This window comes from Haliotis asinina, chromosome 1, assembly GCF_037392515.1.
Source record: "Haliotis asinina isolate JCU_RB_2024 chromosome 1, JCU_Hal_asi_v2, whole genome shotgun sequence".
Taxonomy (NCBI): Eukaryota; Metazoa; Mollusca; class Gastropoda; order Lepetellida; family Haliotidae; genus Haliotis; species Haliotis asinina.
This window is the reverse complement of record NC_090280.1, coordinates 65,866,074-66,010,252: the sequence shown is the minus strand read 5'-3', so window position 1 is coordinate 66,010,252 and position 144,179 is coordinate 65,866,074. Positions and strand designations below refer to the sequence as shown.

Genomic DNA, 144,179 nt, shown 5'->3' with positions numbered 1-144,179 from the left:
CCTTGAATTTATTTACATGCATTGCTGTGCTTGCTATTGGTCATTTTATAAGCTTTATAACATTAAATGTTTATTATTTGTTTAATCCAGAGTCGTGTCTTTTTTGTAATGGTAAAGGGAAGAAACGCTTGCTGAGACGTGGGATTTTATTCAGTAGTCCGGATGATTTGCATTCCGGACGAATTTGCTGAAAAACACAACCGTCCGGATTAACGAGGCTTCACTTTACATAATACTGAAGATTATGTGCCTCCTGCACTATTACTGAAATTAAACATGTCTATACACCAACTTGTTCGCTGCTCATCCTAGCTACTACCCTGGCAACTACACGGTCTCTTTATCCCATTTATGGTACATAGTCACTGAGGTAGGTAGGTCTCCTCACAGCTCTGCCTCGGAGTGTCCTCTGAGGACTGGCATGGATATCAGTCTTCGGCTGATACGTCGGCGGTGGTCGGCATCGGTTGTGGTGGCTTCACTGGGCTGTGTCGAGGATTAGTGACATTCTTCGGCCTGTTGGTTGGTGGTGGCTTAACAGGTCTGCTGCTGGCTGCTGCTGCTGGCACTGGTCTGGTGTTTGAACCTGCTGGTTTCAGGTTCAAACTTGGTGACTGCATTGGGTGTGGTGATCGAAACTGGTACTGGACCATATCTCTTATATATGCCTGTTTCTTCAAAGTGTTCTTTGGATGTTCAAATGTAAGATCGCACATCTACCTGGTTCTCAACCCTGGCCTTGATCCATTATGACTCTTTAGACCTGGAGGCTGGAGCCTGACAACATCCCCATTGTGAAGTGATGGCAGCCCTGAGACTTGTGCTCTTTTTGTAGTAGGACATCTGCATAGCTTCCTTTCTAGCGGTCTCTGCTTGACATTAGGCTGTGTTTCCGGTTTTGATAGCTGTTTGGACACAGGTAACTGTGTTCATGTCCGTTTACTGAAGAGGCGTTGTACAGGAGATGAACCCATTTTTTCGTTTGGAATATTCCTCAACTCAAGGAGAGCTAGAAGTGGATCTGATTTAGTCTCATGTGACTTTTGTAGCGTAGTCTTGGCAATCTTGATGGCGCTTTCCACTTTACTGTTGGATTGGGCATATCCAGATGAACTGGTGTTGTGTTCAAATCCATATGCTGCTTCAAAGTTGGCAAAACTCTGCGAGTTGAATGGAGGACCATTGTTAGTAATTACCGCTTGTGAAATTCCATGATGTGCGAAATGGGCCTTAGGTAGTCTCTCTTGTCACATTCAAATAAGTCACAAGCAGCATATTGCCACGGCAGCTCTGGGATCTGATGACTTATATCATTGGCTCCTTTTCTTGGTTACTCTGTATGCTATTGCACACACTGCACTTTGACACATAGTCCTCAATGTCACTGTACATGTTGGGCCAATATACCTTCTCACATGCTTGTCTCACACACCCCTGTATACCTGTGTGACTGGCCTGCAGTCTGTCTGTGATCATATATCGTGCAGCTGTGGGCACAACAATTCTGTCCACACAAGTCCATTCTGCACAGGCAGTTCTTCTCTGAAGGTATTGTATGGTTTTAAATAAATACACAGGGACTCTCTGGTGTTCTTCTGGCCATCCCTGTTAGATGATCTTCATTAGGTGACATAGTTCTTCATCAGCCTTTGTTGCTGATTGTGGGTGTTGGATATCGCAATGTTCTCAGTCATGTCCATGACTTGTAACTCTTTCTCAAGTGAAGTTTGGAATATTTCTATCTTTGAACATTTTCCCGTCTTGCGACGAAGGCCCTACCGAGTGTGTGCCTTTCTTTCGGACAGCAAACTCTTCTTGTGGATTGTCACAAGTGGCTGGTGATCTGTCTCTACAAGGACCTTTCTTCCATAGACATATCGCTCGAACCTTTCTAATCCAAACACCATTGCCAGCATCTCCTTCTCTATTTGGGCATAACCCTTTTCAGTACTGGACAAAGATCTGGACGCATAATGTACTGGCTTGCCGTCCTGAAGAAGGCAGGCTCCTAGTCCACTTTTGGAAGCATCACTTGACGTGTTGTTTTCCGCAGGACTGGTGGACTTAACAAGATCTTCTTGATCTGGTTGAAAGCCTGTCCATGCACCTGTTCATCCCATCGAAAGTTGATATCTTTCTTCACGAACTCCCGTAACGGTGCAGACACTTCCTAGAGGTTTGGAGCAAATTTCACCATCACGCGTTGTACTTCCTTTTTGTCATCTGCTGCGGGCATCTTCTCAATGGTGTTGAGGTTACTTTGGTCAGCTCTCAAGCCATCCTTTGAAATCATGTGACCTAAGTAGTTGACTTCTGTCTTCTTCAATTCAACTTTTGCACTGTTTAGCTTCAGACCCGTCTCTCTGCAATGTGGAAGCAGTTGTTTGAGATTTTTATCGTGGTTTTGTGATGCTTCTTCGGGTGTCTTGCCTTTACCCCATGCCAGCAAGTCATCATGTGCTGCAAACACACTGTTCAGTCCTTCAGTGAATTCTGAAATTCTTCTGGCGCCAGTGAAATGCCAAATGGCATCTTCAGCCATCGGTACTTTCCAAATGGCTTTTCAAATGTCGTGAGGTAGCTGCTTTCGTCATCTAAGCAGACATGCCAAAACCCGTTCTTTGCATCCAGGTGTGTAAAATAGAAAGCTCCTTGTACTTGTGACAGAATATTGTCTATGGTGGGTATTGGATACTCATTCCGCTTCAGAGCTTTGTTGAGTGGTTTCAGGTCAATGCATAGTGTAACGGTACCTGATCGCTTCATTGCTACTGCAATACTGCTAATCCAGTCTGTTGGGGTATCCACAGGTGTGATGATTCCCAGTTTCATAAGTCTATCAAGTTCCTCTTTGACTTTAGTCTTCACTGTTAAAGGCCATTTCCTGCAAGGCACCCCATGTGGGCACAATGTGTGAAGTCCATTTTCTGGTGTCTCCCGCTGTGATATTGCTGGAATATTGATTAAAGCGGCATAAAACTGAACCCGCTAACTCACTCACTCCTGCAAGGCAACTTGACTGGACCCACAGCGGCATCTGTCACTAGGTGAAGTCCCCCTTCTAGTCGACCTTCACCTTGAAAAACATCTTCATACTTCTTCATAATCTCTTCTCCTGAGTCTGTCTTCACATCTACTTGGGCTATGTTTTCTCTGTTCACTGTATTCAGACGCATGTGTTGAATCACTCGTGCACCTAGGATAGACTTAAAGTCTTCTTCAACAATGACAAACCTGACTTTGTAGCTTTCATCATTCGTTGGGTTGGTAACTGTGAATATTTTCTGTCCCACTGTCTTCAGTTCAGTTTTGTTATACAAGACTAAACTCTTCTGGGTTTTCTCTGGGTTTTTCAGTGTTGTGGCTTTTGTAACTGCAACATCATCTCTTCTAGACATGATGTTAATGGTCGCACCACAGTCTAACTGAAAATTCAACATCTGTCCCTCTACATTCAAGATGCATATATGGTTCTCTCATATTCTCTTTCCATGTTCATTGCTAGGACATTGTCCTCCTCACTTTCGTCAGAACTATCATCATGATCATCTTCATTTCCCAGTGAATGAGCCTGAGACTTTCTAAACCTGCACACAGAGCTTAAGTGATTCCTGTTCTGGCAGACACTGCATGTTTTACTGTATGTCGGGCAATTTCTAGACGGACAGTCTGTTCCACAGTACTTGCAAATTCTGGTTTTGTTTCTTTTCTTGTGATATCTTTGGTTCTTGTCACTCTTTTAATGTTTCTTGAATTTCTTCTTTCTTGTTACAGCATGTACTTCATCTTGACTTGATGTAGCATTCATAGCTTTAGTGTGGTATGACTTGCTTCATATGCTGTACAAGTGTCAATACAGTTGTTGAGAGTGAGGTGCCTGTCTTCTAGTAACTTACCTCTCAGTGCTTCATCTTCAACACCAACCTTGCTTCCATTTCTCCATAATCACAGGACTTGATCAGCTTTCTGACATGTGTAACATAAATGTCAATGTTCTCATTCGGTTGTTGGTGTCTCTCATGGAAAACCCAAGCTTCATAAGTCTCATTGACTTCTCCAGGACAGAATTCCTCACATTTCTGTAGCACTACAGTAATGTCATATCTTTCACCATCATTTTGAAATGGCAGCCCATCATGTATGTCCAGAGCATCTCCTCCTATACACTTCAACAGGGTAGCAGTTCTGAACTCAGATTATCGTCCTCAGTTAACGGTGTTACAATCTCATAATTGTTCCACATTCTTCGAAACCTCCTCCAGTTCGAAGCCTGAGGTTACCTTTCTGTTCAAGTTTCACTGTCTTCAGACTTTGTATTAAAATAAAGACTTCCACTGTGCATTCCTCCGCGACAGTCAGTGACTCATGAACATATTTTTGTGAACATGAAAGTGACATATATCTGAATATGATTCAATTGATGATCTGTCACTACTCCTATGGGTCTTTATGATAGAGGTTGCAATTTACTGACACCATGACTTTACACAAGCCAACATTCACACTTGGTCTTTCTCCACCAGGAGTCATGCACTTTAGACAGTTCCATGTACTGGGTGCTCAGCAGGGGTTGTTGGGTGGGACACTCTATTTACGGTGTTATCAGTGTCTGAATATTGTACTTACAGTCACCAAGGTGACATGTGGCATGTGACACTTTCACTGGGGATCGGGTTGGATCTTACTTTGTTGTTGATAAAATAATCAATATTGTAGATTAAAAAACCTTCTACTTAGGGATAGATTGTTGTCAACTCAGTACATTCTGTGATATGTAGAACCTATGTTAATTCTCATATTGGAGATTAACATGATCAAAGAAAGTATTCTTAGAATTTCTGATATCTTAATTGAAGAACCTATGGTTGATTAATGAGGTCAGGGCAAGTGTGTAGCAGTTAGATTTTTTCAGGAAATATATTGAATCACTTCACTGACTGGCAGAACAATTCACAAGGAATAATTCAGATATTTAATTTATTAACTGGTTACAGTGTGACTAATTTTCTGATATTCATTGTTTTAAAACCACACCAAGTTTGGCTGAATCCAGGTCCCACAGATGATTCTTTGGAGGGATATTTGCTGTCGACACTCACACAGATTGTCAATATTTACATTATATTTTATCTGTAGTTCCACCACCAGTATTTGACATTGCAAGGTTTCTATTGTTCCTCAGTGCAATCAATTTATCATTCATTGCACTGACATGTTTTATTTTACATCAATCATTATTTTCATTTATGTCAGTCCATTTGAAAGATTGGAAGTGTAATATAGTCATTTAGACTTTTCTAGCACCCAGACAAGCTGCCAAGTGGTGTTTCTTTTACATGCTTATGACTGGATGTTTGTGTTGCTAAGAGGCTTAAATTATCGTAACCATGATGATTTATTCTTATAAACAATGACACTGATAAGTCACTGATATTATACATAATATCATTGATGTTATACATATTATCATTGATATTATAGATAATATCATTGATATTATACATATTCTCATTCATATTCAATATGGATAGTCAATCAGAATGGATAATCAGTCAGTTTCTTGAATAATATTGAAATTTCAACCATTTTATTTCTGACACTAGATGTTAAGTCTGATTTTGAAAGTATTCTACTTTTAGAATGTGGAGGTTAAGGTGTCATGTTTGCCTCGAAGCATAGAAACATAGGATTCCTGGTTCAAGTGAAAGATAAAGGCCATATTTAATCTAGGGATTATGCTATTTTTCCATATTGACATGTTTGTAGAAGTGATTGCGATGGTTGCCTGTGAGCACAGGTCACACTGTGTTAGGGCAGTGACACATATTGTCATTCATCATGGTGCCTAGCAATAAATGTTGGTGGACCTACTGCTACCTACTTCGGAAAGATTCTCTTACTTTGTAAAGATCTGTTATATCTTCAATAAGTATTCAAGTTGAGAGCTGAAATAGTTGTATGTCCCGATTGGCAGCTAGTGACATGTTGTAGTCAGAGACCAGGTGTGCCGAATGAAATTATCAGTGAATGGATCTTGGTCTATTTATCAGCGGGTGAAATAATTGCTATAATTGATGTGATAAGTTCTTTGAGATCATAACTAATAACTGATTAGTGGAGAAGACGTGTTTTCTAATACTATCCAATCACAATACATATACTTACTTGTTCTGCGCATTCCTGCAAATGTTTGTACATACAGTCAGTACAGTTATAACAAACTTAAAGTGACCACTAATTTTAGTTTGTTCTAACCGTTGTTCAATTTAACACATTTCAACTAATATATACAGCAACTGGCCAGGCCCCCAGAAACACTTCCTTCTATCCATCCATTTGTTTTTTGACAAAACTCACTGTAATGCTTTCTACAGAGTGCCTTCTTCTGTGGTCCACATCCTTGTTCTGATATTTTCCCAATCTCTGAGTTGCTGATGAGAATACACTGCACAACATGTTGTAAGGCGCTGCCTGTTGTTAAAAGTGTTTACTGCTCCAAAGCATGGGGTTTCCCTTTGATAGAGACCAAGGATGGAGGAATACCGTGATTCAAAGATTCCGATTAACATAAATACAAAAGTATTTGGCAGTAGATGAGTGATTTGCAATTAATAGTAAAGTGTGGTTGCTGTTTTGGTGTTTACTTGTGCAGTGACTAGTTCTTAGTGTTACTTCACCAATCCAGTGGATACATGCTGGCATACAGATGCTAAGGTCATGATCATGACATGTAGAATTGCAAGACTTGCCAAATTTATTGAGTTGTTTTCCACCTGTGAACCTGTGTGCATGTCATTGTTGTTCAATCAGTAATCTAACTGAATCTCTAAGGGAAAGATAACAGTTCGCCAACATTTATCCACTTCACATAAACTGTAATGCTGAACAGTCCTGTAGCCCATGTCTGACAGTAACAGTAAGGTCCTTTTACAGCTGCTTCTTGAAGTCTCCTCCCAACCTGTTAACTTGTATTAGATTGAAAGCTGTTTGCGCACAGTATATTTCATACTAGCTGTCAATGGACTGTGATTTGATCTTGAGGAGAAAGGAAGTCTTTTGTCTTGTCCTGAAAGCCAAGCACCATCTTCCTGAGCCAGGTTGCCAATATCTTGATAACAATACAGGAATCCGTATGGAAACGTCACGTCATCTGAATAAAGAAGATGTTAAACCATAAAGCTTGCCCTTACAATACCTTTTGTCAAAATCTCATGTCCACTTTGCCCTTTCAAGATAAGTTTCCTGTGCTAAAACAGACTCTGGAAAAGACAATTGCACACATTAAGCATCCAAACAGTGAATATGTTTCAAAATCAGCATCTCTAATCCAAAACATGGACATTGCTTGTTTAATATGGGCAAGATTATATGATTATATTATATTAGACAAGATTATATGAAACAATCTTATTTACTGATGAAACCCTCTTAATCTTTTTATGGTTTTGAATGTATGTTAAAATTTCATAAGTCTCATATGAACACTGATTTCTTGATACTCATGAAGCCAAGAAAAAACAAAACGCTTGATATCATTTGTTAGAACGCTGGCTATGAAATCTTTTAGACTACATGAAAACAACCGAAATGCTACTGCTGTGACTATTATCATCAAAAAAAGAAATCAGTGGCCTTCACAACAAACGTTTCATTGTTTCCAAACTTCTTTGTAACTTCCCAGTTGAGAAATCGTTAAGTGCAGTCCCATTACTTGAATGTATACAGTAAAGCTGACTGTTTGACAAGAAGTCATAAAAAAATGTCAAACCTTGGGTTAGTGCAGCATTACCATTGACACCCTTACAAGGTTGTCTTTTTAGTTATAGAGGCACCTGTATACAGTGAGGCATCGACTGTAAATCTTGTCGAGGTAAGATTTCAACACATGGGTTTATGTTCTAAGCTATGTGTTATCTCAGGAATCAAGGACATAGTGTGTGACTGCTGTTGTAACATAGATCAATGGTGAATGTTGCCAAACACTGATAAACTCACAAACACCTCCACATTGTTGATAAAAGATGGATTTCTGCAACCTGGTATCTCTGTGAAATCTGAAGCATGAGTTGTTGCGTGACTTCACTGATCAATACTGGTTGTTACACGGCCAATGAGAAACTGATTCCATTTGTTGCTATGGTGATTTTGTCAACAGTGACATCTTCAGTGGTAGTGTAGTATGTAGTTAATTTGGTGTGGTTCTTGTGTGGTGCTCATGAAGAATATGTACAATTGGTTGGTTTGGACAATTCATCAACTGTGTTTGAAATTTCTGACTAGAAAAGTAGTGGTTGTTGAAATTCTGTGATCATTTTGTACTAAACAGAATTGTAAATTATTTGAACTGTTTCCAAAGGGAACTTGGATTACACAGTTTTATGCCAGAAACAGAAGATGTATATGTATGGGATAAATCCAGTTATTGGAAATTAATGAGGAATATGACAGAAAGACAGTTTTTCATCTGTTTGAAAGATGTTTGGAAGAGTTATGATGGAATTTTTGTGAAATAGTTTGTGATAACTCGTCAGGAGTGATGGCCTGAGTTTCGGCACCTGACATTTGGGACAGAAATGTTGGAGTCCACTTGAGCCAGTGAAGGATGGGACAAGTCTGTGCATGGCCGATGTGAGGAGAGAGTTAATGGACCTATCACTAGATATATTGCCGTGATTTCCACTCTCATTGATTTACACACACATGTGCTGGACGTGAGTTAGGCTTATCTCACAGTGGGATGTATGCACAATCCTCACAGTTCATCATAAAACTGACAGTGTAAGGAGTGTGTTTGAGGCTGGTCAGTGTATTGAGGATCTTACAGTGCTCAATAGTTTCGGTTACCACACTATCTAGTAGTACTTATATTGTTCAATTGTTTACAATTTGAGAACTGTTCTTTACCATCTTGTTTGCTGGAATTTGACGTGAAAAATCCATCTTTTGATGAATGGATTTTGGAACTTAGTTTGATTTTGGGCGCCTGCATTATTGACTGTTGATATGAATGGATCCTATGTTTTGTGAATGTACCTTCACAGTGGATTATATGTAATGTAACAGGAGCAAGACAGAAAACTGATATCAGACATGAGAGCAGATCACAGTATCCATCATGACTACTTGTCCAAGCAGATATTGTTAAATAGCAGTAGCTCAACCAGCCCTTTTGGTTGAAAGTCATAGTTACTACAGCCATTTTTCCAAGCACTGTTAAACTTCTTCACTCTGACAGAGCTGCCAGAAACGTGCTACAATATCATCAGGTATCTCACTCCATTGAGGTACTGTGGTTGTTCCCCAGTTGATCTCTCCTTACATCACCCTGAATCTGTGTACCCATATTCTGGTTCCAAGCAGTCTGACAAAGACAACAAACAATGGCATCTTTGTCTCACTTCAAGTCTGACCGGATTGTAATTCTACGAGAAAGGACATTTAAGTGTAAACAGCAGGTGTACAAGGTAGGTAGATTGAGTTATCTTGTTTCCATCATGACACATGTATCATCCAATTGGACTGAGGCTGAATGCTACAATCAGGATGTTCAACTTTGTTACTTTATGATGGCATCTCACATGGATTACACAAGTGATGTAGATATGGTGCACTGGCTGACTTTGTGTGCTGGCGATTAGGTGCCTGACTCTGAGGGTGCGAGTTCGAATCCCGGATGGGACTCAACCGAAAAAGTACTAGTATTTGTATGTTACTACAAAAGTGAAATCCCAAATATGACATATGTTGCATTTGACCACTTTCTAAATGGCATTGTGTAATCACAAGTGATGTAGATGTTACTTTATGATGGCATCTCAGATGAATTACACAAGTGATGTTACTGCTACAAGATGTTACTGCATGAATCAAACATCTCATCCCCCAGCGATTGAGTACATAGTCATGGACTTATCTGTCCATCCATAACAATGTCTGTCTGTCTAGATCATTACTAACAAGGTTTCTTCATAAAACTTTGCTCACTCAAAGACATTTTTCCACCAGTATGGCTTCATTTCTAAGGGAGTTTTGGACGAAACATATTCCACAGGTTTTGTTTGACTCTGTTGATAATGGTGTGTTTGTCCAGGCCAATATCTTGCAGGTATACTTATGTGAAAAGGGGCCTTTTGTGTATAGAGCTTTTCAGAATTTTTAGGTTTCTAGAAATTAAGTTCTAGAGGTTATCACATAAACAAGTTTGACTAAGACTCTGTACATGGTGGTGTCATGAACATTCATTCAGGAAACATTTACACACAGGAGTGATCAGGATGTCATGAGGTGGTGACTATTGTTTTGTGGGGACTTCTAGAACTGCAAGGAGTTTAAAGTTTTAAGTTCACAATGCAGTCAAGGTTTTCTTGGAGCCTATTTCCTTAACTACTAGTTACCTTCAGTACCCACACACAATCACCACATGGTAAACCCCTGATTCTTGTCATGAACACAATTTCAATTATTGTGTGACATCCACTATCTCATATATTTACAAGGATACACAAATACACAGTTCTTAATCTCAGTTCCATGGTATTTTGAATATGAACAGAAGACACTCACCCATTCACTCACTCATACCCATTCACTCACTCACTCATACCCACTCACATACTCTGATACCCACCCATTCTCACTCACATACCCATACCCACCCATTCACTCACTCACTCATACCCACTCACTCACATATCCATACCCACCCATTTACTCACTCACTCATACCCACTCACATACTCATATAGCCACCATTCACTCACTCATACCCACTCACTCACATGCCCATACCCACCCATTCACTCACTCATTCACTCACTCATACCCATTCACATACCCATATAGCCACCCATTCACTCACTCATACCCACTCACTCACATACCCATACCCACCCATTCACTCACTCGTACCCACTCACTCACATACCCATAACCACCCATTCACTCACTCACTCATACCCACTCACATACTCATATAGCCACCATTCACTCACTCATACCCACTCACTCACATGCCCATACCCACCCATTCACTCACCCACTCACATACCCATAGCCACCCATTCACTCACTCATACCCACTCACATACTCTGATACCCACCCATTCTTTCACTTACTCATACCCACTCACTCACATACCCATACCCACCCATTCACTCACTCACCCATACCCACTCACATATCCATACCCACCCATTCACTCACTCATACCCACTCACTCACATACCCATAACCGCCCATCATCACTCACTCATTCACTCACTCATACCCACTCACATACCCATATAGCCACCCATTCACTCACTCATACCCACTCACTCACATGTCCATACCCACCCATTCACTCACTCATTCAATCACTCATACCCACTCACATACCCATAGCCACTCATTCACTCACTCATACCCACTCACATACCCATACCCACCCATTCACTCACTTACTCACTCACTCACTCACTGAAAATGTGGTAAATGATGGGTCAAGTAAAGCCACCACAGTTTACTGTCAGGAGTGTGTTTTGGCAGCAGTTATGGATGTTTGATGCAAGGCATAGATCTGGCAATAGAAAACGTACCTATGACCATAGATTAGGGTCATATATGTGAGTGTTTGACTTTCTGTTCATTGCAGCAATCATTGAGATTTATGACTTCATCCCCTGCAGCTGGCAAGTGCACCTATGTTCTGTTTGTGTGGTGTGGTTGGTTGTGTGTACCTGGGTGTGTGTACCTGTCTGGTTGTGTGTACCTGGATGTGTGTACCTGTGTGGTTGTGTGTACCTGGATGTGTGTACTGGTACCTGTCTGCTTGTGTGTACGTGGGTGTGTGTACCCCTCTGGTTGTGTGTACCTCAGCAGCTCTTGGCGTATGTTATATGAAAACAGTGTGTTTTGGGGGCTCACTGTGGGGGCGGTTGAATGTAGTGTAACAGAAATAGATTGGAGGTAGGGTTCAAACTTTTGGCCCTATCTGACCATTAGTTCAGCTGTATGACCGAACAAATTCAAAATTATGTATTAGACAATATAAAAAATTATGATAAAACCTGTGTAGTTTGATATGCTTGTTCAAAGAATACAAATAAATGGACGCTTGTGATTGCAGGATTGAAATGTTTTCTTCCAACCAAGATAGAACTTGTTGGAATATGTTTAAGACATGTACCTGCTTCTTTGCATCATTTGTGGACTACACAACAAATGACATACCAATATTTTAGTACCATGTTATTCAAATGCAATAGTCATTATGATCAGGAAAGCTTATTGGATTTCACATGTCTCCTTTATGTATAATAACATCAACATACGTTACATGGTGTGTTGACTGAGGAATCTAAGCTCATAGTTAACATGAAGCTTATGTCGATGAAGATGAGGGCTAAGTTCAGTTCAAACTTCATTAGTTCGTTCCACAAGACATAACAAATAAGTATATACAAATGGGGTGAGTGGAGTTCCAGCTCAACCCCAAGACGTTCCCTGCAAGTGGGGTAGTCCTGCTTGCGGTCAGCCCTACACAGACAGTCAGAATAAAGGAGTCCTCTTTTTCAATATAGATGTGAGCACACATATATAGGCTTTAACAACAATGGGCAGGCAAAGACAGTGGGCAGATAGACAAGCAATAGCACTTCCTTGTACAGATAATGTGATGACAGACACATCCAAGGTCATATACAGTAATCAGTAGAGTGAGTGAGTGAGTTTAGTTTTACACCGCATTCAGCAATGTTCCAGCTGTGTGGCGGTGGTCTGTAAATAATCGAGTCTGGACCAGACAATCCAGTGATCAGCAACATGAGCATCGATCTGTGCAATTGGGAACCGATGACATGTGTCAACCAAGTCAGCAAGCCTGATCACCTATTCCTGTTAGTCACCTCTATTGACAAGCATTGTCGCTTTTTATGGCAAGCATTGGTTGCTGAAGGCCTATTCTACCCCGGGACCTTCACGGGTAGTAATCAGTGGAAGTGACAAAGAGGAACTGGGTGGCTGACAAGACAATGTACACTGCAATAGTGATAAAGATTGATTATACAGATTAAATAAATTATTATAACAAATAAGTTTCATGTGGTCTGACTACATAGTTTTTGGTTTTAAGAAATATTTGGACAATGGTTGTCCAGAATTAGACACTATAACAATACTGTCAACAGTAACATTATTTACAATACTGTCAATAAAGTAAAATTATGTACAAAACTGTCAACAAAGTAACATTATGTACAATACTGTCAATAAAGTAACATTACATACAGAACTGTCAACAAAGTAATACCATGTACAATACTGTCAACAAAGTATCACTATGTACAGAACTGTCGACAAAGTAACATTATGTGGAATACTGTCAACAAAGTAACATGTACAATACTGCCAAAGTAACATTATGTATAATACTGTCAACAAACTAACATTGTACAATACTGTCAACAAAGTATCATCATGTACAATACTGTCAACAAAGTAACGTTATATACACCACTGTCAACAAAGTAACATGTATAATACTGTCAACAAAGTGACATGTACAATACTGTCAACAAAGTAACAATATTGTGCAATACTGTACAATACTGTCAGCAAACCAATATGTACAGAACTGTCAACAAAGTAACATGTACAATACTGTCAACAAAGTAACATTATATACAATGCTGTCAACAAAGTAACATTATGTACAGAACTGTCAACAAAGTAACATTATGTACCGTACTGTCAACAAAGTAGCATATACAATACTGTCAACAAAGTAACATTATGTACAATACTCTCAACAAAGCACCATGTACAATACTGTCAAAAGTGAAGCATTTTAATCCCTTTCATTTCTGTATGTCTGTGTTGTATCCACAGGAAACTGGCAGCCATAATCCAGAGGTATGTTTACAACATAATTACTACAATCATATGAAGTACAAACATATAAAAGCACTATCATATTATGATGCAGTAGTATTATAACATTATAATACTCAGTGTTGACAAGGTAGAATACAGTAGATGCCAGTACAGAATGACAGTATGAACATGTTACAGTAGAGTAGTATGATACTGTGAATGTAATGTGCAGATACTCTGACTGAATATGACATGTCAAGTCAATATACATCAAAATAAAGTTTCATGCAAATCACAGCAGATAATTCAGCAATTATTTCCACTTTGCTCCAGGAAATAAACAACTGTTTGTCAGAGGTAATACAGAATGATATACCCCATGTTGATATAATCAATGCTGATCTGACACTCTGGCGGATGTTAACGCCACATATCGACTAGGAGGAACAATCTGTGGTATCGTGGGCCCCGTGGGGGCAGGAACTGAGTGAGTGTTTTATTGTCCGGCATCATTGTGACTGAGGACTGTAATCAGAAACCTGAACCACATAGTGTTAATCCTAGAGTTGTGCTGGGCTGAGATTTGATTGGTGACGGATACAACACCATTATTGTAAATGTCATTGATTTATGTGTACATGTGAAGGATCTCAGTGGTGTGGAAAGTAGTATACATCAATTGTTGATGTTGTCAGTGTATCAGCTCTGAAACATAATGCTGTTGTTGTCCAGTAATATTTAATGTTATCGTGCAAGAACCTTAATTTACAGTTGTAGCTACACAAGGAATAGGGGTTTAAAGATTTCTTTCAATCTGCTGTCACTCACCTTAGGAGTGAGTGAAGGAATTTAGTTTTACATCCCTCTTTCAGCACAATATTCTAGATTTATATTGGAGTCTGGACCAGACAATCCAGTGATCAACAGCATCAGCTTCAGTCAACACAAGAAGGATACATGGACACATGGCAGTGAAGTCAATAAGTCTGACAACTCAATCCCTGTTACTCGCTTCTTACAACAAGCATGGGTTACTGAAGATCAGTTCTAACCTTCAGGTTCCAGCCTGTAAAGACTCAGTCCAATGGACCCGTAGAGATGACATACTGTTAGGTACACAGGGTAAACAGACTGGACCAGGAACTGACCCTTGATGAACAAGGGTTACATCATCAACACAGACTGACTGCTTTGTCAATCAATGGACAAGAACCACTAAAGGACTTTGCTAGTCCTATCTGAGGCTGTCATTTAAAACAATATCGAGCTGGCCAGTCTCAGGTTTTTGATATACTGAAAATAATACGACCCTTGCCTAATGCTTGCCATATTCTTTGTTGCTCCTTCCTGTGTCCTTGTGATTGTTTTCATGTCTCACCCTGGCAAGAAAAAACACAAAAGTATTTTGGATATATGATGTCAATAAGTTTCTCTTATGTCTGTCTTTGTTCAGTTAGGAACTAGTTGATACAAAGTTGGTGAGGAATCCATGATGAATTCCTGATTTGCATTTCAGAGATGGGTTATTTGCACACCTCTACAAACATGTAGTTCAACAAAAGGCAGGGGCAACATCTATTCAGACTAGTTTAATAGGTTAAACGGTCAGGTCACACGTACAAGTCATACATCAGTATTGTGAAACTGTCTAATAACTTCTACAGAAAGTATGTCAATCAAAATGTGGGGTGGACATGGGGCATAAAGGTATTTTATCTTGATGACATATCAGCTGTCACCAGTTTCATTCCACTCATGGAATATGGGCCTTCAGGGTGTACAATGATCTCTATCTAACCCACACACATTCTTTTCACGCATTTGTTTGTATGTTTGTGGGTTCAGCAATTCATATAGCACTCTCCAGTCATGAATAGCCCCTGGAGATGGCCATGTTAAGTTGATAGATAGTTAACACTATGGTTTTGTATGCACGCTTTGTAGCTGACTGACTGCTGGTGTTTATTGTGTTCAGTAGTACAGTAAAACTTCTACACTACTCATCAGTTCAACTCACTAAACTCTCAGAAGAACATTACAGTTATTTCTGTTTTGCATGTTGTTACTTGTGGTTTACTTAAAATGTAATTAGATTTCCCGTGTCATATACAAATGAGATAATACACAGACACTGATACGAAGCAACCCTCTCATCAAAAAGGCAACTGATGAAGAATCAATGCTCAGATAAAAAAGCACTACACTGTTCTCATTGATTATGCAATGCAAAGCTTTTTTTGTCATCCAGTCAGCCCGTTCAGAATTTTGAATTCTTGAAGCATGTTTTTGTCACTTAGCCTGTCGGTCATGAGGTTAGCTCATTCCTCCTCATCTTTTAATTTGTGTTGTACACATTGAAGAAGGTGATTGCAGTAGATTTATAGTCCCTCTCATTCAGAGTAGCGGCTTCAGTGCACCTAGTTTACTACATTTAGATATCTGTTAATTATATATGTGGGAGCTACAGTCAGACCTTATTACCTGGAGCCCCATGATGACACACAGATTAACACGGTCAGTAACAATCCGGTGCAACCCCTGCACTGCAGGCATTCTTATACAAACATTCAAACACAGCTCACAGGCATGCCTTCAAACATAACTTGTTGCACAGTACTTCTTGTAATGATTTGTTTTATATGTAGTTTGAGAAGATCAATGTGATCAAAGCATGTCAGCCATCATCCTGAAATTGTTTCGTGGTTATCCTCACCACAGGAGAGAAATCTTGGTGCCCTTAATTATCCATGAATATTTAAGGTCTCTACTAAACCTTCCGATGGTCATGTGATCATATTCTGGTTAAAGTGGTGCTGAAGGATAGGTATTTTATCTCTGATGTTGATTATGACTCTCAAAAATCATTTGTTTTTGGACAATCAAACCATCTTCCCTTATGATTACACAATGCAATTTAGAAAGTGGTCATATGTAACATACAGTCAAATCCTGATGAGTTGAATTCCGGCTTCTTGAATATTATGCAAAACCTGAAGTACCAGTCAGTCCCGACCACATGGGTTCATGGAACCTAAACAGATGCCTAACCCACTCAGCCACCACAACATTGGACAACTAGTAGTTTAGACTGCGTACTTTGTGTACCCCTCTGATCAGTGTAAATTGTCACGGCTTCCTGGCCGAAAGCTATGATTACACATTGCCATTTAGAAAGTGGACACAGATGTAAAATATGTCATATTTGGGATTACACTTTCTTAGTAAAGTACAAATTCTAGTCCTTTTTCGGTTTGAATCAACTGGCTTAGCGGGTTTAAGGTGGTTGACTTTGTGTGCTGGAGATTAGGTGCCTGTCTCTGAGGGTGTGGGTTCAAATCACAGATGGGACTCAACCAAGAAAGTACTAGAATTTTTACTTTGCTGAAAAAGTGTAAGCCCAAATATGACATATGCTTCATCTTCCAGTTTGATGTTTTTGTTTTGAGCATGGTTATTAGAAATCAAACATGATGATGCAAACGAGGTGTCATATTTGTTTAGATCTAAAGAGCTCTATAAAGATTTGAGTTATGTGTATTGAAAGGACACTGAGTGAGCAAATGGTTTTAAAAGTATTGCCTCCACAACTAGTGCAGGACACTGAGGTAGCCCAATGGTTGAAGCATCCACTCAGCATACTGGAGACCAGGGTTCTATTTCCAACAATGTGTGAACCCCATTTGGTGTCGCCTGCCATGATAAAACTAAACTCACTCACTCACAGCTGTCACTGTGTCCATTACTGCCATACACTGAGCCACCTCCACCATCACTGGTCTATCAAGGAATGACACTTGAGTACAGTGGAAACACTACCCTTCATAGAGTGTCTTCAGAACTCACATTCTCTGAGAGTCCTTCTGTAATTCTGACTATGCAAGTGCAACACCTGAATTAGTAGCACAGAATTATGATCTCTATGTGGGACAAAATATAAAAGTGACCGCATTATAGAAGGGAAGACATTTTCATTTTTCTGATGATTTTGGAATACCGGAATAAACCACAAGAAGTTGGATATAATCAATGTATAATACCAGTTTTTGTATAGACATTTGCATGTAATTGATTTGGAAAGTGGAGGTCAGCTGTACCTATTTTCTTCAGTTTATCACCTGACAAATCCAGATGCTAAAAAATGAAAATAATAAGGAAACTTTGTGTATACACAAGTTACTTAGAGCATGAGTGAGTCTAGTTTTATGCCAATTTTTTGCAATATTATGGAATATAATGACACCAGATATGGGCTTCAGATATTGTGCCTTTGTGGGGAATTGAACTGGTGTAACAAGCCAAACCTTCCCCCGGCCAAACTTTTTCCTTGGACAAACTTTTCCCGTCTGGGCTTAATCTTCCCCTCCTTTGAATCAACTTCTTTCCCACCCAATTCTTATATCAAGAAGGGGAGATTCTGGCCTAGCTTGGTTATTCCTATTCAACTTTGTTTTTATGTTATGTTTCATATTACATTTACCAAAAGAAATTATGGATTAGTAAACTAGCTTATGTGAATAATATTCCATTACATTTATACATAAATGCAACAATAGGAAGGATTAGAATCTCCTAGGACAAAACTGCGCAGAGGAAAGTTTGGCTGAGACCAGATCTTTACCCCAGGGGAAGTTTTAGACGGGAAGAAATGGCCTGCTACACCAGCCTGACAATGCTAAGAGAAAATTATGTATATACACAAGTTATTAAGAAAACACTTGTTATATGACATGGATGACCCAGTAAAACTTGTATATGTACACATGTTACTGAGGAAAACTTGTATATACACTTATTACTGAAGAAAACATGTATGAACACTGATTAATGTGGAAAACTTGTATATATACTGATTACAAGGTAAATTTGTATATACATTGATTACTGAAGAAAACTTGCATATACACATATTACTGAGGAAAGCTTGTATATACATTGATTACTGAGGAAAACTTGTACATACATATGTTACAGGCAGATTGTGAAATCAGTTATTTCGTGAAATGACTGAAAATTTCAGTCATTTCTTGAAATGACAAAGTGTGTCAGCCATTTCACATCATTTTGTGTAGCAACAATCAATATACATCAGTCATGTCATGAAATTACATTTTAGCTATATGTGGTGGACAGGGACTTGTGAGGTGTGTCAAACAAAGCCAAGCTGATGTTCAGCAGTCACTGCCACAATAATTGTAACTATTAGTGACAGTAAGTGATGTTCATATTATGATCCACTTGTGAACTATCTGTATACATCATTATGGAGGAAAACTTGTGTATACATTGATTATTGAGGAAAATGTGTATATACATTGATTACTGAGGAAAACTTGAACATGCACATGTTACTGAGGAAAACTTGTATATACACTTATTACTGAGGAAAACTTGTATATATTCTGATTATTGAAGAAAATTTAAATTTGTGTATTATGCACAGGTTACTGACTTGCATATGCAACAAAAACTTATATCTATATAGGTTACCACAACACAAGAAATTTAAACTGATAGTGAACATTATTGACCATTCATGTATGCTTGTATAGCTTTCCTCATAGCAAACCACACAGAGGTATTTTACAGCAGTTTGTTACAGCTGTGGTATGGTGCAAGCTGTGACTAGGGACAGTGTGTGTGTTGAGAGGAATGTTTGGCCCACAAAAGGACTTACCCTGACATGACAGGGGATTGATTAACACTGGGGTCTGCCGTTACCATGATCAGCCAGATTAACATACCTTGCTGATAGGAAGTACACCTATATCTGACAATGTAGCGCGGAAGGGAGGACTCACCAAAGCTCAAATGACACTCTCAAAAGTTCTCTCTGAAATTTGTGCAGTGTATTTTTTAAAATGTTGTTTGAATTTTGTTGAAGAGGATTTCATGACTTAGTGTGGTAGCTTTATGGCGGTGTTATCGACTGTGTTTGTTGGCAAGTTGTGTGGCTGATTTATTCATTGAAGAAGGAATCTCATGCTCTACAGACGTAAATATGACACTGAGTGGTACCTATGTCTATATTGATATAAGGAATCACAGTTTGAAAACAGATGAATATTCATGAGGTCCACTGTGAATCTAGAGAGACTGAATCTCATGCTTGAAATGAGGACTGTGAATAAGAATGCATGAAGTGAAGGAGGAGAATGATGGTTAAATATCTTCAACTGAAATTTTGTTAACCCTACCGAGAGAGTGATAGCGGATCTGATTAACTGGCAAATCATTCTGCAAGGATACTATAGGAAGAGTGAATCATTTCACTGAACTTCGAATACCTTCTCATTGGCAAGACCACAAAAATTACATTGACATAATGCTGGCAACTTTAAGTCCCCCCAGTCCAAGAAGGGTTAGTATACTAAATGTTCTAAATATACTAAATATAATTCTTTATCAACATTATGTTTACAGATGTATTCTTGGTTTACATTCGTCAAATATGTGTTTGTATGTTTGTATATGTCTTCAGATTTTTTCTATGCATATAAACACACTTGATCTTCCTTCTACTGATGTGTGATGGGCAATGTTGAAACTGTTTTTACAGTTTACTCCATATGTATGTTCAAGCATTTTATTCTTGTGGAACTGACTAGTTCAGCAATCATGTCATAACACACATTCTTGTGGAACTGACTAGTTCAGCAATCATGTCATAACACACATTCTTGTGGAACTGACTAGTTCAGCAATCATGTCATAACACACATTCTTGTGGAACTGACTAGTTCAGCAATCATGTCATAACACACATTCTTGTGGAACTGACTAGTGCAGCAATCATGTCATAACACACATTCTTGTGGAACTGACTAGTTCAGCAATCATGTTATAACACATCATATTCTTGTTGAAATGTCTAGTTCAGCAATCATGTTATAACACTCATTATGTAACATCTTGTGGAACTGACTAGTTCAGCAATCATGTTATAACACTCATTATGTTCTTGTGGAACTGACTAGTTCAGCAATCATGTCACAACACACATTATATTCTTGTGGAACTGACTAGTTCAGCAATCATGTTATAACACTCATTATGTAACATCTTGTGGAACTGACTAGTTCAGCAATCATGTTATAACACTCATTATGTTCTTGTGCAACTGACTAGTTCAGCAATCATGTCGCAACACACATTATATTCTTGTGGAACTGACAAGTTCAGCAATCATGTTATAACACATCATATTCTTGTGGAAATGTCTAGTTCAGAAATCATGTTATAACACACATTAGGTTCTCATAGAACCGACTATTGCAGCAATTATGTTATTACACTCATCATGTCTTTGTGGAACAGACTAGTGCAGCAATAGTGTTAGTACAGTTGTTATGTTCTGATTATGAACTAGTCTGTTCCACGAAAACATAATGACTGTAATAGCACTATTGCTGCACTAGTCTCTTCAACGTGCTGCACTCATTATAACTGTTCATGATCTGTGTCTGATTAAGGATAACTGTTCATGATCTGTGTCTGATTAAGGATAACTGTTCAATAGTTTTATCTGATTAAAGATAATTTTCAATTTTCATTCTCTGATTAAGGATCATAGTTCATGAACTGTGTCTGATTGCCTGTGCTCTTATCCACATGGGCGAAGTTGCCGTTTTGTTTTCAGTCACTGTTTTGACTGGTCTGGACTGTTATTTTCTGGCAGCTGTGATGTAGCTGGATTATCTGTGACAGCAGCCTATAACACCAAGGACTGTCTTAGTGACTCACTCCCCTACTGACAAGTGTGATCCATGTCATACCTGACAGATCTAAAAATCATTAATCTGTAAGAAACAAATTGGATCAGTATCAGTCATTCATACTCCCCCTTTCATCTCACATGAACACAAGACATTAATTCTCCACACTTATACCTTTCAATGAGAGGCTTAGTAATTAAGTGGGTTTCTGGAACAGAGGGAGAGAAGGTTTTGTTGGCTGTCCACTGAAGAGGAAAGCTTTTTGTCCAGAGATCAATTGGCCATAAACAGTATAAAGTAAGCTAAGTGACCCGAACATGGGTCAGCCTACTAGTTAAATATTGGGGTGCATTTGGTTCTCAGACACGATATGGATTCTTACTTTCGGAGCTGTAATGTATGATTGATCAATTTCATTTGAAGGTTCAAAGCTAGTGTTGTGCTGTCTAAACAGTTACATACATGTAATATTTCATTTATTGGATGTGTGATGGTCTGGGTAACAGTTAGTCCAGGTTCAGAGTTTTTCTGTTTTTATCGGAGAACTCACAATCTTTACAAACTTTTTCTCGTACTGATTACTATGTTTGCAGTTAAATATATTGATCTTACACTTACCAGTAAACTTTGACAAGTGCTTAATGTCAGTATGTAGTGCCTAGAGTATGTTGATATTAGCAGATTCATATCAGTTCACTGAAACAGAAAAGATTCATTCTTTAACTTTAACAGTGGCGTATTTACTTGGTATTTGTGTATAGATGTACTGGTGGGTGATTTCTTGCATTAATGGTTGGGGAGGATTAGGTGTTGATGAACAACATAAATATGCTTAATATGATGGTTAACTGTTTCATTGACCTAAAAGTCTTGTCCTGGAAAGTTGACTTTTGTCCTTGCAAGTGTGGTATGAAACCAGTGTTAGAGAGGCTGACTGCACCAGGGCCCAAGCTGTCATGGCAGGTGAGTCTGTAGACACTGGTGGCGGTACTACTTGCGAAGCCACATCATGGTTAGGGAGGTACATGGAGAATGTTTTTGTTCACAGATATTTGCCTGTAACTTAGGTCATGTCAGCTGAAATATAAAGCAGATTTGTGTGGCTTGATTGAATCTGTATGTACTACTGTATGTTATGCGTTGGTTTCACATTAATCTGAGACTCGCTGTGCGCATGCGCAGAGTGTGTAAAAATATCTACTGGCCAACTTCCATTTTGGTCGTACGTTTACTGATAGTGTTCACTCATTCTAAAGAAAACGAAAAATCAAACAAACCAAATACAGACATATATATAGTTTTATGTCTATTACAACTTATTTTTATACTTGTATGCATCAAAGACCGGGAGTAGTGAAATAAAGAGCTTAATTTATGTCAATAAGTTATTTTATAAACACATCTCACCACCACCGATCACATCCCCTTCTCACAACTAACAAAACACACATTTCTGATGCAGCTGCAACCAAAATAGGACATCAATAACTGAAAAGCATATGCAAATCGATATTTTTAGTAAGGGCCGTCTCCTATTCTCGCAGTAAACACATTTTCTGCCTAGGTCGCTGATGCGTGATACTTGGCGGTTGTTTACATCATTGACCAGTAACTAGGAAGTGACCCAAGTCTGTGAATTATCAAAATTTTGCAATGTAACGAATATTTGTGAGTTTAACCAACTTGGAAAAATTGTAACTTTTCCCCGACCTTCCCGATAAGATTTCCCTTCCTTACACCTAATAATGTTACTTTCTCATTGTACCGCAAGAATAGGCGATGCCTCAAAAAGTCAGCGGCGGATGACCATGTTTTTCATCGAGCTCAAGTGAGATAATTCACTTGATGGATCAAGCAGTTGATAGATGCAGATGTTAGAGGGGGATGTCTTCATTTAAAAACAACAAGCATACATACGAAAAGAACTGTTTATATTATTTTTTCAGCTGATATTTGTAAGTACCGCGAGAATAGGAGACGCCAGTATATTTAATCATTTTGATCTGAGTGTATTTACTCTGTTGGTAAGCGTACGACCAAAGCGGAACTTAGCCAGTAGATATTTTTACACGCTCTGCGCATGCACACAGCAAGTCTGAAATTAATGTGAGACCAACAAATTGCAGTTTTACAAGGAGTTGTGAGAACAGATTAGTGTGAAGACTTTCTTTATGAGGATGTCTAAAACAAGAACAATATATTCAGCTCTGGCAAAGTAGTAAACTTGTGTGAGGTTTTGTGACAACCATATTCCATAGGCCCTGAAAATGCCCTGCTTAGCCCCTGAAAATACATAAGGAACAAAAACTCCACTTGCACTGAAGTGCAGCTCCAGAACAATGAGGGGTTCAAGACCTGCGGATAATCTAGACTTGCTTCATATATGCTCAGGCATAGTATGGTCTCTGGCAAAATATTGCAGAAGATAAGATAATATGGTTCAGGGACTGATGTGTGAAATATGTTCTCTTGCAGCACTCTCTTGTAGAAAATCGGAAAATAGGATACACTTATAGACAATACAGGTATCTGTTTGAGTGTAGAGGGCATAAGATACACAACATACAGGTTGAGGAGGAAACATGGTCATAGTGAATCAACACATCTCGAATTACAGAGATGACTAGATATGTTAAACTTGAAGAGGTTTGTGCCCGACATTTGCCAACAGCTGATCTTCTATCATGTAATCTGAGACATCTTGGAGAGATTTGTGTGTATTTAAACAACAATTACGAGAGTGCAGACAAAGTTAACAGATGTACACAGGTCTTGAAGTGCATGAGTTATTTGCAAATGAATAATTAGAGCGTCTCAGGTGACAAGTGAAATAACCTCATGAAGCACATGTTCTTATATATCAACAACCTATAAAGGACTTCAAGGTGTAATTACTTTTTGCAGTTACACTCAGGCAGGTTAGTACAATCCTGTTATTTACAATCACTACTAACAGATGATAGTGGCCGTGGACATGCTTCCAGTCATTACTACTGTGGTGTATATGTTTTGTCCGGATGCCATCATGTGACATCAACTGAGGTATAGGTCTTTAAGGCTCGAACACAAATGGAGCTTTGGTAGTCCAGTGGTGGAAGTACTCTCTGGTCTCACCAAGAAGTCAGGTTCAATTCCATACAGGGATATAGTGAACAGTTTATGGTGTTCGTCAGTAGCTGTGATATAGCTGAAATACCAGCATTCCTTAAAGTGGCTTCTTAAAGAACTATATTCAGTCACTCATTAAAATATACTGAACAGCAAAAGAAATACTTTCAAATAAATGAAATCTCATAAAAGTAAGCATTCATGTTTATGTTGTGTTTTTTCTGCTGTTCAGTATATGTCACCTGTTGTTACCGTAACAACAAATGTACTCTGTGTGCAGTTAAGTCCAGTCTGATGTGAGGGGGAAAATATGTTACTGTCATTTCTTCAAACCTCATCAGTAGTATTGTCTAGTTTGTTGTTGGGTGTTGTAAAATGTCACTATGATTTCATCGTCAAGAAGACATACGTTTGAATCACCATAGGCCTGATGTATAGTACAGCATCTACTTGCAGACCTGCTGCTTTGCTTCATCTCACTTCATGACACATTTGGCATCTGAAGTTTGCTCTTCAAACAGTATTGACACATGGATTTTTCTCCAAGGTTTTACAATAAGAAAATAGTTGTTTGTTGTACATACTTATTTCTCCCTTCCTTTCAATCAATCATATTGTGTTTCTAAAATCAGTGCCTGGTAACAGTACTTGTTGCTGTTAATATCATTTGAAACCCTTGAAATGGTTCTCCAATATAATGCCTGTCTGTTAGGTCTGACTGTGTAATAGAGGACAGTCCACATTAAGTATTCAACATAAACCTCGAGCACAAAGTGTGACTGTTACTAGATGCTCTGACCTTCAGTACTTTACTGGATCAGGTTATCGGGTTTGGGGCCATTGTACCCAGGTGGAATATTGCTCTAGCTGTCGGGACTTCACCTGATTCTTTAGAGACCCTAGTAATAGTGCAAAGACCCTGCAGACTGCAGTGATAACACCTGATTCTTTAGAGACCCTAGCAATAGTGCAAAGACCCTGCAGACTGCTGTGATAACACCTGATTCTTTACAGACCCCAGTAATAGTGCAGAAACTCTTCAGACTGCTGTGATAACACCTGATTCTTTACAGACCCCAGTAATAGTGCAGAAACTCTTCAGACTGCACTGGTAACACCTGACTCTTTACCGACCCCAGTAATAGTGCAGAAACTGTTCAAACTGCAATAATAACACCTGATTCTTAAGAGACCTCAATAACAGTACAGAAACTCTTCAGACTGCAGTGATAACATTTTCACAGACAGTTAGGTCCTCACTGTGATGGGTATAGGCTGTTTTGCCATGTCCAAACATACTGGTCATTGGGATATAGCTGACTTGTGCATTTGACAGCCTCTTTCTCAGGCAATCTGCTGTTCCCATTCTTATGAGAGTTTAGACATTTACTCACTGCGAGGTATTGTTTCACAGACAATCTGATGTGCTCTTTCAAAGTTTAGATATTTATTCACTGCAAGGTATTGTTTCACAGACAATCTGAATTGTGTTCTTTCACAGTTTAGATATTTATTCACTGTGAGGTATTATTCCACAGACAATCTGATGTGCCCTTTCATAGTTTACTCACTCACTGTGAGGTATTTTTTCACAGACTATCAGCCGTGCCAGCAGCAGGCGGTCTAGAAGGGGAAGTGCGACCTCCAGGAACCAGGACAGAGGTCACAGTTCAGAGAGCGAGGAGGATGGAGACATCCGTGATATTAACTCGGAAATGGAGCTTCGAACAGTGGACATCAATGATGACAAAGCATGGGACACAGATCTTGAAGGAGAAGGTAGGACATTCAGGCAATGACGATTTCAGCAACAGCAGTTTTATGAGGACAAGATGCACAGTGTCATGGAGCTGTCTGATACAGTCATATGATCTCAACTTATTTATACCAAGAGACACAGATTTATCTTGTATAGATTCGATATTACTGTCGATAGATAATTCAGTAAAATATCTCCAATTATGCATTGAGTCGAAGATACAGTAATCCAGTGATTTACCAGCAATGATATGGATGCAATAATGCACATACTGGAGTACAATAACATTCACTCACCTCTGTTTCTACTGACTTATATTTGCCAGAATCCTCCACATCATATGACCATACTGGTAAAACGGCATACATCGAGTGTTGCAAGCGGCTAGGCATCATCCCAGCATCATACTTTTTGCGTCACATGCAGGAGAATGAACTGGTAATGAAGCACCATGGTCTCGGTGCCCAAGGGATGAAGGCCATTGCCATGGCTCTAGTGGTGAGCTCACACACACAGCTGGTTCTATACAGTCTTATGTCATTGTCACAATTCATTACCTCTCTTCTCCCTGTCAAGATCTCTTCACTGGTATAATCAAATTAACTCCCTGGGGCAGTGTCATAGCTAGTGGTCAATGCATTCACCCATCATTCTAATGACTCAGGTTTGTCCCTTATTGCTGGAATATTGCTGGGTAGGTGGGGTAGCCTAGTGGTTAAAGCGTTGGCTCGTCACGCCGAAGACCCGGTTCAATTCCCCACATGGGTACAATGTGTGAAGCCCATTTTCTGGTGTCCCCCGCCATTATATTGCTGGAAGATTGCTAAAAAGTGGCGTGAAACTAAACTCACTCGCTCACTCACTCACTGGAATATTGCTAAATGTTGCTTAAAGCTAAACTCACTACAGTGTGCTTGGTATGAGTGACCGAAACATTCTGAGAAGTGAAAAATACATGGAAGTTGGAAATTTTGAATGGAGTATCATATTTGCTGTTCTATATTGTGAATGCTTTTCATATCTCTTGTGGCCTCTATATACATCAATTTAGAGAGAATAACTCAATTTCAATGACATCATAGAATAGGTCCTTCTTGTCCAATGTTTTTAATGAAAGCCAGTGAAAGAAGATTGGCTGATGAGGCTAAGTGGGTTTGCTACTCCACCAGGTGTTGTGGCCAGATGTTGGGGTCAGCTGTTCATGCTGTGGGTCACAGCCTTGCCCTGTCCAAACATGATTACCTACCTGCCATTGGGATGTGGAAGAACGTTTGAGTACAGCGCAATAAATAGCCTTCATCATCAACTCATTCCTCCACTACTTAAAAGTATGCTCAGTCGAAAAGTTATCTGCAACAAATCTCCTGCCAATGTAATGATACCCACAGTAAGGGTTTGCTTAGATACACTGTGTAAGTTGTCTGTCCTCCAGTCCAACACCACCGTCCTGAACCTCAACCTGCGAGACAACTGGCTAGGGTCCACAGGAGGATTTGCCATCTGTGACATGCTCAAAGAGAACTGCTTCATCACAGAGATTGTAAGTGTCATAATGTTTTCTGTTATCTCATTTAAATATTGTCCTCTGATGCATGATGCCAAGACTCACTAGCTCAGCAAGAAAGCTTGAATAAAGTTGTCTCTGTGTAAAAGAGACAACTCTAATACTGGACATCTCAACAGCTTACCAAGTAAGCATGAATAAATTGTATTTGTATAAGGGAGACAACTCCAGTATTGTTTTATATCTTGTGCTACTCTGTTTAAACTGTATGTTAAACTATGTATTGTTTTGTAGCATTAAAATACATAATAATAAGTGACTCTGTTCCTGTGAATGTTGTACTTGCAGGACCTATCTGACAATCGGCTGGGTACAGTGGTAGCGGAGGCTTTAAGTCAGATCTTTATCCAGAATGACACATTACGCAGGGTCACACTAGCAGGTCAGTGGATCTGTATACAGGGAGCAACATTAGGGACTAGTCTTGAAGTTGCGACACATCAGTCCTGAGTTTGGCTAAGGAACATGTCCTTACCTCAACATACATAACAGATCATTACTTCTCTGTCACAACAGAACATGACCCACTATAATGTAGTTGTCAGGGTGATATTTACTTCTTTGATTGTCATTCTAAAAGTTGAGGAAATTCAATTTCTTTTTTCTGTGTACGTGATATTTAGAATCTGTCGAAGCATCACCCATTCAGAATGAAGAAGTGGTATGTCCTTAAAACATTTCCTCATTCTTAATATTTACTTACCAAACCCAGCACAAAAAGTGTCTACTGGTCTAAGGGATTATTTACCTTCTTTATAAAATACATTTGATATTATCCCCTGCCGTGCATTTAGCACAGATCAAGGGATATAGTGTGAGGCTCTGTCCGTCCATCCATCCATCCATTCATCCATCCATCAGTTTGTACTTATTGGAATATCTTAAGAACTGTTGACTATTCGTATTTGGTGTCTAGGGCTATCACAGTATAAGAAAGGTCTCAGCCAGGTTTAGTGACCTTGAGGTTCATTTCAAGGTCGCAAGGGTCTTTAGAGTTTTACCCTTGTCAGTGAAACATCACAAGAGCAATTCATTTGATTTTCTTCACATTCTGCATCATGCTTTATCTAGGGAAAGCGCAGTGCTCAGTCAAGGTCATGGCAACACTTAAATTTCAAGGTCATGCCAACACTTCGCAGAGTTCTGCATGTTAACCTGCATGTTGAGATTGTCAGTCAACTATCTCAAGTACCATTCACCCGACTTTCTTCATGTTTGACACCAAGCTTCATCTAGGGAAGGTGCCAGGCCCAGTTGAATTTGGTGATCTTCATTTTGAAGATTTTAGCATATTAAACTGCATGTTAAGATGGTCAGCAAGATATCTCAAGAAATATTCAGGAGATTTTCTTCTTATACGTTCAAGACCTTCCTTGAATGTTTTTCAATAAGCATTTTCTTTATTACTATATGTACATATTTCATGCACCATGACATTCATGTCAAGGTCAAAGTGAGTCTTGAAAATATTTGTGTTTCAACATCTGCAGAGCAAGATATCAAGAGATATTGACTGATCATGTTTTGTTGATATTGAACTTCATCTTAAACTACAACCTTCACTTTCATTTCTTTTTGAGTTTATTTTGATGATAATTTGCAGCGAGGGATTATGTCACCCTAGCGACAAGACTTGTTTGCATTGTAATGAGCATGTGAATACCCATCCTCAGGAGGCATCTGCTTTTGTCCATGGTCAAATTACCAAAATCCTAATGTACAATTAAAGTTTAACAACAGACTCTCAACATCCAATCATCAGTGCAGAGGAAATCTTAAGTGTATATATTTTTTCAGGAAATGAATTTGACGACAAAGCTGCTGGATATTTTGCTGATGCTTTGCTGGTGAGTTTTGTAGAACAACTGAACATTATGTCTCAACAGTTGATAAGAAACACTGAAAAGAAGGCTGTGAAGTACAAGATTATTATGCACAAGCATGTTAGTATTATTGTGGCATCACGTTATTAACGCTTACAAGGGAAAGTGTCATTCAAATAGTTCTGTTTCTTGTACAATGTTTTGTATTCCATTGCAGGGTGCAACAAAAATAGAATATTTAAACCTTAGTCACAATAACTTTGGTGAGAATGCTGGTGTTGCACTGGGGCCAGCTATCTCTGAGAATACTTCACTCAAAGAACTGGACCTCAGTTGGAACCATCTACGGCGGAAAGGAGCCATTGCTGTGGCAATGGGAGTAAAGGTAAATACACAGTAAATAAAACACTTTGCTAATCAGCTCGATACCTTCCTCTCAGATATAATTCATGAAAGTATTCATCTGACAACAGAGGAAATAAAATGGCTGAAATTAAATCCCTAGTCAGTGGTAATTAGAACTAATGTTATAAGCAGTGATGTAACATTTTCAGTGGTTCAGTAAGTGCTGTTATAACATAACAATGTAAAACCAAGCCATGTTATAACATAAAGTCGGACATTTGTAGTCCTTACAAATGCATTCTTCATATATAATCATATAGTTTCAAGGTCACTGGAAATTAAATATGTTCATTGTTGATAATGTTTTAAGTATGTGTAAGCATGTACAAATAGTTATCAATGTAACAAAATGCAAGGCATGGAGCCCATTTATGATGCAGCCTCCATGATGTTACTGAAATATAGCAGCTATTAACCTGTACCATAACAGATCAAAATGGTCCCAGCAATCAATTTCTGTCATCAATGAAAGATTTGATTTGCAGAACAATGTTTTTATGAAGAAAGTGAATTTATCATGGAATGGGTTTGGGCTGGAGGGATCTATTGCCCTGGCCGATGCTGTGAAGAACAACTCAGTGCTGGAGGAACTAGACATTGGGTGAGTAGTGCTTCACCAGGTGTGGGCTAGGGAGGTGTTGTCTGCTGCTTCTGCAGTAGATGTGGGCTAGCAAGGTGTCATCTGCTGTTTCTCCAGTCGGTGTGGATCAGTGAGGTGTCATCTGCTGTTTTTCCAGTAGGTGTGGGCAGGGAGGTGTCATCTGCTGCTTCTATAGTAGGTGAGGATCACCGAGGTGTCATCTGCTGCTTCACTAGTAAGTGTGGTCTGGAGAGGTGTCGTATGCTGCTTCTCCAGTAGGTGTGGGCTAGGGAGGTCTCGTATGCTGCTTCTCCAATAGGTGTGGGCTAGGGAGATGTCATCTGCCTCTTCTCCAGTAGGTGTGGGCTAGGGAGATGTCATCTGCTGCTTCTCCAGGAGGTGTGTATCAGCGAGGCGTCGTCTGCTGCTTCTATAGTAGGTGTGGATCACCAAGGTGTCATCTGCTGCTTCACTAGTAAGTGTGATCTGGAGAGGTGTTGTATGCTGCTTCTCCAGTAGGTGTGTATCAGCGAGGTGTCGTCTGCTGCTTCTATAGTAGGTGTGGATCATCAAGGTGTCATCTGCTGCTTCACTAGTAACTGTGGTCTGGAGAGGTGTTGTATGCTACTTCTCCAATAGGTGTGGGCTAGGGAGGTGTCATCTGCCTCTTCTCCAGTAGGTGTGGGTTAGGGAGGTGTCGTCTGCTGCTTCACCAGTAAGTGTGTATCAGCAAGGTGTCATCTGCTGCTTCTCCAGTGGGTGTGGGCTAGTGAGGTGCCATCTGCTGCTTCTATAGTAGGTGTGGATACCAAGGTGTCATCTGCTGCTTCACTAGTAAGTGTGGTCTGGAGAGGTGTTGTATGCTGCTTCTCCAATAGGTGTGGGATAGGGAAATGTCATCTGCTGCTTCTCCAGTAGGTGTGGGCTAGTGAGGTGTCATCTGCTGCTTCTCCAGTAGGTGTGAGCTAGTGAGGTGCCATCTGCTGCTTCTCCAGGAGGTGTGGATCACCGAGGTGTCATCTACTGCTTCACTAGTAAGTGTGGTCTGGAGAGGTGTTGTATGCTACTTCTCCAGTAGGTGTGGGCTAGGGAGGTGTCATCTGCTGCTTCTCCAGTAGGTGTGGTCTAGTTAGGTGTCATCTGCTGCTTCTCCAGTAGGTGTGGGTCGGGATGAAGACCTGAGAACACTGGCCATCATGTAATGTGTGTTCTCTGTGTTTTGTTGTAAAAGTGCAAAGCAGAAAATTTTATGGTGAAGATTTATTGTGATCCTATTTTGCAGAAACAACAGGATAACCACAGAAGGTGCTGTGCTAATCGGGAAGGGTCTCTCCCTCAATGAGACACTGCAGGTGCTGAAGGTGAGAAGACTGTTTCAGTACATCAGACAGTTGCATGTCATATTATTACTTCATTATTGAGCAGTCACCTGTTGATAAGCCCAGATAAATCCCTCACAGAATATGTCTAACTTTATGACCACATCTTAATAAAACTGGGTCTGGATTCACCTGGCCATCTGTATGACAACACCTATGTAAAACCTGGTCAGGGTTAACCTGACTTTATAGATGAGAACACTTATGTAAAACTAGGTCAGGAGTCACCTTGCTTTGTTGATGAGAACAATTATGTAAACCTAGAACAGGTTTAAGCTGACATTGTGTATGAGAACACCTATGGAATACAAGGTCAGGTTACACCTGGCTTTGTAGATGAGAACACCTATGTAAAATGAGGTCAGGATTCACCTGGCCGTCTGTATGAGAGCACCTATTTAAAACTAGATCAGGTTTAAACTGACTTTCTGTATGAGAACACCTATGGAAAACAAGGCCAGGATTCATTTGGCCTTCTGTGTGAGAACACCTGTGTAAAACAAAAAAAAAAAAGGCCAGGATCTGCATGGTCTTTTGTGTGCTATCACTCCCTCCCTCCCTTCCTTCCAGATGGGTCAGAACCCAATGCAGACAGGAGGCTGTTGGGCCATCTGTGCAGCCATATTGAAGAACCCTAGCTGTGTCCTCAAACACATAGACTTCTCTGTGAGTACAATTACCTTGGAAGCTATATGATTATTATGATAGTCATATATGAGTGATTGAGTTTAGTGTTATGCCACACTTTTCAATATTCCAGCTATATGGCGGCAGTCTGTAAACTATCGAGCCCAGACAATCCAGTTATCATTAGCATGAATATCGATCTACACCAGTGGGATACAGTGACATGTATCAACTATGTCAGCAAGTCTGACCACTCAAATCCACGAGTCACCTCTAACTACAAGCATGCATTACTGAAGATCAGTTTTAGCCCAGCTCTTCACTGTACTAGTTGTATATGAGTAGATGAGTCATATATACAAATTGTTAAAACAGCAATGAGAAAGGTTCAAATGGTTAACATTTGCTATGATATGACACACAGGTCATACTTCCATGGGTCATGCTACCATATTTCTCTCAGTTTATTTACACGCACTGGTTATCTTCTGTGATGATACTGCTGAAATATATTTTAAAAGCCCAAACTGCACAATCACTCACTCACACAGAGTCTCTCTCTAACCTCCCATCTTCCAGGATATTTTAGTGAACGAGGACTTCACAGAAATCTTCAAGCAGGTCCAGGAGCAGATCCCGGACATCAAGATGTGGCATGGAGGCATGGAGCCGCCTCTGAAACCGAAAGCCAGGATCCCACCCATGATGAAGCTTGCCTCCTACATTGAGAAACATGACCTTAGACTGGTGGACTTCTTCAACAAGTTTGACAAGGACAAGAGTATGAGTGTCACTCATGAAGAGTTTATACAGGGTCTAGAGGTGAGGTCTCAGCTCTGGAACATATGGTGGACATGAGCTTAGATGTCAGGGATAGATAGGAGGAGAAGGGTGGACAGGTGTGAGGATTAATTGGAGGGGAAGGGTGGACAGGTGTGAGGATTAATTGGAGGAGAAGGGTGGACAGGTGTGAGGATTGATTGGAGGGGAAGGGTGGACAGGTGGGAGGATTGATTGGAGGGGAAGGGTGGACAGGTGTAAGGATTGATAGCAAAGGGAAGGGTGGACGTCCAGGTGTAAGGATTGATAGCAATGGGAAGGGTGGACGTCCAAGTCTAAGGATTGATAGCAAAAGGGAAGGGTGGACAGGTGTAAGGATTGATAGGAGGGGAAGGGTGGACAGGTGTAAAGATAGATGGGAAGGGAAGGGTGGACAGGTGTGAGGATTGATAGGAAGGGAAGGATGGACAGGTGTGAGGATAGATAGGAGGGGGAAGGGTGGACAGGTGTGAGGATTGATAGGATGGGAAGGGTGGACAGGTGTAAGAATTGATGGGAGGTGGAGGGTGAACAGGTGTAAGGATTGATTGGAGGGGAAGGGTGGACGGGTGTAAGGATTGATTGCAGGAGAAGGGTGGATAGGTGTGGGGATAGATAGGAGGAGAAGGGATTTTTCCTGACCCCGATGGTTTTACATTGTCTACCAAAATGGAGGAGAAGTGGTTTCTCAAACATATGTAAACCTAAAGTGTGCTTCTCACTATATATTAGGTCATCTCTTGTTTTCACAGAATAACCGCATTTGGGGTTTTTGTTTAGGAGGGACAGGTTTTACTTTTCACTAGAAAGACCTCTTTCCAGGTTTTACTTTCGTTAGTAAGACCGCTTCCCAGGTTTTACTTTTCCTTACTTTATATGAACATCAACATTAAGATAGATGAGTATTTGAAATCAGTCGAAAAATATCGTTCAAGATTAAACTCACAATACTAACATTTCCCTAAGCGGGATTTGAACCACAGTCATCAGATCCATAGGCAGCCGCTGTACTGGACAGTCCCCGGGCCAACGAAGGTTGTGGCGTTAAATTATCTATTTCTAGTTACTTTCATTAAATTGATTTTACGTGCGCTTCAGTTATCGTTATGTAATTTCATTAAATGATCATCTACATTGTAATTACCCATCATTGCCGATATATATATTAGACAAAACACGTCTCCTCGGTTTTGGAATTTCCCTCCCCTCCAGTTTTACATTGTCTACCAAAACCTCAGAGATGTGTTTTCTCCTATACATATACCATCAATGATGGATAATTACAATGTCGATAATCATTTTTTTTAAGCTAGATAGCAATAGGTGAAACGCAAGTAAAGTCAACTTAATGACAGTAACTATAAATAGATAATTCAACCCCACTTCAACCTGGTGGCCATGTGGTAAAGTGTCTGCCTTCAAGTCTGAACAATGCAGTTCCAATCTTGCTTGGGAAAATATTTGTACTTTAAACTTGATCTTGAATTATATTTTTCAGCTGATTTCAAACACTCATATATCATTTGAATGTTAATGTTCCTATAGAGTTCGGAAAAGACAATTATAAAAAGTAAAACCTGGGAAGAGATCTTACCAACAAAGCAAAAACCTCAAATGCAGTTTTCTGGGAATACAAGAGATGGCCTGATATATAGTGAAACACACACTTCAGGGTTATATGGGAGATGGGAGGGGAAGGGTGGAGAGATGTAGGGGTAGATGGGAGGGGAAGGGTGAAGAGATGTAGGGGTAGATGGAAGGGAATGTTGGACAGGTATAGGGGTAGATGGGAGGGGAAGGGTGGAGAGATGTAGGGGTAGATGGAAGGGCAAGGGTGAAGAGATGTAGGGGTAGATGGGAGGGGAATGTTGGACAGGTGTAGGGGTAGATGGGAGGGGAAGGGTGAAGAGATGTAGGGGTAGATGGAAGGGGAAGGGTGGAGAGATGTAGGGGTAGATGGAAGGGGAAGGGTGGAGAGATGTAGGGGTAGATGGGAGGGGAAGGGTGGACAGATGTAGGGATGGATGAGAGGGGAAGGGTGGAGAGATGTAGGGGTAGATGGGAGGGGAAGGTTGGACAGATGTAGGGATAGATGGGAGGGGAAGGGTGGAGAGATGTAGGGGTAGATGGGAGGGGAAGGGTGGACAGATGTAGGGGTGGATGGGGGGGAAGGGTGGCCAGGTGCAAAGATAGATGGGAGGGAAGGGTGGACAGGTTCTAGGGGTATATGGGAGGGGAAGGGTGGACAAGGATAGATGGGAGGGGAGGACAGGATTTGCCTCAGTGACCCATGACATGAAGTGATACAAGTGGCACAATTATCAGAAGTCTATGGTAAATTTTGGACTTTACAATTGTTTTACAATTGGTAACACTGCTTTCTGAAATGCAAATTCTATTGTATTTTGTACAAAATAACATTGTACAGTGTACCTAATACAAACTGTGATCAGATAGTCATAACAAAGATGCAAATTACTAGGTATTTACCTGATGAATTTGTCTGCTGCCTGAGATGTAAGTCTGCATGCTGCATGTATCGGCCACATATTGTCTGTATCCACTGCACTGCGTATGACAGGGGTCTGTGTTGTGTCCACAATAACACTACACCTCTACTTCTATGTACATTATCTATATGCAGAAGCTGTAAGGGTGTAGCATCTCATCTAACATAGTTTGAACCATGACATGTTTTCAACCAACTTTATATGCATTCAACAAGCAGCTGGTAAAATGGGTAAATATTGTCATCTATCCCAGCCTCACTTTGAGGAACTTCCTTCAAACTGATTATTTACAGCCTTGGTGTCTATATTCTGTTGTTTATTTGTTTATTTCACTAGAAATTCCAGAAGGTAACCCTGGTTTGCCTGTGTGAAGACTTTGCTTCTGTGTACCACTGAACTAATAAGTCTGTGTCCAGCCTGTGTTATAACCTCATTACGTTGCAGCAGGGCAGAACCCTGTCTGGATGTTGAAACTTCTATCCTCCTCTTGTGGAGTGATAGGGTCATCTAGTGGTTAAAGCATTTACTCGTCATGTTGAAGACATGAATTCAATTCTCCACATGTGTGAAACCCATTTCTAGTGTCCCCAGCCATGTTATTAGTGGAATATTGCTAAAAGTGGCATCAAACCATACTCACTCACACTCTTGTCATATGTAACACCATGAAACACCATGCAGTCACACTTGGAATATCTTTTTGATGCCCCTGAATAATTGCTGGAATTCTATAACTCAGATAGTTGTATCATAGTTGTGGTCTAACTTCCTTTACCTTGTAGTATACAACAGCATATCATTCTTGACAGAACTTGTCATTCATAATTTGTTATATTTTTAAAAGCTATGTGCAACTTAGATGCCTGATGCCTATTATTAAGAATGATCTGATGCAAATTGTATTTTGTGAAGATTGTTCAGGTTTTTTTTATGCTTTTATCTGTTGTGTTTGTCCTTGTGGTGTTCCACCCGCTTTCAGTGTTACTGTAGTCACCCTAATTAGCACTCTCAAACAAACTCTCACAAAGTCCAAATGTGAACTTTGACAGAGGACCAGGAAGTCTGTTTGCTTCATGACATTTGGACTGATGTGCTCTTCAGACAATCAGATCTCATAAAATATTTCAGGGACTGAAAATCATAGATTTCATCACTTATTCATTTCATGAATTCCTTCATGATTTGTACTGAACACAACTGAAGTGTTTTTACTTCCCTAACACTTTCTGCCTACTCAATGAGTGTTGTCATGAACTGACATGCGTATTCATTTCTATGTTGACATTTAAAATACTTTAAATAATTATCTGTACTTTTCATATTTTCAACACATTAATTTTTTTTGGGTGCTGAATGTTACCTATAAATTTGGTCAAAAATCAATTGACATTGTGTAAAACCAATTTGAGGTGTGATTAGAAAAACAGACACCAAGGAGCACAAACCACTAAGGCAGAAGAGTTGCCACTGTTGCTGCCCATCTTGACATTGTGAAAGATCTCTTGTCATACAAGTTGGTTTGCTTATTAGTGTAAACACAGAGCCATCTCTTGGTGCCACCTCTGTATCTCTTTGCACTGCTGCCTTAATATGTCATTAATTCTCTCGGTGAAGGCTTGTATATCTTGGTGAAGGCTTGTATATCTTGGTGAAGGCTTGAATGTATCTGATGAGTTGGTGTTGGATATATCAACTGTCCAATCAGGTCTTCAAATGACTTTTTGAAAATTGTTGCATGAAGCAACTTCTTCCAATGAAAAAGGCTGTGCATCTAGAACATTATAATTATTGCACTTTGTTTCATACTTGAAGAAAATGTCATCAGGAAGCAGTGTCTCTTTCTTATCACTTTAATGTTTATATCGGGTATTTTTAATGGGTATTAGAGATATCAAAGTGGTAAATGATTCAGAATATAGAAGAAAGTGGAAATCTAACCATGTTAGAGAATATTCATTATTTATGATTCAGATAAGTTCACATGCAATGAGTTTTTGTGGAAATGTTGTTCACAACCACTGTGTTAATGTGTGGATCACTTTATCTTGAGCTATGAGCTGTGTAGGTGCTCATGAATATATTTGACAATTATTAAGAACATCTGATCCTTTCAGTAAGACTGTCACTACAAATTAGATCAGTGTGTCTTTATGTACAACTGGTTATAGCTAACATATAGTACAATAGACACCAGGGAGGGCCTTGTGCTGACAACATATCTATATGTATGGAATTGTGTCATTGTGTACTCAAGCGGTGAGGGAGATAATGATACAAACAGCGTTTTCTCACCTCACACATAAATGTTGATTCCTGACTGGCTGAATGCTCTTATAAGTGAGTAACATTTTCTATGTATGTTGCTGGGAATGCCAGTTTAGTCATTCTTTATCTTGAATAACATGGAATCGTGTTTCATGCATGGAAATTACCAACGCTTTGCAAATGCAAATCAGTGGAAGGGAGAAAACTCTAAATATCCTTTCTTTGTCTGCTAAATCTAGCGATGGCTACAAAACATTTGCACCTGTGCTTCACACTATTCAAAATAATTGCCGATGTCACATTAAATGTCAACTAACTCACTGTCTCACTATTCAAAATTTACATTGATGTGTTCGGAAAGAAATCCATTGTTCGCGGGTCACAAGGAGGACATGGATTCATGTATCTTCGATGTTTTTTAAGTTCCTTGAACCCAAAGAATGTTCACTCACTGCACAGCATGACGGCCATGTTTTATCTGGATATATTGCACAGTTTACCGATAGTTTTGTTTTGTTCAAGTAATAGCATGACAATCAAAAATAGAAAATTTTGACTACATGAAATATTTATCACATCTTCATGTGCCAATGTCAGCATGCACTATGATCAACAAATGCATATTCTGCAACCATGTCCTAGATGTCTTAACATTCTAACATTCTGATAGAGGTGTTCAGTTTTCCTAACAACTGTTTGCTTCATTTTTTTATAATTAAGACAATATTAAGGTAAATAAAATATTGTCCTGAAATAAGTCAGCTTGACTTTGGAATCCTCATGCGTTCAATATTGATGGTTGACTGTACTCTTTTCCAGGAAACTGGTATTAATCTGACGGAGGAAGAAATAGCGTCACTGATTGAGGAACTGGACAAGGATGGCGATGGAGAAATCAACTACAGGTACGGGGGAGAATGTTGTGGGAATATGTTCTCAACACTGTCAACACCACATTGGTTGGTGGGTGGGGTACACAGAAATATTGGAGTGGGGTTTAGCAAAGAGTGATATGTTTTTATATTTTGTCAGTAACAAATGACTTCTTGACAAGGACTGTCCTGAAATCAATGGCAATACATTAATGGTGGTTACCCAGAACAGTGGCATAATGTTGGCAGGTCATGTTATATAAAAACATATTTAATCAAAGTGAAAGGTAAAAATTTGTCAATATATCCCTTAAGTCAAATTTTGGAAACCACTTCACATTTGAGGTAAGCGGATTAATATGTGTAATCATCATCAAAGTCTGTGTACCAAAAAGTGCTGTTTGAATTCTGTTGTTCGTTTACCTGAAACTACAATTGCTGACTAAATGGTCTGGAGACAGTTTCACTCCTGTTAAGGTGAAAATTGAATGGAAAGAGATTTTTAGCTGCTTCAGTGGGACGACTTGGCCATGTTTACAGTGTTTAACAGGTCTCATTCTGAAAACAGTAATATTAACACTCACACAAGATCTGTCATGTCAAACTATTTGGTTTATCCTCAGTAACATGTTTATCATTGAATGATCTCATAACAAACATACCAGTTATTATGACATAACTGTAAAAATCTGGCATCATGTGAGCCTTGGGTAACATTGACAAACCAGTCAAAAGAAGGTTGCATTGGTTCTTGAACCAGTCAGTTATCAGCTTTGTACATTTTGATTTTCAGTGTAATTGTTTAACAACATCTGTTAGGAGAAGTTGATCTTGATGGTGCAAGCTTGTGCTCCCATTTGGGAGTAAATACATTTACACTCAGAAACAAGCAAGGTTCATAAAGTGTCTGCATCATGTATCAGCTGTTGTGACTTTCCATTCAGACACACACAGAGTGTACTGTACACCATGAGACTGATGGTGCAGCTGTGCCCTTGAGTATTGAGCTCAGTACGTTAGATACCTGTACCTTGTGTTGTTTTATGCCTGAATGTGTCACTCTGACTCTTTCTATTGTGATAACGTAATTGTCACTTGTATACAAGATACAAATATATATTGATGACATATCAGTGTGTGATGACTATGTTATGCCATGCGACATCAGTAATGGAAGTGTGCCCTGTGGATCAACGTACTTCACTTGTACAGGAAGTGACAGACCATCCAGACTGACAGATTGTTGATCAATGATACCAGTTTGTACCTGTCCTGTGTTTCAGTGAGATGGTCATCGGACACACAGACTTCAAGGAGACCCAGCGACTGAGTGTCACATCCATGAGACCTTTGACTTCATAGGTCATCATGAGATAGCGACTGTGATGAACCAATGTTGACCTTTTCCACTGACATTTCATCAACAAGAATTCATCCATCATCCTACATGGATTATATATTTAGGCAAATGTCTTGTCACTTAAAGCATCTCACTCTCTTTGTTTATTCTATGCATTTCTCCATTTTGTTAAAATCTAAACTTTGCTGTTATCAATTACAGTTTAAAATTATTAATGAATGATTTTGTTTTCATTTTGTAGTACATCCTTTTTCAATAATCCACCTAAATACTTTGAAAATACTTCAAGGGTTGTTCTCTGTTTTATTTATTTACTGAATCTTACACAGTGTCAGGCTTGCGTTTATTAATCTAAAACTATGTTTCGTTTATGTAAAATATATGAAAGAAAGTGGTGAAGTCATACTTTCCATTTACAAGATGCACTGAAACACATACTTCCTTTTGTTCATAGTCTCAAGCATTCAATTGAAATAATTATTCGGCAATTTTGTATATTTCTACTACCAATCCAGTTTTGAGGGAACAATGACTGGTCACTCTGACATTACTTGCAGACATTATCCTTTAAGCTGGTGCTTCTGTGCTACTGCAAGGTTCATCATTCTGTCCGCTTTCTCAATACTTTGCATCCACATCTGTGATCACTCACACAGGATTTGTTGGTCGGTAGGCAATATTGTTTGAGGTTCATTAGCAATATGTCACAATTGTAGTATGTATTACTCAAGTTCCTCTGTATCAATTGTAGAACTATAGTAATACCTTATTTCACAATGACTGCCTTTGAAATCAACACGTGTGCTCCATCTCATGATTAAGGAAATAATTCATTAGAGTTGTCTCACTTTCGTAAGTCAAACTATTGAAAAACGTGTGGAGATTTCATGTAATATAGAGCCTAGTCTACATTTAGTTCTTTGTTGTTGCAATATATCTGTTGATGTTGCAATTGTACCCAAATGCAATAGTATTCCTCTTGTTTTTTAATCAATATGTCTGTCTTGCTGGTTGTCTGTCCATCAGACATTTGTAGGAAGTTATTATCTGTGATATATATTTTGTTGATATCATCCAAGTAATGTCCATCGATGCGTGGAGTTTTATATGTTCAAATGATTGTAGCATAAGGTTTGGAGAAATACTAACATGTAATATTCTTCAGCTAGCTGCTTGAAGGAACAAGCACCATTTTATTACTGTACCTACTTTGTTCAACCAGCATCTTGTATAACTGTACACAGTATTTATTTCCACAAACATATTGCTTTATCCTGTATTTGACAAAAACGTTTCAACCATCGCTCATGAGTCCAGTGTCACGCAATGTTGTTTTAAATGGTTGTATATAGGTGTCTACTATCTGTGAAAAACAAATTCACAACGATGATTTACATACACTGTTGAGAAAAGGCAATACATTTTGCAGACTACATTTCATTGCAGTTAAAACATGATATGTACTGAAGAAAGGGATGAGGAGGCCCCAATATTGTGCCCCAGTCACTAACTGATGAGGTCCACCAATGTACAAATAAACATTTGAGGAATGTAATAAATACTGGCTGGTGGTTAAACTGAACACAATCTAAATCATTATTACAGTGCAGTTTTGGTTCTGATGCCCTATCCTCGACATTGATATTCAAGATGTGCAATTGTTGTAATGCTGTGGAAGAACAGCAAACAGTACTCCAGGCCAAACACAGCTGGACGATACAGTGGGCCTGAAGATATCAGACATCAGCTGGAAATGGTTGACTTCAAAACCTCTACTCCAAACATGTAGCTATTAATGGTTAACATGCCCCAGGACAAGAAAGACTTGTTTTGTATACATCCACTAGAGTGTTCACTCCTATATTAATCGCTTGTGAACAAATGGGTTTGTTACATCTTGACAAACACCCTGTCTCCTGTCATGGTTCCTCATTTTCTTGTCAACAAAGTGTGTGAAAACAGAGACCATATCATTCTGGACCCTGGGGTGGGGAACACCAGAAGGAATGCTGTGTTGAGCAGGCTGGGTTCAGTTAGGTGTAGTCGGGTTCAGCATCACAGTGAAAGTGTCCCCTGATGTATTGGGAAGAACTCCAGAACAAGGAAGCCACTCTGATCCTCACCACAATCAGAGAAATAATGTGGATGTATATCTGGCAAATTCTTCTGTTGCTTTTTTCATGGTAGTAACATTTCTGCAATGTTCACAGGGTTATCATGGCCTAATAAGTATCTTAATGTCATTTGTGTATGTGTATCATAATTTCCAATCCGATTTTGTTTTGACCAGGGCACATTGGCCATGTCAAGAACTAACATGAAATTGTTACACTGAAAGTGGATGTGCAGAAAGGAAATGACAGGGATACCAGTAATATTAAGGTTCAGATAAGTAATGATGTGTCAAGTCTTTCCCAAGTATTACTTTCATCCCAGGCAATGTAAGGTCAGGCCCAGGGTCGTCTTGTTGTGTATTCGTGTGGCCAATATCAACATAACAAATGAAAAAATGTCAAAGTTGATATTAGAAAATGTGCTCACCCAGTAAATTAAGATGTTTATTATGGACATTCTGTCAGGATTTTTTGTCAAATCAGCAATGTTTCAACCATGGATATTTCTGTTGATTATGAGGCTGTGAGTATATTTCCATGTACAAGTGTGACAGACGTTACAAATGTATGAATAACAGATGGTAAAGAGGGACCCTGGTCTAGTCCTCACATGCGTAGAATTCACTCTGTCGATTATAATTGAAGGTTTTCTTGTTAACCAGTCACTGTAAGGAATGTTATACATGGCAATGTACCGTTTTCATGGTACCTGTTTATATAGTATATTGTCTGATACTCTTTTTCTACCAGTTATCCACAAAAATGTCATAAATGATTGTTGCTGATTATAGATGTTCACGTATCTGACTAGTTTAAGTGAAACATCTATAATCGGGTTAATAGAAAGATGTATCAGATTCTTAATAAAACATCTTAAGGACATGGAACATCTGTTGTTGATTCTAACTGGTTGGCTGGTCTGGTTGTATGTGCGTCTGCTCGTTCCACACAACACCTGCCTCCTTCCATGTAGCCGCCATAGTCACTCCTCATCCCCCACACCTGCCTCCTTCCATGTAGTTGCCGTAGTCAGTCCTCATCCCCTACAACACCTGCCTCCTTCCATGTAGCTGCCATAGTCACTCCTCATCCCCCACACCTACCTCCTTCCATGTAGCTGCCGTAGTCAGTCCTCATCCCCTACAACACCTGCCTCCTTCCATGTAGTTGCCGTAGTCAGTCCTCATCCCCCACAACACCTGCCTCCTTCCATGTAGCTGCCATAGTCAGTCCTCATCCCCTACAACACCTACCTCCTTCCATGTAGTTGCCGTAGTCAGTCCTCATCCCCTACAACACCTGCCTCCTTCCATGTAGTTGCCGTAGTCAGTCCTCATCCCCCACAACACCTGCCTCCTTCCATGTAGCTGCCATAGTCAGTCCTCATCCCCTACAACACCTACCTCCTTCCATGTAGTTGCCGTAGTCAGTCCTCATCCCCTACAACACCTGCCTCCTTCCATGTAGTTGCCGTAGTCAGTCCTCATCCCCCACAACACCTGCCTCCTTCCATGTAGCTGCCATAGTCAGTCCTCATCCCCTACAACACCTACCTCCTTCCATGTAGCTGCCGTAGTCAGTCCTCATCCCCTACAACACCTGCCTCCTTCCATGTAGTTGCCGTAGTCAGTCCTCATCCCCTACAACACCTGCCTCCTTCCATGTAGTTGCCGTAGTCAGTCCTCATCCCCTACAACACCTGCCTCCTTCCATGTAGCTGCCGTAGTCAGTCCTCATCCCCTACAACACCTGCCTCCTTCCATGTAGTTGCCGTAGTCAGTCCTCATCCCCTACAACACCTGCCTCCTTCCATGTAGCTGCCATAGTCAGTCCTCATCCCTCACAACACCTGCCTCCTTCCATGTAGCTGCCGTAGTCAGTCCTCATCCCCCACAACACCAGCCTCCTTCCATGTAGCTGCCATAGTCACTCCTCATCCCCCACACCTACCTCCTTCCATGTAGCTGCCGTAGTCAGTCCTCATCCCCTACAACACCTGCCTCCTTCCATGTAGTTGCCGTAGTCAGTCCTCATCCCCCACAACACCTGCCTCCTTCCATGTAGCCGCCATAGTCACTCCTCATCCCCCATACCTGCCTCCTTCCATGTAGTTGCCATAGTCACTCCTCATCCCCCACAACACCTGCCTCCTTCCATGTACCTGCCATAGTCTGTGCTCATCCCACAAAACACCTGCCTCCTTCCATGTAGCAGCCGTAGTCAGTCCTCATCCCACAAAACACCAACTTCCTTCCATGGAATACTGAGCTGGAACCTGGCCTCCGCACTGGCACAGTCCTCATTCCAGGCTTCCATAACCTGAAGCTTGACCTCCACAATGGGTCATTTGCCTCCTATAACATGGTACCTGGAACCTGTCTGAATCAGGAAACCATGCAGTGATACACTTGGCTGGGCATGTACAGTCTCTGGTAAGTACATCCAGGAAGTGTCTTGAAGGGCCAGAGTATATCAAGAAATATATAAATAAATCATACTTTACTAATCACATGAATTATCCTTTATGCATTAGTGAAATAATTGATTAATGTGATGTGTGTTTGAGTGGGGTTTTTTTCATGCTGAACTAGCTTACAAATTCTTCCATACACAATTGGCACTTTTTGATTCAACACTGTGATGATATGGAATGGCTTGTGTAATTTCACCAATGGTGAGCATTATGATTCAAGTGCATAAAAGCTATTTGAAAACCAGTAACGGAAAACAGCTTCTGAGAAACATAAGTTGCTACCCGTGGCTGGCACAGCAAGTATTTGAAACAGATTTATTCGAGCAAATGTTCCATACAGAGCTCTGATAACACCATTAATGAATGTAAATTTTAAAGCAATGATTAAAGTATCAATTTTGTATGTGATCGACAATGCAGACTTGCTTTCAGTTCGAGGTCTACAGCATCTACCAGGCTCACAACATATACTCACATCCAACCATCTTCCACTACACATTCCCTATAGGCCCACCCAGACCATAGAAGCAAATCGTAGCCACACAAATACCAACAACATGATCACCCACATTCCTTATTGGTAGGGTCAGTGGGCAGCCTGTAGTTTAGTCCTGTTCTGGTGTCCCTTACTGGGATACTGCTGGAATATTGGTTAACGTGGGGTTACACTCAAACACTCATTCCTTCTTCACTCACTCACTCATAAATTGTTTATGAATCAAGTGATTCTCTATTACCATGGCAACCAACAAATGCAGAATGGTTTATAGTCTGCCCGTCTGCCCTCAACCTCTGTCTAATGGCTCTGTCTGTGTCACTTATAAGAACAAATGATGTGAGATGACTGTCATCAAACTTCGGGTACGACCTCTCATACTCCTCCTCATCCACCCCTACCGTCTTCAACAAGTCCCTCGCCTCCTGGGTCATGTGTTCAAGGCGTATCTTACGAAAGTGGATGGATTGCATCCGATACAGCGCATGAACTAACTCCCCAAGACCCAGCCCCACAAGTCGCTTGAGAAACGCCAGTGCTCCCCAAACAGGATGTGTGGTGCGAGGGTGTTCAATCCTCAGCTCCCTCGGGACGGGCGGGAAGAGTCTTTTCTGGCATATGCTCGCAGCAGAAGCTATCATACCTGGGAGTAAGAGAAGCTTTTTAATCTTGTGAGCACAGAGGACTAACAACTGTTCATCTGTCAACTGAAACATATTCACTGACGTCCTAAACGATCGAAAACAGCTTGGAGTTAGACCAGATTTAGGGCTCTTTTGTTCTAAGCCTTGATTGTGAAGGTCTGTGTCCTCCTCAGTAGGAATCTGTATGTTCCAGGGTCCGTTACCCTGGGACATGTTTGTGACTGACTCATTGATATGTATTACAGCACTGTCTGTTCCCTCCTCCAGGTTGTCGGCGTCACCGCTGCCGTCATCGTCCACGGTAATAACCGCCACCTCCTTGTTAACCTTGCGCTGATCGCTATATGCCCCATGCACCTTACCTTTGTCTCCATCAGCGTGCGGTCTCTTGCATCTGACAATATCAACAGCATGTTGCTCGTTTTCTGTTGAGGAGTGTACCATCCATGGCGATCTTGAATCACCACTTGATATGTACACAGGGCCGTTGGAAGATGATTCTTGCGTTTTGGAGTAAGTTGATGTCTGAAAATCCATATTCGACTTTTTCCCTGACTGACCCCTCCCCGGTGTGATCAAAAGTCCCTCCTCTGTCCATCGCCCCGTTCTCCCCGCCTGGGGCATGAAGACAGTCTCTTGCAAGTGCTTGTGGCCGATTTGGGACGGGCCCTGCATGAAAGAAGTGTCGTGGCTGACATCGTTCCTCTCCGGCATATCCTCCCACGTGTTGTCCTCACTCAGGCTTTCCTCGTTCGGTAGAAACGACATCTTCTGGTTGATCAGGTACATTAGGATCTGAAAGGAAACACACCCATAAGTCCTCGCTGTTTTGTATTACCAAAGTGAATAGGAACCAAGTGTATAAAGCTGGTGGCACAAGCCGGGATCGAGATCCCAGGTTCTATGATTGACTGATCGGTGTGTATCGCCATACCCGGATGTGGATTGTTGATAATCAAATCAGTTACTGATTCGCCTGCTCTCTGGGATGTACGTTACATTTGTTGCACTACTGCTAATCAAGCCCATGAAAAATATTCACTGCTGTCATGCAGAACTTGCTCCTACATGTATTCTGGAGCAGAACAATTCCAAAATAAACAACATATCTGTGATAACATCGTACAATCAACCTTAAGAAACACGACTTCAAAGAGTTCAGTATAAGAGTTCTATTCGAATAAAATTCATAAACACAACAAAAAGGATTCGTGAGATTTGCGAAACATGGCGATGGTGACGAGACTGAGGTGACAGCCATTATGGAGGCAAATAGATGGCGGGCTAACAGTCATCCGTAGGGTGGGACCAGAGACCATATAATATATATCTATTATATGGTCTCTGGTGGGACGGGGTTGCTCTGACAAACGGGTCGTCACGTGGTGGTCTGTGTCACCGTGCCATGCTGAGGCTAGTTTTGCACTACACCGTCTACCACAGGCTCGATTATTTATAATCACAAATCATCAGCATATAGGTACAACAGTACTTCATCGCACAAAATTCACTTACTCGTGAAGGATCGCTTCCAGTCAGAATTACCCAAATCGGATGTCAATACGGCATACTTCAGGCGATTATCTGAAACGTATTTCAGTAAGTCGCCGTTTCAGACTGAAGGACTCAAAAATGGTACGCTGTGAGTTCCATATTCCCCAGAAAGTCTGGTAGCCTTTCAACGCATGATACGGAAACCAGCTGAGACAGCACAGTTATACCTTGTAATAGTTTCGGAATAACGACACGAGGTTAAGTTTAGTATTACGCCGCATTTAGCAATATTCTAGCAATATCACGGCATCTGACACCAGAAAAGGGTTTCACACAATGTACCCATATGGGGTGTAACACGAGAGAAAGGCATGGCAGAAAATAGTCTAACGGTGTGAACAGAATTTGACAAACTAACACATTAACTCGGTGCTCATTGAGGCTGCAAGGGTTGTGTGATCCTCGGGGAGTTGAGATAATACGATGCGGTGTTTGATACTGACATCCAATGATCGAGGGAGAAACAATCCGCCTTTGAGCTGCTGGGCTGAACTGGATATTGGCGGTATGCAAATATACATGAATATATAGTATATTAATACGGTGTAAGTAGCTGCATGTATGTACCTTTGTTTATCATTTTTTTTGTTCAAAAGGAGAATGTGCTACCGCAACTTAGGGACAGTGTATTGCTGTGCGGTGTTGCATCCCTTGGTTCTCAGGTTCGATTAAATGTGCGCTCTGATTACAGGCCTTGATGTCTAAGTCCCACGTCTGCCACCACAAAGCATACATTCGTATTTACAACAACGCTGTAAACACCGTCACCCTTGGAATATGAACAGTACAAACACAAACTCGTGCTGGACGGCTAAATGAGTGAGTGAGTTATAAATATAAATGAGTGATTTACGCGCTTTTTAGCAAACTTCCGACAATATCACGGCGGGCAAATTAGAAATTGGCTTCACACATTCTGTCTGTGTGGGGAATCGAACCCGGGTGTTGACTGGCCCACCGCCCCGGCAGCTGGACACATTATTCTCACCTGCCTCGCAGAGTCAACTGTGTCCGACGTTATGACCGTGGATGGAAGTACGTGGGCGCCATACCCACGTGCAGATAGGTCAAGTCCATTCTTGAGTGCCGTGAGTACGGCACAGATTCTGGCCAGTTGACCAGCAGCTTTGGCTAGCACCCCTCTTCTTCTCTCGTCGTAGAGGAAGCCACTCTGCCATAACTCCAGCTCTGCTCTACATCTTCAACATCAACATTGCACATTGACATTGCTGTATGTGGACAAAATAGAGGTCGATTATAGACTGAGGGTTTCTGACAACTTCTGAGCCTCACACTGACATTGTTCAACTGTGAAATTATTGTGACATTGACATGTCATAGAGTTGTCGAGACTTTTGTGTTACTCGTTATGTTTAAACAAGTCAGTAAAATAGGGAACTATTTGTGACCTCTGGTGAATGAGTGAGTTCAGTATTTAGCAATATTCAAGCAATATCATGACAATATCACGACGGGAACACCAGAAATGGGCTTCGCTAATTGTATACATGAAAATCTCTCGCGTAACACGCGAACACTTTAACCACTTCCATGGCTACATCGCCGCCCCAATGACCTTTGAAAATATACAAACGTGGGGAAGTAACAGTGATCATGTACTTTCAAAAATACCAGAAACCATCCATGTACAGATATGTCCAACACTGCGAGGGGCCTTCCTACCCTTGTACCAACAACAGATGACTGGATGACTGTCAACACTGACAGGGTGACAATTACTGCTGTTGTGCACGCCTACTGCTAGTGCATTCTAGAAAGAGATAGTTTATTCATATATGCCTGAGACATCATTATAAATGTATAGAAGGATATTTTTCAAACAAGAATTTAAACGAGATAACACTTTGACATCATTGAATTGTGACACTATAAGAACATTATAGACAATCCACATCTCAAGGGGAACACTGTTTCGAATTATCTTCCCTGATACTCGTGTTTAGATGGTCGTGAAAATGTTTAGAGGGCCGTTTGAGCACAGTCCAGTATAGCTGGATTGTAACAGATATGTCCTTTATGACGTCATTCGTCGATTGTCCCGATCAAAGGAAGTCACTTCGTCCAGTAGGAGAAAGGATTTCTTAAAGATAAACATGACATAAAAATGTCTAAGTACACTACCTGTAAACTATCACTGAAATTAAGTTACAAATACAAACACCTAGATATGTAACCGAAGCCTGCCTGTGAGCGAGGAACATCACTGAATCACCTGCTGTTAACCCTGCTGATGGGAACGCGTCCCTGTCTTGAAATAACAATGCAACCATTTTATTAAAATCTAATTTGCGACGGCAAATTCTGGAAAAAGTTTTTTGTTGTTGGGTCAAAGTATATAAATAGCACCAACATTATTTTCACCTTATGTGAACCTACACATGAATTAAATCGCTACATATTGGCGCCAAACGCAGATACGACCTCGAATGCTCGTACGAACTACCCCATCTACAGTGAAGAGAATTACCTCTAGTAAACTGCAATAATATCTGCGTTGAAGAGGAGTATGTTGAATAACACCTTGACATTTTGACGGCTGTCATTTAGTTCTATGTGAGGCTCAGAGCGTATCAATGACTACATCCGAAATCTTATTCGAAGGTAACTGTTCCAAGCGTGAATTTGCGAGTAGTTTATGATGCAGATAAACTTTTAGTATAAAGAACAAATAACATATCTTGTGACAAATGTCTGTTTTGAAGGAGAATCCGACGACAAAATATTTCCCCCAGCATCGCTGAGTTTGTAAAGAAAAGCTATGTCCTCCCTAATATATGACACGGTCATCATCTGATATTGTCGCGATCAGACTAACCTTTGAAACGTGGCCCGACCATCCTCGGTGAAGACGTAAGACACCGTCTGCACCTGGTGGTAGTTCCTGATGCTGGACAGAATGCGCTGAATTGGGGGTTGGGAATCCACAGAGGACGATGTCGTCTGCTCGGAATGACATCCATGGTCCCTCGGGCAGACGACATGAACTCGATCAGATAAGCCATCAGCATCAAACATCTCCATTAGAGCCGCTGCATCCATAGCTTCTATCATGGCTAGAAAACTACCGTAGACGCAAGACGGTGCACCTTCGAAGTCTGTTCCAGGAGATAGGTTGACGGGTGAATCGTATATCGACAACAGAAGCTGAGGGTCAAAGAATTTGGATTCCAGACATCGCCGTCTTAGAAAGGTTCCAAAGTTATCAAACATCCCTACCAAAGTGTGGGTCCCTGAAATCATCTTTATGCTTTCCTCTACCTGTGGAAGATTATGTTCGTCTATCACAAACCTCGGATAATGTTTGTCTCTTATCTCGGAGTTTTGGGTCCTACATAAAGCTTGAATTTCTTTTTCCAAACCACAAATTGCAGTCTTTATCCTTTTCAATGCTGGCGTTTTCTTATCACCTCTTCTCCCTGCCACAAGAATCCAGAGAATCGGCTTTTCCGACCAGTCAGTGTCGATATTAACATCCGTCTCAGAACCCATGCAAGCAGAAACTGCTACTAGCAGGGGAAACAGGATTGTCTCCCTTGTACAACCGATCGCATCTGCATGAGATTTTATTAGCCTTGCAATAGCAATATCAAAAGTTTCATCAAAGTTGCTTAAACCTGTCTGTTGGGCCAGACGAATCCTCTTCAAATATGTCCGCACCGCCTCCGGAGGGTATGTCCGAGGAAGCATATCTGATGACTGACTGCCGCGTTAGCTGACCAAGCATTGATTCGCGAGTCGCACTCGCCAAATACAGCTGCTAAATTTAGCACGTCTGGTTAGCGGCTGACATGGAGGCGAACACCGGGACTAGTGTAGAAGCGGGTGAACAACCCATGTTATTGTCTGTTGCTGATATATACGGCTCCATCGGCTACAACGTCTGTTGCTGATTTATGGCTCTCTCGACTACAACATCCACACAGCTAACTACCTTCTAGCCACATCAACCTGCCAACACTTTGTTGACCCACTTCTCTGATTTTGCTAGGCTAGCCCATTCGCTTTAATTAGCAGGTAAGCTAGCTAGCACAATGGACGAGCCCATATTTAAAGGAGGTTGAGCTGGGAAGTGTTTCGCCATTTTTATCAGACAAAAATGTACTCAGATAATATATCAAATACAGGGTGGAAAATAAGTAATTGTAAGTTCTAATCCACGAGCACTGGCAACCATCAAGTTGTACAAGCGAAGGGATGGAGCGTGTTTTGGCCAACAGAGTTGGAGTGGTATATAGGGAAGGGTGGGGTGAGTGTTAAAACTCGGGGGTACGAACTGTAACCTATGCTTTCCTCTACTAATAAAATGTAAGACTTTGATCACACCATTAAATACTTGGTACAATCAACTGTACATTTTTGTCGCAGCAGGAGTCCACGGAAAGTAAGAAAATCTATCGATGTGCGCTTTAGGACGCATTCAATTCACTTCTACATCTCCGATTAGCTACTTTGGTTCGCTGACATATATTATTGGATACATGTCATCACATATCACATCCCAAGTGGACAGATCGGTACTCATGACATCAATCACCAGATGGGTCAAGATTCGCTTAGTTACAGACCGTGGACATGTAACTGGAATATAGTGCTGCTGACCGCCGCGTCTAAACTCACCCACTACAACTCTTTGAGAAAGTCGAGGTGTACACTCTTTAGAGGGTGTGTGTGAGGGTGTGTGTGTGTGTGTGTGTGTGTGTGTGTGGTGGGGGGGGGGGGGGGGGGGGGGGGGGTTGATGGTATTCCACGCCTCAGTGTGTATAAAATAGTCATATCACTTGGAAACATAACAGTACAATTATATAACATCGCTGTAATAATTAAATGTTCCACAGAACACATAAGGAAGACAACACTGTGGCATACTGTAGGAATGTTGCAACGTATGCATTGATGCATTGATACAGGTCTGTTGTATTCACAAAGTGTTTTAGGGGGTATATTTCTGATTGAGGTGATTTGTATACATCCAAAGCGGTCCTCATCACATATGGAACCCATCACATATGACGTTAAGTAACCAACGACCAACCGCGAACATGAATCAAATAGCTCGAGACCCGTGAAAAGGTCCGGTTTAGAATAGGCCTTCAGCAACCCATGTTTGCCATAAAAACTGACGAAGCTTGTAAGTGGCGACTAAAGGGATCGGCTGGTCAGGCTCGCTGACACATGTCATCGGTTCCCAGTCGTGCTGATCGATGCTCATGCTGTTGGTCACTGGTTTGTTTGGTCCAGACTCGATTATTTACAGGCCGCCGCCATATAGCTGGAATATTGGAGTGCGGCGTAAAACTCAACTCACTCGTATAGATCTAGGTCGAATATTTCGTGGTGCGGCGTTTAAAACCATACATACAGTTAGCTCTGTTGCTCTTAAAAACTACACATATAGGTCTAAAAGTGGGTATGTCGAAGGTCATACAGCTGATCAATGGATTGTCTGGTCGGGACTCAATTGTTCACTGACAGTCGTCATTCCGCTGGAATCTGGAATGTTGCGGCGTTTAACAAGATACAACAAAGCAAAGAAGCTGACTTCTGAAGGCTTTTTCAAACATCGAAATAACTTTCCACCGTTGTACATTGTCACTGTAAGCCCTGCTTCCAGCAGCGAAATAGGCGAATGATCGACACAGCAAGTCTTGCCAAGAGGTGCAGCTTGCAGACTTCAACATTTCGTATAGTTCTATTTTTAACCTGTGAGCGGCATCTTAATGCCGACTAAGCTCTGTCCTTGGAAGTTTCGTGATAAGTGACAAGCGATGAGAAATCGCAGCGAGTAGATATTACTCAGTCAGGCTCGCAGATATCGGAGTTCACGAAAAATGCTATTTTCCAAACGCCTTTATACAGACCCATACCATAAATGAGTGTAAGATTTCTTGATGTGTGACATGTAATGATGTGTTACAATCATTCAGTTTCTTCATCATTTATCTGTTTAGAATTATTTTTTTTATATAAGGTAGTGAATGATCGCGCCTCCTACGAAAGTCCTAGGCCGAACACTTCTCAAGATACATACCTTCGTGTGTCTATAATATCATATGGCCTCTGCTATTACCTGACTAAGAACACGATGAGTATTGCTATCAGTATTCAATATTTGAGAATAACTCATTGTTCAACCAAGGATAATCTACAACATAGTCTCCATGGTTCAACTAACATTTGTCAATATCAATTAAGATTGTTTCCAGTTTTCACTAACGGTAAGAAATGCAAGGGACATGTGCGATGATGAGTAAAATATTGTTCAACAGATGCCTCAATCTGAAAGAATGGGAGTTGTTGTTTGGTAAATAGTATGTGTAATCTCCCACGCTATGAGCGGTTTATCCGGGGCGATAGAACCGTGTGTATACCCAGGTACTTTAGCCGGACGTTTTAGTGACAGTGGGACAAGCCAGGGGACCATACCATCCAGCATGGAGACGCTACCGAGCGACATGGTTGACGGCGAATATAGCGAGGAAGATGACATGGAGGAGACGTGGGGCAGATTGTTTCCTCTTGGTGCAAGCTTCGTTGCAGTCGGTTAGAATCTTATGCTCGTGTTTCTTCTGTGCGTTTGACAACAAAGTCAAGATAGAACATGTTCTTAAACTGACCTACTTCTCATGATACGAGCTCCATGGACGTTATGTTGCGAAATAGAGATACTATTTTATGATTTGAGCAGGTTGTCACCCCCTTTAAACATGGCCGCACCCCCTTAAATACTGAACTTTAGGTGAGAGGAGAACTAGAGGAGAGGGACATTGACCAACAATATTATGCATGGCCTGCTACACGGTGCACTGGCGTGGCGACAAAATCAATGAAGCGTTTTGTGTAAATAAATGCTTATTAGACACTTATTCAGGGAGGTAAATAAATTATGTTGAGTATGTGAACCATGGGATAGTTCCATTTATTTCATATGTCATTCACTATTCTTCATAAAATGAGTTATAGTATTAATAAACGTTCCACCATCAGTCACAAATTCAAAGACTTGAGTATTTGTTGGCATGTCACGGTGACCTAGGTGAATCTTATGCTTTACTTAATACATAGATCACTGGCTGTCAGTAGTCAGAATCTGTGTAACCATAGTGACCAACAGGTAGTAGGTTACTCTGGTGTTCGGACTATGTTAAAATCTCATGATTGATGATTGGTTCATTACAACCCATCAGTCATTGAAAATAATTGGTTAGCATCATTTATCAAATTTCCCAGTTATGGTTGTTAAGCACAAAGAATTAGAGACAACGTTTGTAATTCTTTATGCTTTTTAGCAAATCACATAAAATGCCTTAACATACATTCAATCATGACTTGGAATGACCTTGTAGTGCATAGGAAATATAAATGTAATGACAGACAAAACTGACCTTGTGGAAAAGATTGTTTCTTTCTTGCAGTCACTCGCCCTGACAAAAGTGGCTTTTAAAACAAAATTTGAACCCGTCGTTTAGTCACTCCGACCAATCATCGATTATTTCAGTTAGTCAGACCACCACTGGCTCAGAGTTTTCTACTGTCATCTGTCCTTCCATGAATTTGAATCTGAAAAAATCATTCCAAACTTTGAAGGCATATCAATGTCACATATTTGCATGTTGTTGCTTTGATTTGTCAGTGGTGATCTTCTTCGCGTGTGTTCATCATGAAACCATTGTACATGAGACAAACCTATCCTACTGTCCAGTCAACATGTTGGGCTTCAACACAATTCCAGTGATTTGCTGCGTTTTTCATTTATCATATTGATAGGTATTATTATGTGAGAGAGTATACATGCTCCACAGTCAACAACATTACATCAGTATGAATGACTTAAGTACCTTCTGTTTCTCAGGGAGTATATTGGTGTTGAATAGCTGTCCCTCCATTTCAGACTTGGTGAAAGATGAGTATACATTTGGGAGGGGAGACAACTGTGATGTGTCTTTCAATGGGACCTCATCAGCACGGAAGAACCAGTGTTTCCAAGCCTACAGCAAAGTTCATTTCAAGCTAATCAGGGTAATATTTGTATATGTGTTCTTTTGTACAATTCTGTTCTCTAGGCATCCAGCTCATTGGCCATGAAAGGCTGAAGACAACAAGCCTACCAAGCTCAAGACTGCAGTAGGGTAGCCTAGTGGATGGAATATTTGTTCCTTGTACCTGATGGGTTTCAATTACCCACATAGGTGCAATGTGTAGAGTCCATTTCTGAAGTCCCTCCTTTGAGACGTCAGGAATATTGCTAAAAGCAGTGTGAAAACTGATTCACCGACTACAGACTATGTAGTTTCGACCCTTTGTTAGCAAAATGATATTGTCACTGCTAGTGTAAAGGCTAGGTTAATTCATGTCTCTGTCCCTGGGAGACTTTCCTGCTTTGAGGACATCAGTTTCTAAATCTGTCCAGAGAGGACTGGGGTTGGGGAGAGGGCGATTCTTTCAGACATGGTATGTAAAGTTCACATCACCAGATTGAAAACAGCCCAAATTTTGCAATTTCTCTGCGAATATCTTTCTTAGGATTTCACCGTGATAATCTGCTTTATTTACTAAAACATTGTCTTGTTCATCTTAACATATGGTATCACTGTCATTACATCATCATAGGCCCAAGGCATGGTGTACTAAGAACACGATCAGCAGTCAATGGTTTCACTTTGTAGAAAAGTATCTGTACATTTAACTTGGTTTGTAAATTGTACCTTCTGCAGCAATTAGTAGCATCAAACTTTGAAAGGTTTTGAGGTCAAGGTTATCTTTGGGATGAATGTAGTTTATACTGAGAAACACGCATTACCAGTTATTGTTGTTGTCTTACTTGTATAGTGCTGTCTTGGTTCGTGCCCAGGTCTGGAAGTGTGTGATACTTGTACAATGCTGAGGCTTGTCTTGGTTTGTGTCCAGGTTTGGAAGTGTGTGGTACTTGTACAGTACTGAGCCTTGTCTTGGTTCATGTCCAGGTTTGGAAGTGTGTGGTACTTGTACAATGCTCAGGATTGTCTTGGTTTGTGTCCAGGTCATGTCTGGAAGTGTGTGGTACTTGTTCAGTGCTGAGGCTTGTCTTGGTTCGTGTCCATGTCAGGTCTGGAAGTGTGTGGTACTTGTACAGTGCTGAAGCTTTTCTTGGTTCGTGTCCAGGTCAGGTCTGGAAGTGTGTGGTACTTGTACAGTGCTAAGGCTTGTCTTTGTTAAAGGTCACATGTAACGTAAAACACAACTTTGCAGATTCTGTTACCTTTCGGTATGCACTTACCGAAACAAATCATCAAAAATGCCAATTCAACCTATAAAGTTGAAAAAAACGCGATGAAAAAAAAAGCCCGCGAAATCGGAGTTCAAACGTTTCACTAAATTCCCCCCAGCGCTGGGGGGAAAACTGGTTTCAACAGCTGTGCTGCGCTGCGTCCATAACGCATGCGCAGTGAATAGGTTCGCGGAGCTTGAAACAGTATGCATGCCCAGCGTCTGAGGTCGTGAGCAGTAGTCTAATCTTGGTTGTGTACACAAACAAGTAAATAATCTACTCGTTATGTAAAAAAACCTTGTTGATTGTGGTAAGCAGTCTCTGTCACAGAGAAAGCTCAGTGTCTGGTTTATTCACACCTATATGTCTGCCTGCCTGTCTGCTAAAGACAATATGCAATACACAGCTTCAATCATTGTCAACATGCAATTTGAACTAAACACATATCAGAGTATACGACATAAAGAAAATAAGTTGATTTATGACTCGTGCACCAGAGTCCCGTCTCTGCTACATTATGTAATTAGGCACGTGTGATACACATGACATGTTTTTATGTCTGTGGATTGCAAACAAACTACATTCACTTTTTTCGGATGACTGGATCTGACGGAAACTGGTGCAAACTCTTGTCCGTTCCAAGTCCTGCTTTGTACTTGGACGAATGACAGATTCCAGCCACGCAGTAGTTTACCATCTCTACTGACATGATTTTTGATTGGATCGAGCGCAAATTCAGAGAACATGTATTTTCAAAACCCAACATCTCTATATACATTCTTCATGGATAACGACTTGTTTTAGTGTGTATGATTTTGTTTGACAACAGTATATGAATCCATACTGAAACGACGCATCAAGTACACAAAAAGAAGTTGTTATCCATAAAGAATCTTACTTTCTTGTGACTCGCTATACTTCTAAAATGCCCATCAAACAGATCATCTGTCTTTACACACAATGAACCCTTAGCAGATCAGCAAATGAAATAGCCAATCAGAATCCGTCGTTACACTTGAGTGCACATCCAGGTGCTAAGACTGGGTTCGGTCTCCTGAGGCCTTCGTTCCGGGGGAAGTAAGCCCAAGTACAAAATATTGCACTTTTGAATCGCGATTGTACGCTTATAATTTTGTATATTTGTTTTTTTAAAAGCAGCAATGTATATTATATGTCATGAATAAGTGATAAATGTGTTTTAATTATGTTTGATTTTTTGGTTGCATGTGACCTTTAACGTCCAGGTCTGGAAGTGTGTGGTACTTGTAGAGTGTTGAGGCTTGTCTTGGTTCATGTCCAGGTCTGGAAGTGTGTGGTACTTTTACAGTGTTGCGGCTTGTCTTGGTTCATGTCCAAGTCTGGAAGTGTGTGATACTTGTACAGTGCTGAGGCTTGTCTTGGTTTGTGTCCAGGTTTGGAAGTGTGTGGTACTTGTACAATGCTCAGGATTGTCTTGGTTTGTGTCCAGGTCATGTCTGGAAGTGTGTGGTACTTGTACAGTGCTGAAGCTTTTCTTGGTTCGTGTCCAGGTCAGGTCTGGAAGTGTGTGGTATTTGTACAGTGCTAAGGCTTGTCTTGGTTCATGTCCAAGTCTGGAAGTGTGTGATACTTGTACAGTGCTGAGGGTTGTCTTCGTTCGTGTCCAGGTCTGGAAGGGTGTGGTGCTTGTACAGTGCTGAGGCTTGTCTTGGTTCATGTCCAGGTCAGGTCTGGAAGTGTGTTGTGCTTGTACAGTGCTAAGGCTTGCCTTGGTTCATGTTCAGGTCAGGTCTGGAAGTGTGTGGTGCTTGTACAGTGCTTACGCTTTTCTTGGTTCATGTCCAGGTCTGGAAGTGTGTGGTACTTGTACAGTGCTGAGGCTTGTCTTGGTTCATGTCCAGGTCTGGAAGTGTGTGGTACTTGTACAGTGTTGAGGCTTTTCTTGGTTCATGTCCAGGTCTGGAAGTGTGTGGTACTTGTACAGTGTTGAGGCTTTTCTTGGTTCATGTCCAGGTCTGGAAGTGTGTGGTACTTGTACAGTGCTGAGGCTTGTCTTGGTTCATGTCCAGGTTTGGAAGTGTATGGTACTTGTACAGTGCTGAGGCTTGTCTTGGTTCATGTCCAGGTCTGGAAGTGTGTGGTACTTGTACAGCGCTGAGGCTTGTCTTGGTTCATGTCCAGGTCTGGAAGTGTGTGGTACTTGTACAGCGCTGAGGCTTGTCTTGGTTCATGTCCAGGTCTGGAAGTGTGTGGTACTTGTACAGTGCTGAGGCTTGTCTTGGTTTGTGTCCAGGTTTGGAAGTGTGTGGTACTTGTACAGTACTGAGCCTTGTCTTGGTTCATGTCCAGGTTTGGAAGTGTGTGGTACTTGTACAATGCTCAGGATTGTCTTGGTTTGTGTCCAGGTCATGTCTGGAAGTGTGTGGTACTTGTACAGTGCTGAAGCTTTTCTTGGTTCGTGTCCAGGTCAGGTCTGGAAGTGTGTGGTATTTGTACAGTGCTAAGGCTTGTCTTGGTTCATGTCCAGGTCTGGAAGTGTGTGATACTTGTACAGTGCTGAGGGTTGTCTTCGTTCGTGTCCAGGTCTGGAAGGGTGTGGTGCTTGTACAGTGCTTAGGCTTGTCTTGGTTCATGTCCAGGTCAGGTCTGGAAGTGTGTTGTGCTTGTACAGTGCTAAGGCTTGCCTTGGTTCATGTTCAGGTCAGGTCTGGAAGTGTGTGGTGCTTGTACAGTGCTTAAGCTTTTTTTGGTTCATGTCCAGGTCTGGAAGTGTGTGGTACTTGTACAGTGCTGAGGCTTGTCTTGGTTCATGTCCAGGTCTGGAAGTGTGTGGTACTTGTACAGTGTTGAGGCTTTTCTTGGTTCATGTCCAGGTCTGGAAGTGTGTGGTACTTGTACAGTGTTGAGGCTTTTCTTGGTTCATGTCCAGGTCTGGAAGTGTGTGGTACTTGTACAGTGCTGAGGCTTGTCTTGGTTCATGTCCAGGTTTGGAAGTGTATGGTACTTGTACAGTGCTGAGGCTTGTCTTGGTTCATGTCCAGGTCTGGAAGTGTGTGGTACTTGTACAGCGCTGAGGCTTGTCTTGGTTCATGTCCAGGTCTGGAAGTGTGTGGTACTTGTACAGCGCTGAGGCTTGTCTTGGTTCATGTCCAGGTCTGGAAGTGTGTGGTACTTGTACAGCGCTGAGGCTTGTCTTGGTTCATGTCCAGGTCTGGAAGTGTGTGGTACTTGTACAGTGCTGAGGCTTTTCTTGGTTCATGTCCAGGTCTGGAAGTGTGTGGTACTTGTACAGTGCTGAGGCTTTTCTTGGTTCATGTCCAGGTCTGGAAGTGTGTGGTACTTGTACAGCGCTGAGGCTTGTCTTGGTTCATGTTCAGGTCAGGTCTGGAAGTGTGTGGTACTTGTACAGCGCTGAGGCTTGTCTTGGTTCATGTCCAGGTCTGGAAGTGTGTGGTACTTGTACAGTGCTGAGGCTTTTCTTGGTTCATGTCCAGGTCTGGAAGTGTGTGGTACTTGTACAGTGCTGAGGCTTTTCTTGGTTCATGTCCAGGTCTGGAAGTGTGTGGTACTTGTACAGCGCTGAGGCTTGCCTTGGTTCATGTTCAGGTCAGGTCTGGAAGTGTGTGGTACTTGTACAGCGGTGAGGCTTGTCTTGGTTCATGTCCAGGTCTGGAAGTGTGTGGTGCTTGTACAGCGCTGAGGCTTGTCTTGGTTCATGTCCAGGTCTGGAAGTGTGTGGTACTTGTACAGCGCTGAGGCTTGTCTTGGTTCATGTCCAGGTCTGGAAGTGTGTGGTACTTGTGCAGCGCTGAGGCTTGTCTTCGTTCATGTCCAAGTCTGGAAGTGTGTGGTACTTGTACAGCGCTGAGGTTTGTCTTGGTTCATGTCCAAGTCTGGAAGTGTGTGGTACTTGTATAGTGTTGAGGCTTGTCTTGGTTCATGTCCAAGTCTGGAAGTGTGTGGTACTTGTACAGTGCTGAGGCTTGTCTTGGTTCATGTCCAGGTCTGGAAGTGTGTGGTACTTGTACAGTGCTGAGGCTTGTCTTGGTTCCTGTCCAGGTCTGGAAGTGTGTGGTACTTGTACAGTGCTGAGGCTTGTCTTGGTTCGTGTCCAGGTCTGGAAGTGTGTGGTACTTGTACAGTGCTGAGGCTTGTCTTGGTTCATGTCCAGGTCTGGAAGTGTGTGGTACTTGTACAGCGCTGAGGCTTGTCTTGGTTCATGTCCAGGTCTGGAAGTGTGTGGTACTTGTACAGCGCTGAGGCTTGTCTTGGTTCATGTCCAGGTCTGGAAGTGTGTGGTACTTGTACAGTGCTGAGGCTTGTCTTGGTTCATGTCCAGGTCTGGAAGTGTGTGGTACTTGTACAGTGCTGAGGCTTTTCTTGGTTCATGTCCAGGTCTGGAAGTGTGTGGTACTTGTACAGCGCTGAGGCTTGCCTTGGTTCATGTTCAGGTCAGGTCTGGAAGTGTGTGGTACTTGTACAGCGCTGAGGCTTGTCTTGGTTCATGTCCAGGTCTGGAAGTGTGTGGTGCTTGTACAGCGCTGAGGATTGTCTTGGTTCATGTCCAGGTCTGGAAGTGTGTGGTACTTGTACAGCGCTGAGGCTTGTCTTGGTTCATGTCCAGGTCTGGAAGTGTGTGGTACTTGTACAGCGCTGAGGCTTGTCTTGGTTCATGTCCAAGTCTGGAAGTGTGTGGTACTTGTACAGCGCTGAGGTTTGTCTTGGTTCATGTCCAAGTCTGGAAGTGTGTGGTACTTGTATAGTGTTGAGGCTTGTCTTGGTTCATGTCCAAGTCTGGAAGTGTGTGGTACTTGTACAGTGCTGAGGCTTGTCTTGGTTCATGTCCAGGTCTGGAAGTGTGTGGTACTTGTACAGTGCTGAGGCTTGTCTTGGTTCCTGTCCAGGTCTGGAAGTGTGTGGTACTTGTACAGTGCTGAGGCTTGTCTTGGTTCGTGTCCAGGTCTGGAAGTGTGTGGTACTTGTACAGTGCTGAGGCTTGTCTTGGTTCATGTCCAGGTCTGGAAGTGTGTGGTACTTGTACAGCGCTGAGGCTTGTCTTGGTTCATGTCCAGGTCTGGAAGTGTGTGGTACTTGTACAGCGCTGAGGCTTGTCTTGGTTCATGTCCAGGTCTGGAAGTGTGTGGTACTTGTACAGTGCTGAGGCTTGTCTTGGTTCATGTCCAGGCCTGGAAGTGTGTGGTACTTGTACAGCGCTGAGGCTTTTCTTGGTTCATGTCCAAGTCTGGAAGTGTGTGATACTTGTACAGTGTTGCGGCTTGTCTTGGTTCATGTCCAGGTCTGGAAGTGTGTGGTACTTGTACAGTGCTGAGGCTTGTCTTGGTTCATGTCCAGGTCTGGAAAAGTGTGGTACTTGTACAGTGCTGAGGCTTGTCTTGGTTCATGTCCAGGTCTGGAAGTGTGTGGTACTTGTACAGTGCTAAGGCTTACCTTGGCTCATGTTCAGGTCAGGTCTGGAAGTGTGGTGTGCTTGTACAGTGCTTAAGCTTTTCTTGGTTCATGTCCAGGTCTGGAAGTGTGTGGTACTTGTACAGCGCTGAGGCTTGTCTTGGTTCATGTCCAGGTCTGGAAGTGTGTGGTACTTGTACAGTGCTGAGGCTTGTCTTGGTTCATGTCCAAGTCTGGAAGTGTGTGGTACTTGTACAGCGCTGAGGTTTGTCTTGGTTCATGTCCAAGTCTGGAAGTGTGTGGTACTTGTACAGCGCTGAGACTTGTCTTGGTTCATGTCCAGGTCTGGAAGTGTGTGGTACTTGTACAGTGCTGAGGCTTGTCTTGGTTCATGTCCAGGTCTGGAAGTGTGTGGTACTTGTACAGCGCTGAGGCTTGTCTTGGTTCATGTCCAGGTCTGGAAGTGTGTGGTACTTGTACAGCGCTGAGGCTTGTCTTGGTTCATGTCCAGGTCTGGAAGTGTGTGGTACTTGTACAGCGCTGAGGCTTGTCTTGGTTCATGTCCAGGTCTGGAAGTGTGTGGTACTTGTACAGTGCTGAGGCTTGTCTTGGTTCATGTCCAGGTCTGGAAGTGTGTGGTACTTGTACAGCGCTGAGGCTTTTCTTGGTTCATGTCCAGGTCTGGAAGTGTGTGATACTTGTACAGTGTTGCGGCTTGTCTTGGTTCATGTCCAGGTCTGGAAGTGTGTGGTACTTGTACAGTGCTGAGGCTTGTCTTGGTTCATGTCCAAGTCTGGAAGTGTGTGGTACTTGTATAGTGTTGAGGCTTGTCTTGGTTCATGTCCAAGTCTGGAAGTGTGTGGTACTTGTACAGCGCTGAGGCTTGTCTTGGTTCATGTCCAGGTCTGGAAGTGTGTGGTACTTGTACAGTGCTGAGGCTTGTCTTGGTTCATGTCCAGGTCTGGAAGTGTGTGGTACTTGTACAGCGCTGAGGCTTGTCTTGGTTCATGTCCAGGTCTGGCAGTGTGTGGTACTTGTACAGCGCTGAGGCTTGTCTTGGTTCATGTCCAGGTCTGGAAGTGTGTGGTACTTGTACAGCGCTGAGGCTTGTCTTGGTTCATGTCCAGGTCTGGAAGTGTGTGGTACTTGTACAGTGCTGAGGCTTGTCTTGGTTCATGTCCAGGCCTGGAAGTGTGTGGTACTTGTACAGCGCTGAGGCTTTTCTTGGTTCATGTCCAGGTCTGGAAGTGTGTGATACTTGTACAGTGTTGCGGCTTGTCTTGGTTCATGTCCAGGTCTGGAAGTGTGTGGTACTTGTACAGTGCTGAGGCTTGTCTTGGTTCATGTCCAGGTCTGGAAGTGTGTGATACCTGTACAGTGTTGCGGCTTGTCTTGGTTCATGTCCAGGTCTGGAAGTGTGTGGTACTTGTACAGTGCTGAGGCTTGTCTTGGTTCATGTCCAGGTCTGGAAAAGTGTGGTACTTGTACAGTGCTGAGGCTTGTCTTGGTTCATGTCCAGGTCTGGAAGTGTGTGGTACTTGTACAGTGCTAAGGCTTACCTTGGCTCATGTTCAGGTCAGGTCTGGAAGTGTGGTGTGCTTGTACAGTGCTTAAGCTTTTCTTGGTTCATGTCCAGGTCTGGAAGTGTGTGGTACTTGTACAGCGCTGAGGCTTGTCTTGGTTCATGTCCAGGTCTGGAAGTGTGTGGTACTTGTACAGTGCTGAGGCTTGTCTTCGTTCATGTCCAAGTCTGGAAGTGTGTGGTACTTGTACAGCGCTGAGGTTTGTCTTGGTTCATGTCCAAGTCTGGAAGTGTGTGGTACTTGTACAGCGCTGAGACTTGTCTTGGTTCATGTCCAGGTCTGGAAGTGTGTGGTACTTGTACAGTGCTGAGGCTTGTCTTGGTTCATGTCCAGGTCTGGAAGTGTGTGGTACTTGTACAGCGCTGAGGCTTGTCTTGGTTCATGTCCAGGTCTGGAAGTGTGTGGTACTTGTACAGCGCTGAGGCTTGTCTTGGTTCATGTCCAGGTCTGGAAGTGTGTGGTACTTGTACAGCGCTGAGGCTTGTCTTGGTTCATGTCCAGGTCTGGAAGTGTGTGGTACTTGTACAGTGCTGAGGCTTGTCTTGGTTCATGTCCAGGTCTGGAAGTGTGTGGTACTTGTACAGCGCTGAGGCTTTTCTTGGTTCATGTCCAGGTCTGGAAGTGTGTGATACTTGTACAGTGTTGCGGCTTGTCTTGGTTCATGTCCAGGTCTGGAAGTGTGTGGTACTTGTACAGTGCTGAGGCTTGTCTTGGTTCATGTCCAAGTCTGGAAGTGTGTGGTACTTGTATAGTGTTGAGGCTTGTCTTGGTTCATGTCCAAGTCTGGAAGTGTGTGGTACTTGTACAGCGCTGAGGCTTGTCTTGGTTCATGTCCAGGTCTGGAAGTGTGTGGTACTTGTACAGTGCTGAGGCTTGTCTTGGTTCATGTCCAGGTCTGGAAGTGTGTGGTACTTGTACAGCGCTGAGGCTTGTCTTGGTTCATGTCCTGGTCTGGCAGTGTGTGGTACTTGTACAGCGCTGAGGCTTGTCTTGGTTCATGTCCAGGTCTGGAAGTGTGTGGTACTTGTACGGCGCTGAGGCTTGTCTTGGTTCATGTCCAGGTCTGGAAGTGTGTGGTACTTGTACAGTGCTGAGGCTTGTCTTGGTTCATGTCCAGGCCTGGAAGTGTGTGGTACTTGTACAGCGCTGAGGCTTTTCTTGGTTCATGTCCAGGTCTGGAAGTGTGTGATACTTGTACAGTGTTGCGGCTTGTCTTGGTTCATGTCCAGGTCTGGAAGTGTGTGGTACTTGTACAGTGCTGAGGCTTGTCTTGGTTCATGTCCAGGTCTGGAAGTGTGTGATACCTGTACAGTGTTGCGGCTTGTCTTGGTTCATGTCCAGGTCTGGAAGTGTGTGGTACTTGTACAGTGCTGAGGCTTGTCTTGGTTCATGTCCAGGTCTGGAAAAGTGTGGTACTTGTACAGTGCTGAGGCTTGTCTTGGTTCATGTCCAGGTCTGGAAGTGTGTGGTACTTGTACAGTGCTAAGGCTTGCCTTGGCTCATGTTCAGGTCAGGTCTGGAAGTGTGGTGTGCTTGTACAGTGCTTAAGCTTTTCTTGGTTCATGTCCAGGTCTGGAAGTGTGTGGTACTTGTACAGTGCTGAGGCTTGTCTTGGTTCATGTCCAGGTCTGGAAGTGTGTGGTACTTGTACAGTGCTAAGGCTTGCCTTGGCTCATGTTCAGGTCAGGTCTGGAAGTGTGGTGTGCTTGTACAGTGCTTAAGCTTTTCTTGGTTCATGTCCAGGTCTGGAAGTGTGTGGTACTTGTACAGTGCTGAGGCTTGTCTTGGTTCATGTCCAGGTCTGGAAGTGTGTGGTACTTGTACAGTACTGAGCCTTGTCTTGGTTCATGTCCAGGTTTGGTACTTGTACAATGTTGGGGCTTGTCTTGATTCACCTCCAGGTCTGGAAGTGTGTGGCTTTATTGGCCAAGAGGAAAATGTCAGTGTCAGGTCTTTTTTTTGTTTTGCTGCAAGTATATGCAAACACTTCTACTGTAATGTTATGAAACAGATTGCAAGTCATGCATTCATTCACCATGACACCTACCGGTATTTTCTGTTACAGCAAAACACCAGTACAGGAGTTCATGTGTTCCTTGAAGACACCAGCAGCAATGGCACTTTCATCAATGGAGAGAAAGTTGGTGAGGGCATCTGTTGAACTTGGGAATATCTGAACAAAACCATACATGGAAAAATCATACATGGACCACACCAGAATCTTGAATGATCTATCCAGTAGACTAATGGGAGTATTCTCCCAGTTCTGTTAAGATCAGTTTGGAATGCATCTTATTGTGAAGTTCTCACTACAACTCCATCACTGGATTTGTGGTGGCTTGTTAGTGGCTCATAGTAGTATTAAACCCAGTTAAGTCAATTACTGATTCTGATTTATTGAATGGAATTAGTTCTATCTTTTCGACAAGCAGGATTAAAGGCATTTTGATTTTTGTACACAAAATAATCAAAAGTGACTGGAGGGTGAGCAAAACCTATGATATTGAGTGTTCCTAAGCTAGGGATAAGTACATATTTTGTTTTGACATCACTGACCCATGCTATGGTTTAGGGAAAAGTAGGTTAGCTCTTCACACCGTCACTCAATACTGTGATGCATAACATTTGTAGCTGTATCTATATGAAACCCTCAGTCAACTCACTCACTTACTCAATCAGCTCATTCACCTTTTATTTCCAGGAAAAGGCAACAAGCAGGTTTTGAACAACAATGATGAAGTATCTCTGGCATTAAAGAAGAACAAAGGTAGGTCCTGTACAGCGACACTTTAAATGTGTGTCCTCCAGTGCTTTAAGCATTCGCCCATCATGCCAAAGGCCATGTTCAAATCCTTACATGGGTACAACGTGTGAAGCCTTGTTTAGTCTCTCTCTCTCTCTCTCATTCTCTCACTCTCACTCTCTCACTCTCAATCTCAATCTCAATAATGTACATGGACTCTGTCCTATCTATGGTGGATAATTACTGAAACCTTATTGTGAAAGTTGTGCGTGTGTTACAGAGTAATGAATGTGCTATTTCTGTTTCCAGCGTATGTATACATGGACCTGAAGTCAAATGAAGATGCAGATTTACCCAAAGAACTGACAGAAAAATACACATTAACAAAGACTCTTGGAAGGTAGGAATGTACCAGCAAGTCATTGAGTCGGTGCCCCTTCTCACTGCCTCAGAGCTTTTCTTTTCACAGTCTCCTGCTTCACTGGGGAGACATAGTACAGCTATAAAGTCGCCTTTTTCTTCCAAGATTCAAAATGACATTATGCAATTAATATCAATTTTTTACGAAAATATGCACTCACATTCCTCACATCGAAATAGAAATATCAGAAGAGATGGGTAAATATGTGAAGCCTTAAAGTGCCACCCTTAGCCTATGATGAGTTTGGAGCCAATTAACACTGGTCCCTGGTTTAGTCCCACTCTTAAAGATACCAAAGTGAATTTTAATGCTCGGGATAGTATATGAAGGATATGGGACACCTGCATTATGCCTGTTTAATTGACAAATTCTTGCAATGAAATCCTTCCCATATATATCTATAATTTAACAATGCAGGACTAACAAATGAATCTTTCAATGTAGGACAAAGCTGATACACACTAAAAAAAATCCTCAGTTTTTGTTTCAAACAATGGCTGTTTTCTGAGCACAGCAGTCTTTTTCCCACCTAGTATATTGTGGTGGATATCACCTCCACATTGGTGACAAAGACTAATTTTTGTTTGGTTGTAAAAATTGGAGATTAGTGTATCCATGTTGTGTCCGAAACATACGCCATGGTGTGTTTATATGCTAATGGAATCTTTGGAAAGTATAATAATGATAATAATAAGGTACATGTATGGGGTTAATGCAAAAAAATTATTTACATATACAGTCAGGCCGCGTTAATCCGAACACGTCCGTTTTTCATCAAAAACGTTCTGATAGTGAAACGTACGGACTACTGAAATGAACTTTTATGAACACATCTACAGTAGGGTTACTTCCCTTTGACATGGCGATACAAAAACATACGAACGTATACAAGTTGGCTGAATGTGCGATGTGGTGTTTGGGGGCAAGAAATCAACTTTCACGTTGGTCAGTTTGACATTGGCATACTTGTGACTAGCAGCATTGTTACGAAGTGAGGTCACGTGTCAACCACGTGATTGCATCTGTCTGTCAAACGATCATACCAATCACAAAACATATCCGATGTCCGAAATTGTGCTCTTGCCGATAGACTGTCTGAATTCTTGACCAAAATGTTTACACATAAGATCAAAGTTGGCTTTAAGGTTTTCTCTTTTTTTTTGTGCGGCAGTAATTTCACATCTTTTACGCCTAGGGGCGGGACTTTTCCATTATGACTGACAAGCGTCAGCTGATCTCATTTTGACACGATCAGTGTTTTATACAGGAAGTAACCATGACAGGTATTACTCCAACTAACCAAAAGTGAGACCAACTAATTGATCAAAATCACAAACTAACGACATCTCCAACTCGCAAGTGTCACTTAACAATTACCACTGAATGGGGCTCATAGTGTGAAGGGATTATCCCAACCTTTTTGATGCACCGCCGGATTAATGAAGCGAAACTATGTGTAATTAGCTAATCTGTTACCGCTGATTAATGTTCGGATACGGAGAGTGAAGCACCGGATTACTGAATCAACAGGTAATGAGTTTACATAGTAAACAAGATTGGTTACAGTTAGCTATCGTTCGGATATCGTGGGAATCGGAATGTCGGGGTCCGGACTAACGCGGCCTGATTGTACTATCTGTACCTGTGAAACAGCTAGGTAAATACTATATTTGTTGGGGAAACAGATATATATTCATGTGCGCTTTCAACTTTGGATTGTCTCAGTGTTTAATTCTTGAGAGGTCAAAGGGACATTCCCAGTGAGGATTCAATGGCAGAAATGCTTCATCCTAAAATGGGGACTGAATGACCACTATGGCAGGACAGCAAGACGACCAGCCTTGACTTGTTACTGTGTAGATGATAGTCTCCCAGTAAGACCCACAAAAACCAGCTGTTAACCAGCCAGTGGGAATTCTCAGATATGAAATGCCTCCCCAATACAGATCTTGTAGGGTTTCACTGAAATGAAAGGAACCCAACCATCAGAGGTTTTTATGAAATATGCAGTTAGGTGTTCTGCATTATTTTCCAGGGGTGCTTGTGGGGAGGTGAGGTTAGCATTTGCGAAAGGATCATGTGAAAAGTATGCATGCAAGATAATCTCCAAGAAGAAATTCTCAGTTGGAGGGAAGTCACAGTTAGTAAGTAAATAATGATTGGATTTGCAACTGTTTTCAAGATCTATTTTGCCCTTCTTTGAAGGTTACTTGAGACCTTATGAATCACACCTTTATGAATATTAATATTTATACACAATACAGTCATTACCATGAGAAGGCAACACTAAACATGCCGACACGCCCTGAATTAAATATAGTGGGCAGGCAACACTAAACTTGCTGACACGTCCTGAATGAAATATCTTGAGCAGGATGAGAAAAGCTCACAGTAATTATAATCTTTGCATTTTCAACAATGCACAACAGGAGATTTAATGTGATTGATGAATTATACTTTGTGATGAGTTTTCTCAAATGCAAAATATTTACCAAGTCTAATATATAGATTCGCTGAATTGATATGAATGTAGTTTATATCTGTGCATGTTGCTTGTAAACGTCCTGTCCCCAAACCAGACTCTTCGAGAGGCGTGTGTACTCAAGTCTCAAGAAAATAAAGTATTCTCACAATCAGGAAATGTTTTCAGAACATGGCGTCCCAGGTTATGAGCGAAGTGAAAATACTAAAAGCATTAAAACATGTGAGTATGCTAATATGGTTTCCAGATTAATCATTTGAAAGAGTTTGTCTTGTGGATGTGTTTGTTGTACGGAGTATCATTTTGAAAGAGTTTAAGAGATGAATTAAGTTTTTTCAGTTCTTGCTGAAACATGCATGATTTTCCTGTGTTATCCTATTTCAGATATACTTGATCTGTTTACTTTTCCAGCCGTGTATTATCAGAATCGAGGATTTGATAGACAATCCTGATACTCTCTACATCCTTCTTGAGCTGTAAGTATACATACATATGCTGGTCAACATTCAGAACAGAAGGGTTGCCACCTGGCAAGAAATATATTTCCCACTAAACCACAGGTCCAATGAGTGGACAAGAATTTCTGGTCCTGTGTGTACTTCACTGGTCCAAAATAACATTCATAGATTTACAAAGCTATAAACTCAAAATTCACTGGCTACCACTGGACCAGAACCACTTCAGGTTTATCATTTAGTTGTTTGATGAATTCTTACTTGCCAGCGTCCACAGGACCAGTGTAAATTTGGCACACTGCTACGTTTGTAGTTGTTATTGAGTTCATATCTTGCTGTATGTACTTATGTCCAGGGAGCACTGGGGAAGCCAAGTGGTTATCACGTTGAAGGCCTGGGTTCGATTCCCCACATGGGTACAGTGTTTGAAGTCTATTCATACAGTTCCCTGTTGTGATATTGCAGGACTATTGCTAAAACAGCGGAAAACCAAACCCATTCACTATTGTATCCACATTCTGGTGCTGACTGGCACATCAGTACTTTCCCCTAGTAACCTGCTTAACTGTAGCAATTCTGATCCTGTACATGTGTACATAACCTAGGCACTTGTTACTGGCATGCACATCCTGATGCCCTGTTTTGTGTGTACTCTCCAGTGTGGAAGGGGGAGAGCTGTTTGACCGGGTGGTTAGTGTGGGGCAGTTTGACGAGCCCACAGCCAAACTGCTCTTCTACCAGATGGTTGCTGCCTGTAAGGTAAGGATGTGTCTATCTGAGAGGGAATACAAGCATGTAGGCTGCCACAATTTGTTTTGATTCATTGAAAATCAAATCTCATGCCTTACGTTTGTTTTTTTCGATAACCATCATCACTATTTCAGTTTGCTATTTGAAAAACTACTTTAATTATTTCAGCCAGATCATAATTTTGACTCCCAACTCGATCAGCTTCAAGGACTGAAATAAGACAAAATATGATTGGTTGACACCTGGTTAATTATCCAGTGAGAAGTGTTATTAGTAGACATAGTCACATTGATGGATTTTCTGCTAAAAAGCTGACTCTGACAACAAAATCTGATGTTTTTACTTGTTTATAGAATCAAAAAGAAAATGATCGGATTGACGATAAAATGTCTAAATCTATGCGGTTTGAGATCTTGGTGAATCATTGCAGCACTACAGGCAAGCGAGATTCATTTCCAAGATAATCTTCAAGACCTTATGATTTCCTGTAGCGTCAATGATTCACAATGCAGAATCCACTCATGATGTCCTCGTCAGTTTGTTTAAGTCTACAGCTGTTTGACCATCTTCTGTAGGTTATTGTCCATTTGAGGGGCAGTCAGGTGGTCTAATGATTAAAGCGTTCCCTGGTCATGCCAAAAACCAGGGTTCCATACCCCACATAAGTACAATGTGTGAAGCCTGTTTCTGGTGTTCCCTGTCAAGATATTGCTGGAATATTGCTAAAAATGGCATAGACCCATACTCACTTACTTTTGTGCAGTAGTATCTTGTTTTTTCTGTAGGTTATGTACAGATATGTATAAAGAGAGAAGGAAAGATTGCAATTATGCATTGTTGCTTTCAGTACTTGCATGACCAGGGTATTACTCATCGAGACTTGAAGGTATGTACAATCTTTCTCCTTAAAGTCGTTTGCTTTCCTCTGTGTTCACATCATGCTTATGAGTTGAAAATAAAATCAGTCATGAAAAGAACCAATTGATTTCAAAACTAATTAAAACGCATGATTAACTTCTGTCTTTATTTTCAGCCAGAAAATATATTGTTGGCCTCCGACTCAAATGACACTGTGATAAAGGTAAGTAGCACCACCTTCCTGACAGCATCCAAAAGTACATCAGTTTACCTCTCCTTTTGATGGTAGCCGATGAAATAGTATTGTTGTCAGATTCCACAAGCAATTGCTTCTTATTACTGTCTTCTGTGAGAACAAGCTACTAACCATTACAGACAGACAGATTTTTATTCAGTATGAGGCCTGTGGCCCAAAAGATTTAGGGTTACAAAATATCCCTGCACATTGAACATATTTGTATAAAGTACAAGATCTTGACATAAGTAAATTATATATTATTTTTCCTTATTTGTTCTGCTTTGTGTAAAAAGATTGAAGGTTTATGTAATATATCATAATGTGAGACGTAATTATGGAGACAAAGTTTTGTTGAGAGGTGGACTTGATATATTTACCAATAAGTGTATTACGGAGAGAACTATAAGCTTCACAGATTAAAACTAAATGATAATCAATTTTCAATAAAATATTTGTTTTTTGATAAACAGAGAGGACAAAGTCTTTCTTGATATGGTATAGCTTGGCGTCTTCCAGTGTTGACAGCTATTCTAAAGTTACTGCAACTGAAGTGTGATAAAATCCTTTTTACGTGAGATGGTAGTGGTGAGTTCAGATAGTATTCAACAGTGAGTAGGGATATATATTGTTTATATGAATAAGAGTCTGGTAAGTTATGAACATTTACATTCCAGGTTTGTTGTAGATTGTCAAATAGTCTCTACTTGAACATTGATAGGAAAATATTTTTATCACCAACATCTTGGGAGATCCATACATGTCCAAATCCGAATCTAAATGAAATATATTTGATGTTTGTAGCATAACAGGTGCGTCCCATGTCATCAAGGGCATTAAGCATTCTGTAGCACTGTGCCATAAAAGGCGACTCAGCTTGTCGTAAGAGGCGACTAACGGGATCGTGTGGTCAGGCTCGCTGACTTGGTTGACACATGTCATCGGTTCCCAATTACGCAGATCGATGGTCATGTTGTTGATCACTGGATTGTCTGGTCCAGACTCGATTATTTACAGACCACCACCATATAGCTGGAATATTGCTGAGTGCGGCGTAAAACTAAAACTCACTCACTCTGTAGCACTGATAGGGGAGTCTCTCCGGGCCCATTTGTATCAGTCTACACTAGTACCTGACAGCTCTTCACCAAGCACCATTACATTACATGTATGTTTTGACACTTTGAGCAGAGATTTGCACATTTATACATGGGCATCTTCACTTATATTGCAGTAGTTATATCCCCAGATTTCAGAGCCATAGCAAAGGACAGGCGTGACAATACTATCGAAAATCTTGCACAGATCTTTACAAGAAATATCACCAAGTGTCCTCTGATATCTATGTATAGCTATCATAGCTTTAGAGCTCTGGGAAGCTAAAGAAATTTGAGCCTGAGTCCATATCAGTTTGGTGTAAATATAATGCCTAGATATCTGTAGAAAGGTACAGCTTTATTATTTTCGCCGTTGTATGTCCACTTTTCATAGCTTCTTAGGGTCCACCATTTCTAAAAAACATGACTTTTGTTTTCTCCAAGTTCACTTTCATTCCTGTTTCGAAGCAAAATAATTTCAGAGCATCTATTTTCTTTTGGAGTTGAATGGCTGAGTACGCTACTGATGATACATCATCTGCAAACATTATAGCAAAAACATTTTTAAAATCTTGCGAAATAAAAACACCTTCTCCTCCAACGTCTTCCAGTTGTTTTAGAAGCTTATTGATGAATATAACAAATAGCTGGGGACTCAAAATACAACCTTGACGGGTGCCAATATTACACTTGAACCAATCTGTTAATCCTCTTGAACCTCTCACACAGGCACACAGGCACACAGGCACACAGGCTTGAATACATAGATGAGAGTATATTATAAAATTTTCCATTAATTCCAATATCTTTCAAACTTTGTAATAGAATATCATGCCTTACAATGTCAAATGCCTTTGAAAAGTCCACAAAACCACAATAAAATCTCCCTTTCCTTTTTCCAATATATTTCTGTATCATTGCTTGTAGGCTAAATATATTGTCAATAGTTGAGTAATTTGATCTGAAACGTGCTTGCAGCTCATCAATAATTGCATTGTCCTCACAAAAAGTCATGAGTCTCTGATTTAATATAGATGTAACTATTTTACACATGGTATCAATCAATGAAATTCCTCTGTTGTTGTTAACATCATTCTTGTCTCCAGATTTAAAAAGAGGGCAAATAATGCTTCTATTCCAAGCAGTAGGAAATACACCACTGTCAAATATCTGTTCGAAAATGACTGTAAATGTGGGTAAAATAGTACTTGTATTTTTAAATTATTCTGTGACAACTCCATCAGGTCCAGGTGATTTATTATTTGCTAACTTTTGGATATGTTGTTTGACTTCTTGGCTGCTAACAGGCTGATTTAATACTGCTCTAGTACCAGTATCATCTTTGTCAGTAATGGGAGGTAAAGATGGTGGATTTTCTGTTTGGAGGAGAGATGAAAAAGTGATCTGTCCATTCCTGAGTACTGATTCCATCTATCATGAGTGATTGTCTCCCCTGTTTCAGCAATTTCCAGAATAATTTAGGGTTTCCTCTCGCATCAATTAGTTTTTGTTTCTGTGTATCCGGGTAAGATTGTCTTTTGATAAATGCTTTCTTGAATTTAGTGTGTAGCGTAGATGAATTTAAAAGCTTTCTGTTTGGTTATCGATCATTTTACAGTGTACGGATAAAAACTAAGAAATTTGGTCGACATAGTGGTGGCGTAACAATCTTCATCAAAGAATTGTGGCTGAACAGAGGATATTTAACTAGAATATATGAACATATAAATACTATAATAAATATAAATACTGTGGTTTTTCTGTTCAAAACTTCAAGATTAGGTAGTGTAAACGATACAATACTGATTCTAACTTCCCTTTCACCTGAAAACTCTCCCATCTATGAGGACACAGATAACGATGGCATGTCTGTTTTGGAGGATTATTTGACTCAGATAGTTTATGACCACCCAGATAAAGGGCACAGGCCTCAGATACTTGTAATAATTTTGGCAAGAAACTGATCGAAATGTGCAAATTATTTGGCATTCACATTTTGAACGGGAGGTGTTATCAAGACATGCAAGGTGAATATACATGTATCACTTATAATGTGGCCAGCACTGTTGAGTACATGATAGCCTCGTAAAGCCTATATCCGTTTATATCGGACTTTGGTATTGGTACACAAGATGACTCGAACCATTTTCCAGTCTTCTGTAGGTTTGATTTCAGACATCCAGGCTCCAACAACATACACACCCAAGACCAATGTGAATCAGGTGGCAATGATACAACCCCCTGGTCACGATATGTCTGGAAAGAGGAGAATAGTGCAGCCTTTAAATATAAGTTCAAAGAGTTAAATTGCCTACAAAAAGATGAAATTGATCACTTAATACCAACAGATGTGAACACTGCGTTATGTTTACTTGTTCATGTTTACCAAAAAGCAGCATCTATAAACAAGAGAGTTTACTTTCCTAGTTCAAATCATTATCACAAGCCAAAATTATCTAGTCAACCTCCCTGGTGGGACACTGAGCTCGAAGACTTAAGGAGTGAGAAATACCGTGCTTGAGGAACAACAGAGATCAGAACTTGGATTTTAACCTATTCAGGGAGCTATGCACTGCTAACCATTACTGGACAAGTAATCAATGAGAGCATCTAACCACCAATCTGTTCCTGGATAAGTAATCAATGAGAGCATGTTCGTACCATCCATTACTGGACAAGTAATCAATCAGTGCATTTGACTGTCATCCATTCCTGGACAAGTAATCAATGAGAGCATCTAAGCAACCAATCTGTTCCTGGATAAGTAATCAATGAGAGCATGTTCCTACCATCCATTACTGGACAAGTAATCTGTTGTTTAAAATGTGAACCTAATTGTTTCTTTGAAATCAAAGATTTTACAATTGTTTTCTGCAAGGTAAAATTACTTCTTTTGAGAGTAAACTGTTTTTTTGACACTGCAGAAAGACATGTGGTTGCATATAATGCAGATGTAAATCCTTGGTTTGGTTGATTGTCTTGTTGACTTCAATTAGGTGACAGATTTTGGATTATCCAAGTTTGTCGATGCTGGGTCTCTGATGAAGACTTTCTGTGGCACACCTACCTACTTGGCACCAGAGATCCTGATCACTGCTGGAAGTGGAACATACACCAAAGCCATTGATGCCTGGAGTCTGGGAGTTATCCTTTTTATTATGTGAGTGGTACGACTCATATCTCCCAGTGTTAATACACATAAGAAATTTCCAGACATCTCAAAGTATTGCCAATATATATGGGGATGGGAGGGGAGGGGAGGTAGCCTAGTGGTTTAAGTTTTCGCTAGTCCCGAAGACCCAGGTTTGATTCCCCACATGGGTACAATGTTCTGGTGTCCCCTGCCGTGATATTGCTGGAATACTGGAATAAAAGTGGCGTAAAACTAAATTCACTCACTCACTCACTCCAGTGTATGTCATTGGATGGATTATGATACCCATGTTTATTAACTACCATTGTCCTTTTCCAACAAACTGCCTTTAAGGAAATAATCATGCAGTATTTGTTAAAACCCTTAGCTAATCTGTAAAGAAAACTGTTGAAAATTATAGTGAACCCTTTCTTCAGTGCCACTGGATTGTTTAAAGGTGTATCTTGGGTCTCGCACTGTTTACCTTTTTAGTTAGCAAACATCTACCTTTTGTCCTGTTGTCACATTGTCTATCATTTCAACTCGTGAAGGTCTGGGTTAGAACAGGCCTTCAGCAACCCATGCTTGCCATAAAGGGCAACTATACTTGTCGTAAGAGGTGACAAACGGGATTGAGTAGTCAGACTCACTGATTTAGTTGACACAGGTCATCAGTTCCCAATTGTGCAGATCGATGCTCATTTTGTTGATCACTGGATTGTGTGGTCCAGACTCAATTATTTACAAACCACCGCCATATAGCTGGAATATTGCTGAGTGCGGCGTAAAACTAAACTCACTTACTCAATCGCTCTGTTGTTTCAGTAAGTTGAGGGAGAGTGAGGTAGCTAAGTGGGTGAAGTGTTTGCTCATCATGCATAAGACAAAAGTGGGTTCCCATCATGGGTACAAAATGTGAAGCCCATTTCTAGTGTTCACCCACCATGATATCGTTGGGATATTGCTGGAACAGGGTGAAACTGAAACTCACTCACTCACTCACTCACTCACTCACTCACTCACTCACTCACAACATCAGCTTTGTGAACTTTCCTGACTTACTTAGTGTGTTTGCCATAATACGCTGGATGTGTGGTCTGTCTCTTTCTGGAGCAGGAGACAGACACAAGAAAAGAACAGCTAGGAATCGCATACAAAAACAACATTTACATCACAGTTATTTTGGTGTAATTGAGATGGAAAACGTCATGTACACTTCAAAGCAACAAGCATAGAATGTGAAGACACAAAAACATTGTTTGACAATTCAAGTATTCAGGATGTATTTAAACAAAGTAAAACGTGGAGTTATGAAGCACCCATAAAATCAAATACTTGTAAACTTTTTTTCATCAACAATTACTAAAACAGCTAATACATTGTTTTTATATTCTCTAAGAATAATTCATAAATATAAACCTGTAACTACATAGTGTGTTAAATATTTCTATCTGTTATCTTTCACATTCATAAAAGCTAATAAATGCAATCACTGAGTTCCTTTATTTTTAACATTCATTTGCATCCATCTGATCCAGATGGATGTTTATTATTTGCATCCATCTGATCCAGATGGATGTTTATTATTTGCATCCATCTGATCCAGATGGATGTTTATTATTTGCATGCATCTATTGATGACTGTGTTTTTGGTTTCTGTTGCAGGCTGTCTGGCTATCCACCTTTCTCTGATGAAAGGAAGGATATGGACCTCCCCAAACAGATCATGGGTGGACACTTTAGCTTCCCCACACAGTACTGGGAGGGGGTGCCAGAAACAGGTCAGTTGCAGCTGGTGGGGGTGGGGCAAGTGACACGCCATATCATTTGCTGTATCCATTTTTTCATGCATGTGGGAATTACCACTTGAAAGGCAAATATTAGTAGTGATCTTTTCAAGATTACATTTCTCATTATCCAAGAAGTTTTGTTTTGATTTGTTATTGTTTTACGCTATTCAAGCTGCATGGCGGCGGTATGTAAATAGTTTAGTCTGGACCAGACAATACAGTTGTCAAGTGCATGAGCATTGATCTACATGATTGGGATACAGTGTCATGTGTCAAACAATTCACCGAGTCTGACCCTCTTACGACCAACACAGGTTGCTGAAAACTAATTTTAGCCCAGACTTCCACAGGTTAGTTAACGTTGAGCAATATATTGCCTCCAGTGAGTAGCACGCCTTAACCAACTGCTTCATACTGCCTCAGACTAGATCCCTGGTTCAGACCAGATCCCTGTGACTGCCTTGCGTCAGCCAGTATAGATAGGCTTAGAATTGATCTCCAGCAACCCATGCTTGTCAAAAGCGGTAATTTTGGGATGGAATAGTCAGGCTTGCCGACTTGGTTGACATATTGCATCCCTGGTACAAAGATTGATGCTCATGATTTTGTCTATTTTTCCTTATCCTGACTCATGCTTAATTGCTTATCTCCTCTTCTTGGCGAAGGTAGTGGAACACCTGAATTCTCTTGAAGTTCCTTTCTAAAAGAAGTGGACGTAAAATATTACCTCCCTTGCCCTCCACATGGTCAGCTGACCGCCATGATACTTTACTCTCTCCCTATGAGGGCGGCTGGAGGCACCTGGGGGTCCCGCACACGTTGATAAGTCTTTCATTCTTTTGTTTTTTCTTAATGAATTTGTGCTGTATGCGGTTTTTGGCTTGTATATATTTGTTATTATTATACAACTTGTGATTATTGTGTCTATTTCTATTGTGTGTATTTTCAGTGCAGATTATGGCTATCGGCATTGATACGCACATACTTTGCCGGGTGTGTAAACCTTTATGTTCTGCTCATACTCATATATTTAGCTTTAAATTGTCTGAAGCAAAATTCTTATTATATTTACAGTCTGTGCACAGACGTGCTAGAGATAAGCAACGTCGGCTCACATTAGCCATGTCTAAATCTAGTGAAATAAAGTTGGGTAACGTTTTATCATTGATGCTGAGATTCATTCCAGCGAGATGCCAGCCGTATCTCCAAGGTTGTGTCCAGGGTCAGGCAAGTCCCCTCCCAAGACTCGGAAGAGACCATCTGTTGAGACAGGACCATCTCAGGCTAAGAAAACTAAGAAGTCGAAGCCTTCATCTGTAAGATCATCGCAGAATCATTCCTCTTTGATGAAGAAATCATTCAGGGTGGAGATAGTCCCCTTAGAAGAACGTCAATATTTTATTGGGATCGTTGGCGATCTATGAATTCGTCCTACTCTAGGAAGAATTAAGTTAGACATCATCATGATATGTCTCCGGAAGAAGCCTTATTTTCGGACTCGAAAGTCACATCATGGATCACAGATGGTTTAAACCTGGTTTCCCCATCTAAGGATACTGCTCAACACATACAAGATGAAGAATAACGACATCAATACATTAACAGCCTTTAATCGCATGTCATTTCTCTCTTCATCACATGGAGCCATTCATCAGAGCGCCTGAGGTCGACAAAGGTTATAAATAAAGTCATCAACTCAGCCCGCAGCAGATATTTTAAGGTGGAAGACAGGAGACTGGCGGAATTTGACACTACTACGAGGCGAACTTTCTTCAGATTAGCTAGATCTAGAGCCATCAACAAGACTCTCATCGCTAATGTCCGCCGTGTCATGGAGTGAGAACTTCACAAAGCCTTTGTATCAAGCCCCATGGTCTGCACCTACGGTATTCGATGGAAGGATTGAAGGGATAGCAAGATCGGTTACTCAAGATTCAAGGGAAGTTATGATGATAAAATCCATCAAAATTTTGACTTTGACCAGGGTTCAAAGAGCAAGGGACAAGAAACTCAACGCTCGAGGGGAGAAATCGTCTTCTTCCTTTCATCGCACCTATGGAGGATATAAATGATCTCAGACGTCAGGAACATCGTCTAGGTGCGGTGGAGGGAGTTAACACTGAAGATCAGGTTCGGAACGACTGGACTCTTCCACCCCCAGCCGTTCCTGTAAAAACCGTCTCAAGTGGGTGGACGTCTTCAACGCTACTGGGAAAATTGGGGAATCCTCAACGACAACTGTGTCATGAATATTCTATGAGACAGCTACAAGATTCTGCTGGAGGATGCACCACTACTCACAAAACTACCAACTCCCATCATCTACGCAGACAATCAACTAGACAAGTTGACTGATGCTATATCAACACTGTTGCAGAAGGGAGCAGTAGAAGTAATACAGTCACAGAGTCTAATGCCCAGCTTTTACTCCCTAATCTTCTTAGTACCAAAGAAGAATTCCAGAGAGAAATTCCGTCTCATTTACAACATGATACAATTCAACAAAAAGTTTCTACGGAAGCCAGAACATTTCAAGGTGGTACATTTTCCTCATCTAAGACTCCTTATCAGACCAGCAGACTATCTAACCATCATAGATCTACAAGATGCATACCTGCATATCCTGATACATCGAGAATCCAGGAAATATCTACGTTTCCTTTTCAGTGGACAGCATTATCAATGGACAGTCCTACCGTTTGGAATATCTTCGGCCCCATGGCTATTTACAGAGATAACCAAACCCATCGTCAATTATCTACACCTCGGGGGCTACGTAGTGCGTTTTATCTGGACGACGGCATCAACGGAAAAGTCAACCATATGTGTGATTCCTAAGACTTTGTCTACAGCTTTCAAGACAGCAACCAAGTTTCAACAGCAACATGTACCGCCTACAATTAGACTTCACAATCAGGCTACTAACACAACTGGGTAAGTTTGTAAATCACCTAAAGTCGAACTGGAACCTCAACAAGATATCAAATTCCTCGGGATTTGTTTCATCAACCACCTCTACGTAGACACATCTCTACAATGATGGGAAGCTCATCCAGGAAATGAGGTAGCAGCAGGAATCTGGAACAAAGAGGAACAGGCTCTTCACATCAACCAGCTGGAAATGAAAATGGCAAGTTATGCCATCCACCACTGGTCGACAGCATTGAGAGTTATTGATGATCCACACGGACAACTCAACAGTAGCTTTTAACATAAAAAAACAAGGGTCAACAAGATCACTATCTCAACTACACCTAACATTTCAACTGTTCAACTTAGTCGACAGTCTGAATCTTCAAGTAAAAGCATGTCACATACCAGGAGCCTGCAACGTCATTGCAGACGCCCTATCTTGTTCCCTTCGTCCTTCTCCAACAGAATGGATGCTGCACCAGGAAGCATTTCAGCTAATCAGTTTCGAATCTCCGCAAATAGACCTATTTGCAGCAAGAATCAACAAACAGACAATAACCTTTGTGTCGCCAGTACCAGATCCCTTAGCCTGGGCAACGGACGCTCTCAGCATTCCATGGGAAGGACTAAACACATAGACGTTTCTCCCTCCAGTATTGGAAACGGTTTGAGACATATGCCAGGTAAAAAGGGATTTTCGATGAACAAAGTGACTCATCCTCAAATAGCAGATTATTTATGTTATTTACGTCATTCTAAGGGTCTGAAAGGTTCTACATTATCTACATACTTAGCAGCTCTCAGCTCAGTTATCACCATGGGAACACGGACCAAGCTGACTTAAGTACCAGAGCTTCTTGCCTTACTACATTCGTTCAAGTTTGAAGATCAACAACACAGATTTAGAGCTCCAGCGTGGGATCTAAATATTGTACTCCAACATCTCACAAGTGATGCATATGAACCACTTGATGGGACTTCAATTGAAATGTTGACTACAGCTACAGCTGCAAGAATGTCAGAAGTTCATGCTCTAGACTTTATTAGAAGGAAGTTTGATACAAGTCACAAAGAAAGCTCATTTAGGTCTAAGATGCGATTTCATAGCAAAGAATCAACTGTGGGTTCAACCGGATAGTCAGTTCCACATATCGGCTTTGTCTTCAATCCTAGGACCTCACGATACACAGGATTTATCATGATGTCCGGAGCATTGAAAATATACAAATATACAAGTCTAGAAGACAACGGTTCAAGCGCCTATTTATCCCTATATCTACTGAGACACACACGGAAGTATCCCACAACACTGTCTCAGTGTGGATCAGAGCTGTTATACTTAGAACATATAAAGCAGCAGGATTAGACCCTCCGAGAGCCTCTAACCCACATGAAGTCAGAGCCCTAGCCTCTACACTAGCGCTACATGGAAATTGCTTGCTATCAACTATTATGGAAGGCTGTTTTTGGAAGTCAAATACAGTATTTACCAACCATTATCTGAGAGACATAGCCACGGAGGACATCACTGGCAATCATCAGTTAGGAGCACTAGTTGTTGCTCAGCAACTAACAGTTCCCCGACGGCGCAGACTTAACTCACCCAATTTATCACGTGACTTATGGAAGCCAGACTAGCTTCAACAGACTAGCATAAGTGATTACGACCTTGTATTCATAATGAAGATATCTAAACATGAAGACAGGTCGCATCTAGTTTCGATTGTTATCATGATATTTAGTTGCATCAGAAATTAACAGGACACTAGCTATGTTAGTGTCATCATGTACCAGTCAACAAAGCCTTTTTTCAACTGGATGTGATTTCCCCCAAAATCTACAACGAATATGAGAAGAATAAGACTGAATTATCCTCGTTACAAGTTCCCATTAGGGGGGAAATTATTGGACGTAATTTGCAACAGACAGCAGAATCCAGCATGGTCTGACCCACCACCATTTCCGTTGGATTCTGTAAGCAATGAAACATGAGTCAGGATAAGGAAAAATATTGAATTTTCTTAATAAAATTGATATTTTATACTTATCCTGACTCATGGCGAAAGCCCCCCCAGCCGTCCCTCACAAACACACTGAATTCTCATATTCTTGCGTCAGGCGATTTAAGGAAAGTGTGAAGTATCATGGCAGTCAGCTGACCATGTGGAGGGCAAGGGAGGTAATACACGGGTGAGTGTGAATTTTACGTCCGTTTCTTATAGAAGGGAACTTCAAGGGATTTCAGGTGTTCCACTACCTTCTCCAGGAAGAGGAGATAAGTGATTAACCATGAGTCAGGATAAGTATAAAATATCAGTTTTATTCAGAAAATTACGTTTTTACAAACTGATTATTGCTAGACTCGAGTATTTACAACCTGCCACCATATAGCTGGGAAACTGTTTTGTGTGGCAGTAAACGACAAGCATACAAACCAAAATGCCTTCCACAATAGATGGTCCAAGGATACTGGATTATTAACCCACTGTGAGTCTTACAGTTTTCACATGTTGTAACTACAGTGTGTTTAATTCTTTCATTCAATTCAATTCAATTCTTTAACCGGTTTCAGCCATAGATTTGATCAAGAAGCTGATGACGGTGGATCCGAAGAAGAGAATCACACTGTCTGAGGCCTTGCAACATCCATGGTTTAGGGTGAGTTGTCGTGGTAAGAGATTTCATTTCTGCAGTGTATTTGGAACTCACAGCACTAAAGATGCAGGGCAGGAAGACGTTCATTTACCATGTCCGTGGAGGGATTTCATGGTTGTCTATGTGCAACAAACAGAAATATGTTGTCTACAATAAGTATGAATCCCTTCCCTTGATAATGCTTCTTGAGTTGTCATCAACTGTACCAAATGGATGGCTCATTCATTCAGCTTTCTGTGTGGTAGTTAAGGCATTCACTTGTCATGCTGAAGCTGATTCCACACATGGGTACAATGTCACAAGCACATTTCTGATGTACCCTGCTGTGATGTTGCTGGAACATTGCTAAAAGCGATGCAAAACTAAGTCCACTCACTCACATTTTCATTCAACATCAAATTGTTATGGTGTGATGACAGTGGTCAAAGTAGCATTAAACAAAATCATGCACACTCTGATGGAAAGACCTAGATATTCTGATTGATGTCAGGGTTGCTGTTGTATGGTTTTAGGATGAGGAGATGAAGATCAAGGCCAATAAACTGATGTACCCGGAAGCAGACGGAATGGTGCCTCCAACAATGGTGGTCAGTAGTCATCCACTGTCTAACAGATGCATTGTCCATGTGATGCTCACAGTTTAGGAAATGAAATGAAATGTCTTGTCAGTCTTCTAGAAGTGTTTAGCATATGAGGGAAATTTATGGAAGATGTATGCTTTTACCATGATTATGTCAGACTTCAGGGGGTCCCATGTTTGACAAGTCTACTGCAATATGTCTTTATTGTTGCTGTCTGCTTCACAACTCATTTCTTCAAATGAAAACTCTTTTTGTTGCCAGCTATCTACTCAATTAAATGAAAATTCAAACATTCATCTTATACAAAAGTCTGGTAGGAACATACATTTGTAACTTTTAATTTCCATGTGTGATGTGGTGAATCTGGATTGTTTCTCACCAGATATTAATCTTGGTATTTCTATATTTTCCTCCATTAGCCTGTTGGAAAGAAGAGGACGATGGATGGTTGTGGTGACGAGCCACCTTCAAAACGGAAAGGCTCAGCGGACACCACCTCTCCTCCTGAGACGCCCTGAGCAAAGAGGATGTGGGGTCCTGGCTGTGGATGTCTTGCTGGACAGAGAGCTCACTACTCCCACACAACACACATGAATCAGACATCACCCTGGCTCAGTGGCCACACTGTTCACATCTATATTCTATCACTGAAATATTGATATGATGCAATATTGACAGAGGAGAGCAGGGGAACATCCAGAAAAAATCTGGATGTTCTTTCAGCTGAGCATCTTCATGTGACCTGATTGGTATGATGTACCTTAGTAACAGTACTGACATGACTAGTACCTTAGTAACAGTACTGGCATGACTAGTACCTTGAGATCAATGTCTTATGTCGGTTCTGACATCACTGGAACAATTTGGTATTTTGTAACTGTGGCAAAGTAGAAACATTGCCTTATGCTTTTATCTTGTGATGAAATGAAATCAAGAGGAGTGTATGTGTTCCACCTGTGACTGTCAAAGACCAATTTCTTTCTTTACAGAATTGTGTTTTTACGATGAGAAGTTGGAGTCCACACTTTACACTGTAGGTTATAGAAGTTCATGTAGGTTTCAGCCTTGTTTCCCTTTCTACATCACATCAAGTACCAACGACAATCAGAAATAGGAAGAATTTATCAAAACTATTCTGTTTAACTCTGATGTCACTAATTACAAAGGATGTTGTACCTGTTTCTCTGTTCTTTACAGGGTCTTTTTGTGTACTTATATCCTGTGATTTCATAATTTTATTTTCTCACCTTTCGCGGGGTGGGTGACCCAGTCGGTGCCACAGTCTACTGTGGAGAGTTGTCCCTGTAGCAGCAAGACCCTTGTGTTTGATGATTCTGATATCAGTTAACTGTTTCCTTGTTTGTCTTCTCTGCAGTCATACTGTTAAGGACTTGCTTGGCTTCTTGCGTGATTAACTGAATTAGTATTCAAAGTGTCATTGAACTCCCTCACTCATTCTCGGTGGTAGTTATGTTAAAGTTTATTCAAAGTTTTATTACTTTTAGTTAGTCTTGATTAAAATTTATATCAACGGAATTGCATCATGTTTATCACCTCATTATTCTGTTGGGCTGTGATTACAACCATTTTGCATTTAGACAAAACACGTGTGAATGGTCTTCAGTGTTGCACCCTGTTGGTGCGAGGATCTTACTCACTGAAACTGCAACAGAACATCCGTAATGAGGTACATTTGTCATATTGAACCATGTGCCAGGAAACACTGGCTACCATTGTCATGGATGAATCAAAGGCTGGAGTGTGACTACATGAAATAGGAAACATATTTCAATGTCGCACTTTGGGGTTTTATTAGTTGTTTTAAGAATGTCCCTGTTCCAAGTGTACAAGTACAGAGTTGACGCTTTGAGTGTATTCCTTACACTCTCTCAGTTGCATGATGTATGATCATACTTTTAATCTTTCAAAATTTTAAAATATTCATGCTATTTTCAGTTTCAGCATTTTCAGTTTATCATTTTTAGATATGTAACATTTTTAACAATTATTTAAAGATTTTTTTTTACATGTTTGGCATTTATTTTTCATTGTAATTATGATAATGTGTGGAATAATGTTGAACATTTGTGTTTTGTACTCATCGTGTCGAACAGCTGAGTTTGATTCTTAATGTGGGTATGGTTGTGAAACCTTCAGATGGCTAGATCATTGCTATGAATGGCATTACATTTAATTCATATCCCATTGCTGTATGCTGTGGTCATTGTATGAAATGATTTCAGCAGGTGATCAGAAAATGTCTCACCCAGTGAAAAGTAGAGTTGCTGAGAGTTGGTGCTCCTGTTTCAAAATGTATGTGCTGAGATTCAGTATGAGACTCGTGGTGAAGTGTCTATTCATGTTTATACAGATACTGCTTGACAGAAATCAATAGCATGGTTTTGTTTTTGTGAAAACTGATTGTCCCATCCTGGCAGTAGCATGTTTGCAAGGTTACACATTGAGAGTGATATGGGAAAAATCCAGCCATGTGACAGTGTCATTCGAGCATTGGAAGACATTTACATAATAAGTGGTCATTTTCGCAAATGTGGAATGGGATTTGAGAACTGTCTTCTTCCTTTTGATTGTGAGTTCCTCATCATGGAATACTACCAGAATAGTGTCAAATCATTCTCGCTTACTAGACACATGTAACATGGGAACATAGTTGAGTTGTCCTGCGCTTTATCTGGTAGACACTTGAATATTTCCTTTGTTAATACTCACTTCCTCCATAAGGTCAACCCATCAACTCTTTGCTGATTTCAACATTAGTTCTGTTTTGTTTATGGTCAGAAACCACTCTGTTGCATTTATCATTGTTCCTTAATGATGTGATGACTGTTGTAAACAATTCATCATATAGAAGGTTTTGTGGCCAACATAATGGACCGATGTTAGCATGGTTTTGTCTTCATGTTTTAGCTTTATGTATTATGAAGATGCAGAAAAGGGTCTGGAAGAACTAGAAGAACATTTGTTCCATCCTTTACAATGAGAACATTCACAAAAGATCAGAATGTTTTGTCATCATTTTGTTTCATTGTCAGTCATTAAAAATCAATAATTCTCTGAACTGACCAACTACATATATTGGATGCTTGATTAGTGAATGCCATGGTCATGTACGTTTGCTGGACACGGGACTGTCTAGAGTTCATCCGCATTCATATACTTAGGGAGTGGGACTAACGTGCTTACTGGATGGAAGAAGTTTCAGACTGGGTCGAGGTAGTGTTGGCATCACATTTTCTGTTTGCTGTATTTTCTTATCCACACCCAGCTGTTTGTTAGAATGTGACATTTAACACAGGGTGAGAGGGATAATTTGCATCAAACACCCTGGTTCCGGGACTTCCAACTGTCAAACTTGGGGTTGTGTCAAAGTGAAAGTTTACTGGTGGTGTACTCCTTCAGTCACTTTGGAGTTGTGTCCAACCTGTTATAACTTGACTAAATTATATGTAGCTCCCTTCAACACGATGGGAATATTTTGCAGTGGATGTAATCATAACTGGGTCTACATGTACACATGTTGCATAGCGACCACGATGTCCATCGTCCTTGTGTTCACATTGTTGTATATACTGTATTATAACTTGCCTTGTTGGCAGAACACCAGGTGGATGTGTGTCTGTTTTTATAATCATGTTGATGTGAATGATTTAGTCATGTTAAAGTGGAATAAAAGACTGTGACACGCAGATGCTTGTGTTGTATCTCGTACCCTGACTGGGTTTACTTCTGTACATGTAGATCATCACTGTTAGCTGCTGTGATGCTACTGCAATCTGTCAGTTGTGGAATATGATCTTTAAGTCGTACCCAAAATAAAAATGTATGATTTTCACCTATTTTTGCAAACGGATCTATCTTGACTTTGCAATTTCTTTCAAAATTTCAAAATTAAACAGGATGTGGGCTAAATGTTGTTATCGGCTTCCTAGAGAACAACCACTCAGGGTAATTTAAAATATATTTGCACCCAGGGACTGCTCAGTGGTTAAGGCCTTAACTTGTTTACATCAAAAACCCAGGTTTGATTCCCAAAGTGGGCACAATGTGAAATTATATTGGATAGTGAAGCAGAAGGAAGTGCATGTCTCCTCTCACATCAAATGCGATTTTGCCGTGTCTTGGTACATTGCTATGAATCCTTCACCTGTGATGTTGACAACAGCTGCTGACCTAGCTAACACTTCCATGCCAACTGTGTCTTTTAGGATGAAGTACAAATGCTTAAATACCGATTACGACTCCATTTAGACTTAATTTTATGATTCCAAGGGATATATTTCTTAAAGAAGGATAACGCATAAAACTTATGATCGTTCAGTGACGTTCTGGTGAAAGACTGGACCTGATGCCAGATGAACTGCTTGTGGTGGTTGTTAGAGTATAGTAGTATAGTAGTAGCGTGTGTCAGAAAGTTTGTCCACATACATTATTAAACTATTTCAAAAGGACGCAGACGACTTTCCTTGAAACATGGATTCTCTGCCTGTCCGAAAATTGAAGGAAAAGAGTTGCTGTGGTTGTTGTTGTTACTGAGCCCGCAGAGTACCGCCCAGAAAAGGGTCCTTATAAGAGACTGTGACACAGACTGTTACACCACCGCAAATTTTCCGTTTTTACGGAAATTTAGATGGAAGCCAGGAGTTCCTATACCAATGTTATTTGTATTAGAAGTTTACCAAGTGTGGGTTCGACTCTGTAGGACTACGTACCTTTCATGTGACTAACTTAAAATCGTTCATTCTGTAACTCCTGTATCATATAGGTTGTACATATGATATATGCTCACGTTGGTAGCAGTTTAGGTTTGAAACCCTATTTTCCTCGAATTTGTTCAACAACTCACATAACGTTTGTGAGAGTGAATGAGTGAGTTAATATTTAACGTCACGTCGGCATTGTGTTGGCCATATCGTGACAAATTTGACGTTGAAGAATATGTATATATTATAACACCTGTCGTCAAAGGACATTAAAAAAGGTAGACTCTCACATTTCGAATTAAAACTGACACGTGAAGTTAACATCAATCACTTTTTAGACAATACATGATAGAATCATAACCTAACAACTGAAAGGTAGATCACCATACTGAGGATTTACTGTGCCTTTGCTTCTTGCACCCGTGAAGGTCCGGGGTAGAATAGGTCTTCAGCAACCCATGCTTGTCGTAAGAGGCGACTGACGGGATCGGATGGTCAGACTCGCTGATTTGGTTGACACGTGTGATCGGCTCCCAATTGCGCAGATCGATGCTCATGCTGTTGATCACTGTATTGTCTGGTCAAGACGATTATTTACAGACCGCCGCCATGTATCTTGAATGTTGCAGAGTGCGGCGTAAAACTCACTCACTTTGCTACCAGTTAGATTTACACCACCCACCCAGCTGCTGGCGACTGTACTGATATTATTTTAGCCATTATGAAACAACAAATATTCTACGACTGAGAAAGCTAGTAGAGCTAAATCGACTTTGAACTTATGGGATTTCACATACGTGCCCGCAATCGTTTTACAATACTTCAGCTCCATTAGAGGGTATAGCCGCTATCAAAAATACAATATATACCTACATACAAAACATAACAATCCAGTTTATCAATCAATTCTATGAATGAATTTAACGTCACATCAACAATATTGCAGACATATCGTGACTAAACTGGGTAATGCGTGAACAATAGGTAATATTATAGTATAACATATATCGACAAAGGGCAGTAAACAACTAAAACATTGCAAATTGAAATATTAAACTAGTATTTAGCTTAAAAAGCGTTTAACTATTTGGGACAATACAGTACAATACGGACTATAGTTCGCCATCAGCTAAACGTAGATCACCATACTAGGGGCCATGAAGACTGCCTTTGCTACCTGCAAGGGCCCTAGTTGGATTTACACCATTCCTTTAGGCGTTGGTAATTGTCAAATTTAGTCAAATATTAAAAGAGCAGATGTTCTTCAGTTGAAGTAGGTCTGTATGAAAACATAATTTGAATGAAATTAGACGTGTATACCATGTCAGGACAATCGTTGTACTCGTTTTTGTTTTTGTCCTTTTTGAAGGTATTGTCACTAAGGTATTGTCGACAGTTATTTGCTCATTATAAATAATTAAAATACATTTATGAATTACAGTACAAAATAAAAATCTGTCAATCAAATCAATTACTCTTATAAAGGCAATACGTAAATGAGAACTTAGATTGTTAAAAGGGCTTTTTCATGGACAAAGTTTTGAAATACTAATAGAGAAAGAGAGTCAGAAAAAAATGATATATTGTTCATATTGTTATAAGGTGAAAATTGCAATCGTATACAAGAAACGATTTATACATCTATCACTGAGATTTGCGGTTAGTTCGACATAGCACCAATGCTATTACTATTGGGTAATATATTAAGGGATGGAAAAGGGAAATAAATGTCGAACAACTGAACAGAACAGATTCGTCAAGTAGCAATTAAATCTGAGTCACTGATTAGAATTAAGGGAGATTTCCAATCACGAGGTACGACATGAGACCAGGGAATGATGTAACTTCTAACGAATCAGAGAGATGGTAGATGGTCATGTGACAAGGGTGGAGCAGGCTCGAACACCTTAAAAAGATACCGTCAGCACAAAAAGGTGCGAGGTGCGGTGCGGGTTGAAGAGACAGTAGAACGCTCACATCCCGAGAGCTTGCCCTACCCTGTCCAGGCCAAGACCAATTGTTATGAAGAGAGGGATCGAGTAAACCGATGTGAGTATAGAAACTTGTGTTGAGTTATTCATTGTATGCCTCAGTGCCAGTACACGAATGATATGCGCTAGTTAGGAATCCCGGTCGTCAGACCAGTTATTCCTAGATGTAGCCCCCCGGACAGACCAAGCGAGTATGCCACCAGAGCTGGCAGCACCCCCAATAAGGCAGAACGGTCGTCGTAACAGGTAACTGGTAAGAGGGTTACTAACACCCAAAACCCAGTTACGACAATATTTAGGGTGATTGTTAATATGTTTTGAAGTCGAAATAGCTTCATCTACTGCTCTACCGATAACAGAGAGGGGTGTTAACATGGCATAGACTATTATATATTGTTCTGGACCCAGTGACAGTGGCACAAGCCACTGGGCCACTATATTAGGATCCATCTGTAAATAAGGATTTGCATGTATTATATTTACTTTTTAATTGAGTCGAAGAAAGAAGGAGAGAAGAGATAAATTATCCAGCTCACTACCTGCAGCAGAAAGGAAAGGTCTTATCCCAAGAGATGGAACATGTGAAGATTTTAGTCAAGTGTTCTTTGGGTTTTACGGCAACCACATTGTATATCATTAATTAGGTTCTTGGTTTCCAAGTATTAAACTGATCATGCGTTTCATGGTTTGCTAGTTAGTAAACGCCGTAAGTAAGTGAAATTGGTCAATAATTTGAAGGATCGATATGACCACGCCCAAAGACGGAAATTCCCCCGATGTTCAAATTCTGTAAAAGTGTCTCCAAACATGATTCCGGTAAGTGCTTCGGGGGTTACCAGTTCCTGCATCGGCAGTATCGTGAGCTTGCTCAAGAGTCTTATGAAGTTCATGAATCGAAAATGATTTATAATGGTCTTACCCATTATCCGTGTTGAAATTGTTAGGTTTCTCTTCTTGTTACTGTTGATATTTTCTTTTAATTTAGGTACACAGAGGAGGAAGAGTCCTAAGTTCATTTATTTGAAATATCTGAAGTATCTGTTAATATTCCATTTCCACTTTAAGGTGATGGATGTTAGAGCCTTGTCCTTTGATATTTTTGTACCATATTCCATAACGTATATGAAGTAAGTTTTGATACATAATTTCGCAAAGAGTGCACTTGACAACTGCTCTACAAGTAGAGTCTTAATGGTAGCGTCCACAGCCACGCCTTACAGACGGATGACTGCAGGATTTAGAACTCTGTCCAAACCTGTAACAACTGTAACACTGCAAAATAGAAACTCGAAATGACCAAAACGTAATATTTCAATTAAGTTAAATGTGGAAAAAGACTGACCATGCACAGGGCTTGGGATAACCAACCAGCCGATTGATAGACCTCAGCCTGTTCTATCACCCGTCTAGGTGAGTGAGTGAGTGAGTGGGTGAATTAATATTTAACGTCACATCGGCAATATCCCAGCCATATCGTGACCAGAACATTCAACAAAGAAAAGGACTATATGTATATTATAAAATCCGTCGCCGAAGGACAGTAAAACAACTAGAATATCACGATCTGAATTAAAACTCGTGTGGAAAGTTAAAACTAATATCACTATTCGGACAATACAACATCAAATCAGGCTATAGATTGCCAACAACTGAAGGTAGATCACCATACTAGAAGCCATGGGGCCCGTCTAGGTGAAGTCATGGTCGAAGTGGTGTGCTGGGAAAGGAAACGCTGTTCCTGGAAAGTTCCCGAAGAGAAGGAAAGACAATGGCACTTCAATAAATTGAGAAATAAAAGAACTGTTGTATTTATATCGTATTTTGCGATTTCCTAACATACATTGTTTAATTCTGTTTAAAGCAGCAGTTGTTAGAGGCTGAAATGATGTGGTGTGGTGACAAGGGTCTTTATCAAGAGGTTTGTGCAAAAAATCGCTCCAAGCTGAAACTTTTCAGCCAGATCTTGATTCAATGTTTTTAAACATTAACAAGCACATAGTCTGTGCCATGAAACAATGCTATGATTGTGCAACATGTTCATTCTCCTATGCTGTATATATTATAGATCTAGGTAATGGAGTGATGGGGTAATATGGCGCCAACATGCATCTGATGTAGTGGAGAGCGCGGTATTGTAACTATATCTCCAGAAAATGTAAATCCAGGTTCGTGCTAGTATTCAGTTCACATCCCAAGACCACAAACATCGCCACGTGCACTATTTCCTAAGTGGTGATAGTGTACTGCACAGTTTGCTTACATATGCTTACATATCGTCCCTTTAGCACCTGTAATTTCTCCAATATACTGGTTGCCAGGTTCTCAGCTTACAAAAAGTCATGACATTGCAACATTTATAGCCGTTTACCTGGGGTGTATACATTGCATTGGTATTGAAAGGTTTAATTAACACCTTGGTAATTGGTGCAAATCAATACAGAGCCAATTAAGTCACAATAGAAGGCTATCCCACTATTGTGTCACATCATATCGTGTAAAGAAAAGACCCTGTTTGGTCGATTTTAGTCGAAGTTTACACAAGTAATGGTAAACCAATTACACAGAATATCCTGTATGCCACGCATTTACCTGACGACACGGCCCAACATACAGCCAATCACATACTCCTCCTCTGATTAAACTCTTCTCCGTTATTCTCAAGTATAGAATAACACTGGAAACGAAATGAACAGATATCGCTTCAGTACGTGTAGATGATCTGAAAATATGCCTCAGGTTCATCTGATTCTTCTGCTTGTCATTTCAACCAGACAATCAATATTCTCTGCAAGCATAGACGACATACATCGTCTTCGTCATCACCTATTCAACAACTACTCCTCAGATGTAAGACCGTTACTGAACCAGTCACAACCTCTTGTCATAGATGTCAGTTTCCAGTTCATGAGGATCCACTACATTGACAACGCACAAAAGGAGTTCTCCATCCGGGGAATACTGTCCCTGGCTTGGAAGGACGAGTTCCTCTTTTGGGATGCAGGTGACTTTGGAGGACTGAAACATTATCATCCCAAAAAGGGAGAGATTTGGAAACCAAGCATTCTCAATGAAGATGGTGTTGAAGATCAAGAGGTTATGGACACGATAACAAGGCGTGTGTTGTACAACAACGGATCAGTTGTGGTTCATGTTCCTGGTTTTTTCTCAACCTTTTGTAATTTTGACATGACATACTTCCCGTTCGACAGTCAGACTTGTAACATCAAACTGAACTCCCTTGATCATTTTGCTGAAGAACTGGAATTTCATCCTGTCTCAGAACAAGTGACGACCATTGGAAACTACAAAGATGCTGAATGGACTGTGGTCTGGGCTACGATGACAAGTGGTCAGATCAGTGTTTTTCCACATTACTATCAAAGAGTTCGTGTCATGTTCCAGGTTGCCAGAAAACCCTTGTTTGCCATCTTGAACATCGTTATCCCCATTGTCACTATCGCCATCCTCAGCATGATGGTGTTCCTCGTCCCCGTGGAGTCTGGGGAGAAGTTGTCCTTCTCGCTGTCGGCGTTGTTGTCACTGGCGGTCTTCATGAGCTTCATCAGTGAACAGATTCCTGCATCGTCTGAGAAACCGCCACTGTTGGTCATCTACCTGACGTCGATGGTACTGATAAATGCTTTGTCAGTCGCCAGTACAGTTCTTACCCTCCTATGCCATCACCGACGCTCTGTTGCCACGACAACCAGAGCATGTGACAGTTTGTCTAAGCCGAATACTGCTAATGTGATGGAGAAATGGTCAGTTAGAAAACTCGTTTCGCAGATCTGCTGTGGGATGGAAAAGAAGTGTCTGTCAGCCAACCGTGCCTTACACAACATCCTGCTTCTGTTGTTTATGGGGGTCGTGATTGGAATTACTATTACTATCCTTACACGAATGACAAGTAATAACTGACTTTAGAAACAGATAATATGTTTTAGAAAATAACAATGGATAAAATTTGTTTGGTTCTGTGTCATATAAGAATGTTTTGGGACATTTCGGAGATCTCTGAATCAGTAAATGCTATCAAAGATACTTCAATTTTTTATACTTTAAAATTGACTTCAGTAGATTATATCTCTGTATGTAATACCACAGTCAGCAATATTCTAGGTATATCCTGTAAAACTGTCGGATCTCTATTATGACATCAGGGTTCGTAGCTGCTAAATTATTTCGTTAGGTCTCTCTTGGTGAGTGAAAGGTGAGTGAAAGAACCCATACTGGGTTTGTAGCTACTAACATCACTGTTTCATTATTTATCTCGAGTGAGTGAGTGAGTGAGTTTTGGGTGGGTGAGTGAGTGACTGAGTCACTTTGGCAATATTTCAGCCGTCAGCTGATGACGATTCTTGTGCATATTACTCATACATTAAATCAACAACAGTTCCATCATTAAAACTCGGGTAATCCTAAACATAAAAAGTAACGATGTCGTCTTAAGTTCCCTCCTAGGAAGACAAATATTTCACACTACTTCATCCCCTTCCGAGGGCACAACCAGGGACAATTATTTGACCAAATGTAAAACGAACTTATTAAGTACAGTGCATGGTTTATGAATGAGTGAGTGAGTTAACATTTAACGTCACATCGGCAATATTGCAGCCATATCGTGACGAGAACAATATAAGTTATAGTAATGTGAAGATGAGAAAAGAGAAAAAGTAAAACCTGTCAGCGAAGGACAGTAAAAACACTAGAGTATCACAGAACATAAAATTAGCATTGAAAGTTAAAACATTTGAATTAAAGAAGACAATACAACATAAAACCGGGGCTATAGATCGCCAACAACTGAAGGTAGATCACCATACTAAGGTCCATGGGGACTTACATTACTTCTGCTACCTGCATGAACCCTAGCTGGATTTACACCATCCCCTCAGCTATTGGCGATTATCCTGAAATTTAGCCATTACTTAAAACAACAAATATTCTACGATTAAAAACTAGTAGTAGATTTAAATTGACTATGAGAGTATTGGACTTACGTACCCTCTCAGGAGGACAATATTTTTACAATACTTCAACCCCCTTTGAGGGTACAGCCACTAACAATCTAAGTTACTAATTTAAACTACCAATCATTAAAATACAACTATCTACAGAACATATCAATTACAATTCAATAAGAAAATCAATTTCTTTTAAAAATCCAAGAATTAAATGAGTACTAACTGTACTAAAAAGATCCTTCATTGTTTTGACATTGAGATAGTTATCCCTTATGATGGAGAATTCAACACAGTCAAGCAGGATATGCTTGACCGTGGTTCTCTCATCACAAGGGATACAAAACGGAGGATCATCGCCTTTTAGTAAATAACTGTGGGTGTAACGCGTATGGCCAATGCGACATCGTCGCATAATGACCTCTTCAAATCTGGACTGACAGCCCAAGTGAGGGTAACCAATATAAGGTTTTATGGCATGTAATTTATTAATTCCCACTTGGGTGTCCCACTTCTTTTGCATCAGATCACGAATGTAAGTTCTAATGCTAGCTTTATAGTCACTGTATGGAATAAGAAGTGGTGTCACAGATTTGTTGAGTGCTGCCTTAGCAGCAAGATCGGCCATTGCATTCCCAGAAATACCTACATGGCTGGGTAACCAACAAAAGACGATGTCGCACTGGCCAGTTGCAAGATCATTATACAATTCAATTATGTCAATTAAAAGTGGATGTTTACAAGACAAATTTTTAATAGCCTGAAGGCAAGAAAGAGAGTCAGAAAAAATTATATACTGCACATGATTAGGATGTCTTTGAATATATTGAAGAGCCGTTAATATTGCGTTTGCTTCTGCAGTGAAAATGGAGCTGTTATCAGGTAATCGAGAAGATATTGTTCTGGATCCAGTGACAGTGGCACAAGCAACTGTGCCACCATCCTTGGACCCATCTGTAAATAAGGATTTGTATGTACTATAATTATTTTTTAATTGCTTAAACTCTTGTTTATATTGTAATTCGTTTGTGTCTGATTTTTTTAACTTTGTTAATGTGAGGTCAACTTGTGGCCTCACTAATTGCCAAGGAGGAGGAGAAAGAAGACGAGAAGGCGCTATACTTTTCAGCTCAATGTCGGCAGCAGAAATGAATGGTTTAATTCTGTGCCCAAGAGGCTGAACAAGAGAAGGCTTTTTGTTGTATAAATGCTCATAAAGAGGATCGAAAACACAGTTAAAAGCAGGGTTGGATTCGTTAGAGTATAGTTTTGTAATATATTGTAAAGCTAATTTGATACGGCACTGTGTAAGAGATGGTTCATCGGCTTCGACATAGAGACTGTCAATAGGAGAAGTTCGGAACGGACAAGTGAACGGTATAGGTGCAGGAGAGTAGCTTGATCCCCTCCCCATTTTGAGTTTGACACAACTTTCAATAGATCAAGTGCCTTCAGGCATTTAGTTTTCAGGGATTTGATATGCGGAAGAAAAGTTAAATGAGAGTCGAAAATCAAACCTAAGAACTTGGCCTCCTTAACGACTTTGATAGGCGTGCCATTTAAAAATAATTCTGGGTCCTTATGTGGTTTATACTTACGGCAGAAATGGATGCAAATAGTTTTTGTCTTAGAAAATTTAAAACCATTCTCAAGACACCATTTATTTATTTTGTTTAAACATAATTGCAGTTGCCGTTCAATAGTATGCATATTCTTACCGCGACAGGAAATATTAAAATCATCCACGAAAAGTGATCTATCAATTGAATCGTTTAAAACTTTTGATAAACTGTTAATCTTGCTGCTAAAAAGAGTGACAGATAAAATACTGCCTTGTGGAACACCCTGATCCTGATTGTAATGATCAGACAGGGTTGACCCCACACGGACCTGGAATTGTCTGCCATTTAAAAAGTTGGCTATAAATTCAGGCAAACGACCTCGCAAGCCGAGGTCATGTAAATCTCTCAGAATGCCATACTTCCAGGTTGTGTCATATGCTTTTTCAAGATCAAAAAAGATAGACACAGAATGTTGTTTATTAATTAGCGCATTTTTCACAAATGATTCTAAACGCACTAAGTGATCGACAGTACTTCTGTTTTTACGGAAACCACATTGTATATCTGTGATAAGGTTATTTATTTCCAAGTACCAAACTAGTCGATTATTTATCATGCGTTCCATGGTCTTGCAAACACAGCTAGTTAATGAAATCGGACGATAATTAGATGGATCCGTATGATCACGTCCAGGTTTAGGTATTGGTACTACTATGGCATCACGCCATGAAGAAGGAAATTTCCCGGAAGTCCAAATATCATCAAATATTGATAAGAGCGTCTCTAAACAGGATTCTGGTAAGTGCTTCAGGAGTTGATAATGTATGTTATCAGCTCCTGTAGCAGTGTCATGAGCTTGATCAAGAGCAGTATGGAGTTCATGAATAGAAAACGTTTCATTATAATCTTCCCCATTATCTGAATTGAAATTAATAGTTTTCTTTTCTTGTTGTTTTTTTATACTGCTGGAATTTAGGTAAATAATTAGAGGAGGAAGAGTGTTTAGCGAGGGTTTCGCCCAGTTTATTTGCGATATCTGATTTATCCGTAAGTAACTGATCTCCATGTTTAAGATGATGGATAGTAGATTTAGTACCTTTACCTTTAATTTTTTTGACCATGTTCCATACCTTGGGTGTCCGAGAATTTATTTTAGATACATAATTTTGCCAAGATTGGCGTTTGTTCTGTTTAAAACTACGCCGTGCTTTAGCATTTAAAATTTTAAATTTGTTTATATTATGCACCATGGGATGGAATAATGTTCTGCTTTTTTCCTTGCATTCCTAGCTTGTTTGCATTCATCGTTGAACCATGGTTTTCGAATATGCGGAACTACAGAGGACTTTGGTATACACTCATCAGCTATGGAGTTCAATTCATCAGAAAAGCATTTAATAGCATCGGCAACGTCAATAAAACGTTCAGGTTTAAGTTTTTCAGCACACAGTGTTTCATATAAAGCCCAGTTAGCCTTTTTAAAATTCCGCCTTGATGATGGAGGAACATCAGATGGAGTTACAGCTTTTAATATAGTAGGAAAATGATCACTTCCACACAGGTCATCGTGGACTGACCATTCACATTCATTAAGTAGTTCTGAATTTGTGAGTGACAAGTCGAGAGCAGAATAAGTCCCTGTACCAGGGTGTAAATATGTGTTGGAACCATCATTACAAATACATAAATCATTGTCAGAACAAAGGTCCTCCAACAATTTACCTTTAGTGTTTGTAGTTACACTACCCCAGAGTGGGTTGTGTCCATTTAAGTCTCCCATTATAATACAGGGCTTCGGGAGCTGATTATATAGAGCTTGAAGATCCGTTTTGGCAAACGTCGAAGACGGGGAAATATAAAGAGAGCATAGCGTAAACGCTACATGTAAAGCAGTTCTCACAGCAACAGCCTGCATGTTAGTATTAAGTGAAACAGGGCTTTGAATAACGTTTTGTCTGACTACAATGGATGATCCGCCAGTGGCCCTATCACCTGGAGATGAAAAAGAATGATATGCATTATAATGACGAAGGTCAAATGTATCTGTTTGTTTTAAATATGTCTCCTGGAGACATATCGCTGAAGGTGTAAAATCTTGGACTAATAGCTGTAATTCATGTAAGTTAGCCCTCACTCCTCTGCAGTTCCACTGTACAATATTATTGGAATAAACTATCTTTTGGGGGGATTTATTGGGGATCTACCCCGCACTCTTTTGGAGGGCGACAAGCTATGTGCCCTTGTTTGGATGTTTTCGGAAACATCCATATCTTCTAAGGATCCGAACTTATTAAAAAGTTGGATTTTGTTATCAGACCCCTTTGAGGCTCTTCCACTTTTACCCTTTTGTGAAGATTCACATCTAGATTTTAGCTTGTTTTTCTCAGTTTCGTTCACATTGGATTGAGACGTCAATTTTGCATTTGTCTGAGATAATTTCTCCTGTGTACAAGGTACATCCTGAACACCCATGGGCTCCGGAAGTACGTCAGCAGTTTGAGTGGATGATTCAGGTAGCAAAGTCTGAGGAGTGTCAGTATTAACCCATGTTAAGTTGGTTTGACAGCAAACAGAAGACTTGATTACATTCACGGTTGGCGAAGGCGATGTTCTGGTAACAGAAGCGTAAGTTTCTGTTAAGTCTGATCTTTGGACAAGTTTTTTTGCATCTGCAAAGCTAATGTTTTGAGTATATTTGATTTTGTTGATTTCCATGTTCCGTTTCCAAACTGGACAGTCTTTTGAGAAAGACGAGCGCAGTTAACGCATTTCTTAAAGTTGTTGCTACAATCTTCTGTTGAATGTGTCTGCTCACCACAGTGAGCACACGTGACAGACAATGTACAACTATTCACTCCATGTCCAAATTTTTGTCACTTAAAACACCTTAATGGGTTAGGAACATAGGTATCAACAGCGATGTTACAGTATCCAGCTTTCACAGATTTTGGAGCAGTTGGCGAGGAAAAAGAAAACAAATATGTGTTTGTTGGAACAGTTTCTTTATTTTTCCGGGTTGTAAACCTTTTGACATGCATGACACCTTGATCTTTCATCTCTGTCCCAATATCTAATTCCGTCATGTCCGCAAACAACTGATCACGATCTCGAATTATGCCTTTGCTAGTGTTGAGCGTCCTGTGAGCTGAGACTGGTACGGGAATTCCAACCAACATTTCAGTTGTCATCAGGTTTGTAGCTTGCTGTCGTTTACTACATTCAATGAGAAGAGCTCCTGAACGCAAACGTCTAACATTTTTGACATCACCCGCAATGCCTTGAATAGCCTTCGATACTGCAAACGGGTTCAACTTTAGTGGTGTCTTATCATGAGTCTCGATCACTATAAAGCGTGGCCAGTAGTCAATTGCTTGGGTCGGTCTGTGTTCATTATCATCTTCATCAGGGTCTAGTGGACGTTTTGCTTTTTTAATGGGGGTTTCGTAAGCCATTGTTGGTTTTAAATGGTTCATCATCCGAGCTCCCCACCCACCACGGAGTATCACAAGGACAATGCTAAAGCAAGCGGGCCTCCAGCTTGCAGCACCAAGGATACCCGGATGATATACTCCAGTAGAAAAATCAAAGGATTAATATTTCCACCAGATTGGCCCATGAGCCACCGCCTTCTGGGCATACGACTCTAGGCAAAAACATATATAAAATGATGAATTTCAAATTACAATCTCCAAAGAGCCAAGCATGAAAAATCAAATTACCTGTTTCATAAATTTTGAGCATGAAATAGTTGTAGCTCAGGGCTTGGCGTGACCAGCCGATTGATAGAACTGGGCCAGTTCTACCACCCGTCTAGGTGAAGTAAGGGCCAAAGTGGTGTGTTGAGCAATAGGAACACAGGTCCTGCTCCCATTGCCCTCAACCACCAGGATCCCCTCCTCCACCGACACAGGGCCGCAACCCACGGCAAACGGGATGGTGGACCAAATATCCCCCCGGGTCCACTACGGGGGTGTCGGCGAGCTCTTGGCGTTACCCAGCACACACCACGAGGAGGTGGCTCGCCACGGGTGCCGTTTATGAATGAAATCAATTTCCTTAAAAAATATAACCAAGAACAAAATGGTGACTTAAACGAATAAGATGAAGCCGTATTCTCGTTCCGACTGATGGGTGATCTATATAACTGAAGGAAGGTGGGCTACCTTCCTCCTCACTTTCAAACAACTTTCAGTAAATCAGTGACATCATTGCTCACTCAGTTACAGTGAATTCGTCACATTACACATTTCCAAAACATGATTACCCAGAAAGTGTTTGGTAAACCACAGAGGGCAATTACAACCATTTGGTCAGAATAAAATGCCAGTATCTGGGGTGACTAATATGGACTTGGCAGCTTGACAGCGGTGACCTCATAGGAGAAAGGAGATACCGAATGCTGTCTTGAGGAATGTTTTGGTACCCTTGCTGAAGTGCTGTGTTCGGTTCTTGTAGTGTCTGAGGTGGTGACTGGTGCAAGCGTCGATCAAGAGTATTCCAGGGATTTGGATTGTTGTGAATGATGCGGCCGTGGTCTTTGAACGAAGTTGTCGCAACCGGATGTGACGATCCAGGTGGCGTTGGTAGTGCATGGTCGACCTGACCTGGGTCTGAACTTAACACTCCCAGTATCGGGTGCACAGGTTCGAGATGGTCCGTCTGGACACGCTAATGTGCCTTGTCACATCATGCTGCGATGCCAGTCCTTGTAAACGGCCGATGGCATTGTCGTTGAGCTTCTGTCAGTCGTTTCATTCTCTTATCGTCTATAGTGGCTTAAGGCAATGCATGTGGTGTACCATCGGTGTGGCCTTTTAAAGTGTACAGTTCAAGGTGATACACAATTTCATGATACACGTACATTTCATGCAGGGTGCGTGTTAGAGATTCACTACAGACCTGAGTGTAACGTTACGTTTTTGTTTCAAGTTTCGTTATTCAAAGATTTTATCGTCCACAACCATTCCCCGACATGTTTGGGATTCAGCTTGGTTTGGTTTGTGTCAAATATTTTCCTAAAATTCAGTTGTTCCGAAATCAAATCTCTTTGTTTGAAGGGGATAACATTGCCCCAGATTTAGCTTCCTTTACGAATTTAATGACATTGCCCGCTAGATGTAAATCTAGATCAATGTGCGGTGTACAGAAATGAACACAGTTTGTTTTAGATGTGGAAAACTTAATACAATTGCCTTCTGACCAGCCACTGATAATATTAACAGGTGCATTTGTCTCTTAATCGTGCGCACATCGTCTACAAACAATGATCATCGACTGATTTATACAAAACTTTAGACAGACTATTAATTCCCATATCACACAATGCCACCGAGAGTATGCTACCTTGTAGTGGACTTTGGTGGAATCAACACGCACCTGTCGTTATATACTTATATAAACTGCAGCTGAGGCAAACGGCCTCTCAGTTCCATTTCATGAAGATCTTTTAAAATTCAATGTTTTCAGTTTGTATCGTAGTATTTTCTGAATTGAAAAATATAGATATTTTCTGTGTATTGATGATAGTATTCATTACGAACGTTCTAAACTAAATAAATGGTCAATAGTACTTCTATTTTCCCTGAAACGACACTGCAGATTTGTATCAGGGGTATTTTGTTTCTTAGTACCATATCAATCGATTGTTGACCATTTTTACCATGGTCTTATAAACCAGTATTGGATACTGGCCTATTATTGGAAGGGTAAGTATGACCAGATACAGGAATCTGATAAATGTTTGAGAAACAAATAATATAGTAGTATCGTGAGCTTGCCTGAAGGACGTATGCACCTCATGGTTGTAATAGGCGTCATTACAATCATCACCATTGTGAGTGTTCAAACTAATTTCCTGTCTTTCTCCTTGTTTCGGAAATTCTTTAAAGTTCGTTGTATAATTTGTGAGGACTAATGTTTAGCTGAAACATCTCCTAGTTTATTTTCTATTTCAGATTTACCAGTAGTGTCGCCAAGTTGTTTTTGGTCCCTTGCTTATTTGTTGTTTTCTACTACTCCAAGGATACCCGGATGATATACCCAAGGAGAATTATGAAAATAATTATTCTACCAGACTGGCCCATGAGCCACCGCCTTTTTGGCACATGACTTTAGACAAAGTACAAAAGGGAAGTTTAATACTTCAAAATTCGAGTGAAAAAAAAAATACATAGCCAAGATGATGAACAACATAGTTTAGGAGTGTCTCAATTTTTTTATCCAAATGTGCATCAATTTGAGCTAAAAGCAAGCAAACCACACATTTTGGGTTCCTGTCATTCCCTGAACTGTTACGTGGATGATGGTGTTGCTAAAATCATTAATCAAAACCATGGTATGAATGAACGCAATTTCTTTTGACAGGCATGTGAAACAGTAAAAAGCATCCGTGTAGCATACATAAAAACGCCTATCGCATCCTCTTACACTCATTTACCTTTGAAGTAATTATGCACTTATTATGCAAAATTTTGTAATCTAAAGGTTTGAATGGAATGTGATTATGTGAACAAAAGGAAAAAAATCAGCTTTGCTTTGCATTTTTGAGTAAAACTACGACATTTTTCTTTCAGCCTTTCCTTGAAATCTAACACTTTGAAACCCTGGGGTAACTTTATTATTCAGTAGTTTCTCAGACGAGTTGGTTGTATGGATAGAGAAGGATAAATGCAGCACTTTATAAAAAAAAGTAAATTTTGCCCTCATTGACCTTGGACCCCAATTAGTTACCTAATTCGTATTCGGCATGAAAACCTATCCAAGAATAGGTGGTTTGTTGTGCTTCTCTCTTGGACTGTATATTGTATTCACGCAAAAAGTGAGCTTGTTTGCCAGCTAGTTTCATCTACAACTCTGAATGCCTAATGTGATGTGACTGAAGTGTTACACACACATTGTTAGAGATGTGGTGTTGTGCTGAATTGCTGACAGTCAATGTACACTGTAAATTACGTTTGAGTCTCAGTATTCTTCTTAGCGCATTGAAAACCTTTACCACATATCGTTGAAAATAGTCATACCATTGTATGACTGCACCATGAACAATGCTGTAACAATAATTACCGAAAGCAATATCATGAAAACAAAACTTTCTGAATTGTAATCATGTCTTTGATATCTGTATTTTAAAATCTAAATGGAAGGTGATTAAATCAATATACGAGGTTGGAATCCCCTACAAAGACAGACTGTTTACCGTCGTCCTTCGTTTACCTGGTGCAGTGATGACTGACAGTAGCCGTCCAGTTGTACACGTGAAGCCGTTCAGAGATATTTCCTGTCCAGGTAGTCTGAATATACTTCCCTCGGTCTATTCTGTCTAGCCCTTTGTGTTAATGTGACACTTATCCCGGTCTTCAGGTTGCGTTCTTGGCCATCAGATCTTATCAAGGCGCAATGTCACCATAGCGACCTACTCGGTGAGTATTTTATGAGAGTTGTACATTTACAAACAAATAAAACAATCACAGATAATATGTTAACGTGTGTGCAAAGGAAAAACCAAATAATTATTAGAGATATACTTTCAAAACCAGTGATTAAATCTAACACATTTTAATTATATTTGACAATACAATATAAAAGCAGGTCATAGATTGCCAACAATTGAAGGTAAATCACCTTACTATGGTACTTACAAAACATTTGCTTCCTGCATGGACCCTAGCTTGATTTACGCCATCCCTTCAAATGTTGGCAATCTAGCTATGGTTCATTCGCACGACGTCGACCCCTCGAGTCGTATACAAACAAACCACGTTAACGGCAGGTCGCCTTCCTGCGAATGCAACTGGTAGCCAATTATGCTAAACAATAGACGGTCAGTGTGCATTTAGCGATTTAATCCCCTGTGTTTGGGGGATCGTATAAAAAATACACCAACTAAGATGTCTGTAGATGGGCATTTCATTATTAGCAATAAAACAGACGATGTACAAATGTGCACTTCAAAAGGACATTACTGAATGTGCGAGGCAACATCAGCGTAGTGTAGGATATCGATGTCTCCCCTCCGTAGCCTCCGTCTTTCAAGTCGCCGAGTCGTCTCTGGACGGCCTGGTACTTCTTCTTCTTGGGAGAGAGGTGTTGACCAGCGGCATATTGGGCCACCTGGATCTCATTCTTTTCTTGTTCTGCTATCAGGAACCGGATCAGTTCCAATATGTTTGGGTGTGCCTTGGCAATAATCTTTTTAAGGCGACCATGTCACCCCTCGAGATGGTTATTGGTGCTGGGCCCCTCGGTGTCGTGGTGGTTCCAGACTGCTGGTGTCTGGTCTCCTTCAGTCCACTGGGTGGTAACGTAGTCGGCTAATTGGTCACACCTTCGGTCTTGGGGCATATCTGCCAGTGTCTGCAGCCATACATCGTCGAAAATAAAATACATATTAATTATTTACATATTAATTGCAATGATGTCGCATTAGGCACGAGTTTACGTAAGAGAATTCTTGTAAAAATTTTCACATAAACCTAAAGGTTGCATATAAATGACTACTGAAACGTATGCTTACATCGGCTAATGGAACCAAAGGCAGCATTGCACAATGCCGAACGAACCGGGTGATGTCAGGATTGTGGCTGTAATCTACCTGGAGACCGAGCTGTTGGGCTTTCCTCCACAAACACTGTGTGAAATGAAAGAAACAGCCCTTCCATGCGGAGCCAGGGAAGACCGACATCAATGCATGGATGCTACCTCAAAGTCCATCTGAAAAAAAATAAATGAAACAGATTACAAACGTACACACGAACTTTAGTAGGCATTTTTCTAAAACGGTTATGTATTGTTTTACTTACCTTAATCTCATTGTGGACAAGAGGATGGTTGTGGTTGTTAGCCACCTTCGTGAGTGTGTCATTCACAGTGGACACACTGGCACTGCAGTCTTTGATGGTACATTTCCAAGAAACCCAGTCACCATTCTTTCGTTTACCAATTGCCACCGGTGCTGTTGGGAGAAACTTACAATCTAGCTGAGCGTTTGCTATTTCCAAAGTGATGCAGCGACGTCCATTTCCAGCATGTATATACCGCCACTAATAATACCAATTGATATTCTACACTATCATTTATAAAACAGTTTACAAAATATGTGTGAAAATGTATGCAACAATTCTATTTCTTTAAAAACAGCTTATAATCAAATGAGAATTAACTGTAGTAAAAGACTTAACAGTTTTCACATTGAAATACTTATCCCTTGTGATGGAAAAATCAATGCCGTGAAGCGATACACATCAGATGGATGTGTGTACAGCATTCATCCCATAATTTATCTTGCTTTATCGTGCACGCGTACATAGGGACTGATCAGTAGATAAGTGTAACAAAAATCGGCCTGAAGACTGTATAACCTGGGCACTTTAAATACTGCACTTTAACTTTTGTATGTCAGTCAATCAGGTTTATTTAAAGGCCACATGCAATAAAAAATCAAACATAGTTAAAACACAATTATCACTTATTCATGACATATAATATACACTGCTGCTTGTAAAAAAACAAATAAACACAATTATAAGCGTACAAGCGTGATTCAAAAGTGCAATATTTTACATTTGGGCTTACTTCCCTCGAAACGAAGCCCTCGGGAGAAAAATGGATGTAGTTTGTTTGCAACGCACAGACATAATAAAGGCATGAGTACAAGTTTCACACCTGCCTAATTACATAATGTGGCAGAGACAGGACTCGGGTGCACGTGTCATAAATCAATTTATTTTGTTTATGGCGTATAGCCTGATAGGTGCTAAGTTCAAACTGCATGTGGTCAATGATTGAAGCTGTGCATTGCATATTTTTTTAAACTATATAAACGATTTTCATGATATGTCCTAAACTTACACAACTGACTTAAACATCTTCCACCGCTATGTTTTCACCTTAGCAAACCACATCTTTAGTGTCATATATAAATCTATATTTCATTGATTCAATAGGAATTTTTACAGACAGTGGATGTTCGTTTTGTCCTTAGAGACACTGACACAAACAGAAATCCTTCTGTTAAACAGAAAGCAGTGCGACTTATCTGGAACCCTACCGTACCCAAACCTGGACACAAACGATCCCAGTGACCTTAACTGGGAACACTGTGCTGTCAAGAGGACGACAACATGTACAGGAGCAGATCCAGACCACCCTCGTAGTCGTAGTGTGACCACCGGTAATACAACAGATTGCCCTATGTAACACCGTTCTGAAATGCACAGTAAGATGTTATGTGTCCTATAAACCAGCTCCGCATATACCTGAGTGGCCACCTTGGAGCAACTATTTGAACTTTAGCTTAAATCTTGAGAAGATTGTATTCAGACAAAGCATTCTAGGAAACAGTTCATCAAGTACACACTGCAAGGCAGTGGTACACACATTTGCAGGTGAGTGCACTTGTGCATCAAGTTGCATCACCCGGCACATGGAGTCCTTGCAGTATTCCGTCATGCACTGCCCCCAATCTCGCCATTTCACTGGTTGCCAGGTTGTCATCAGACGTTACAACATAGTGAGAGAGTGAGTCAGTTTAGTTTTACGCCGACTTCATCAATATTCCAGCTATATGGTGGCGGTCTCTAAATAATCAAGTCTGGACCAGCCAATCCAGTGATCAACAACATGAGCATCGATTTACGCAACTGGGAACTGATGACATTGTCAGTCAGTTCAGCGAGCCTAACCACCCGATCCCGTTAGTTGCCTCGTATGACAAGCACAGTTGCCTTTTATGGGAACCATGGGTTGCTGAAGACCTGTTCTACACCGGACCTTCACGGGTCTAACAGCATAACATTATTCCGAATAATAAATGGTGTAAATCAATATAGAAGTTATCAAGCCAGAATCAAATACCACTAAGCGTGTCTGACATCGCTTGTATTTCTGGACAATGACATGTGCTTGTGTATTCTCACCTCATCCAGCACGGGCACTGGCACAGAGTACTCAGCATCGCCGACATGACCATAACACAGTCGACAACCTGACCATCCAAACCACCGGTGAAGGATGCGGGCATTAACGCTGAACTAACACTACGTTTTATGCCACATAGATTTGTATAGGGTGAACAGATATTTTCACTTCCTCGTCGGAAACATTTCAGTCTATTTCAGTCATTATTTGGTTTAAACGTTATTGATAGTGTTTATATTCACGTGTTTACTAGTTTTCTAAATTTGCACGGTAATATATTGAAAGTTCTGTTACACTTTACTGGCTTGACAATAATATATAGATTGCGTTTATGATTTGAAAAAAAACCCACATTAGACCAAGCCTAATACTAGAAAACATTTCTTGACGGCTTACTAATAGAAGAAGTTGGTCACATGTGCTATGATATTGTGTCGAACAATGGTAACTTATTTTGGTATTGATGTCTATAGTTTTTCTTTTCTTTTTTCTTTCTTTATTTTTATTTATTTTTTTTTGTTAGTTAATGGTTAGAAAAACAATTTGTGACGTTACTATTGATTTACCTTCTTACTTAAACTAATTGACTTCTATTTGTATGAATTTGTTTGCGTGTGTCTGTGGTCGGATACGATACTATCACTGTGACGCATTTCCTCTCTTCCCTTCCTGTATACATGGGAGCTCAAGGTAATGCAGTTATATTTACATACATGGGACATGCAGTAATAAAATCATCTTGATGTCATGGAAGCTTGGCATTTTCAACAGTGTACATAGTTCTCTTCTCCTAAAGATTTAAGAAAATTAAAGATGCCGATTATAGACCTGTGTACATGTATTCAGTTTAATTTGGAAGGAATCACCAAACACCAAACACCATACCGCACAGTACTCCAGGATAGTGCACTGCACTGTTTGATTCAACAGTCCCCAACCTCGCCATTTCCCTGGTTGCCAGGTTGTCATCAGACGTTACAACATTTACCCGTGGTTTCCATTTATATTCGAATAATAAGTAGTGCAAATCGATATGGAGGTTATCAAGCCAGAATACCACCGAACGTGCACACAAAGCGCGCAAATAATATTCACAGTCTGGTCGCTCGTGTTGGAAGGTTATACAAGTTACACAAGCGAATCAATCAAACAAACCTCTCTAAAGCCAACATCCAGCCAATCACATACTACTCGTCCAATTAATGTCGAAAGATTTGTCTCATTTGCATTATAATAGAAGTATTACATAGTGCTCACGCATATTCTAAGAGTAGTCAGTGGAAACCAAATACACACAAGGAGACAGCACACCAGTGTCAGCAGATGATCTGAAAACATGCCTCAGGTTCATCTGATTCTTCTGCTTGTCATTTCAACCAGACAATCAATATTCTCTGCCAGCATAGATGACATACATCGTCTACGTCATCACCTATTCAACAACTACACCTCAGATGTAAGACCGTTACTGAACCAGTCACAACCTCTTGTCATAGATGTCAATTTCCAGTTCATGAGGATACATCGCATTGATAACGCACAAAAGGAGTTCTCCATCCGGGGAATACTGTCCCTGGCTTGGAAGGACGAGTTCCTCTTTTGGGATGCAGGTGACTTTGGAGGACTGAAACATTATCATCCCCATAAGGGAGAGATTTGGACACCAAGCATTCTCAATGAAGACGGTGTTGAAGATCAAGAGGTTATGGACACGATAACAAGGCGTGTGTTGTACAACAACGGATCAGTTGTGGTTCATGTTCCTGGGTATTTCTCAACCTTTTGTAATTTTGACATGACATATTTCCCGTTCGACAGTCAGACTTGTAACATTAATCTGAATTCCTTAAATCATTTTGCTGAAGAACTGGAATTCCGTCCTGTCTCAGAACAAGTGACGACCATTGGAAACTACAAAGATGCTGAATGGACTGTGGTCTGGGCTACGATGACAAGTGGTCAGATCAGTGTTTTTCCACATTACTATCAAAGAGTTCGTGTCATGTTCCAGGTTGCCAGAAAGCCTTTGTTTGCCATCTTGAACATCGTCATCCCCATTGTCACCATCGCCATCCTCAGCATGATGGTGTTCCTCGTCCCCGTGGAGTCTGGGGAGAAGCTGTCCTTCTCGTTGTCGGCGTTGTTGTCACTGGCGGTCTTCATGAGCTTCATCAGTGAACAGATTCCTGCATCGTCTGAGAAACCACCACTGTTGGTCATCTACCTGACGTCGATGGTACTGATAAATGCTCTGTCAGTCGCCAGTGCTGTTCTTACCTTGCTATGCCATCACCGAGGATCTGCTGACAAGGAAACCGAAACATGTTTATCTAAGGCGAGTGCTTCTGAATTTGTGATGGAGAAATATTCTCTTCAAAAAGTCTTTTCCCAGATCTGCTGTGGGAAAGAAAGAAAGTATCCGTCAGCCAACCGTGCCTTAAACAACACCCTGCTTCTGTTGTTTATGGGGGTTGTGATTGGATTTACTGTTACCACCATTGCACAAATGACAAGTAATACCGGATGGTGACTGCAGTAAAAGATGTTGTTATATAATGAATAACACTGGCTCCATATATTTGTTTAGGACCGTAATAAGAACGGATACCAAGGCCAGTTTGCAGTTGATGAATATTTTAAGGCATGTTTAAGGTTTTATGATACTCTGAAATGGATCCAGTTATTGTCACTGTCCGTGGTTGTACAGTAACGCCATCAGTAGTCAGCAGGCTGCAGGCTGCAGTAGTCTTTGCTAAACGTCTGACAGTTACTTATCACTCTAAAGTCTGTTTGAGCATAATCAACCTCCGACTGCTTTGCCTATTCAAAGCTTTTGTAACATATCATTGAAAGCAGCTAAACCATCACACAACCTTTCACGATTAGCAGATTTGGTAACTAATAAAAGCAATACACTGACACATGTTTGGGGCCGTATTCATGTCTCTGACATCTGTAATGTACCTAGTGCAGCAGCGTCTGTCTGTATTTGTGGTACAGTGTAGAGTATTAATTTCAAATCTATAGAGTAGTCATTGTCACTGATTTATACAGATTCAAATCTGTGATTTCAGGCTGCATAAGATAGTTAAGCATTTGTAAGTCACATAATATCATTAAAGTTTTCTTTTGTTAAGTGATTTTCACTGGGTAAGTCTACTTCAGTGTGGGTTAGATCAGCTATCAATCAAAGTGGAAGCCTAGATGTACTAATGGCTACATTATCTCACTGGTACACCTGCACTTGGAAACACACACTGCATTAGAGACCGATGGTATTAGTTACTATTATTATGTTCTTTTATGCCGTTTTAAAGGATAAATAACTCTGTCTATATATATATATATACCCATTACAGATAGATAGATGCATATATATTCTTTAAATCATAAATAAACTATTCTGAACACATCCGTTGAATACATAGTCATGCTGATTATACTAGATTTCGGGTACATATGTAACTGCAGAATTAAGGTGAAATGTCTCATATAAGCTAACACCCCACACCTGTATTGCTTTCAGTAGGATTGATAATGAGATTTGTTGCTTTTATACGCCAAATTATGATGGAAAACTATACTCGTATTATTTAATTCATCGTAATATCGCTTGTCACCAGTTTGTCATCAGTTTCCATCAGCAGTATACATTTATACAGACCTCATATCCTCGCCTGTGTCACCGCCATGGCTTCACCAGCACACATTGATGACTACTACATATGCATTTTCATTGTTGTGAGCGTAAAACATTGAGAGATATTTTTATTCAGGTAAAGTGAACGGCATACTTTCTTCTGTCTCTGCTACCCATGCTTTTAATCTTATATGGCATGTATACCTTCTTTTCTGTTCCCTTATTAAATAATTAATGACTGATCTCATTAGATGCTGTTACATGTAGGGTGCAATGTCATCATTGCAACATACTTGAAAGGACCTGGAGATCGAGCAAGGTGTTCATTCTGATATAACATTCATCCCATCGTTTCTCTTGTTTTATCATCCATGTGTACATGGAGACTGGTCAGTGGATACGGGTAGCAAAATATAGTTACAGTCCGTTTGGCTCAAAAGCGGACCGGTGAATTGCAAACTAACTCGAAAACGAATAAACATGAACTGCTATGAAACGCTGATCATAATCAAAGAAACATCAGGTCAACTCTGTGAGTTTTATATGTTTGGACTTAAATTCCGCAAAACCTTCACGGAGCTGGTCTGATGAGCATTTCATGGAGTCTTACATATGTATTAGTTTTTGAGTTAGATTGCAATTCATCGGTCCACTTTTGAGTCAAACGGAATGTAAAATAATATGGATGAACTGTATGGGGATTGACGACCACATAATTAGCAGCTGTAGGCTCTTCTACTGCATATGCTATTGTGTCATGTTAACTACAGACGTTTATAACAATTTAAGATTGAAATGCCCTGATGTTTGCTTTGTGCAGTTTATTGCTCTTGTAAGATGGCCTACATTGCGAGTTCTATGCTGTATCGTTAAGCAGTTGGTTACAGGCCTTAGTAAGGTTTGGTTCACTTGGCAACTTATGGACATTAAGACAACGTTGTGTCACATTCGGATTGATCGGAGGTATGTATCGCCGTGCGAGAGTTCGACTTCAAGCCAAGTCATTTGTTCTATTGAGTATGCATATGCCACTGCCATTTACAATATCTACACATGTGCAAATAACCCTGCAATAAGCCGTTACATTTGTCAACTAAGGAGCTGTACTCGTTTTCGCATACATACGCGTGACTGAAGTATTTACATGATTTTCATAACAGTGATTCATTTTTCAAAAATGAGAAATGGATTTTAATTGATAAATATTTGTACCACAATAATGTCCGGTCGGTAAATATTTCAATCTTAAATTATTATGAAACGAACAATGTATATAGCATATATTTATCTGCTGTCCCAAACTTATTCAACTAGCCTAGATGTTGTGATTTGTTTTAACCTTAGCAAACTACATCTGTATTGGCTACATAAAATCTATATTTCATTGGTTCAATAATACGTGTGTGCTCCGTTATGGACAACTTGTGTACCCTTTGTCCTTGGAGCGACTGGTACTAACATAACTCCATCTGTCAGTATGAAAGCAGGCCTATTTATGTGGAAGCGCACTGTTAACAATCCGGGGCACAAACCATTCCAATAACTTGAACACTGTAATAACATTATCGGGAGGTTGTCAACACTTACAGAGGCAGATGATTCCCTGTAGAGACCACCATCAGAGTTAGTCGTAGTGTCACCAGTTCAGATAGCATTGGAAAATAGCACAGCAGATTGCCCTAAGCAACACGGGTTACTCGTTGGTGTTACTGCAGGTGCACTGTTAAAGTGCCGTAACAGTTCCAGCAACCGGCACATGAATTCCTTGCAGCATTCCCTCATACACTCTTGATTGACTCTCCTTCCAGTCAAACACTCCGTGTATTTCAGGACAATGACACGTGCTTGTGTATTCTCATCTCATCCAGAACGGAACCTCCCTGGCATAGAATACTCAACATACCATATTCGACTTGCTCATCACCCAAACCCATGATGCAGGATACGGGCAATAACACTAAACCCGTTTTATGACACATTTATATAGGATGAACAAATACCGTCTCTCACTTTCTCGTCCGAAACATTTCAGTCTATTTCGGGCATTATTTGGTTTAAGCGTCATTAATAGCGTTTATATTCACATGTTTACTAATTTTCTCATTTTGTATTATAACACATTGAATGTTCTGATACACTTTACTGACTTTACAAGAATATATACATAACGCTTATGATTTTAAAAAGAATAGACCGAGATTAATAATGGTGGCTTAATAGCTTAGTGACATAACAAGTTGTACATTTGTGTTACATTATTGTACTGAACAATGACACTGATTTCGGTATTCGTGTCTGGTCTTTTGTGTTAATGCTTACCAAAACAATAACAATTTGTGATGTTGCTATTGATTTTCCATCTTGCTTAAAACATTTGACTTCAGTTTGTATTAATTTGTTTGTGAGTCTGTTTGGAAACGATCACTGTGAAGTATTTTCAGTCTCCTATGCTGTATATGTTGGAGCTCATGGTAATGTAGTTCTGTTTACATACATGGCTCATGCGTCAATAAAATTGATCTTGGCGACGTAATGGAAGCACGGCACTGTCAACAGTGTTAAACAATTCTCTTCCCATTGTTTTCCTTGCATGCAACTTCAACCATCCGTGTACCCTCTTTTACTTCGCCATGACACTGGTTGCCAGGTTTTCATCAGACATCATTACAGACATCGGACACCTGTGGTTTCATTTCAATTCGAATAACGTTTACTGAAATCTTCAGGAAAGTACAACAGGGTAAATCAGTATAGAGGTTATCAAGCCAGAATCAAATACCACTGAGCGTACACACATATTGCGCAAAGACTAGTCACTGTGTGGTCGATCGTGATGAAAGGTTATACTAGTAACTGCACACCAATTAAACAGACTACCGTGACGCCAACACCCAGCCAATCACATACTCCTCACTAATTAATCTCTAAACATTGTTCTCATTCGGATTATAACAGGAGTATTGGTATTATTCCCACGTATGTTCTCACTGCGGTCAGTGGAGTCCAAATGCACAACAGCTGATATCGCGTCAATACGTGTAGATGATCTGAAAACATGCCTCAGGTTCATCTGATTCTTCTGCTTGTCATTTCAACCAGACAATCAATATTCTCTGCCAGCATAGATGACATACATCGTCTACGTCATCACCTATTCAACAACTACACCTCAGATGTAAGACCGTTACTGAACCAGTCACAACCTCTTGTCATAGATGTCAATTTCCAGTTCATGAGGATACATCGCATTGATAACGCACAAAAGGAGTTCTCCATCCGGGGAATACTGTCCCTGGCTTGGAAGGACGAGTTCCTCTTTTGGGATGCAGGTGACTTTGGAGGACTGAAACATTATCATCCCCATAAGGGAGAGATTTGGACACCAAGCATTCTCATCGAAGACGGTGTTGAAGATCAAGAGGTTATGGACACGATAACAAGGCGTGTGTTGTACAACAACGGATCAGTTGTGGTTCATGTTCCTGGGTATTTCTCAACCTTTTGTAATTTTGACATGACATACTTCCCGTTCGACAGTCAGACTTGTAACATTAATCTGAATTCCTTAAATCATTTTGCTGAAGAACTGGAATTTTATCCTGTCTCAGAACAAGTGACGACCATTGGAAACTACAAAGATGCTGAATGGACTGTGGTCTGGGCTACGATGACAAGTGGTTACTTTACTGTTTTTCCACATTACTATCAAAGAGTTCGTGTCATGTTCCAGGTTGCCAGAAAGCCTTTGTTTGCCATCTTGAACATCGTCATCCCCATTGTCACCATCGCCATCCTCAGCATGATGGTGTTCCTTGTCCCCGTGGAGTCTGGAGAGAAGTTATCCTTCTCGTTGTCGGCGTTGTTGTCACTGGCGGTCTTCATGAGCTTCATCAGTGAACAGATTCCTGCATCGTCTGAGAAACCACCACTGCTGGTCATCTACCTGACGTCGATGGTACTGATAAATGCTTTGTCAGTCGCAAGTACAGTACTTACCTTGCTGTGCCATCACCGAGGATCTGTTGCCAGAGAAAGCAAAACATTGTTGTCTAAGGCGAGTACTGCTGATGTTGCGATGGAGAAATGTTCATTGAGAAAACTCGTTTCGCAGATCTGCTGTGGGAAAGAAAGAAAGTATCCGTCAGCCAACCGTGCCTTAAACAACACGCTGCTTCTGTTGTTTATGGGGGTTGTGATTGGAATTACTATTACTATCCTTACACGAATGGCAAGTAATAACTGATGCTGACATCAGTAAAAGGTGATATTACATATTGCATAACGGTGGTTCCATATTTGTTAAGATTTGTAACGTAAACAATTGCCTTGGGACAACGTGGAGCTGATGAATATTTTCAACCTTAAAACGTCTTTTTGATGTTTTAAAATGTATCTGATTTTTCTCTGTACTTGGCTGAGTATTACCGCCATCAGCAATCAGCAGAATTCTGGACATATCCGTTTGCCTGTGAATAATGAAGTCTGGAGCATAAAAAATGGTTTATGTAACCAGAGATTCGATTTGTTAAGGACACACATTATGACAACACTATGACAATCCATTATTCTACACAGGGTTTGAAACTAATGGTGTCCACTACAAAAATAAGTTGGTTTCCTTAAAACTGAAACTGAGAATAAACGTCATGGAAATCAACATTTCATTTGGTATCCAGGTAGTTTTCTGTAGTTTCTGTCCTGTGGTTTCCATGAAAACTGAAACTAAAGTTTGCACCATGTCAGGGTGGTTTCATTATTTCTAACATCTTGTGTCTGGCTGAAGTTGTTAGTGTTTGCTAACCAGTTTCATCTATGACTTTGTCAAACAGTCTTCTCTGTTGTAAAAGTGTGACGTGCCCAAGTGTTACACACATTGCTAGCGTTGTGGTGTTTGCTAAACTGTTGCCTGACACATTCCACTGTAATTCACATTAATGCTTGAGCATAATTAATCACCGTGTGCTTTGCATATTCAAAACATGATATTTGTAACATATCATTTAAAACAGTTACAACATCGTATATCATTCCACGATTAGCAGATTAAGGTAACAAATCAAAACAGTGACACATATTTGGAGCCGTATTCATGTCTTGACATCTGTAACGGTCATCACAATGGAATTTCATTCAATTAATATGCAAAGGTAGAATTCCCCCACCCCAATTTTTTCTCAGACATTGAAGGTGTTAAGTAACTGTTGTTATGCTCAGTATTTTCTTCACTAAATCCATTTGGAAATCTATTTTCAAATCTTTATTGGAACTATATGTTCTTTATTAGTTGCTGTAAAACAATTAAAATTATTTGCGACAGTAGTCAGTAACGCCTGCTATTACATGTTCAGACTTCAAGTCATTAGATCATTTTGCTATATCTTAAAGCCTGATGCTTGAGAAACACATTTACTAAGTTTTAAGTATCAGTTTCAATCTCACTTATACAAGTGAGAGGTTGCACACTCTGACGTCCGCCAAACTAATAGAAATTCCAAACCATTCTAGTTGGGGCAGTTCCCACAGTGGACTCATACCCGCTAGGGCCCCTTGGAAAGCCGTACGCAGAAATATGTTGTTCCTGGTCTTCTATAACTACATGTAACAGACCATAGTACTGTATGTTGTTATCAAAGTATGAAGATTCATATTCATGTTTATGTAAGTCTTATGAGCATGTAAGGCTTCACATGAATTCAGAGCTTATTGTTGTTTTGGTAGATAACAATTTGTTCATATGTCCATGAGCAATATCTCATCAATATCAATAATAATATCAATATTCACCATCTTCAGTCTGCTTAAAGGTTATTGAGGTACAGTCCTCAGATCCTTGTGTTCCGTTCATTGTTACGCATTACTTACAGATTTATTTTAGTTATTCTCCCTTTGTGTGTTATAGTCTTAATAAACGCATTGTTATTATTACAGGTGGGTTGTGCTCTTATGTATTATTTTAATCTAAGTTCACTGACGCGGTCAGTATGGTAATTCTAGACGACCACATGTGGTTGAGTCGATGACCCTCACTCAGAAGTCATTACCGCTGCCGGCAGCGTGACAATCGGATTAAGATGTGCGTACGTGCGTGTGTGCGTGTGTGTGTGTGTGTACGTGTGTGTGCGTGTGTGTGCGTGCGTGCGTTGGTTTTGATTGTATGTGTGGCTCTCTTGATCGGACAGTATTTTGCACTGTTATTTATGAATTGATAATGTTTTAGATGCAATGTTTCGATAAGATGTTATCATTTGTGGGGACAACACCCTCGTTGAATTCACACGGTACGTATCTTTCCATGCATATATATATATGTGTGTGTGTATATATATATATATATATATATATATATATATATATATATATATATATATATATATATATATATATTCCTCACAAAAAGAGAGAAACAAACGCACATGCCCTTGTAAACGAATATTGTTGTGGATGTGATGTGCCAATACCAGTCCATTATGAATAGGAAAGAGACTTCAATTCGAAATTCTTCTCCAAATCATTTTGCAATTAAAACATAACAAACAAAAAAAAATACAATAAAATAAAACCAATATCCTGAAACCTGCTGACGACATATATATGTAGAACCTTTATCAGACAACACTAAAATTTGATTTCAGAATGGCCTTTAGTATATACGTCTGGATATTGTTCATGAAAACATAAAGGTTCTTGGTCTTCCTTAGATGAATACATGACTTGCTCAATCAATAAAAGTTTGATTGGTGTAAAAATGTTTGTCGTTTTCAATTTGACCCAATGCAGTCAATCAAAGTTATTCGAATACTGTTTGTGTGCCCGCATGTATTCAAGCTCAAGCACTTCGATGATTAAAATTCGGAATGAGCTTTCAACTGTTTATATTAGCTGTAGAGGCTGGATCATCACCCTGTGGGACACATAAAATGGAAACAAAGAAATAGAGAGGCCGTATTATCTGTCCTTGACTTCCTGTTTGTTTACTTCCGGGAGACTGTTTCGAGGGCATTCTACGGTGTTGACGATGGCTCGTACTTTCGGGAAATGACTGAGAGTATATACAGTATGGTTCAAAATTATTGAGAATAGCTAAAGCATTTCATATTATTAAACGAGAACAAATCAGATAAACTTGAATGTATTGTGAAAGTGAACTGACCTTTTCATGTTGTGTAGATAACAATTTAATATTTTATCAAGTCTCCTTAAGCTTCACGGCACAGTCTAAGACGGGTAGGCATACTTCCTATCAGAGAGGTTAGTGTCTCGTGAGTTATGCTGTCCCAGTATCGGACCACTTCTCTCTTCATGTCTTCAATTTTTGTCAACCCCTTTTGATTCACACATTCCTTCATTATTCCCCAAATGTTCTCAATGGGATTTAAGTCAGGACTATATGCAGGAAATGGTAATGCAGTCACATTTTTCTCCCGAAACCACTGCTTGGCATGTTTTGCGGTGTGTTTAGGATCATTATCTTGCTGCAAAATCCAGTCATTTCCATAAAACACATGTGCACTTGGAAGCAGAAAATTATCTAACATGTTAGTGTAGCGTTGACTTCAGATTTCCCTCAAACACACACAGCGGGGTCGTTCCTAATAAGGATATCCCTCCCCATACATGAAACTTTGGGCTGTATTTAGGTCGTCGATACAACGGTGCTGACGCAGACTTTGTCAATATTTTCACATTATTGGGATATACCCATATTGAGCTTTCATCAGTAAAAATCACATTTTCCCAGTCAAAGTTTTCATGTGCCAAACACCACTCAACACGCCTGTCTTTATGTTCTTGTTTCATGAGAGGAGAAAGAATTCCAGTCTTTTTCTCCCATCCAAGATCAATCAAATTTCTTCTAACTGTAGATTTTGATACAACTGTTGATCCCCTTTCTATCATTTCATACCTGATGTTGGAGATGCTTGCCCTTTGCTTTTTAGACGCTAAAATTCCCAGCCGGACGCGATCTGAGAAGTCCAATTTTCTGGGTCTCCCTGCTCCTTTCTGATGCCCAAAATCCTTTCCCTCTTTAAAATTCTTCCTAATCCTATACACAGTAGAAAGAGGAGTTCCTGTTCTCTCTGCCAGTGTATTTACATCATCAATTCCTTGATTACACAACTCAAACATCAACCTTCTTTTATCTTCAGCAGACATTGTTGACAGTGCTGAGGAAAATGACGTCTGCTACAAATTCAGGGGAGGTAACTCTAATTGTACTATACTCAGTAGGCCAAGATGAGTTACCACCCTTATACCATTACTTAGTTTTAAGTATCAGTGAATCAGTTGAGGTGTTAGGATAGCTCAAAGTAAGAAGACAAATTCTCAATAATTATGAACCAGACTATATAAAGGCTAGTTGCCCTGTTCGACAAGGACACATTCACATTCATTCGCTGGAGTTTATATCTTTCTGCCTCTGTCAACATTCGATCTTCCTAGCCGCCGTCAGACCGCTCACTGTGTTACATTCTGCACGACTGTTCCTCTCTCGCACTAAGACTTTGGTGAGTTTTCTAAGTATACTATATATTTCGTCACCCATTGACCCACGGAATAAAGAAGCTTTGAAACATCGTTAGGTTGGTGGAGGATTGAAAAAGAAATGTCTTTCTGGTCATTATCAACGCAAAAGAAGACCCAACATTTTGAGCGTCAGTCAGTAAAGGTTCTTCCCACGAATTCATTGTTTCATTATTTCCTCCGGAGATTATAAACAAAAACATCATGCCATTACAAGATGAACATGAATATTAAGATTGGGTGTTTACAGACACATGTACAGAAGTTCATGACATAGAGAGAATTATTCTGTATAACATTTCACAAGGTGAGGTTTCAGGTGAGATAATATAAAGAAATGCGCAACATAATGTTTTCCCATAGTGTTGAATCTATAGAGTTATAAGCCGTTTTCTGCTCCAAAGAGAAATGACATATCTTGTTCATCTTGCATTTCAAATATTACGTAACCACTAACAGAACTCATTTGTCGTTGCATTAAATGTCCACAGTGGAGATGCATATGGAAATCATAGCCAAATGTCAAAGAACACACTGTCTTGATATTTTTCCTCTGAATGATAATATGACACAAAATTGCAAGGCAAACTTATAATTATGGTGTTTATATGCCAGTTGCCAGAGAGTATGATAGGAGAGTATGAATTGTTGTGTAAATTACATGTTTGAACGATAGAAAGTTTGTGATTGCCTTAAGAGGTCTTCATAACTGTGTATAGTACCATTTTGAGTGCTAATCTGTATATGGTCTTGGTCACAAATCTATTGTTTCATTCGAAACTTGAAACTTGAACTTCTTGAAAATGTGTCTCAACTGCATATTTTCCATGTGTGATAATGAAAAACAGATTCACTTTCAAGATGTCTCATTTATCTACTACTGCAAAAATGTGTCCTGAACGAAAGTTTTCAGAACCTGCAAAACTGATGATCTGGTGTTGGAAGGGTATATTTTCAGAGACATCTATATGTTGCAGACTCGGCATTGTGTATACACACTAGCATAGTTGGATCAATAAGCCACGTGGAAACAGCATGGTTGTCAACATATTTGCTTCTCTTGCCAAAATGACATCTTGCTATTCCAGAGCATAAAGAGTCTCTGAACCATCTCTTACACAACGCCGTATAAAATCATCTTTACAATATAACTCAAAACTATAATCCAACGATTTAACCCTACATATAACTAAACTGACTGGCAAAAGTTATGTAATTCATTGTTCAACCAATCATTTGTTAATATATTCATAAAATTTAGAGCATTTGGGGTTGATGTTAGAAATGTACAGAAGTTTAAATGAAGAAGGTCTCTTATCTTTGATAGGCATTCTAGAAGTTGAGTAGATGAAGAATGAGGATTATGTTTTATGGATATACAACTTCAACTACAACGAAGATTACAACTGATTTGTAAATTTGCAGTTTGTTAAGAGACTTATTGGAGCTTGTTGAAATGATCAGATCAGATCAGAGGGGTCGTTATCAGACACAATTCAATGTCCTCCGTATACATCGAGGCATGCTTGAACACGACATCTAACAGTGCTAATCAATCACCGAATAATGTTGTTTCCAATGGCCTGCCACTCCACTATCAATGCATTTACCACATCAATCCGCGAGTGGTCTGGGGATCGAACTGGCCATGGCAGAACATTCACGTTATTATGCTGGAGAAAGTCCTGTACAATCCCGGCAGTATGGGACCTTGCGTTATCCTGCTGAAACATGACACGTGATGGTGATGACGTCACAGTGATGAAGCGATTACGAAGATACAGTAAACGCAGGTACCGGTATTCATTGTCGGTGGTAACTCGTGGTCTGACGCTCCTTGGACTGTTACCAGTGCTACCTGTTTGCCTCAGTCTTGTCTGTAGCGTTGTTATTGTTGTTCCAGTTCAACCAAAGATTCTTGCCACATGAGCATGCCTGGCCCCCAGTTGGAGCACACCAATGGCCCTCTTGCGCTGTTCTGCAGTTCTTGTTTATGGTACTGGAATACTGACTGCAGGGCTTTTATACCCATTACCATTTCGGTCATGTTATGTTTGTTCATTACATTTTTCATCACTAAAACTGATTTTCACAGGAACCAGTGCAGTTTCACATAACTCGTGCTCAAATTGTTGTGTGTTATATTTTTGTGATGAGTTTATGTAATCTGGAAACAACACTGAGCTCATATATTCAAAATACTGGAATCTGAAATTTGGTATAGTTTCTTTTGCCCGTCAGTTTATGTCCTTACTCCTCTGTATGAGAATTTGTATAACAAAAAGTCTTCTATTCTTCCGTCTCTTAGGCTCAGAATAAAGTCACTTTTTGCTGCTTGTGGCATTGAGTTAGAAAATATAGCTCCACCCCGATTGGCTAAAAAAAACTTCACCAGTATTATTTCTTCTAGAGCTGAAAGGTTCAGTGGTAAATATGTCTTTCAATATCTTCAAGTAATTGGTCAACTTTTTTAATTGTTTTTTTTTTTCAAAGAGCAAGTGTAAATATACCTCTTAGCAGATAAGATTATGTGATTCAGTAGTGAGTTCTTACCTAAAAAGCCAAACCAAATCAATTTTTTTGTCAAAATACATGTTTGGATACGTGTCGTAATTCACTGTTCAAGTTTCTTCCAGAAAGGTTTGGTTTCATCACAATCCCAATACACATGGCGTACGGTCTCAACATTACAAAAGGAACATATGGTATTGTCAACCAGATTCATTATAAAAAGTTCTGTTTTGGTATAAACAATTCTGTGGATAAATTTATATTGCAAATCTAAAAGTTTCACATCTTTTAAATTCTTTCTACGAGTATCAAAAATCAACCGCCAATCAAAATCATGACAATAAAATAATGTTTCCCCTTTGGGCACATGTGCGGTTTAACATTTTCAAAAGCAATGAACCTTTTCTTGAGGATATGAAATCCTTTTGGTGAGAATTTATAGCAAGATCATTTATGTTTATGTATCCATATTTCTTTATAGTCTTTTTCTAACGAAAGCCTAATGCTGCCATTTTTGTAGCATAAAATAACTTTTTCAAAGACAGTTCTCGTTACTTCGATTATTTACTCGTTGCTTCGAGTATTTTCCCATATTTCAAATATTTTTTCTTTGCTTCGAATAATTTTTCGTTACCTCGACATTTTCTTGTTGCTTCAAGTTTCTTTCATAAATAATTCGAGTATTTTCTCGTTATTTCAATTATTTTTTCGTCCCTTCGATCAATTTCGCGTTGCTTCGAGTTGCTTCAAGTTTTAGTCAAAAACTTGAAATTTCGATTATTTTCTCGTTACTCCAAGTTTCTTTCAAAAACTTGAAATTTCGAGTATTTACTCGTTGCTTCGATTTTCTTTTCTTAATTTCTAAGTTTGATGAAGTTAGCATGTATAGTATAGGAGTTCTGCTCTCAGCAACATGACATCCTCATAGTCACAGCCTAAGTAACGTGTCCATGGATACAGCCCAAAAAGTAAAATTCATATCTGGGTATATCCATTAAATGGCACATCTATGGATCATGCTTGATGTGGGCCAAATTTGATGAAGCTAGCATGTATAGTTTAAGGAAATCTGCTCCGAACCAAGATCGCATCCTCATACCCACAGCCTAAGGCACATTTGGGCTGAAACTGCAAAGATTCATATCTGAGTTTAAACCCCAAATGGCAAACCTGTCTGTCATGCTTGATATGTATACTAAGTCTGAGGAAGTTATCGCGAATAGTTTAGGAAATATCCCGAATCCCGAATCCCGAATCCCGAATCCCGAATCCCGAATCCCAAATCCGTTTCTAACTTCATGTTCCTTCTTTTCACAGGCCATTTTATGTGGTGGGGGTCTGTGAGCATTTTCATGACATTTGGTTTGCTGCCCGACAACATCTTAAAGTTAATCATGGATAGTTTTACTGCTATCAATCTGATCACATTCACTTTGACTTTTGTATATTGCTAAAGGGTGTAGAATTTGTTTGACGCATTTTTGCTTTCGAAAATGATCGGAATTGTGGCCGCCATCTTGAATTGTCGTGTGTTGCCTTCTCGGCTGTTAAATTTATATAAAAATTAACACCGAATGTGTCCATTTACATCCAATGTTGATACTTTTGATTTCACATTTGCCTCTTCTAGAGTGCTGGTTAGGGCACAAAACAAGTAATTTTGTATGGTCATGCCGTGGTAATATAAAGTTTTACAGCTTATTCTTTGGGACAGGGGATTTTAGCGATTCTCCAACTTTTCATGGAAATGTGTGGTGGTGATTTATTTATTGAAAGTTTACATTGTTCTTGTACCTAGTATCAGTTGTTTTTGTTTCCTGTTTATTTCTGGAGTGATAGCATGTCATATGGATTTATTTCATATTATCTAGAATTCAAAATGGCTGCCAAGATGGCCGCCATTGTAGTTTTACTACTTATAGATAGCTAAATTTGTACTGGTATCTAAAACAAACAATTCATTTGGTGTCACATGTTTTAACATAGTATAGAAAAAAATGCAATGTTATGGTTAATAAAAGCTTCACATTCCTAAAATATTTTTATGAAATAACATTATCCAAAGTGTTAAAAAACTATGCTTAACGGTCGATAACTGCGTCCATGCTCTTGTTGTAGCTTTTCAAAGTGGTCTGTCAGATAACTCTTAATCACTTTTGATACATTCCGAAGCTTGCAATTAACTCTCCTCTTCACTTTCTTTCATGTCATATGTTACATCATGTCAGAATTGGAGTCATGTAAAAGCTAAAGTTAAATCACCTGGCATACAAAAAGACTTGCCTCTGTGCACAATAAATCAGTCTATCTGCATTGACATAGATCTCCCTGTTGACAGTTCAACCAATCCACGGGGAGCAGAATCTCTCAACATCAGAAGACCAGAAAAGGGGTAAGATGGCCATCACAAATGCTCCAACCATGGTCAACTGTTGAAGGAACATGATCGGCTGCAGATACTGTTTTCAAACATGCACTTGGTAGTTTACTTCCTCAATGTGATATTTTATATTGTTGGACGTTGGTAGGAACTTTTCATTTAATATCTTGTCTCATCTACAGACATCACTGCATTGTTTGGTACCTACACTGAACTAAAAGTCTGTGCGGTGTGATCTGGTAATGTTAATAGGCCTTTGTTTTGTAAGTTCTGGTTTGTAGATATTATGATACACCCGTGTACTGATGTATTTTTGTTTTAATGTTGGACTTGTTTCTTGGCCTGTTTCTGTGTTAGCAGTGTTTAGTAGCGTATGGCAGTGTATAGTAAATACAAGCACTCCTACACGGCGATAAAGTCGGGCACATCCGATTTCCATGGACAAAACCAGTTCTTCTCGAGTTCACAACTTTCAAATACAAAACAACAAAACAAACAAGTACAATTGGACCAGCTGTGAAGATTACGTTTTTTAATGTCACCATTCCCAACATGGAACAGTACAGAATCCTCGAACATAAACACCAACATTGTTGCCGCAGAATGCGTGTCTACATAGACCTTGTTCAAATTTGAGATCTGAACAAGGTCAAAGGTAACTGAAGCCCGACACGTAAAACCAGGGATAAAAAAACTTTTTTTGAGAAAAAACCCTCTGGAACCGTGTTCCCTCAACGTATGCAACGCTACCTATTCTACTGGAGGGTCTACAGTAGTAGACACGCATAGTTCATTGTCACAAAATGTCCGAACAGTAAAACATCCACATCCACATCTTGCTCCAGAGGAATCTTTGATCCACTTCTGTCCATGAATTGTCTTCTTGGCAGTCGTCCTGCCTCTGGGGGACTTCGGGGTCCAATTCCGCCCCCAGGACGATGGCATCCTTGCTCCTGATAATAAAGGTAAACATATTTTACATCATTGATACTGTGTGTATTAATGCAAAATATATGCCTCCACGAGAAAAAAAGCTCAAACATGAAGCTAAAGTTGTGACTTGGCAAAAGAAGCCATTGTAAACAAGGAGGCATTTCATGTTTTCTTCAAAAGATCGTTTAAAAAAACACAGTTGCTTCCGTGGGAGACGGTTCTACTTATAAAGGTAAATAGTATTCCACATCATTTATACTTCCCACACATATTCACCAGTGAATGTCCCGGGGTAGAATAGGCCTTGAGCAACCCATGCTTGCCATAAAAGGCGACACATGTCATCGCTTCCCAATTGCGCAGATAGATGCTCATGTTCTTGATCACTGGATTCTTTGGTCCAGACACGATTATTTATAGACCGCCGCCAAATAGCTGAAATATTGCTGAGTGTGGGGTAAAACCAAAATCATCCACCCACTCCCACACATATTAAGACCTCATAAGTGAGTACTTTTTACGCCGCTTCTAGCAATATTCCAGCTATATCATGGTGAGAAACAACAAATACAGGCTCCACACATCATTCCCACATAGGAAATGGACTTAGGGTTGTTTGGAGCGTCATGAGCGAAGGCTTTAACCACTCGGTTATTCGACCATCCCCATAGATTTAAATGCAAAACAATTTATGTCGGAAGGTGAAAACAATATTTAATCTAAATATTAAAATATTGAAATACTTTACCAGCAGGTGGCCGCGCAGTCGACCAGTACACTGACCCTCAAAGTGACCATCCGGGACTCACTTTGTCTCGAGCTACCTACTACAGGACGGAATGGTGGGTTAACACTAAGTTATGCCATCTATAGATAGCATCGTACAGGGCATGCACGAAGGGGGCCCTATCTACACTACCACCTAAATCTACCAGTCAAGTGCAGTCAGCATTGGGTCTACTGGGGGTGCTGAAAAGACTGGGGCCACAGAGTGTGCCAGCCCTAAACTAGCTGGGTTGCTGTAACAACCATCCTGACTGTACAATCAGGCCCTAGCACCGAACCTACTCCATGTACAGTCGGCGGGGGGCTACGCGGAGAGCGGATGTACTATGGAGCCACCATGAGACAAAAGCTCATCCCATCGGTCCCTTGGAAAGCCAGTGTACTAAAGTCCAGGTGGAGGGGTTTAGAGGGACACAACACCAAATCCAGAAAGTGCCAGGGTTCCTGCGTCTGAAAGAAAAAGAGTCATGCATAAACATCAGGAATCACATTTCTCTCGTATGTTGACTGACTTAACAAAAGCGAGTAAGTGTGGTTTTATGCCGCTAAGGATAATATTCCAGCGACGGGTGTCAGAAATGAGCGTGAGACATAGTATTTAAGTGGGGACTCGAGCACTTGAACAATTAGACTACACAACCACACTGTTTACATGCAGAAACCAGTATCAACCTTTCCCAGTTATACCTATAAATGGCTGTATACTATGAGAGAATGAGTGTGCACTGTATATTAAACACAAATTCATGAAGACGCATATTTTCTTCCAAATACAGTTGGAAACACCTACCTGTATGGTCCGGTGTCGCCCTTCCGGAGAATCCGTGATCCACTTCTGTCCATGGAACATCTTCTCGGCAGTCATCCTGCCTCTGGGGGACTTCAGGGTCCATTTCCGCCCCCAGGTCGATGGTATCCCTCTTCCTAATAGTAAAGTGAATATATTTTACATCAACGGTACTTACTATGTATATAAATGCAAGTTATATGCCAACACATGCAAAAGGTTCAAACCTGAAACTCAAGTTGTAACATTGGAGTAGATGTCATGGCAAACAAGGATGCATTGGATAAAACATTCTTTCAACTCCCTACTCCCCCACCCCACCTCCGTTTACATGCAGAAACCAGCACCAACCTTTCCCATCTGTACCTAAATGGCTGTATACTATGAGAGAATGAGTGTGCACTGTATATACAAAACACACATTCATGAAGACGCATATTTTCTTCCAAATACTGTTGGAAACACCTGCCTGTATGGTCCGGTGTCGCCCTTCCGGAGAATCCGTGATCCACTTCTGTCCATGGAACATCTTCTCGGCAGTCGTCCTGCCTCTGGGGGACTTCAGGGTCCATTTCCGCCCCCAGGTCGATGGTATCCCTCTTCCTAATAGTAAAGTGAATATATTTTACATCAACGGTACTTACTATGTATATAAATGCAAGTTATATGCCAACACATGCAAAAGGTTCAAACCTGAAACTCAAGTTGTAACATTGGAGTAGATGTCATGGCAAACAAGGATGCATTGGATAAAACATTCTTTCAACTCCCTACTCCCCCACCCCACCTCCGTTTACATGCAGAAACCAGCACCAACCTTTCCCATCTGTACCTAAATGGCTGTATACTATGAGAGAATGAGTGTGCACTGTATATACAAAACACACATTCATGAAGACGCATATTTTCTTCCAAATACTGTTGGAAACACCTGCCTGTATGGTCCGGTGTCGCCCTTCCGGAGAATCCGTGATCCACTTCTGTCCATGGAACATCTTCTCGGCAGTCGTCCTGCCTCTGGGGGACTTCAGGGTCCATTTCCGCCCCCAGGTCGATGGTATCCCTCTTCCTAATAGTAAAGTGAATATATTTTACATCAACGGTACTTACTATGTATATAAATGCAAGTTATATGCCAACACATGCAAAAGGTTCAAACCTGAAACTCAAGTTGTAACATTGGAGTAGATGTCATGGCAAACAAGGATGCACTGGATAAAACATTCTTTCAACTCCCTACTCCCCCACCCCACCTCCGTTTACATGCAGAAACCAGCATCAACCTTTCCCATCTGTACCTAAATGGCTGTATACTATGAGAGAATGAGTGTGCACTGTATATACAAAACACACATTCATGAAGACGCATATTTTCTTCCAAATACTGTTGGAAACACCTGCCTGTATGGTCCGGTGTCGCCCTTCCGGAGAATCCGTGATCCACTTCTGTCCATGGAACATCTTCTCGGCAGTCGTCCTGCCTCTGGGGGACTTCAGGGTCCATTTCCGCCCCCAGGTCGATGGTATCCCTCTTCCTAATAGTAAAGTGAATATATTTTACATCAACGGTACATACTATGTATATAAATGCAAGTTATATGCCAACACATGCAAAAGGTTCAAACCTAAAACTCAAGTTGTAACATTGGAGTAGATGTCATGGCAAACAAGGATGCACTGGATAAAACATTCTTTCAACTCCCTACTCCCCCACCCCACCTCCGTTTACATGCAGAAACCAGCATCAACCTTTCCCATCTGTACCTAAATGGCTGTATACTATGAGAGAATGAGTGTGCACTGTATATACAAAACACACATTCATGAAGACGCATATTTTCTTCCAAATACTGTTGGAAACACCTGCCTGTATGGTCCGGTGTCGCCCTTCCGGAGAATCCGTGATCCACTTCTGTCCATGGAACATCTTCTCGGCAGTCGTCCTGCCTCTGGGGGACTTCAGGGTCCATTTCCGCCCCCAGGTCGATGGTATCCCTCTCCCTAATAGTAAAGTGAATATATTTTACATCAACGGTACTTACTATGTATATAAATGCAAGTTATATGCCAACACATGCAAAAGGTTCAAACCTGAAACTCAAGTTGTAACATTGGAGTAGATGTCATGGCAAACAAGGATGCACTGGATAAAACATTCTTTCAACTCCCTACTCCCCCACCCCACCTCCGTTTACATGCAGAAACCAGCATCAACCTTTCCCATCTGTACCTAAATGGCTGTATACTATGAGAGAATGAGTGTGCACTGTATATACAAAACACACATTCATGAAGACGCATAATATTTTCTTCCAAATACTGTTGGAAACACCTGCCTGTATGGTCCGGTGTCGCCCTTCCGGAGAATCCGTGATCCACTTCAGTCCATGGAACATCTTCTCGGCAGTCGTCCTGCCTCTGGTGGACTTCAGGGTCCATTTCCGCCCCCAGGTCGATGGTATCCCTCTTCCTAATAGTAAAGTGAATATATTTTACATCAACGGTACTTACTATGTATATAAATGCAAGTTATATGCCAACACATGCAAAAGGTTCAAACCTAAAACTCAAGTTGTAACATTGGAGTAGATGTCATGGCAAACAAGGATGCACTGGATAAAACATTCTTTCAACTCCCTACTCCCCCACCCCACCTCCGTTTACATGCAGAAACCAGCATCAACCTTTCCCATCTGTACCTAAATGGCTGTATACTATGAGAGAATGAGTGTGCACTGTATATACAAAACACACATTCATGAAGACGCATATTTTCTTCCAAATACTGTTGGAAACACCTGCCTGTATGGTCCGGTGTCGCCCTTCCGGAGAATCCGTGATCCACTTCTGTCCATGGAACATCTTCTCGGCAGTCGTCCTGCCTCTGGGGGACTTCAGGGTCCATTTCCGCCCCCAGGTCGATGATATCCCTCTTCCTAATAGTAAAGTGAATATATTTTACATCAACGGCACTTACTATGTATATAAATGCAAGTTATATGCCAACACATGCAAAAGGTTCAAACCTGAAACTCAAGTTGTAACATTGGAGTAGATGTCATGGCAAACAAGGATGCATTGGATAAAACATTCTTTCAACTCCCTACTCCCCCACCCCACCTCCGTTTACATGCAGAAACCAGCATCAACCTTTCCCATCTGTACCTAAATGGCTGTATACTATGAGAGAATGAGTGTGCACTGTATATACAAAACACACATTCATGAAGACGCATAATATTTTCTTCCAAATACTGTTGGAAACACCTGCCTGTATGGTCCGGTGTCGCCCTTCCGGAGAATCCGTGATCCACTTCAGTCCATGGAACATCTTCTCGGCAGTCGTCCTGCCTCTGGGGGACTTCAGGGTCCATTTCCGCCCCCAGGTCGATGGTATCCCTCTTCCTAATAGTAAAGTGAATATATTTTACATCAACGGTACTTACTATGTATATAAATGCAAGTTATATGCCAACACATGCAAAAGGTTCAAACCTGAAACTCAAGTTGTAACATTGGAGTAGATGTCATGGCAAACAAGGATGCACTGGATAAAACATTCTTTCAACTCCCTACTCCCCCACCCCACCTCCGTTTACATGCAGAAACCAGCATCAACCTTTCCCATCTGTACCTAAATGGCTGTATACTATGAGAGAATGAGTGTGCACTGTATATACAAAACACACATTCATGAAGACGCATATTTTCTTCCAAATACTGTTGGAAACACCTGCCTGTATGGTCCGGTGTCGCCCTTCCGGAGAATCCGTGATCCACTTCAGTCCATGGAACATCTTCTCGGCAGTCGTCCTGCCTCTGGGGGACTTCAGGGTCCATTTCCGCCCCCAGGTCGATGGTATCCCTCTTCCTAATAGTAAAGTGAATATATTTTACATCAACGGCACATACTGTGTATATAAATGCAAGTTATATGCCAACACATGCAAAAGGTTCAAACCTGAAACTCAAGTTGTAACATTGGAGTAGATGTCATGGCAAACAAGGATGCATTGGATAAAACATTCTTTCAACTCCCTACTCCCCCACCCCACCTCCGTTTACATGCAGAAACCAGCATCAACCTTTCCCATCTGTACCTAAATGGCTGTATACTATGAGAGAATGAGTGTGCACTGTATATACAAAACACACATTCATGAAGACGCATATTTTCTTCCAAATACTGTTGGAAACACCTGCCTGTATGGTCCGGTGTCGCCCTTCCGGAGAATCCGTGATCCACTTCTGTCCATGGAACATCTTCTCGGCAGTCGTCCTGCCTCTGGGGGACTTCAGGGTCCATTTCCGCCCCCAGGTCGATGGTATCCCTCTTCCTAATAGTAAAGTGAATATATTTTACATCAACGGTACTTACTATGTATATAAATGCAAGTTATATGCCAACACATGCAAAAGGTTCAAACCTAAAACTCAAGTTGTAACATTGGAGTAGATGTCATGGCAAACAAGGATGCACTGGATAAAACATTCTTTCAACTCCCTACTCCCCCACCCCACCTCCGTTTACATGCAGAAACCAGCATCAACCTTTCCCATCTGTACCTAAATGGCTGTATACTATGAGAGAATGAGTGTGCACTGTATATACAAAACACACATTCATGAAGACGCATATTTTCTTCCAAATACTGTTGGAAACACCTGCCTGTATGGTCCGGTGTCGCCCTTCCGGAGAATCCGTGATCCACTTCTGTCCATGGAACATCTTCTCGGCAGTCGTCCTGCCTCTGGGGGACTTCAGGGTCCATTTCCGCCCCCAGGTCGATGGTATCCCTCTTCCTAATAGTAAAGTGAATATATTTTACATCAACGGTACTTACTATGTATATAAATGCAAGTTATATGCCAACACATGCAAAAGGTTCAAACCTAAAACTCAAGTTGTAACATTGGAGTAGATGTCATGGCAAACAAGGATGCACTGGATAAAACATTCTTTCAACTCCCTACTCCCCCACCCCACCTCCGTTTACATGCAGAAACCAGCATCAACCTTTCCCATCTGTACCTAAATGGCTGTATACTATGAGAGAATGAGTGTGCACTGTATATACAAAACACACATTCATGAAGACGCATAATATTTTCTTCCAAATACTGTTGGAAACACCTGCCTGTATGGTCCGGTGTCGCCCTTCCGGAGAATCCGTGATCCACTTCAGTCCATGGAACATCTTCTCGGCAGTCGTCCTGCCTCTGGGGGACTTCAGGGTCCATTTCCGCCCCCAGGTCGATGGTATCCCTCTTCCTAATAGTAAAGTGAATATATTTTACATCAACGGTACTTACTATGTATATAAATGCAAGTTATATGCCAACACATGCAAAAGGTTCAAACCTGAAACTCAAGTTGTAACATTGGAGTAGATGTCATGGCAAACAAGGATGCACTGGATAAAACATTCTTTCAACTCCCTACTCCCCCACCCCACCTCCGTTTACATGCAGAAACCAGCATCAACCTTTCCCATCTGTACCTAAATGGCTGTATACTATGAGAGAATGAGTGTGCACTGTATATACAAAACACACATTCATGAAGACGCATATTTTCTTCCAAATACTGTTGGAAACACCTGCCTGTATGGTCCGGTGTCGCCCTTCCGGAGAATCCGTGATCCACTTCTGTCCATGGAACATCTTCTCGGCAGTCGTCCTGCCTCTGGGGGACTTCAGGGTCCATTTCCGCCCCCAGGTCGATGGTATCCCTCTTCCTAATAGTAAAGTGAATATATTTTACATCAACGGTACATACTATGTATATAAATGCAAGTTATATGCCAACACATGCAAAAGGTTCAAACCTAAAACTCAAGTTGTAACATTGGAGTAGATGTCATGGCAAACAAGGATGCACTGGATAAAACATTCTTTCAACTCCCTACTCCCCCACCCCACCTCCGTTTACATGCAGAAACCAGCATCAACCTTTCCCATCTGTACCTAAATGGCTGTATACTATGAGAGAATGAGTGTGCACTGTATATACAAAACACACATTCATGAAGACGCATATTTTCTTCCAAATACTGTTGGAAACACCTGCCTGTATGGTCCGGTGTCGCCCTTCCGGAGAATCCGTGATCCACTTCTGTCCATGGAACATCTTCTCGGCAGTCGTCCTGCCTCTGGGGGACTTCAGGGTCCATTTCCGCCCCCAGGTCGATGGTATCCCTCTTCCTAATAGTAAAGTGAATATATTTTACATCAACGGTACTTACTATGTATATAAATGCAAGTTATATGCCAACACATGCAAAAGGTTCAAACCTGAAACTCAAGTTGTAACATTGGAGTAGATGTCATGGCAAACAAGGATGCACTGGATAAAACATTCTTTCAACTCCCTACTCCCCCACCCCACCTCCGTTTACATGCAGAAACCAGCATCAACCTTTCCCATCTGTACCTAAATGGCTGTATACTATGAGAGAATGAGTGTGCACTGTATATACAAAACACACATTCATGAAGACGCATATTTTCTTCCAAATACTGTTGGAAACACCTGCCTGTATGGTCCTGTATTTCCTGCCTGTATTTCCGCCCCCAGGTCGATGGTATCCCTCTTCCTAATAGTAAAGTGAATATATTTTACATCACCGGGACTTGCTGTATATGTAAATACAAGTTATATACCTATACGTGAAGAAAGCTTAAACCTGAAACTCAAGTTGTAAGACTGGAGTAGATGTCATGGTGAACAAGGATGCATTCCATTTTGTGTTTTCTTCAAAAGACTGTGTGAAAGAAACAGATGCTTGCGGGAGCGAAGGTTCTACTAAAAATATGCAAAGAACATTTTACGGAATTTATGCTTCTTTCACAGATTATGACTGGATGAGTGTACCGTTTACACCTCTTTCAGCAATATTCCAGCTACATCATGGTGAGAAACAACAAATATATGTTTCACACATCATTCCCATGTGGGAAATAGAATTACGGTTGTTTGGAGCGTCATGAGCGAACGCTTTAACCATTCGGTTATTCCACGATCCCCATAGATTTAAATGCAAAACAAATATGTCGGGTCGTGAAAAACAAAACTTAAACTAAATTTTAAACTTAAATATTGAAATACTTTACCAGCAGGTGGCCAGTACACTGACCCTCAAAGTGACCATCCGGGACTCACTTTGTCTCGAGCTACCTACTACAGGACGGAATGGTGGGTTAACACTAAGTTATGCCATCTATAGATAGCATCGTACAGGGCATGCACGAAGGGGGCCCTATCTACACTACCACCTAAATCTACCAGTCAAGTGCAGTCAGCATTGGGTCTACTGGGGGTGCTGAAAAGACTGGGGCCACAGAGTGTGCCAGCCCTAAACTAGCTGGGTTGCTGTAACAACCATCCTGACTGTACAATCAGGCCCTAGCACCGAACCTACTCCATGTACAGTCGGCGGGGGGCTACGCGGAGAGCGGATGTACTATGGAGCCACCATGAGACAAAAGCTCATCCCATCGGTCCCTTGGAAAGCCAGTGTACTAAAGTCCAGGTGGAGGGGTTTAGAGGGACACAACACCAAATCCATAAAGTGCCAGGGTTCCTGCGTCTGAAAGAAAAAGAGTCATGCATAAACATCAGGAATCACATTTCTCTCGTATGTTGACTGGCTTAACAAAAGCGAGTAAGTGTGGTTTTATGCCGCTAAGGATAATATTCCAGCGACGAGTGTCAGAAATGAGCGTGAGACATAGCATTTAAGTGGGGACTCGAACACTGGCACTTGAACAATTAGACTACGCAACCACACTGTTTACATGCAGAAACCAGTATCAACTTTTCCCAGTTATACCTACAAATGGCTGTATACTATGAGAGAATGAGTGTGCACTGTATATTAAACAGACATTCATGAAGACAAACATTTTCTTCCAAATACAGTTGGAAACACCTACCTGTATGGTCCGGTGTCGCCCTTCCGGAGAATCCGTGATCCACTTCTGTCCATGGAACATCTTCTCGGCAGTCGTCCTGCCTCTGGGGGACTTCAGGGTCCATTTCCGCCCCCAGGTCGATGGTATCCCTCTTCCTAATAGTAAAGTGAATATATTTTACATCAACGGTACTTACTATGTATATAAATGCAAGTTATATGCCAACACATGCAAAAGGTTCAAACCTAAAACTCAAGTTGTAACATTGGAGTAGATGTCATGGCAAACAAGGATGCATTGGATAAAACATTCTTTCAACTCCCTACTCCCCCACCCCACCTCCGTTTACATGCAGAAACCAGCATCAACCTTTCCCATCTGTACCTAAATGGCTGTATACTATGAGAGAATGAGTGTGCACTGTATATACAAAACACACATTCATGAAGACGCATAATATTTTCTTCCAAATACTGTTGGAAACACCTGCCTGTATGGTCCGGTGTCGCCCTTCCGGAGAATCCGTGATCCACTTCAGTCCATGGAACATCTTCTCGGCAGTCGTCCTGCCTCTGGGGGACTTCAGGGTCCATTTCCGCCCCCAGGTCGATGGTATCCCTCTTCCTAATAGTAAAGTGAATATATTTTACATCAACGGTACTTAGTATGTATATAAATGCAAGTTATATGCCAACACATGCAAAAGGTTCAAACCTGAAACTCAAGTTGTAACATTGGAGTAGATGTCATGGCAAACAAGGATGCACTGGATAAAACATTCTTTCAACTCCCTACTCCCCCACCCCACCTCCGTTTACATGCAGAAACCAGCATCAACCTTTCCCATCTGTACCTAAATGGCTGTATACTATGAGAGAATGAGTGTGCACTGTATATACAAAACACACATTCATGAAGACGCATATTTTCTTCCAAATACTGTTGGAAACACCTGCCTGTATGGTCCGGTGTCGCCCTTCCGGAGAATCCGTGATCCACTTCTGTCCATGGAACATCTTCTCGGCAGTCGTCCTGCCTCTGGGGGACTTCAGGGTCCATTTCCGCCCCCAGGTCGATGGTATCCCTCTTCCTAATAGTAAAGTGAATATATTTTACATCAACGGTACATACTATGTATATAAATGCAAGTTATATGCCAACACATGCAAAAGGTTCAAACCTAAAACTCAAGTTGTAACATTGGAGTAGATGTCATGGCAAACAAGGATGCACTGGATAAAACATTCTTTCAACTCCCTACTCCCCCACCCCACCTCCGTTTACATGCAGAAACCAGCATCAACCTTTCCCATCTGTACCTAAATGGCTGTATACTATGAGAGAATGAGTGTGCACTGTATATACAAAACACACATTCATGAAGACGCATATTTTCTTCCAAATACTGTTGGAAACACCTGCCTGTATGGTCCGGTGTCGCCCTTCCGGAGAATCCGTGATCCACTTCTGTCCATGGAACATCTTCTCGGCAGTCGTCCTGCCTCTGGGGGACTTCAGGGTCCATTTCCGCCCCCAGGTCGATGGTATCCCTCTTCCTAATAGTAAAGTGAATATATTTTACATCAACGGTACTTACTATGTATATAAATGCAAGTTATATGCCAACACATGCAAAAGGTTCAAACCTGAAACTCAAGTTGTAACATTGGAGTAGATGTCATGGCAAACAAGGATGCACTGGATAAAACATTCTTTCAACTCCCTACTCCCCCACCCCACCTCCGTTTACATGCAGAAACCAGCATCAACCTTTCCCATCTGTACCTAAATGGCTGTATACTATGAGAGAATGAGTGTGCACTGTATATACAAAACACACATTCATGAAGACGCATATTTTCTTCCAAATACTGTTGGAAACACCTGCCTGTATGGTCCGGTGTCGCCCTTCCGGAGAATCCGTGATCCACTTCAGTCCATGGAACATCTTCTCGGCAGTCGTCCTGCCTCTGGGGGACTTCAGGGTCCATTTCCGCCCCCAGGTCGATGGTATCCCTCTTCCTAATAGTAAAGTGAATATATTTTACATCAACGGCACATACTGTGTATATAAATGCAAGTTATATGCCAACACATGCAAAAGGTTCAAACCTGAAACTCAAGTTGTAACATTGGAGTAGATGTCATGGCAAACAAGGATGCACTGGAGAAAACATTCTTTCAACTCCCTACTCCCCCACCCCACCTCCGTTTACATGCAGAAACCAGCATCAACCTTTCCCATCTGTACCTAAATGGCTGTATACTATGAGAGAATGAGTGTGCACTGTATATACAAAACACACATTCATGAAGACGCATATTTTCTTCCAAATACTGTTGGAAACACCTGCCTGTATGGTCCGGTGTCGCCCTTCCGGAGAATCCGTGATCCACTTCTGTCCATGGAACATCTTCTCGGCAGTCGTCCTGCCTCTGGGGGACTTCAGGGTCCATTTCCGCCCCCAGGTCGATGGTATCCCTCTTCCTAATAGTAAAGTGAATATATTTTACATCAACGGTACTTAGTATGTATATAAATGCAAGTTATAAGCCAACACATGCAAAAGGTTCAAACCTGAAACTCAAGTTGTAACATTGGAGTAGATGTCATGGCAAACAAGGATGCATTGGATAAAACATTCTTTCAACTCCCTACTCCCCCACCCCACCTCCGTTTACATGCAGAAACCAGCATCAACCTTTCCCATCTGTACCTAAATGGCTGTATACTATGAGAGAATGAGTGTGCACTGTATATACAAAACACACATTCATGAAGACGCATATTTTCTTCCAAATACTGTTGGAAACACCTGCCTGTATGGTCCGGTGTCGCCCTTCCGGAGAATCCGTGATCCACTTCTGTCCATGGAACATCTTCTCGGCAGTCGTCCTGCCTCTGGGGGACTTCAGGGTCCATTTCCGCCCCCAGGTCGATGGTATCCCTCTTCCTAATAGTAAAGTGAATATATTGTACATCACCGGGACTTGCTGTATATGTAAATACAAGTTATATACCTATACGTGAAGAAAGCTTAAACCTGAAACTCAAGTTGTAAGACTGGAGTAGATGTCATGGTGAACAAGGATGCATTCCATTTTGTGTTTTCTTCAAAAGACTGTGTGAAAGAAACAGATGCTTGCGGGAGCGAAGGTTCTACTAAAAATATGCAAAGAACATTTTACGGAATTTATGCTTCTTTCACAGATTATGACTGGATGAGTGTACCGTTTACACCTCTTTCAGCAATATTCCAGCTACATCATGGTGAGAAACAACAAATATATGTTTCACACATCATTCCCATGTGGGAAATAGAATTACGGTTGTTTGGAGCGTCATGAGCGAACGCTTTAACCATTCGGTTATTCCACGATCCCCATAGATTTAAATGCAAAACAAATATGTCGGGTCGTGAAAAACAAAACTTAAACTAAATTTTAAACTTAAATATTGAAATACTTTACCAGCAGGTGGCCAGTACACTGACCCTCAAAGTGACCATCCGGGACTCACTTTGTCTCGAGCTACCTACTACAGGACGGAATGGTGGGTTAACACTAAGTTATGCCATCTATAGATAGCATCGTACAGGGCATGCACGAAGGGGGCCCTATCTACACTACCACCTAAATCTACCAGTCAAGTGCAGTCAGCATTGGGTCTACTGGGGGTGCTGAAAAGACTGGGGCCACAGAGTGTGCCAGCCCTAAACTAGCTGGGTTGCTGTAACAACCATCCTGACTGTACAATCAGGCCCTAGCACCGAACCTACTCCATGTACAGTCGGCGGGGGGCTACGCGGAGAGCGGATGTACTATGGAGCCACCATGAGACAAAAGCTCATCCCATCGGTCCCTTGGAAAGCCAGTGTACTAAAGTCCAGGTGGAGGGGTTTAGAGGGACACAACACCAAATCCATAAAGTGCCAGGGTTCCTGCGTCTGAAAGAAAAAGAGTCATGCATAAACATCAGGAATCACATTTCTCTCGTATGTTGACTGGCTTAACAAAAGCGAGTAAGTGTGGTTTTATGCCGCTAAGGATAATATTCCAGCGACGAGTGTCAGAAATGAGCGTGAGACATAGCATTTAAGTGGGGACTCGAACACTGGCACTTGAACAATTAGACTACGCAACCACACTGTTTACATGCAGAAACCAGTATCAACTTTTCCCAATTATACCTACAAATGGCTGTATACTATGAGAGAATGAGTGTGCACTGTATATTAAACAGACATTCATGAAGACAAACATTTTCTTCCAAATACAGTTGGAAACACCTACCTGTATGGTCCGGTGTCGCCCTTCCGGAGAATCCGTGATCCACTTCTGTCCATGGAACATCTTCTCGGCAGTCGTCCTGCCTCTGGGGGACTTCAGGGTCCATTTCCGCCCCCAGGTCGATGGTATCCCTCTTCCTAATAGTAAAGTGAATATATTTTACATCAACGGCACATACTGTGTATATAAATGCAAGTTATATGCCAACACATGCAAAAGGTTCAAACCTGAAACTCAAGTTGTAACATTGGAGTAAATGTCATGGCAAACAAGGATGCACTGGATAAAACATTCTTTCAACTCCCTACTCCCCCACCCCACCTCCGTTTACATGCAGAAACCAGCATCAACCTTTCCCATCTGTACCTAAATGGCTGTATACTATGAGAGAATGAGTGTGCACTGTATATACAAAACACACATTCATGAAGACGCATAATATTTTCTTCCAAATACTGTTGGAAACACCTACCTGTATGGTCCGGTGTCGCCCTTCCGGAGAATCCGTGATCCACTTCTGTCCATGGAACATCTTCTCGGCAGTCGTCCTGCCTCTGGGGGACTTCAGGGTCCATTTCCGCCCCCAGGTCGATGGTATCCCTCTTCCTAATAGTAAAGTGAATATATTTTACATCAACGGTACTTAGTATGTATATAAATGCAAGTTATAAGCCAACACATGCAAAAGGTTCAAACCTGAAACTCAAGTTGTAACATTGGAGTAAATGTCATGGCAAACAAGGATGCACTGGATAAAACATTCTTTCAACTCCCTACTCCCCCACCCCACCTCCGTTTACATGCAGAAACCAGCATCAACCTTTCCCATCTGTACCTAAATGGCTGTATACTATGAGAGAATGAGTGTGCACTGTATATACAAAACACACATTCATGAAGACGCATAATATTTTCTTCCAAATACAGTTGGAAACACCTACCTGTATGGTCCGGTGTCGCCCTTCCGGAGAATCCGTGATCCACTTCTGTCCATGGAACATCTTCTCGGCAGTCGTCCTGCCTCTGGGGGACTTCAGGGTCCATTTCCGCCCCCAGGTCGATGGTATCCCTCTTCCTAATAGTAAAGTGAATATATTTTACATCAACGGCACATACTGTGTATATAAATGCAAGTTATATGCCAACACATGCAAAAGGTTCAAACCTGAAACTCAAGTTGTAACATTGGAGTAGATGTCATGGCAAACAAGGATGCACTGGATAAAACATTCTTTCAACTCCCTACTCCCCCACCCCACCTCCGTTTACATGCAGAAACCAGCATCAACCTTTCCCATCTGTACCTAAATGGCTGTATACTATGAGAGAATGAGTGTGCACTGTATATACAAAACACACATTCATGAAGACGCATAATATTTTCTTCCAAATACTGTTGGAAACACCTACCTGTATGGTCCGGTGTCGCCCTTCCGGAGAATCCGTGATCCACTTCTGTCCATGGAACATCTTCTCGGCAGTCGTCCTGCCTCTGGGGGACTTCAGGGTCCATTTCCGCCCCCAGGTCGATGGTATCCCTCTTCCTAATAGTAAAGTGAATATATTTTACATCAACGGCACATACTGTGTATATAAATGCAAGTTATATGCCAACACATGCAAAAGGTTCAAACCTGAAACTCAAGTTGTAACATTGGAGTAAATGTCATGGCAAACAAGGATGCACTGGATAAAACATTCTTTCAACTCCCTACTCCCCCACCCCACCTCCGTTTACATGCAGAAACCAGCATCAACCTTTCCCATCTGTACCTAAATGGCTGTATACTATGAGAGAATGAGTGTGCACTGTATATACAAAACACACATTCATGAAGACGCATAATATTTTCTTCCAAATACTGTTGGAAACACCTACCTGTATGGTCCGGTGTCGCCCTTCCGGAGAATCCGTGATCCACTTCTGTCCATGGAACATCTTCTCGGCAGTCGTCCTGCCTCTGGGGGACTTCAGGGTCCATTTCCGCCCCCAGGTCGATGGTATCCCTCTTCCTAATAGTAAAGTGAATATATTTTACATCAACGGTACTTAGTATGTATATAAATGCAAGTTATAAGCCAACACATGCAAAAGGTTCAAACCTGAAACTCAAGTTGTAACATTGGAGTAGATGTCATGGCAAACAAGGATGCACTGGATAAAACATTCTTTCAACTCCCTACTCCCCCACCCCACCTCCGTTTACATGCAGAAACCAGCATCAACCTTTCCCATCTGTACCTAAATGGCTGTATACTATGAGAGAATGAGTGTGCACTGTATATACAAAACACACATTCATGAAGACGCATATTTTCTTCCAAATACTGTTGGAAACACCTGCCTGTATGGTCCGGTGTCGCCCTTCCGGAGAATCCGTGATCCACTTCAGTCCATGGAACATCTTCTCGGCAGTCGTCCTGCCTCTGGGGGACTTCAGGGTCCATTTCCGCCCCCAGGTCGATGGTATCCCTCTTCCTAATAGTAAAGTGAATATATTTTACATCAACGGCACATACTGTGTATATAAATGCAAGTTATATGCCAACACATGCAAAAGGTTCAAACCTGAAACTGAAGTTGTAACATTGGAGTAGATGTCATGGCAAACAAGGATGCATTGGATAAAACATTCTTTCAACTCCCTACTCCCCCACCCCACCTCCGTTTACATGCAGAAACCAGCACCAACCTTTCCCATCTGTACCTAAATGGCTGTATACTATGAGAGAATGAGTGTGCACTGTATATACAAAACACACATTCATGAAGACGCATAATATTTTCTTCCAAATACTGTTGGAAACACCTACCTGTATGGTCCGGTGTCGCCCTTCCGGAGAATCCGTGATCCACTTCTGTCCATGGAACATCTTCTCGGCAGTCGTCCTGCCTCTGGGGGACTTCAGGGTCCATTTCCGGCCCCAGGTCGATGGTATCCCTCTTCCTAATAGTAAAGTGAATATATTTTACATCAACGGTACTTAGTATGTATATAAATGCAAGTTATAAGCCAACACATGCAAAAGGTTCAAACCTGAAACTCAAGTTGTAACATTGGAGTAGATGTCATGGCAAACAAGGATGCACTGGATAAAACATTCTTTCAACTCCCTACTCCCCCACCCCACCTCCGTTTACATGCAGAAACCAGCATCAACCTTTCCCATCTGTACCTAAATGGCTGTATACTATGAGAGAATGAGTGTGCACTGTATATACAAAACACACATTCATGAAGACGCATATTTTCTTCCAAATACTGTTGGAAACACCTGCCTGTATGGTCCGGTGTCGCCCTTCCGGAGAATCCGTGATCCACTTCAGTCCATGGAACATCTTCTCGGCAGTCGTCCTGCCTCTGGGGGACTTCAGGGTCCATTTCCGCCCCCAGGTCGATGGTATCCCTCTTCCTAGTAGTAAAGTGAATATATTTTACATCAACGGCACATACTGTGTATATAAATGCAAGTTATATGCCAACACATGCAAAAGGTTCAAACCTGAAACTCAAGTTGTAACATTGGAGTAGATGTCATGGCAAACAAGGATGCATTGGATAAAACATTCTTTCAACTCCCTACTCCCCCACCCCACCTCCGTTTACATGCAGAAACCAGCATCAACCTTTCCCATCTGTACCTAAATGGCTGTATACTATGAGAGAATGAGTGTGCACTGTATATACAAAACACACATTCATGAAGACGCATATTTTCTTCCAAATACTGTTGGAAACACCTGCCTGTATGGTCCGGTGTCGCCCTTCCGGAGAATCCGTGATCCACTTCTGTCCATGGAACATCTTCTCGGCAGTCGTCCTGCCTCTGGGGGACTTCAGGGTCCATTTCCGCCCCCAGGTCGATGGTATCCCTCTTCCTAATAGTAAAGTGAATACATTTTACATCAACGGCACATACTGTGTATATAAATGCAAGTTATATGCCAACACATGCAAAAGGTTCAAACCTGAAACTCAAGTTGTAACATTGGAGTAGATGTC

At 40.8% G+C, this 144,179-nt stretch overlaps 4 protein-coding genes across 5 annotated transcripts in view; 3 read left to right on the top strand and 1 right to left on the bottom strand.

Moving 5' to 3' along the window:
- LOC137296178 (leucine-rich repeat-containing protein 74B-like) overlaps nucleotides 1-43,636 on the top strand; it is a 49,001-nt gene extending 5,365 nt beyond the window's left edge. The window contains exons 1-13 of one of the 2 annotated variants that reach the window (XM_067827902.1): nucleotides 19,473-20,210; nucleotides 26,268-26,451; nucleotides 26,757-26,929; nucleotides 27,864-27,971; nucleotides 28,284-28,377; nucleotides 29,793-29,842; nucleotides 30,036-30,203; nucleotides 30,709-30,824; nucleotides 32,086-32,164; nucleotides 32,753-32,848; nucleotides 33,389-33,631; nucleotides 39,223-39,308; nucleotides 40,559-43,636. In XM_067827902.1, coding sequence (XP_067684003.1) covers nucleotides 20,175-20,210; nucleotides 26,268-26,451; nucleotides 26,757-26,929; nucleotides 27,864-27,971; nucleotides 28,284-28,377; nucleotides 29,793-29,842; nucleotides 30,036-30,203; nucleotides 30,709-30,824; nucleotides 32,086-32,164; nucleotides 32,753-32,848; nucleotides 33,389-33,631; nucleotides 39,223-39,308; nucleotides 40,559-40,637 — 1,512 coding nt within the window. In that variant the 5' untranslated portion in view covers nucleotides 19,473-20,174 and the 3' untranslated portion in view covers nucleotides 40,638-43,636. Of the gene's footprint in view, nucleotides 1-19,472; nucleotides 20,211-26,267; nucleotides 26,452-26,756; nucleotides 26,930-27,863; nucleotides 27,972-28,283; nucleotides 28,378-29,792; nucleotides 29,843-30,035; nucleotides 30,204-30,708; nucleotides 30,825-32,085; nucleotides 32,165-32,752; nucleotides 32,849-33,388; nucleotides 33,632-39,222; nucleotides 39,309-40,558 lie in introns of those variants that run through there. The other variant, XM_067827894.1, reaches the window with a different exon arrangement.
- Nucleotides 43,637-45,523: 1,887 nt separating this feature from the next.
- Nucleotides 45,524-51,937, bottom strand: LOC137282092 (uncharacterized). Its single transcript, XM_067813828.1, has 3 exons — nucleotides 50,753-51,937; nucleotides 48,905-49,115; nucleotides 45,524-47,157 (listed from the first exon to the last, which is right to left on the bottom strand). The coding sequence occupies exons 1-3, from the start codon at nucleotides 51,622-51,624 to the stop codon at nucleotides 45,934-45,936; spliced, it is 2,307 nt and encodes a 768-aa protein (XP_067669929.1). The 5' UTR covers nucleotides 51,625-51,937; the 3' UTR covers nucleotides 45,524-45,933.
- A 2,296-nt stretch (nucleotides 51,938-54,233) lies between these two features.
- LOC137296114 (serine/threonine-protein kinase Chk2-like) lies at nucleotides 54,234-87,971 on the top strand. The gene is made up of 16 exons (XM_067827803.1): nucleotides 54,234-54,477; nucleotides 55,826-55,953; nucleotides 66,215-66,293; nucleotides 66,851-66,916; nucleotides 67,202-67,292; nucleotides 69,349-69,457; nucleotides 69,964-70,017; nucleotides 70,207-70,271; nucleotides 70,910-71,009; nucleotides 71,848-71,886; nucleotides 72,034-72,081; nucleotides 76,187-76,350; nucleotides 77,989-78,104; nucleotides 83,599-83,684; nucleotides 84,194-84,268; nucleotides 84,682-87,971. Exons 1-16 carry the CDS (start codon nucleotides 54,267-54,269, stop codon nucleotides 84,778-84,780), a joined length of 1,530 nt encoding a protein of 509 aa, XP_067683904.1. The 5' UTR covers nucleotides 54,234-54,266; the 3' UTR covers nucleotides 84,781-87,971.
- Nucleotides 87,972-91,167: 3,196 nt separating this feature from the next.
- LOC137274682 (neuronal acetylcholine receptor subunit alpha-7-like) lies at nucleotides 91,168-125,521 on the top strand. Its single transcript, XM_067808021.1, has 6 exons — nucleotides 91,168-91,220; nucleotides 93,746-94,067; nucleotides 94,377-94,601; nucleotides 110,423-110,647; nucleotides 115,782-116,006; nucleotides 125,408-125,521. Exons 1-6 carry the CDS (start codon nucleotides 91,168-91,170, stop codon nucleotides 125,519-125,521), a joined length of 1,164 nt encoding a protein of 387 aa, XP_067664122.1.
- The last annotated feature ends 18,658 nt before the right edge of the window (nucleotides 125,522-144,179 follow it).

Coding starts and splice junctions, on each gene's coding strand:
- LOC137274682 (XM_067808021.1), top strand. CDS start 91,168: ATGCCACCAGAGCTGGCAGCACCCCCAATAAGGCAGAACGGTCGTCGT. Junction 94,068..94,376: donor ATGGTGTTGAAGATCAAGAG/GTTATGGACACG, acceptor GTCATGTTCCAG/GTTGCCAGAAAACCCTTGTT. Junction 94,602..110,422: donor TCATCTACCTGACGTCGATG/GTACTGATAAAT, acceptor GTCATGTTCCAG/GTTGCCAGAAAGCCTTTGTT.
- LOC137296114 (XM_067827803.1), top strand. CDS start 54,267: ATGAGCGGTTTATCCGGGGCGATAGAACCGTGTGTATACCCAGGTACT. Junction 55,954..66,214: donor TTCATTTCAAGCTAATCAGG/GTAATATTTGTA, acceptor TTTCTGTTACAG/CAAAACACCAGTACAGGAGT. Junction 67,293..69,348: donor TTAACAAAGACTCTTGGAAG/GTAGGAATGTAC, acceptor ATTATTTTCCAG/GGGTGCTTGTGGGGAGGTGA.
- LOC137282092 (XM_067813828.1), bottom strand. CDS start 51,624: ATGCTTCCTCGGACATACCCTCCGGAGGCGGTGCGGACATATTTGAAG. Junction 49,116..50,752: donor GGTCGGGCCACGTTTCAAAG/GTTAGTCTGATC, acceptor TTGATGTTGAAG/ATGTAGAGCAGAGCTGGAGT. Junction 47,158..48,904: donor CAGTTGACTCTGCGAGGCAG/GTGAGAATAATG, acceptor GTTTCCTTTCAG/ATCCTAATGTACCTGATCAA.